Source organism: Epinephelus lanceolatus, chromosome 5 (assembly GCF_041903045.1).
Source record: "Epinephelus lanceolatus isolate andai-2023 chromosome 5, ASM4190304v1, whole genome shotgun sequence".
In the NCBI taxonomy this organism is placed as follows: Eukaryota; Metazoa; Chordata; class Actinopteri; order Perciformes; family Serranidae; genus Epinephelus; species Epinephelus lanceolatus.
In genome coordinates this window covers 42,102,763-42,235,761 of record NC_135738.1, presented here as the reverse complement: position 1 = coordinate 42,235,761, position 132,999 = coordinate 42,102,763, and the positions used below count along the sequence as shown (strand labels likewise).

The 132,999-nt window shown below is 40.2% G+C and overlaps 5 protein-coding genes across 9 annotated transcripts in view; 2 read left to right on the top strand and 3 right to left on the bottom strand.

Annotated features, from left to right (window-relative positions):
* The window catches only part of has3 (hyaluronan synthase 3), a 23,757-nt gene extending 14,271 nt beyond the window's left edge, over positions 1–9,486 (top strand). Inside the window, exons 4-5 of the mRNA XM_033634667.2 lie at positions 3,410–3,511; positions 3,739–9,486. Coding sequence (XP_033490558.1) covers positions 3,410–3,511; positions 3,739–4,668 — 1,032 coding nt within the window. The 3' untranslated portion in view covers positions 4,669–9,486. The remainder of the gene's footprint in view (positions 1–3,409; positions 3,512–3,738) is intronic.
* A 7,681-nt stretch (positions 9,487–17,167) lies between these two features.
* On the bottom strand, positions 17,168–20,917 carry chtf8 (CTF8, chromosome transmission fidelity factor 8 homolog (S. cerevisiae)). Its single transcript, XM_033635886.2, has 3 exons — positions 20,749–20,917; positions 18,315–18,438; positions 17,168–17,782 (listed from the first exon to the last, which is right to left on the bottom strand). Exons 1-3 carry the CDS (start codon positions 20,766–20,768, stop codon positions 17,507–17,509), a joined length of 420 nt encoding a protein of 139 aa, XP_033491777.1. The 5' UTR covers positions 20,769–20,917; the 3' UTR covers positions 17,168–17,506.
* A 24-nt stretch (positions 20,918–20,941) lies between these two features.
* Positions 20,942–36,486, top strand: utp4 (UTP4 small subunit processome component). The gene is made up of 17 exons (XM_033635885.2): positions 20,942–21,083; positions 21,264–21,427; positions 21,855–22,043; positions 22,174–22,258; positions 22,349–22,438; positions 23,523–23,734; positions 23,838–24,009; positions 25,616–25,707; positions 28,696–28,792; positions 28,965–29,029; positions 29,424–29,546; positions 29,916–30,072; positions 32,108–32,214; positions 32,314–32,409; positions 32,599–32,784; positions 32,965–33,075; positions 36,226–36,486. The coding sequence occupies exons 2-17, from the start codon at positions 21,269–21,271 to the stop codon at positions 36,340–36,342; spliced, it is 2,058 nt and encodes a 685-aa protein (XP_033491776.1). The 5' UTR covers positions 20,942–21,083; positions 21,264–21,268; the 3' UTR covers positions 36,343–36,486.
* A 3,596-nt stretch (positions 36,487–40,082) lies between these two features.
* On the bottom strand, positions 40,083–43,973 carry il17c (interleukin 17c). The gene is made up of 3 exons (XM_033635903.2): positions 43,619–43,973; positions 43,282–43,517; positions 40,083–40,896 (listed from the first exon to the last, which is right to left on the bottom strand). Exons 1-3 carry the CDS (start codon positions 43,631–43,633, stop codon positions 40,647–40,649), a joined length of 501 nt encoding a protein of 166 aa, XP_033491794.1. The 5' UTR covers positions 43,634–43,973; the 3' UTR covers positions 40,083–40,646.
* Positions 43,974–69,818: 25,845 nt separating this feature from the next.
* zc3h18 (zinc finger CCCH-type containing 18) lies at positions 69,819–118,094 on the bottom strand. 5 transcript variants are annotated; one of them, XM_078168248.1, is made up of 19 exons: positions 118,037–118,094; positions 115,694–116,658; positions 112,818–112,902; positions 110,787–110,935; positions 110,519–110,614; positions 107,262–107,404; positions 105,869–105,898; positions 105,282–105,396; positions 104,699–104,964; positions 94,504–94,686; positions 90,664–90,789; positions 86,052–86,144; positions 85,418–85,696; positions 78,529–78,651; positions 77,601–77,806; positions 76,513–76,727; positions 75,560–75,659; positions 74,290–74,386; positions 69,819–71,091 (listed from the first exon to the last, which is right to left on the bottom strand). In XM_078168248.1, exons 2-19 carry the CDS (start codon positions 116,645–116,647, stop codon positions 70,863–70,865), a joined length of 3,489 nt encoding a protein of 1,162 aa, XP_078024374.1. In that variant the 5' UTR covers positions 116,648–116,658; positions 118,037–118,094; the 3' UTR covers positions 69,819–70,862. The 5 variants fall into 5 exon arrangements, with proteins under 5 accessions (XP_078024374.1, XP_078024373.1, XP_078024375.1 ...); XM_078168247.1 differs by having other exon boundaries at positions 117,872–118,068; XM_078168249.1 differs by having other exon boundaries at positions 75,560–75,656; positions 117,872–118,068.
* Between the last annotated feature and the right edge of the window lie 14,905 nt (positions 118,095–132,999).

Here is a 132,999-nt window from a genome sequence, read left to right as displayed (position 1 = left end):
CTAACTACAACTGATCAACTTAATGCTTCATCCGCACACTGTTGTCAATGTGCAGGAGAGCACATTGCTATCATCAGTTGTGTGACAACTTTGTCTTCTTTTCTGTAACCACCGTAACGTAAGCATAAAAGCAAGGTGGCATTGGCGAGCTATCTGTGGTCAAAATGTCAGTTTTGGATGGAGGAAAGAGAGGATCACCTCATCAATTATTTTGAGGAAAAGAAATTAGATGTTGGAACACGTGCTGTCCCCTTAGTAACAACCTGTATCTAATGAAAAGCTAAGATTGCTTGCATTATGGGAAATGTACGAGTAGGATCCAGTGTTTTCTGAGCCATGCTGGAAAAGTCCGTATCTCCTGACTTGAACACCCTCAATTTTAAAAACTATCTCATCTCTAGTCTATCTAGTCTCATGTGAGTCCCTCAACTTAGTTGCTATTTACTACTAAACACAAAGTACAGCTGAGGCTGATGGGAATGCCATTAGCTTTATACATATTTAGTCATAAACCAAAGTACTGGACAAATTTAAACTTGATAAACTTCTTTCCTTAAAATCAGTGAATCCTGGCAATAATGGTTCAACATCTCATGAGCTCCAGGAGCTAAGGCTGAGGGATATAATGTGTCTGCAACCTTAACTGATCTACGCAAGCAGTTACGTCAGTCGGAGGCCTCTACGTGGGGAAGACAGACAGGACAGGAGAAAACTCCGTCCAATCATTGCATTCGGTCCGAACACAATGATTGGTCGGAGTTTTCTTAGAACCATATGAGAATGGTATAATTATGAGTTTTTATTTCTGGTGGAATTCACTGACATTTTAGTGTGCCATCAGCTTATTAATAGCATTTTAACCTAAACAAAGAAGAGTGTAAAATTTCCAGAAAGGTAAGTGTTGCTTTAATATTCAAGTGCCATGTTGTCCAAAGCTGCTCCCATTTGATGATACCTACTCTTTAGATCTTTTGTCTCATCAGAAGCTTGCACTTTTTGTTGGCCAAAAAAAATTGTTAGCACTTCAAAGTGAAGATTTTTCTGTGCACATCAACTGGGTCACAGAGCCTATACCCTAGTATTTATTGCTATTTTTATCTTTCATTAAAAGAGATTTCTTATTATTTTAATTTGAATTTCATTTCATAAATTATTTTATGATTATTATTTTCCTCTTACTCGATTTGTTTTCTTCTTCAGTTGATTTACTAAGGCCAAATTAATATGGACTGGATTGCGGTCAGGGGTGGGAAGTGGGGGTAATTGTTGTGTATTATTGTGTTTGTTGTTTGTTACCTATGTTAAAACAATAAAAAAAGTTAATAACAAAAAAAGACAATTATAGGCATCACAAAGTTTTTTGAACCCAGTAGGGTGATTATGTTTCCCAGTGATTGTTTCCATTGGTCTCCCCAATTCCTTGCCCTCCAGTTCTTATTAGCTTGACATTACTCCTCCACTGTAATGAAAACATGACACTTGCGTAGATGCATTTATTTTCACCCCCTTTTTTGCAATGCAATATTGGGCAGCCACAAAATTCTGTCTGTCTAGCAGCGCTAAAACATGGTCCAAAATTAGTCTGCACTGAGTTTGAAAGAGAGACTGAATAGATAACAGAAGAAGTAAGTAATCACTGTAACATTTTTACTGGCCTGCATGCTGCTTTATACTGTTTACTTACCCTAACGCTTTACAAACTAGCATTGTTAAAAACAAACACTAACTTAGGCGGCACGGTGGTGTGGTGGTTAGCACTCTCGCCTCACAGCAAGAGGGTTGCCGGTTCGATCCCGGGCGTGGGAGCCCTTCTGTGTGGAGTTTGCATGTTCTCCCCGTGTCAGCGTGGGTTCTCTCCGGGCACTCCCACAGTCCAAAGACATGCAGACTGGGCACTAGGTTAATTGATAACTCTAAATTGTCCGTAGGTGTGAATGTGAGCGTGAATGGTTGTTTGTCTCTATGTGTCAGCCCTGCGATAGTCTGGCGACCTGTCCAGGGTGTACCCTGCCTCTCGCCCGATGTCAGCTGGGATAGGCTCAGCCCACCCGCAACCCTCAAGAGGATGAAGCGGTTAGAAGATGAATGAATGAAACACTAACTTTGGGGTTTAAATGTTTTCCAAGACAGAATTTAAATTCTGAAAATAAAGTGAGAACAACGCCTACTTCTCAAACTTCATCCCACTGTTAGACCTTTAATCTGTGTAGAAAGAATGATTTAACACATTTCTCTGCCCCATGTTTTGATCGTTATGTAGAATTCTCCTATTAAAACTTTGTCATCTTGCCATATCACTGGTGTAAATGTCTTAGTATTGTGTAATTTTTAACTGCTGCTGAAAGAGAATGTCCTTTTTCATTGGTCTGTTTAACCACTGCAGTGACCTCAGAGTAATTTCATCTTCCAGGAAGTTTTCTTATATTAAGTTAACAACAGATTTTGGCAGCAGGCCCAACATTAAAACATTTTCAATAAACATCAGCAGAACTGTGAACATAGGGATGGCTGAGTGTGTGTAGCAGTGGCCAAAAATAATCACATTACACAAAGCCATCAGTGGAGGCCCATTTATATTCATCTGCACACTCCAAGTAGATATCATTTAATTCAGCTGTATTACCGGTGCTGTTGATATCTGCCCTGCTTCTGTGCTGGTGCATACTGATGTCAACATTCTACTAAATATAAAACAGATTTAAAACTGAACATGCTGTGAATGCTAACAGTGTATTTGTAAGTCAGACTTTTTATGTTGTTGAGAAAGCAGCCGCATAGAACTTGGTTAGACTAGTGTTTCAACTTTACAATAATATACCATAGAACATGTTTTAGCTTGCCAATGCGTTGAGTCTCCATAGACAATCATAACCATAAACCAAATTCTAAGGTTAACTCTAATCACTAAATAAATGTTTTGATTGGTAGATGCAGCTTGCATAAGTGACAATGACAGGATGTAGGTGATGACAGGACGTAGGTATGTCGTGTAGAGCTCTTTAGTGTGCTCTAATTATTGTAATGTCAAACCATAACTAACTGGATCAAATGTGTACAATATAACGAGAACACAAGCCTTGGTTTTGACTTTAGGGTGTGAAAAGGTACTTATCTGCAACCCAAACTGATGGACCATTGTGGAACAACTAGCTCACTTGTCATAGCCAGCAATTGCATGCCCTCTGTGCCCTTGCTGTGGGTCAAAGGACATCTCCATTGCTGGCCTGGTGCTGTGCACTTAAAATGAAACAGCTGGGAGCAGCTGTCTGTCAGCAGCCTCTCATTTCTCTCATAGATTTCAGCATACAAACTTCTCAGTGCTCTGCAACACCTGCAGCCTTAATTTGACCAATTGATGTCTATTTTTCAGCATTATTGTACCCCATGTGTTTGATGTGTCCTTTTTCAGGTGTGTGACTCAGACACAGTTCTTGACCCAGCATGTACCATAGAAATGCTGAAGATCCTCGAGGACGATCCAATGGTGGGAGGTGTTGGTGGAGACGTACAGGTAAAATGCAATACTCTGCAGTCATGTAAAGCAATCAGAATTCATTTATGAAAAGTATAATGTAGACCCAAGACTAAAATGTTTGGTTTGAAAATCAGCTTAGAAACTCCTGGGCCACCAAAGGAGGTGACTGAAAGCTCACTACAGCATGCCATGAGATAAGCCTACATTCAATCCTTTACCTTCGTTGACTTTTTCTGATTAATTTCTCTACATTCATCCTCCAGATCCTTAACAAGTATGACTCATGGATCTCCTTCCTGAGCAGCGTACGCTACTGGATGGCCTTCAACATCGAGCGGGCCTGCCAGTCCTACTTTGGATGTGTCCAGTGTATCAGTGGCCCTCTGGGAATGTACAGGAACTCTTTGCTTCAGCGCTTCTTGGAGCCCTGGTACCACCAAACCTTCCTAGGCTCCAAGTGCAGCTTTGGCGATGACCGCCACCTCACCAATCGGGTGCTCAGCTTTGGCTACAAGACAAAGTTCACAGCGCGATCGCAGTGCCAGACTGAAACACCAACCCAGTATCTACGTTGGCTCAACCAGCAGACTCGATGGAGCAAGTCTTACTTCCGCGAGTGGCTCTACAATGCCCTGTGGTTCCACAAGCACAGCCTCTGGATGACCTATGAGTCAGTGGTCACTGGCTTCTTCCCTTTCTTCTTGGTTGCCACGGTCATCCATCTCTTCTATCGTGGAAGGCTATGGAACATCCTTCTCTTCTTATTGACAGTCCAACTGGTTGGAATGGTGAAGGCCACCTACGCCTGTTTCCTGCGTGGCAGCCTGGTCATGATCTTTATGTCCCTCTACTCCTTGCTCTACATGTCCAGCTTGCTCCCTGCCAAAATATTTGCCCTGCTCACCATCAACAAGGCCGGATGGGGCACTTCAGGCCGCAGGAAGATTGTGATCAACTTCATTGGTGCTGTGCCTGTCACAGTGTGGGCTATGGTGCTGCTTGGAGGTGTGGCGTATACAGTCTACTGTGAAACACAGGAGCCATTTAGTGAGACAGAGAAAGTCTTGTTGATAGCAGGGACGATACTCTACGCCTGCTACTGGCTCATTCTGCTGGTGCTCTACCTGGCAATCGTAGCCAAACGGTGCAACAAGAGGGAAGAGCAGTATCACCTGCCATATGCAGAGGCATAAACCTGCTACCAGAGAGACTGGTAGGACATTCACACCAAATTTCACTGCAGTATGACTCCAGCAACATCTCTGCTGCTGTGAACTGCTCAAATGATGAGCTGTGAACCATGAACGCGCTCACATCTTCATCATTGGTGCTAAAAAGGTGTGAATCTCAAATCTGAGCAGCAGGAATCTAGTCCAGTCCAGGGATACTCAGTGATGACTGGATCCACAGAGCTCTCCCATTCATATCATGCTCAATGGTGCTTCACATTGAAAAACCAAACATAAGGGAACTGATCCAGTTTATAAGGTGTTCATACACTATATGTAATAGTGACATGCTCAGAAGAACATTACGTAGTTTAGCTGTAAAGCTGTGACAAAGGGGTGCAGAGTGTTTTTTTCATGTCCTCAGTAAAAAAAAGTGATGGAACTACACTTTTATAATAAGCAACAAACATATAAAATAGCAAAGAAATTCTTTTTAGTCCAAGCACCTCTATTTAAGATAAGAAGAGGCAACCTCAGATTTAGACATCGGAGTCTATCATTAAGGTGTTCAGACAGAATGCAAAGCAAATGTTAGAAGTGGTACAGTTGCCTACAGAGTCAGTTGGAAGAGCTGATTGGGTATGAATAGATGCAAGTTGAAAATGTGTCAACTTGAGCATAAAAATATGCATTGATCTCTGCGCTTTATGAATCTACTTTATAAAAGCAGCGAGACAAGAGGGTAAAGGAGAGAGACTGATGGGAAAAACTGAAAGATATTGGTGAATTTAGAGAGATTCGTCAAAGGTGACACAAAAACACACACACACACACACACACACACACACACACACACACTGTGCATGCTGAGTTCCTGGCCAGCTACAGTTTGTACAGGTGGTACATTAACTGTTTGTGAACAATAAATAAGGACTGTTTTTACAGGTTTAGCAGCCAAATTCATGTGAAAAATTGGTTTGTGTTCTGTCTCAACACAACATATAGTATAGGTTAGAATTTCTACAAGTCTTGATACAATACTCACATGCCATATGTACTTTCAAGAGCTTGCTGTAATCATTCCTCGACATGCTGGCAAAGAAGTGATGTCTTTTAAAAATGTGTCCTTTAAAATTCCATAATGAGCGGCAAAAGTAATACATTACATTACTTGTTACATTACTTTCATTTCTCAGCCCAGCCCTAAATCCTTTACACCCATACTTTGCATTTTACTTTATGTATTTTAAACATGTAGGAATAGAAAGTGAGACATTGTGGTTTGACCACAGACTATAAAAAAAATATAGACGTAGCTCACCCATTGGTTTGTGGACTCCTGTTCTGAAGCCGTGAGTTTGGCATTTCATCTGTTGCTATCTTGTTTTTTTTGGCGCCAAAAGTGACCATATTTGGGCGAAGGGCTGGCACTGTGGGGGAGCAAGGAGTGGATCTGACCGAGAAACCAGAGCATTATTGGCAGAGAGCCTGTCCCTCAAAGCAGCCCACTCTTATTTATGGGCAACTTTAAGCCTAATAAAATGTAAACAGGTTTGTTATATACAAATTCAGCCCCTGTACAGTTGTCATGAGTGGGGACATTAACTACAGAGACCAAAAGTGTTTTTTGTGCCAGGCTGTAAACATGTTTATTTTTTCTAGGGACCATTCAGAGAACTGCAGTTTTTGGCACTTCCATGTTGGCTTCATTTTTCAGCCCTGCAGGTTGCCGTTTGGGTTTGCAAACAGCCCAACAACTTTGGGGGATTTAATGGCTTCATCTCCAGCCTGGTCTAATTCCCAGGACATCAAAATATGCCACTTGGGCAGTGTTAGCATCTGTATGCGATGCACTGAGTTTTAACCAACTCCAATGTACACCCTTCCGTGACATTATTAGACTTTCAGAGCAATGGACATAATATAAAGAGTGCAGATGTCTGCTTAGGGCGGGTAGGAGAGGAGGTGGCTGGGTCCAACAAACACAGGACTTTCACCCAGGAGACCAGAGTTTGTGTCCCATGTGAAACTAAAAGGCAACGTTAAGTTGTTTTGTCACATCTGTTGTTAGTCTCATGAGAGTCATCATCAGTTGACTCACATGACTAATGTCAACCATGTTTTTTCCTAACCCGAAACAAGAAATTTTATTGCCTTAACCCCTTCTTGGTCACATGAGTTGACTCATATGACTTACTGCCGACCCCTTCTGCCTCAGATACAATGCAAAAGGCTGCCCACTGGCATAATTATACTGATGGCAGGGGCTTCTGCTCAAGTGTCAAAACATGAGATCATGTTTTAGCCTTGGTCACTGTTCACAGCCTCCTAGAGGCCCCAATCTTAGCTATGCAGTTCTCACACGCTGAAACTTTATTTGTGTTGCCTGAACTTTGGCTTACCAACATTCCTTATCTACCTGTTGCAAGCCAGCTAAGAGGGCACATGTAATGTTGTGTTTGCACCAGGTGCAAATAAACAATTCACACAAGTGTATTACATGTAAAATCAATGTAAAGATGCAATTAGATGCCAATTCTCGGCAGGTGGTGCAATGGATGTGACACGAAATAGGCGAATTAAGTGGTGTGAATGAAGCGAGTAGCGTGTTTTTGTATCGTACGCTTATTCACAAGAGTTGAAAAATCGGAACTTTATTGACCAATTAGTGCTGCGATAGCCTATCAGCATTGGGATCCTGGGACATATGACACTGAGGACATACCAGTGGAAGTGCTTTAATTGATTCAGCGATTTTACGCATGTATGAAGCGAGTCAACACAGCATTCAACTCATGCGAGTAATGCAGTGTGAAAATTCGCATAGCATTTGGTATGAACACAACAGAAAAGATACAATTTGGGAATAACTGGAAGCCACATTTCTTGTTACCAGAAGTCACATTTCTCTTCAGGTAGAGGCTAACTGCCTCCCTCACCCACAGTCGCAGCACTTTGTCACTTCTAACTCGACAAATACTGACATTTGTTCAGTGGCCCTAGTTGTCAAACTATAAGGTACCCCTGCAGCATCAGTTTTGGACACTCAGGGACGGTGTGTCAGTTTACTTGTGCATGCTTGTTACATGTAGTGTCTTTTCAAAATAAACTTCCATTTTTACAGAAGATGTACAGTTTCCACTTGTTAAATGCACACAGTCTCTTTTCAAAATAAACTTCCAATGTTGGTTTACTTCCTTAGGTTTAGGCAACAAAAGTATGTGGCTAGGTTTAGCAAAAGACATCAGTGTTTGGCTTAAAATAAGTACATTGTTGCTAACATAACGTAACATAAAGTGGCATACACAACTAGTGTACTATGCTACGTTTTTATTAACAAAACTTGGTTGACAGTTTATTTCACGTGGGACACTAACAGCAGTCTCCTGGGTGAAGGTCGGGAGTTTGTTTCACCCATCCACCTCTCCTGCCGCTCTCCCAATGCATACTTTCTAAGTCTTTATATTATGGAGAAGTTGCTTGGAGCGTTAGAAAATGATGCCACCTGTAGCGTCTCATACTGACGTTAAGAGTGCCTCAGTGCATCGTGTCTGATGCCGAGGGCCATTGACACTGTGCCAATCTAGCAAGTCTATGGTCTGTCTCTTAGCAAAATACTACAGAGAACAAACTGATATTAACCCTCCATCAAACTCCTACTAAGACAGCGAGCACGCTGAATCCAAAAGGCTGAAGGCTTATTTTTGGTTCCAAAGGTACCATACCGAAAGTGTTTGGGGGAAATAGGGCTTAAGAAAAGCGTTTCTTCCAAAAAATGAATATGAAGCTTCAGCATATTGAGGATATTTTCCTGTATGAAATTCCCTCTTTGTTTCAGTTCGGTGAACAATAGCTAAGTGATACTTCTGGGGATACTTTCTCTCTACTTTCTGGGGATCTCTCACAGTGTATTCACGTTAGGAAGATATTACTACACAGCCAGTATGGACAGGAGGAATGATTACTGTGACCTAAAACAATATGCATATGGGTAATACACTTCTTGCAACTGGATGTAATGGTGTGGATGTCTTCAGGACAGTGACTGAGACAGTTTGTGTGTTTATTGCTCAGCTCTGAGACCAGCCCTCATTTACTCTCATCAGCCATGAACAGCACAATCATCTGCTCTGCAGTGTTTGGTGAAACAGCTGCGTTTTACCAGAACAGACAATCTAATGTTTCTGAACATGTGACATGCAGATTTTTTTTTTTGGTGTTTGCTGTTTTGATGCATTGTCAAATGAGTAATTTATTGTTGTACATTGTGGTCCAACTCTCAGTTTACAGTCACCAGTGGGTCGTAGTTTCATTCAGTGTTTCAGAGGTTTTTTTATATGGTCACTTTTATACATTGTAAAGGCGTCAAATTGTGTAATAGTAAAGTTTTACTACAGGACACTATTCTCTTAACTTTGGACGTGTGTCCTTTTACACTAGATGTAGACTTTGTTGTTTCATTCCATCAACAGTGTAAAGACTGAAGACCAAAGACATTTTTTTCTGAAATGAGAGCTTTGCTTTCACTGTTTTTCTTTTCTTTTTAAATTTTTCATAATTCCGATCAAACAGATTTAGTTTTAAAAGGTATGTTTCAGAATCGAAACACCAAGTTCATTTGTGAAGTGTGAGCACCATCAGCATATCTGTGCCTACACTGACAGATACCTTTTTTCTTCCAGCAGTGGATATTTCCTCTTTGTGCCATTTAAGTTATGTTCATATTGTTTTATTTTGGGCAGGCTGCATAAGTTTAAACTTGAAAGTTAATAAAAGGACACATACATTAAAAGGAAATTGTGTTAATAAGCTTGGTTCGCCTTTCTGACAGTCAGCAGGCGGTGTGAGAGGTCTTATTTCTGGTCATCACAAGATACTGGAATTTTCCTAAGTCATTAAAAATGCTTCCTGTTTTTGACACAATCCTCCCATTTATTCCAAATAGAGAATGTCTTCATGGTTTGACTGCACTGACATTTTCCCCATGCTATTTTTCTCACTGTATTGTATATTAACCTAAAAAAAAGAAATACATTTTCAGGAATTAATTGGACTGGAGCATCAATGTTTGAAGGTTAAACGCTGAAAATACGAAGACATAATACTGCACATAATACTGTAGTGACGTTATAATCTCCCCTTTTTGTCAGTGGAAGTAAACAGGTAGTTGGGATGTGACAGCAGCTGCTCAAATTTAATTTTGCTCAGAATCAGCCTTGAAGCTAAAGAATGCAGCCTCAGCTTTGAGCAAGGAGAATGACTTCCTCAATCATGTGTTTGATGTAACAGAGAGGAGGCGTCAAGGAGACTACAGAGAAACCTGAATATACTGCATCTCAGAAACAGGACAGTGGATGATGAAGAGTTTGTTTGAACGGACATATGATTAGTATTCCTTTTATGCCAAAGGATGTTTATGGAGGGCAGTTTGTAGCGTATATATATTCACAATGTTTATCAGCCCGTCCAGGATGCTGCGATTGCAACAATTAATGCAAATTCAACCAATCCACCTGAATTCTGTGTGATTTTACAATTTTGTCCATTAACACAACTTTCCTGCAAATTTGACCAGTCGTTTATAGTTTTCTGTGAGTCACCAAACTCACTTCCTTGTTTCTGGTTGTGAAGATGCATATATCCTACATGACTTCCACCAACAAACCGAAACAATACACTTTACTACTGCAAAACACATCTGGAGAATGGCTGAAATGCGTGGACAACAGTCAAGACTCATCACCCTGACAGAGGCTGTTGGATCCACATCCATTGCAAGTACTGAAGGAATCAAGGTGAGTTGGATTACTGTAAATGTGCTTGGTTAGTGGTAATGCCAAGCCAACATTTGTCTGTGGGCCCATATGAGTTGTAAATGAGCTGAAAAACTGGCCCTATATGGGATTGTCTACAGGTTCCATATTGGCCCCACGCCAATTGCCCATATAGGTGGTTCATACCCACTTGGTACCCAAATAGCCCCAGCATAACCCATGTAGGACCCACTTGGGTAAAACCACCCATGTGAGCAATTGGTATGGGGCCATTATGGAACCTGTGGACAATTCCAAATGTTGGCTTGGTGTTAGTTTTGTATAAATCACAAAGTGATGAAGGTGTGCTTGCCCATTTGCGTGACAAACAATGTGTGTGTGTGTGTGTGTGTGTGTGTGTGTGTGTGTGTGTGTGTGATGAAGAAAATGGTTTAGGAATAAAAACGCTCGGTTAAAATGTTTAAACATGGTGTGAGAGCTCTTTTCAGCCTTTTTGGTAATGGTCCCTAGAACAGCCAGAACATTGCAGTTTTATTTTCAACGGAACAAGTTGCCTTTGGTTTCAATGAATTATACAACAACAACAAAATACAACTATTTTATCAATTTGCACTTGCTCCTGCAATTGTGTTGCAAAGAATGTCTAAAAAATTGCAAAATGCATTGCAATTTTTTAGAAAAGCTGCAATGACATCAGGCATTTTACAATCCCAGAAAAAGCCCATGAAATGCTGGAGGGAACAGTATACTGTAAATCTGACTAAAGAAAATTAAACCAGAACAAAGCTTTTCATAAACAAAATAATACTTTTACACTAAACTGAAAAATATCCATTTGTTCTCATATCAGTTAAAGGTGGATTACCCAACTTTTATTTATTATGGGGACAAAGGTTCCCAGCTTGAATCAACACACTGCAATTACAGTGTAAAGTATGTGTCTTAACCACCAAGGCACCAGACACAGCAGTTTACCCAACCTTTCACCCTTCTCACAAAAGGGTAAGGCCGGAGATTTACTTGCTTTATATGCATTAAAGTGTGCATGATGGCTGCCTCGTGTACCCTGGGTGTTTGGAGCGTCGGCTGGTCGTGGCTAGATGTAACCCCATATTAGCGAAACTCTTGCAGGCTGCTTCAAAATATTCTTGTCCTGCTGTTTTATGGTGTGACAACACTGTGGTTCAGGTCTAGTTAGGTTTAGGCACAAAGAGCACCTGGTTACGGTTAGGGAAAGATAATGGTTTGGATTAAAATGATCCTTGAACCATGGAGCATGAAATCTTGTAGAAATTTTCACGAATCTGGGGTTACCATCTAGATGCTAACACGTTGGTTGTGCTACCTCAGAAATCAATGCTACGGGTATGCAAGATGCAATACATACATGAACAGTAGGGGCAGGGTAACAAACATTCTCACTGTTGTCACAATGTCCTTGACTTAGGGCCTTTTACGTAACCTCTTTGATGCCGCCGCTGTTCCTTTTGCTGCTGTGATGTTGAAATTAACAATATAGTAACCTTGAGCTTTTCCTTATTTATCCTTTACAAATCCGGAAGTTCTATAGACTGAATCACAATTTTTCTTTACAAAAACTTCTGGGTAGGAAATCCTTGCGTCATGCACATAAAAATCAAATGCCACTTAGCAAACACTGCCTCAATTTTTTTTCTCAATTTTCTCAGTTTTTTTAGCCACCTAAAAAAGAGAAAGAAAACAAAAATCAATATAATTTTAAGCATACACTATTTTTAGAATATTTTCTCCACTTGCCATCAGACAGCCTTTTCCAACAGCGAACTGAAGCCATTATATCAAAGCCACCAGACTCGACAATGACAAAAACAGTCATTTTACCAAGCAGAACACTGAGTTGCTGGTCTACCACGGTGCCAGTCAGTTAATGTGTAGGGTAAAGTGGAGCAAATATTCAAATATAGTTTGCACTTACACTGATGTGGATTTTTTCGGTGGCTACAATACGTTTTGCCCTTTTCACAGCAGTTCATTGTTAAACTTCTAAGGTGGTAGAATTGGTTTATCTTGGACACTAGCAAAGCAACAAAGTAGATAAAATAAGCACAGCAGAAATATCAGATAGGTCAGACCACTGTGTTTCTATATGTTTAAATGTTACAGTTATCATTGAAAATGACAACAGAAATCAACAAATTTCCCTGATTTACCTTGAAATCAATTACCAGTTTTCTACTCAGGAGTGACTGTTGTTGTTAAAGTGAAGTCACTGAAAAATGATTCAGTCTATACGGTCTGAGTTCTCTGGTTTGCCCTCTAGTGGAATCCTTCAGTAACATGTGTAGTAGTCTCGCTCACCAGACCTTTCTCAAGAAAAGAAAGGTCTGGCTGGGCTGACTCTCACTTTGAGACTGGAGAAAAAAACGCCCCGGCTGCTTGTACTTCTTTCAACCAATCACAATCGTTCTGGGCGGTGCCACAGCAACGGTGCGCTTGCAAAAATATTGCCAGGGGGAAACAGGTTTTGGTGTAACACGCCCACAAAAATATCACCTACAGGACGCGAACCATGGCAGAAAAATGACTACATCCCCGCAAGATCAAACACCGCAAAAGTTAGTAAAGGACATGTTGAAAATGGTTGAAAACTGCTACACAACCGGAGGTGGTAGGGCGGGACTTCAGCGGGTGGCTCGTTCCGCCCAATGAGAGGCTGATCTCTGCAGCGAACTTCCGCCCACTCAGACTAGTCTGTAGTATATTGGCAAGTATGTGGACAGTTATGTTGACGTCGCAGCCGATTGTCTACACGAATGTGTGGTTAACAAGCAAGTATATCTCCGGCCATGAGTCTGTCCTATGCTTTGGTCCAGAACAAGCTATCTTAGCAACTACTGGCAACCATGGCTGGACTTTCATAAAACTTGCTGTCAATATTTATGTTAATATTTATGGTCTCCTGAGGATGTATCCCATTCAATTTTGGGCCATTTTGGGCCATTCTCAGGACAAAATGTACATTTCCATTAATCTGTTTTTATGTGCCGTTTGTACTAAAAAAAACCTGAGTGGAGGTACCAGAAATGGAATATGTATATATATCGCAATGTATTTTTACACCTGGCTCAGATGGACGTGTTGGTGTTTCAAAATAGAGAAGATGCAATACAAGACCACAGTAACTTATTTTTCAAATATACCAGCTAAAGTTGTGTGCGTATAACCGTGAGTCATGCACACATGCATAAACACTATCTTATTTGATCTGACTCAGGACTACTTTACAGGACTTGTTGATAAAAAGCTACTTCGATTCACTGTATTTTATTCCAACCCAATATGATGCTTCACTGATAAAGTTATGTAGATAATGTCAGTCCCTCATTGGAGTGACTGAGCTTTGACTTTGACAACATAGTTCTAAAAAACATGCTGCCAGCATGCCCGAGTGTGTTTGTATGTGGGAGGTGTCTGAACACTGAGGAAAGGGGGCAGAAGCTTTTACAGCAGCTGAATGAATCGGTCCCTTCAGTCACCACACACTAACAGGATGTTGCTTTACCTCTGGGGATCAACCTCAGCATGGGAACCACCTTCATCAAACAAACACACTTGCTTACATGCTGTAAATATTCTGGCAATGTGACAAAATGTTGTACGCTACAAGACAGAATACAATGTTTCGAATGCTTACCACAAAACTGTTGTCTCAGTTGTTCCCATGTTCTCTCTGTAGTCACTTTTTATTCTTAATGTAATTAGTATGTGCAGTGCTGCTCTAAACCCTGCTTTACTTTATCATAGCATCACATTCAGATTGTAAATATATGGCCAATTATCTGGATAATTTTCAACTTTTTGATTAAAGTTTGAGAGTTTCCTGGCCAAGACAGGCAGCAGCACATTTAAACAATGTTGCAGAAATGCAACATATAACAGTTACCAGATGATAAAACATTTCAGAGTCACAGCATACTACATAAAGAGAAACAGTTAGTCAAATCATCTACAATGTAATGCATCTTCCTCTAATTCCTTCAATCTATTTTTTAAACTTAAAGAGACCACCTCCCTAAGACACAAATCAGTCTACAGCAGATTCCAGGCTGCAGGGGCAGCATACCTAAAAGCCCCTTTTATTTCATTTAAATACATGTTAGAGTAAGTCTTGTGAATGTGTCACAGAGCGTAGACAGTAGCCTCTGGCAGTTTTTTAGATGGATAAATTTACACATATAAGAAGACGGTAAGAAGAATGGCCTTATAAATAAGGACATGGCGGTGATTCTGTCCCCTGATGAACAATGCTGGCAGCCAACCTTGGCAGATGGAGAGCAATGGGGAGTGAAGTCCTTGAAATTTGTAGTGAACCTCAATGCTCCACGGTATCAAAGAGCATGGATACCAAGAGGCGAAGCTCCGTTGAATTTTTGCCAACAGCCTACCGCCGCCATTTTGGACTGTCAGCAGACCGCAGCAGACCCGCTTGCATACAAAAACACACAGACAAACTGAAGTATATCACTATTAATTATGCTTATAATGTTACTCAGTTCGTGATAGCTTGGTCACAGCTGCTTTTTCACGTTTTTGTAAAGCAAAATATAGACTTTAAGAAAAAAAACAAAACAAAGAAAAATGGCCTAGATGGCATCTCTACATATTACATCCACTTATGAGAAGATTAACTTAATTACTCCTTCAAAATCACCCCATAAGCCAATCTACCAAAAAAAAAAAAAAAAAAAAAAAAAAAAATTCAATATTTTAACTAGAAACACATTAATGGCGACGTCACATAGTCAGGAATAAAGATTTATTTACAGTTTGTACAGTAAGGGGACAGTAATAATAATAATAATAATAATATATAGGCTATTTTAATATGATATATTTTAATGCTAAAGCAGTAATCAGTTCTGATATAAATGGTCCAAGAGGCCATATATATATATATATATATATATATATATATATATACACACAAAACAAAACAAAACTGGCATATTAAATTGATATTAAAACACTTTAAAACTTACACCTCAGGAGTTCTTACCTGTCGGGATCCTTCGGGAAACGGTGGAAGGCCAGGTGCGGGGTGTTCCACTGATAGTTGTTGCAGTTAATTGCACTACACTGTTTTCTTTTACTTTTTTTCTCTTCCCTCCTTGACATCTTGCATGTTGTTTGGGCGCAACTGACTAAGTGACGTCACCATTAATGTGTTTCTAGTTAAAATATTGATTTTTTTTTTTTTTTTTTTGGTAGATTGGCTTATGGGGTGATTTTGAAGGAGTAATTAAGTTAATCTTCTCATAAGTGGATGTAATATGTAGAGATGCCATCTAGGCCATTTTTCTTTGTTTTTTTTTTTTTCTTAAAGTCTATATTTTGCTTTACAAAAACGTGAAAAAGCAGCTGTGACCAAGCTATCACGAGCTGAGTAACATTATAAGCATAATTAATAGTGATATACTTCAGTTTGTCTGTGTGTTTTTGTATGCAAGCGGGTCTGCTGCGGTCTGCTGACAGTCCAAAATGGCGGCGGTAGGACGAAACCATGGGCGAGTCTGTTGCTATGGGGCGTTCTATTGAGCTTCGCCTCTTGGTATCCATACTCTTTGACAGTATAAAGTAGGGATGGAGGAAAAATACAGCATAGCAACGCAATATTTTCATGTTGCAATATTGTATCATCACACAGTGCCAAGTATCTATTTTTTTTATTTATAATAAATTATTAATATTCCAAATACAAATTAAACTTAAGGTAGCCTAACAGAATAATATAATCAATTGCTTATTCACTCTACTTGATACATTTCGCTGCAAAAAAATGGCTGAAGTGAGATAAACAGACTAAAAACTTTATCTTATTAGATAAAACAGATGTTGACCATTTTTTTCAGTGGACAAAATTTCCAGTTGAAAAATGGTAATAAATCACATTATATTTAATTGCAATACTCGCAATTTAAAAATCACAATATTGTATCGTGACATAAGTATCATGATAATACTGTGTTGTGGATCCTCTGGTGATTCCCACCTCTAAGTAGCAGTGGTGTGTAAAGTATAGGTAGTAAATATAGTAAAGTATGGGGTGTAAACATCATTAGTTTTACTTTGTCAGGACTTAGTATCAATTTCAACTCATGAAAGGTGTGCCGTACACTAACAAAAGCCTCTTGTAAGTGACAAAGAGCCGGATACTGTGTCGGAGCAGAGCAGTAAATAACAGTATCATCTGCATAATGACACAAATTTCCCAGGAAAATCCAAAGGGTGTGACATCTATGTGTGTTCTCAAGTGTCTTGCCTCTCTTCAGCTCCACTACAGCGGTAATAATGTGCAACACTAATAGGGTTGGGGGGAAAAAAATCGATACAGCATAGTATCGCGATATTTTGTGTGGTGATTTTGTATCGATACACAGATGCCAAGCATCGATCTTTTATTGTTTACATAATTCATATTTGCAAAGACACATTTTAATACAACTTTTGGTACTAGAATAATAAAATCAATTGCCTTTTCGGTCCACTAGATGGCACTGAGGTTTTTTTTTTCCCTGGTGAGGTCAGCAGTGGCCTCAGTCAGTGGCAATTGGCAGGAAGTTTATCAAAACCAAGATGGAGCCACCACAGACAGAAAATAGAAACGCACCGCTGGCGCTTGAATCAAACGACTGAACTTATTTTCGTCACAATGATAATGAAATGTTTTCTGTGTGTCCCTTCTGTGGATACATATGGATTGAAGCTGCTGATTTCCAATATTCTTTGATTTATTTATTTATTTTGTTGTTCTTTTACAGAAAAGTATTTAGTATTCAATCCATGGTGTGATTCTCGTCAGTGTACAAAACCATTTGAAACGGCATTCCGACCCACATGGGGCTTCAAATGTTTTCTATGACTCTCAGGAAATCAATACAGTAACATTCATTCACACTTGCAAGGAGCCTCATTTAAGTCTCTTGTTGAAATCAGTTCGGTTTAACCGTTTGCAGTATTGATCAATAGGAGGTGTCGTATCAACAGTCCGACACAGATCACATGGCTCAGTCACAAACACACCTCTGACCCAGTGAAGAAACACCGTCACGTTACACCTTCTTAGGTACATTAGTGATGATGGGTTTGGGGCGAGTCTTAAAGATCAGCTTCCGTTTGATGAGCGCAGACACAGAGTAAGAGGTGGGTCCTTGCTGGTTTGTTTCCATAGGTACCTGCGTGACATCATCGCTGTTATTGTCGTTGTCATGGCTGGCCAGGCTATCCTGCAGATGGCTGGAATGCTTGGCGAGGACAGCGAAGGGTTTCTCCAGTTTGACCTGCTTCCCATACAGGATATGATGTCCTACAATAAGCACTGGCACCCCCTGGTGGAGGGAGAAAGAAAGACAGCTGATTAAAATGAGACTGAGGGATGACAGGGAACAAACTGACTGGGTCATGAAGACATTGAGAACTTTTTCCCACTGCACTGATAAACATTTAGAGCTAATGCTACATGAGTAGAAATTTTCTCCCTAAAAAGTGTCTTGATACGAAGGGTGATGGAATTTTAAATGGTTCAACAGTAAGGTTTTAAACACTCATTGATCTATTAAATACTGAGCAGTAGCTCAACCAAACATTTACAGATATACACATTCTGTGCCATGAGGCGGCAAAAACTTATTACTTATTGAGCCTTTATGAGAAGAGTTGGCGATCAAAGGAAGACCGCAACAAGTGGGGCTACAACTAAGGATTATTTTCAATATCCGTTAGGCTGACGATTATTTTCTTGATTAATGAAATGTAAGAAAATAATGAAAACTGTCCATAATATATAAATTAAAAAAATAATAATACAAAACTCAGTTTGTATTTGAAGAGCACAAGTGTGCTCTTTGGTCCTTTGTTTACCTCTTTGGTGTAGAGCAGGTCTCCCATCACATTTCCTGCCAGACCAGAGTTGTGTCTGGAAACCATCTCTCCCTGCAGCTCCACCAGCAGCCATTCTGGAGGACTGCTGCCATCCACACTGCCTCTGCAGGAGCAGATACACAAACACAGCAACATCAATTAAAGACACCTGGAGAGACTTTATTGTAAAATTCCACAATATTACCAGAACAAACTGTAGGAGAGAGGGGTGAAGGTCTGTCCCATCACCCCCTGTGCTCTATATGACTGTCACATTGAACTGCTCTCAAACATTAGCTTTTAAAATGTATACCGCTTCTAGTGGTGACAGCAGACAGTACAATTGCATTTTTGAGATGCCCGACATATCAACAAACCATTTTGGATATGTCATAAAGTACCACATAGCCATTGATTGACTTTTAAATTACCATATTTATTCGGATATGTATGTACGTTATTGAAGATATCCACAATGACATCTAGAGAAAATTCCTTTTTTTGTGATCAAAAATTAAATTCTGACAAAATAAAAAAGATCTCATATACGATTGTTTGTAGCACTTATATAATTTGTACAAGTTTTAATTGTATTTCAGATATCTGAAATTACATTCTTACTAGTTACAATGCCAAGCTGACATTTAAACAATTTCATTTTAACTAGTCAAAATTTTATTTAAGGTAGAATTTCCAATTTGCAATTGTAGATATCTACAATGAACATTGCCACTAATTAGACTAGTAAGACTTATTAATATCAATATTTAGAATTGCAACTAGTCAAAATTACATTATGGACATGCTGACTTGGAATTACAACACGTCAAAATGGAATAATCTGTAACTGAGTTTGAATAGAAGTCAATAGTAAAACTTAGGGATGCACGATATTGGATTTTTTCCGATATTCAATATGCCGATATGTAACAACTCATTTCACTGATTAATATCACAAAATTTATAGGCTGACTGGCGATACACGATATATATATCTGTATTTTCTATGAAATGGGCTACATGTTTTCAGTTGCAAGTCAAAGCCACATGTCAGATGTCACAAGCGCCTTTATAAAAACACAGACTGTGATCAAAATTAAATGCAAAGACTAAGATTTTTTTTCCCTGTTTGAAAATATACGACTGCACAACAACTAAATAAAAATTCTATACAATAAATAGCAGGGCTATACATTAATGTTTTTGCACATAGCACTATTTAAAGGTTTGCAGCACAGGACACAAAACTATAAGATGATTATAAAGTATTAAGTAGGCCTAAATCCATTGTAGTTTAGAACAACTAAAAATGTTTGTTAAAAAGTTCTGAGTTAAAAAGTCGTTTTCCATGGCATTTCAAATGAATGAAGTACTGGAAAATGATTTCAATCTTCATTTATTTAGGCTATTAACCTTATTTATGCACATAGCATCAACAGAGAGGCTTGTCAAAATTACATTATGAATAGGTCATCTTGGAATTTCAACATGTCAAAACTGAATTATAGATATGTGTAATTGAGTCTGAACAAAGTCAGTGGTTAAAGTTAACTAGTTATAACTAAGCTCCAGATATCTAACAATAAACATTACCCCTAGTAAGAAAATAATTGTTGACATCAAGACTTAACATTTTGACTGGTGAGAAATGAATTGTAAATGTCTTTAATTAGAAATGCATCTAGTCAGAGTTACATTGTGGATTGTTGGTTCATTATATCAGGTCAAAAAGCAATTGTGGATATCTACAATTACTACTACTGATTAAATGTTACATATGTGTTATTCCTATGGTTTAAGATCCAAAAGACCTTAATCCAAAAACTAGAGTGCTAAAACTCAAATATGTGATGTCTTGGGATATAAAGTCTGGAGCTGCTCCATAGACTATCCGTGGTGAAAGATATTCTAGATGAGAGCACCCAGGGGAATGTTCTGAGTATTTGGGTGCATTTTCTGTGGCATAGAAAAGAAAACAAACATTCTGTGGGTCCACAAAATCAGCCTCCCAGTTATTGTCTATGGAGCAGCTGCAGACTTTATACCCTATGACATCACAAGTTTGACACTTCTCTGGTTCCTGGCTTTGACAGAGAGCAGCTCATGTTCACTTATATTGGTTGAACTTCCCTAGGCCATGGAAATAACATATTGGAATTCTGAATCCAGGTGGTGTTCCCTTTAAAAGTTTTACCATGCACCACGAGCTACTTTTCAGTTTACCTTGTATCCATTTTCACTTGGCTATTCTGCTCTTCAAAATACAGCGTTTTGCTCCTTTCATTTAATTTGTGTTTACTATCTTAGTATTTTATTCACTGTGCTGTTGTCTCATAACTTACCTAATGATACTGGGTAACGTTAGTCTCCCTGACGTTATGAACATCAAGCAGCCTGCCTTTAAATAGTGACAAATACAAATGTACCAGCTTACCTTACAACTATTTGAACCATTGTGCTGTCAGATAATGGTGTCCGTCCTGTAACATTAAAAACGCACTTAAACACTGAAAAAGACCGATAAGTTATGAACTCATTTACATTAAACGCATCCAAACCGATCCAAACACACCGTTCAGTCTGTGTTCATACTCCGGTGGCATTTCCCGCCAGCTGTGCGTCTTGTCAGTGTGTTGACGTACTTCCGTTTCTGCAGCATGTTTGGGTGATTCACTACCGGTTCAAAGGTTCTCAACGTGGCTCCTGATGTTTTCCAGCGTGTTGAGTTAATAGTAAAGGAAGTTTACTGACTGGGAGGCAAAACAGCGGGTAAACGATGTTTAATAATGATTTTAAACACTGCTGAACTTCAGTGAACTGATAGTTTGTCTTCGGTGTGTCTAACCTGTGAGGGTTAGGATTTTGCCAGCGGACAGCAGCTTTACAGGAGGTGTTAAGCTGCCGCCTGCCCAGCTTTAATATTATGTCTGTTTCTGTTTTTCTTAATAGTAAAAATGGGTGAGTTCAAGGTGCACCGTGTTCGCTTCTTCGACTACATGCCCGCTGCTATCAGAGCCATGGCGTTTAACAGCCGCACCGAGCGGCTCGCTGTGGCCCGGGCTGATGGAGCTCTGGAGATCTTCAACTTCACTGACAACTACTTCCAGGAAAAGGTAACTTAACAACTCAGATAACCTTCTCACTCACATCATCCACTTCATTTGGCTGTCTGTAACAACTGAGCAACACTTTGTTCTGTGAAGTTCCTTGTGTTTGGTGTCTTCATTCTGTTATTTGTTATTGGTTAAAGAAAGCTATGCCATTGAAAGTTGTAAACATTACAAATAGCTGTTATAGTATGTGCATGTATGCCGTATTAGAGAGTGAGCCTTAGTGCTTAAATCTCAAGTCACATTCTTCCTTCTATGCACTTTTTGTTGATGAAGCCCATGAAGAAACACTAAACTGCTCAATTTGTCAATGGAGTTTTGCAGAACTGTGTCTTCTTCCTACAAGAGCTGGGTATTGGGCTAGAGGGGAAATACTGTAGGTAAGATGTGCAGGGCTAACTTCCAGACCTGTTTTGATTTTGATGCGCAGGTCATCCCGGGACAGGACGGCAGAGCAGTTGAGGCTCTGTGTTGGGTGGGCCAGCGTCTGTTCAGCGCTGGTTTGAATGGAGAGATCACAGAGTATGACCTGGAGAACCTGAGGCCCAGGTACACAGTGGAAGCCTATGGAGGACCAATCTGGACCATCAGTAGCAACAGCCAGGGAACACTGCTAGCGGTCAGTCAAGACCTTGTGAATATTAGATCTAGTCTACCCTTTCTTCGGCCTAGGCTAATGTTTCTGATGTGACGAGCCTTATCTAGCTTTCAGCTTTGATTATTAATTGAATGGATGTTTTTCTTGTTAGGTGGGTTGTGAGGACGGAACAGTGAAGATGTTTGAAGTCCTGAAGGAGAGGATTCAGTTTCAAAGAAACCTTGACAGACAGAAAGGTAAGAGAACAAGCTGTGTATGGGAGTTTTGGAACCTGCCTGTGACTTAGTAACATTTAGTGATTCTTAATGTTTTGTGTGATCGTCTAGGTCGTATTTTATCTCTGTCCTGGCATCCCTCTGGTACAATGATTGCTGCTGGCATGATGGACATGATCAGAATCTTTGATGTTGAGACAGGTAAGCAGATATATCTTAAAGTTTTTAGCATAGAATCCACCATCAGTTCAAATATTTAAATGGAACATCAGAAGCTGAGTTTTGTGTATGCTAAAGGACAACTTCTGTATTTTCCAACTTGGATCCTATTGTCCCATGTTTGTGTGCCTATGTGACTAATGGGAGCCACATTTCATTAAAATTGGCTCAGTATTGAGGGAGACTGCTGCAGCTGGCAGCAGCACAATGGGCTGCAGTGTAATTCCTGTGGGCACTCAAACACTGTCAATATATGTCCACTAAAAGTGTTTCTTTGCCACTGACAGGCTCAGATGGTTATTCTAACTGTTGGACAACTTAGGAAAGAGATTCCTACAGAGATAGACCTTTTGTGTTAGAGTAAGATCCTTTTAGTTTAACCAAAACAGACCCAAAATCACCATCACAGAGCACACCAGACTCCATTCAAATAAACAGTGATTTTAGCGTGTATAGAGCAGAATATTTTCATATCTAACTGTGTGAATTTAACATTTATTTCCACCAAACCAGAGTTGGTTATTGTTGAAACAGTGGGAAGATTAACCAAGACAGCCATTCTGAGTTTTATCTCGCCTCTGTCGACTTTGAGTAAAGTCTCTTTACCGATAATAAAATAACTGTTTATTTAAATGATATCTGGTGTGTTCAGTGATGGAGAATTCGGGTTTGTTTTTTGATTAAACTAAAAGTATTTTGCTCTTTAACAAAAAGGTCTATCTCTGTAGGGATCCTTTCCATAATGCTATCAGACACTTTAAATAACAATCTGAGCCTTTCAGTGGCAAAGAAACACTTTAAGTGGACTTAAATTCACGGCGATAAATTTCCTGTAGAGATTACATTGCTGCCTGTTTGGCTGCTACTGACGGCAGCAGTCTCTCCAATCTGGACCAGCCTCAAAAAGGGTTGTTTGGTTAACTCACTAAGATGCACAAACATGGGAAAATAGGGTTCAGGCTGAAAATAAGTTACCCTTCAACTCCAAAACTTCATGTATTCCTTTAATATTCCCTAATAATGTGATTATAACCTCTCAGTCTCTGTTTGGTTTTGCGGACTTCAGGCCACGCCACACATAGACTGCTGGTGGAGAGAGGTGTTGGAGCATCTAGGAACAAAGAGGTGGTCGTTTGGAGCATTTCCTTCCTGTCGGACCACACCATCATCAGCGGTGACTCTGCAGGAAAGGTCCAGATCTGGGATGGACTCACAGGAACTCTGGTCAGAACTCACTTGATCACTAAATGGGACGTTCTGGCTCTGGCTGTCTCACAGGTAAGTGGCAAGAATTAGGACACATTACACAGCCTCTAGGCTGGAGGCAGTTTTAGGTACACATCCCTACGGAATCTGTGAAACTTTCTAAATATTTTAACAGGATGAGAGCAGTCTGGTAGCTGGGACATCAGAGGGCACGGTTGTCCAGTTTCAGTTCATGTCCTCTACTGTTGACCAGCAGGATAAGGAATGGGTCCGAACTAGGACCTTTAAAAACCACTCTCATGATGTGAGGGCGCTCACCCACACCGAAACTGCTGTGGTTTCTGGAGGTCAGTGTTAAATCTGCTGCTTGTGTTTATTCTATGAACAGTGCGCACACTACACTACATTAACTTGTCTGAAAATTGTGTAAGTGAAAGAAAACCCTTTTAATATTCCAATAAACCAACACACAGTGGGAGAAGAAATACTCAGATCTTTTACTTTAGTAACAGTGTAGAAATACTCTGTCACAAGTGAAAGTCCTGCATGCAAAAATATTATTCAAGTACAAATACAAAAGAATTACCATCAAAATATCATTTAAGTACCAAAAAGTAAAAGTAATCCATATTCAATTGCCCATTTTATAATAATGTATATTATTGAATTATAATTATAATTATTATTATTACCTCCGCCAAGGAGGTTATGCTTTTGCTGGCGTTGGTCTGTTTGTCTGTTTGTTTGTCTGCAAAATAACTCAAAAAGTTCTGAACGGATTTTGATGAAATTTTCAGGAAAGGTTGATAATGGGACAAGGAACAGATGGTAAAATTTTAGTGGTGATCGGTTGAAGTGAAGTGGATAAAATAATAAAATGGAAGGAAATCCAAGCTGCTTGGCGGAGGTCTGCGCTGTCCGAGTGCTTTTCTAGTTATTGATGCATTAATGTGTTCATCACTTCAATGCTGAACATAGATAGAGGATAATGTTATCTAGAAACCCAGAAGCCTCTCTACCTCCGAGCAGCTCCCTCCAGCTCACTCGAACTCACTCTGAGTTTGCGTCCGCAGCTGCCTGTACCGGAGAACAGCGTGAAAGCGAGGAGCACTCACTTTACAGCTAAATCAGGAGACTATAGTGTCCACAGAATCAGTCAGCAATACTTTATTGATCCCTGAGGGGATATTGTGATTCGTTACAGTTGCTCCGCTGTAAAGGGTAGAGAATCATAAGAGGTAAGAATAAGAGTGAGAAATAGAAGTACGTAAATACAAAGTGACAAAATAAAATGGAAAATCAAAAAAATGTGCATTATACTACAATGTTTAACACTAGTACTTAAGATATTAAGAATAAGATATGTTCACTATGCTGAGTCTGTAAGTGTGAAAAATATATAAATATGTCCACTGTGCTACATTACACTGTATAAATTACTATGGTACATAAGAGTAAACTTAAAAAATATGTGCAGTTATGTGCAATATATGGTGAATAAGTATATACAAGTATACATAATACAAAAGTACACTGCACACTGACAAGAAAAAAAAAGACTGCCTGACTTGTTGAGGGGTTTCTCTAACATCACAATTCACGATCAATCTGGACAGGAAAAAAACAACTTTTGAGCTACATATTTAAATGTTTAGATGATTAACTAGTGTACTTTGAATATAAAGAAGGTACCAGAGTGCACATCATATTTTGACAACTGCTGGGGGATTGCCATTCAGTCTGATACAGACCTTCATGTCTGCCTCAGGGTTAAGATGCGTAAAAGTGTTTATTTCTGGAATTAATTTAGACACCCTGTATGTGTTAGTGTCTGAAAGATGGGGACATTTACTGTGCAATGAAGTATACAGTCTAAAAATGTATTCCCCCCTTAATATGAACTTGTTACATGGCAAGAAGATAAGAATGTTTTTATGCTTGTAATCCTGTCAGGTATGGACACCCAGCTGGTAGTGCGACCCCTGTTGGACAAGGTGGAGAAGAACACCCAGGAGTCAGCACTACGCAAAATAGCTTTCCCACATGTGAGTACATATTTTTAGTCAAAAAAACTCTCTCACCACCTCTCACAAATTTGACAAACAATGTTAAGAAGAGGACTTAACATTTTTGTGTGTCATGTTTTTATGTATTCGCCAATAAGCAGACACATATGAAATAGGTTGACATGAATGAACATTCACTGCATTCAGAATGTATTCAGACCACATTTTGTTATGTTGCAGCCTTATGCTCGAATGGTTTAAATTAACTGTTTACTTACCAGACTCCACTCTACAATGAAAAAGTGAAGGCAGGATTTTTGAATTTTGCATCCCATTTCTCTTGATCATAAGAACTTGGGAATAAACAGGAGTCTTTGTAGAGCTAGCTTCCAGGCTAAACTGAGCATGCTGGGGAAAGGGGTCCTGGTAAGAGAGGTGGTCACTCTGGTTGAGCTCCAGAGATTCTCTGTAGCGATAAAAGAAACTTCCAAACGGACAGCCATCACTGCAGCACGATCTGGGCTTTATGGCAGAGTGGCCAAACACAGGCCTCTACTCAGTGAAAGACACAGGAAATCACTTCAAGGAGTCTCAGACTGTGACAAACAAGATTCTCTGGTCTGTTGAAACCAACACTGAACTGTTTGGCCTCAATTCTAAGTGTCATATCTAGAAGAAACCAGGCACCGCTCATCACCTGCCAAACAGCATCCCAGTGGTGAAGCATGGTGGTGGCAGCATTGCGCTGTATGAGCCAAAGGTTCACCTTCCAACAGGACAATACAATAGCTGTGGTTACATGGGCGGTCTTTCTTCAGTCCGACCAAAATCATCCTGATTAGCGATTCCAACTTAAGTGTTTACATGGATGCTAAATAAAGTGATCCTGTAAGATGGATGTTTACTTGCCACAAAGCATTTAATCAGAATATAAAATTTTTAATTTATGCAAAGTGGTTCTGCTCGCTGTGAAGCGTCTAATTTGTTTTTCTAACTGAAATGAGAAAATTTATTTTCATTCAATATATAAAGTATAGAAGGAGAAGAGGTGGTTTGGCCTGTTAATATAATTTAGTATTAAGTAACAGTGTAACCTGGGTTATTTTCTGTCACTACAAATTACAAATGTCTCCTAAACACCTCACATGCAGACTTTCAGTAGATGCTACAGTTTACTGATTAGGGCTGTCCCGAATACCATTTTTTAACATTCGGACATTCGGCCGTGCTGCCTGCTCTCTCCGATTTTGCACCAGGCTCGGCTCCTTTCAAAGACTCCTTGCGAAGCACTCCTCCGGGGTTTTTTCAGACCTAATTGTATTGCAGAGTTTTGCACAGCAGCGACTGGATCTTTGCTCTCAAACCACAAAAAATGTGCTGGCACAACAGTCTCCTTCAGTCCATTATTCTATGCTTTCTTTTGATTTTCACATTGGCTAGTCATCCTGTTTAATTTGTCTTCTGATTAAATCGGAACTGTTGAAACAAGTTGTAGGAAGCCTCTGCAAGTAATTGGTTGCTGGCAGACACTCTGTGCTGCAATAAAATGGTTAATCAGCAGTGCCGTGCACTGTAGAGCCGATGCGCTGCTGGTTCTGCCAGCCTGAATAGAATATAATGTCTACTGCTGTGTACAGCCTTTATAGACTGAGCTGAGTAGTGATGCGCGGGTCGACCCGTAACCCGCAGGACCCGCAAATGGACCTGCGGTTCGGGCAGCAGTGATCGTCTGTTAAATCGGTCTGTAAATGATATTTTGACATTATTGGCTATTATTGTCATGGCATCCGAAGGTACTGATGCGTTGAGGCGGTCGTTTTCAAAACACACTTGTGTCACGATCTCCAAAAGAAACTTGTTGAAACTTTAAACAATAATTTATTGTACAAAACGGGGGAAACAAACGTTGACAAAGCTCAGTTGGTAGGCTATACTATATTTTGACATTTTTAACAATGCAATTTAAAAGTTTTGATTTTTATTGATAACCTACATTTACCAACAACAAAAAGACTACATTTAGCACCAAAAAAATATGTAAAAAATAATAATAATAATAAAAAAAGTAAATAAAAAAACGAATATCGAATACCAAATTTTCATAATGAATACCTACCCATAGAAATGAATATTCGAATATCCGAATATTTGGGTACATCCCTATTACTGATGTTCCCTAAACATTTCATGCAGGCTGCTGGTAGTGATAGACGACTGCCCAGCAACTTCACATTGCAGCCCATAACATTACATAAAGCTGCTGTTCCAAAATCAAAGAATACAGCTATTAATCACAGCACTCACCCCCTGCATCACCTGTTACCCCACGTGTGGAACAAACATACTCAAAGAATTTTTTTAATCAGATCAGAGCGAAACAACTGGATTAAGCATTTATATAGTTTTTAGGCACTAATATTTTCATACTGAACTGATAATCAGAGGTATACACCAGCCCTCTCAACCTGATTTAAAATTCCTTCCAATTGGGTTGGTCCGTTCCGATGGAGGTGGTTACAGGATGCATTTTTGTTTTGATTATTGGTGTAATATTAGGGTCTATGTAACAGGAGTGGCTTAAGGACAAGTCTGTGAATGTCCTCTGGTCGCTCAGCCAGAGATCAAACTTGAACCCATTTGAATATCTCTGGAGAAACATGAAAATGTCTGTCCACCACCTGTCCCCATCCAACCTAACAAACCTCGAGGTGATATGTAGAGAAGAATGGCACACAGTCCTGAAATCCAAAGTGCAGAGCCTGTCATGTCACACCCAAGACGTCTTGAGGCTGTAATCTCTGCCAACGGTGCTTCAACAAAGTAATGGCTGTACTGGCTTTGTCATTTTGTGATATTGAGTGAAGACTGATTAGGGGAAAAAAAGGATTTAAACGATGTTAGCATGAGGATGCAACATGGCAATGTGAAAAAAGTGAAGGGGTCTGAATACTTTGTAAATGCACTGTGTAAGAGAGCACCTTTAGGCCCATGTAGATCGTGACTGTTTCGTGTCTATCCCCTATGTAGAGAAGTCTGGTTTGTTGTGCAAAAAAAGCAGGACTGCTGCTCTTCCAGTTCCCTGATCATTTAGAGCTGTGGAGACTTGGGGAGAGTGAGGGACATGGTGAGTGAAACACACACACACACACACACACATACACACACCACACACACAGGCATCCATAATAATGCATAGGGGGTCCTAATAAATAAGAAAAACAATAGTGAACATTTGTATTTATCTGATTGAACGGCTGTTGAATTATAATAGTTTTTTATACTGTGTATGATAACAGGAAAGCCTGGTGACAGTCTGCCTGTGAAGAGAAAACCAGAGAAACTGATCCAGTTGAAGCGGAAGGTGTGTACTTAGTGTGTTTTTACTTTGTTTATTTCCCCTAAAATGTCTGACCCTGACTTCAGTGACTTTTTTTCTGTGCAAAGTGTTACTAGAGAGGTGTTTTTACATCCCTCTACTGAAGGGGGCAATGTCTGTCTGTTCACTTTCCTGTTTAGCGACAGACTAATCTACTTTTTTACTCATCTACTTTCTTACACTTTCTTGGTGTGATGGGGCTGTCTTACAGTATCACACCAACATCTTTTTCTAGCCTTGTTAAAATTTAGAAATTATTTGCAGACATCCAGGAGTTCCACATTATATTTAACCTGACCTCACTGCCTTTGGCTGCTTTGTGCCCATATAGTTTAGAGGATATTGAAACAAAAAGCTGACTGTGTGCTGACTTCTGCAGGGAGAGGATCATATCTGCTGCAGTGCTTTGTCTCCATGTGGAGGCTGGCTGGCGTACTCTACTGTCACCAGCTTCCGTCTTTACAGATTACAGAATGACAACATCAACATCAGCATCACCAAGGTGAGTTCATCAACACTGACCCTGCTGCTCCCTTAGAGGCCATGCACATACTGCATTTTTTGTGCCCTCAAATTTATTGTTTTAAATGTAGACGCGTATTAGGTGTGCTCAAATGCCAGAGCAACACTGCCACGGTGCACACAAGTTCCCGAGTGCCACGGCAGGGCGCACCACATGTCATGTGACAAGGAATGTGTACAGCCCCTTACGCTACTCTTATGTTAACACATCAACAGAGTCGCATGTAAATGAGATCTCTAGCTTTAGAAAACTGCCTGGGGGTCTTTGTTCTTCACAGAGAGACAGTTAAACTGTGTTTAGAGCCTGAACTAAACATAAAACTGAGTTTATTTCTCTCCCTCCCTCTAGGTGTCCAAACTACCTAAGGAGCTTCGCTCAGCCCACCAGCTCTGCTTCTCCTCCGACTCCTCCAAACTGTTTGCTTCCTCTAGTCATTCTTCAGTCATTGTTGTTGCCCTCAACCAGTCAGAGTGCAAATACCTTCATACCCTCAAACCCAGATCAGGTGAGTCTGAGTCCAAACTGCATTTATACGTTGTCAGCAGCACATTTCACAGAGACAGAGGTGAAAAATTAGAGGTGAAAAAATTAGTTAATTGTATGTAGAGTCACTTTGTTATGCTATCAATTGATCCTGGTCCCTGTGTATAGTGTTCATTGCAACAGTAGTTATTTATTGTAGTAATTTGCCTTTTTCAGTGTTGTCGGTGGTCACGGTCCAAAGGGGGCAATCTTTTTTTTTAATTTCTGAAGGGGTCACAATAATTACGTTACTGACTTATCCTACAATATATGGACATGACCTCAGTCATTTTGCTGACCTTGATATTGCCTGTAGTGTTTACATGTGTGTTTGTTAACATAATGCTGTCACCAACATTTTAGCTAACATGGTGTTAGAATAAACATCAGGGTTTTCCGGACAGCTATATGACTTGGGTATGACCAGTGTAGCTTACCAGTAGCTTGCAGCTGCACTTTTGGAGTGAAAGCGGCACAGTCTTGAAAGTCATTACATTGCCAACCTCTGGGAACAAGCCAAAAACTCTGTTGCCTGTAGTTCTTCCCCCTACAACTTCATCTTCCACTCCATAAATCTACCAGCAAACCACCCAGCTCCCAGGCTGTCCATCCTTGGTAGCTGCCTGCGGCACATAGGCTGGATTGTGGAGGTAACTGCAGTGTTCCTGGAGCTTTGCTAAGCTTGTCTATTAGTCGCAAGAGGAATCACTTGGTTTGGTTTATTGGCCAAATTATGTATAAGATTTAAAACTGAGTATTTCTGGGCTACTCCAACAAAGGTACTATTATTTGAAATATACTTCTTTTCTTTTTTCTTTAATATTTTTTTCATATTCTGATTCAACAGTCTTGAATATTCTTGTCTTTGAAAGGGCGTACTTGCATAATTATGCTATTGTCATTATAGCAGTGGCATAAAATGGTCTCAAATGACATGTCTATTGACTGCTGTTGCAGTGCAGCCCATAAATTTGGGTTGTTGATAAGGTGATGGAACCTCCTCATCTCTCTTTGTCCTTGGTGGTAACACCCATTCCAATATTGTAAACTGCCATTTCATCTATCACTACGCAGAAAATTAACTTAAGATTTGTTGAGCTTTGTGTAAGCTAAAAGCAAAGAGGTCATTAGAGTACTTTGTAAGGCATCCAGGAAAGCACTTAAGGGTTCCTTTGCACAAAGAAACTACTGACATTAAGCACATGGCATCCCTCAAGGAGCCTACTTGGGTCCCCTCACAGTTGCAATTTTAACAATCTCAAAAGCTTCTGAATATCACTTGCAATACACCACATGTGATAATGCAGTCATCTACTGCAGGTATTTAATTCTAGCACCTCAATCTTCTCATTTTCCCACTGTTGGTAAGAATTTTGGAGGAAACATTAAAACCTTAATGACCTCACTGCCAAGATTCTCTTGTCTGGTTGTCTGGCCTGAAATTTCTACAGAAAATCTGACCCCACATTTCTCAAGTAGCTGGCTAGTTAGCTTGTTAGCTTGCTAATCCCACTGTGCTTTTATGCTAACATTTCAGTGGTTGCAGAAAATTAGCTGAACAAAGTTGTCACTACTCTGATAAAAGCTGTGACAAGAGTGTCACAGTCTTAAGTTGTTTTTTTATGTGTGATATTGGGGTCAATGAAATAGGTTTTATGTGTCAGCTAGTCAGCTAACTAGCTTGCTTATTACAGATTCCAGTACGGAAAATGAGAAATACAATAATACAGGACTGTCAGCGATTATGCATTTCCAAAGAGCAACAACCAATAGGAAAACACCAATACTTGTGTCATCACTCACACCAACCAATGGTGTACTTTCATCACTCACTCATTCACGGACGGACTTTTGGGTTTACAGGGCTGGCCTTGCATGGTGCGTTTCAGCCAAAAATACACACACACACACACACACTCACACACACACACACACACACACACACACACACCACTTAACCTATCATCCTGCAGCTTTCTATTGTCGGTGTCTGACCAGTGTTTGTGTGTGATGTCCAGGCTCCAGACAGTCAGTCCACCTGCTGTTTGCCAGTCAGGATGGCAAATGGCTCGCTACAGCAAACACAGACTGTGAGATACATGTCTACAACCTTCACAAGCTAAAGGTGAGTTTGAGCTCCATCTATGTTATTTCTCTATAGGTACAATTTGAATTGTAGCCAAGGCAATAACAATGCACTCCTAATGCCTTTGTATTTTTGCAGCTTCATTGTACAGTTCCAGTGTACAGCTCCTGTCCGACTGCCATAGCCATCCACCCAACAACCAGCAACCTGGTTGTGGTCCATGCTGACCAGCAGGTAAACATCAGATTTTTTCTGACTCTATTATCTTATAATAAACTGCTAATCATCTGCTCTGTTTACCACAGTAAAAGATGACCAAACATAGTTTCTCAAGGATAATACTGAGTTGCGTACACTGCAGGTCTCATTACAGTGCGTGTTTTCTGTCGTGTGTGTGTGTGTGTGTATGTGTATATGTTGCAGATCTATGAGTACTCTCTGGTGCAGAAGGAATACACAGAGTGGAGTCGGAAGCTGCAGAAGCAAGGACTGCACTCTCTGTGGTTAGAGAGGGACACGCCCATCACCCACGTCACCTTCAGTCCTAAAAATCCAGCTCACATCATTCTGCACGACACGTTCATGTTCTGTGTCATTGACCAGAATATGGTACGTGAGCGGTCATTTCAACTGACACGTTTCTGCCATGTCAATACAAAACTAGTGATGAGAGCTGCTCTATCAGCACAGTGTGTGTTTCAGTTTTTTTCCTGGTGAAAGAGGGATGGTGATTGTGTCGGGGTTGTTTACATAATTTGGATGCTATATTTTTCTTGTTTCCACATGTAGCCCCTCCCTGAAGCAAAGGCTCTTCTCTACAATCAGATGACACTGAGGAGTCTTCCTGAGCCAGAGAGGAGTCTACACAGCCATGCCTTTAAGATATGCAAGAACTTCCAGGTACCATCATACTGAGCAAAGTGGAGCTCTACTTAAACAGCTGCACTGCTTTCAAGTAGGGATTCTGACCAAAAAACGGCACAGGGGGCTGGCTGGTGGGAGCATATTTAACCCCTTCTTATGTCCCCAAATTCTGTGATCATACCTTATATACAGCACGGCGAGGTGACATAACAGCCTGATTTTTCTCACCTTGAACAGGCAGTTTAAAAGGGGCAAGGGAGACAGCAGGTCAACAGTATATGACACATAGAAGTGGTATACATGATCTGAAAGCTGGAAACCAAAGCTAGAAACAAAAAAAGATTCATTTGAGATGCAGCCCAGCCCAGCCTTTTTCTTTTCATAAATATGTATCTGCTTTAAACTTTTAAAGTTTAGAGTGTATAGAGGGTGAGAACATTACAATTCAAATACAGTATATGATGGCTAGTACCATGCTCAGTTATATCTCATGAATGGTTGCGACAGTTTTTGGGTTGATACCATTTTTACACAGATGTGGTGCTAAATATAAGCATGTTTTACCATTTAGAAATTGATTTTAAAAAAAAAGGTCAGAAATCCCTCCAAAATAGTAGATTAAGACAACATGGCCTTGAGGAACAGCGTAGAAAAATCCACGTTCTGATCTGGTATCACAAAATGTTGCATATTCTAGCAATTGGTTGGCGAGCACTTCTGTACTGAAAAGTGCTGAGAAACCCTCTTATCGTCAGTATACCTATAAAAGCAATCCATCCTCTGAATACCCGAGGTCTCTAAGGTCTTGCAGTGAAAAGTCAAGGGACCCCTGTGAACAAAGACCATGCCAGTTTTTCCTTCGCCACAATCTAGTTAAATTTGGAGCTTTTTTTAAGCCCCTTCCTGTCAAGTGTAGGTGGTACCTAGTCATTCATTAGCTTGTCAAGTTTCATATGATACCTATACCTTTACTCCAGATTTAAATTCAGCCCGTCATAGCCTCTGAGAGACAGTAATGTCGGCCGGCATCCTTGCAGAGTGTAAAGGGTTAAGGTAAAGGTGAGACAATAAAAATAGGTCTCTGTTTCGGTAACAGATGAATGGTTTTAAAGGCGTATCAGACGTCAGAACATGCACTGCGGTTGGTACTGTAGTGTACAAGGTTTTTACATTCTGGAAAGTTATCATGGCATCATTTTATCTTTCATCACAGTGGCTGCGAGGTAAACAGCAGAACTGCGTCATTCAAGTTACAAAGTAATCTATCAGGAATGTGCTCTAAGATGTGTTTGATTAGCCAACGCAGTGCCTTGTTGGAGGACATTGTGTATATAGTAGTGTTACAGCAAAAGTTGAGCCTGTTTCAACTTTTTTGTTGGAGGACTCTGCCTTGTTTTTAGGCTCCCTGCAGATGGACTCATTTCATGCAAATGCAGGGCTGCAGTTTTTGTACACACAGGGCTAAATTTGATCTGAGTGCAGCCTTACACTGGCAGCTTCTCGCTGTTTTCATACAGCTGGCCTGTCTGTTTTTTAATTGACCAGGTCAAACAGAGATGGAAAGGTTCAGTTTATTTGATTACTATTATGAAGCCTGTAGAGACCCTGCTAACAAAACTTTAATATTTACTCTTTGCCATCATTTGCCGTTATTGGTCTTCCTGGGGGGTATTCCAGAAAGCAGGTTATGTGAAAACTCAGAGTAAGTTAACCCTGAGATGAGGGAAACTCCGAGTTATCCGTTCCAGAAAGAGAGGTAACTGAAACTCTGAGTCAGTCACCATGGTAACAGACTCTGTGAACATAACCTGCTCGCTGACAGGCTTTCTTCAATAAACCCTGAGTTTTTCTCTGTCTCCTCCCTCTTACACGCTGTTTCATTTCCTCATTCATTCAGTCCGTGTCAAAGCTTATATCGAAGCACATTCATTAGCGGAGATTTACCGTCTGTCAGTCTAAATCCTGCTGGATATTAGTTTGTTACTCAGGACTGTCTTAAGTTACTGAATTTATGCACATCAATCATTTCTTTGGACATCGGTTTTTGTCTTTACATTCAAATATTATACAGTGAGAATTCACCCTCAGCTCAGAATCAAACCTCTGTTCTTTTTATATTTATTATTTTTTATAACACTGTGCACAAGGATCAGACTGTCAGTCTGTTAGAGCAGCTCCGAAATGTTTATTGCACATAATGTGTAGGTCTATGTATTTAAATTTTAAAAATTGGTATGAAGCTTTAGACACGTAGTATCAATGACTAATGATCTCTATCACTGATGTCATTGGTCGCACTGATGGAACATAATTCCTATAGCCTAATATTGGGGATTATGTTAATATGTCTGAGTGAGCAATGGTGCAGCATTTCAGCGTCTTTAAATTTACTACATTTGTAGCTGAAATAAAGTCACTGAATGCTGTTGAGTCAAGATACAAATAGATGTCCAACATTTTAAAATCTACTGTATTTTAACCTCAACATCTTTTTAAGTGCAAATCACCAAACATATTATTACTGGGTCAGACTGTGAGTTTACAGTCATGTCTTTATGTCTTTGATCTATAGCCTAGCCTATATGTTTTAAATCTTCCTATTTTTCAGTTGCTGAATCCTGTGTTTTTCCCCATCAGATCAAATCAAATATATTATTGTATATAATTAATATAATGTATCCTAATGTATCTACAACCTGATAAACAGTCAGATTCCACCACTTTATCTTCATTAAGAATTATGTAAGTCTGATAAATGATGAATAAACAGACAACACTGAATAAAACTTTTTCATTAACTTTATGGTTAACTTATTTACACTTTCCTCGCTCTGACTCAGGCTCTTCTTTTAAAGATAAACGTGCACCGTCTGCTACACATGCATTAATATCTCTACGTCCACTGGATTAAAATGGAGGCGCTGTCTTTTATTTACCTGTTGCCATGGTGAATCGTGGAGTCGGAGCTCCATTGATGATGGCTTTTTATTGTCGGCTTAACTCAGAGTGAACATACTCAGAGTTGACTGAACTAACTCAGATCAGCTGTTCTGGAACCGGTAACTCAGAGTTTCCCATCTCAGGGTAAATCAACTCAGAGTTCAGGGTTAGACTCAGAGTTTGTTGAACCTCCTACCTGGAATACCCCTCTGATGTTTTTTGTCCTCCCTGTATTTGTCCCTGCAGCATCTCATGTGTGTGAGTTTATTGGAGGACCATTCTCTGGTTGTAGTGGAGCGCCCCCTGCTGGATATCATGTCTCAGCTGCCAGCACCTGTCCGCCAGAAGAAGTTTGCTACATAAAGTGAAGATGTCTCAGCCCAGTGGATAGAATTGTTACCTCACAGTAACTTTCACATCTGGAATCATTCTCCAAAAGTGTAACTGTGTCCCCATTTTGTAAAAAAATGCTTTGATAAAGTAATAAATAAAACAATTTACTATTAATGTTTGACTAAGAAGTGTGTTGAATGTGTGGAATGCGTTTATTTATTTATTTTTTTAAAGATTTTTTGGGGGGCTTTTTTTTGCCTTTAGTTTATTGGACAGAGTGAAAGGGGGTGAGAAAGAGAGCGGGGGGTGACATGCAGAAATGGTCACAAGCCAGAGTCGAACCTGCGACCGCTGCAGCGAGGCATCGCCTCTGTACATGGGGCGCCAGGACTATCCACTACGCTACCTGTGCCCCAGGAATGTGTTTATTTAATGTCACATTCCTCTCAGTATAATTGTATTCACTCATATGAACTAATTATATAACAACATTTAAGGTTTGGAAACATGGTTGAGAACAATACAGAGCACACACAACACCAGCAATAATAATGCATGCTATGAGGCTTCATTCGTCAGATGAACTCAACCAGTCATATGATGATATTGCTCATGGTTTCAACATCATGTTGCCCTTATGTCAACATAAAGTAGCATGCAAAAGTCTGGGCTCCCCTAGTTTACTGTGAATATCTAAGCAATGCTTTGGCCTTTGCAATTTCAATCCAGCTGAACACCTATAGGGAATTTAAATGATGCACTTACTATGCATTGTGTATGTAGTCTGTGACAAGTTCACCTCAGCACATAGTGCACACAGTAGACTACACATGGCAGCTTAATCACCCAAAGACCCAGATCCCAATCAGTACACTTGAACTCAAGTCAGATGTTTCTTGCGTGTTAAGTGTCTCAGTAGGCCTCGACAGTGTATCAATGAGGCAGCATGAACAACACAAGGATCCTGAAACTGATGCAGCAAAATGGAGTCCTGTCATCATTTGGGTTGAAGCCCAGAAGGAGTCTTTTGTTGTCTTATACCACTGCTCTGATTTCGGTGTGCTGGAATGAGCATAGAAACACGGAACTTGGCCCAATAACTGGAAATGATTTGCAAATGCTTCCCAAGAAATATGACCTTAATCGGCCATATGGTGGTGCTATAAATCATTCATTTTTTCCAATTCAAATCAGTTTTATTTATAAAGGCCAATATCACAAATTACAATTTGTCCCCAAAAAACCATTTAACGGAGAAATAATTGGTAGAAACCTTGGGAAGAGCAACTGAGGAGGGATCCCTCTTCCAGGATGGACAGACATGCACTAGATGTCTTGTACAGAACAGATCATCCTAAGTATTGATAATAATGATGATAATAATAATGACAGTAGTAGCAGTATTTTGAAAGTATTTTATGTTCCAAGTATATATTAATATATGTTAGTATATGTATGTGACAGTTATAAACGTATGTGTATAATAATAGTAGAAGTAAGACTGAAAATAATAGCAGTAGTAGTAGACATCAGGCAGGACCATGGCAGCAGCACAACCACGATCCAGGATCCACAATCCAGGCTAACTGCGAATTTAGGGAACCTGTGAGACAGTGGAGCACAAAGGCTACGGAGAAGAAGTAAAGTTAGCGATATGCCGTAATAGGACATGAATGTTAGCAAATGAAGAAGAACCAACTTTTCAGAATCTGAGAGCGAGAGAGAGAGAGAAAGAAGAGGCTCAGTGTATCACAGGAGGTCCCCCGGCAGACTAGGCCTATGTCAGCCTAACTAGGGGCTGAACCAAGACAAGCCTGAGCCAGCCCTAGCTTTAAGTTTTATCAAAAAGAAAAGGCTTAAGTCTAGTCTTAAATGTGGAGACAGTGTCTGCCTCCTAGACCAAAACAGGAAGATGGTTCCACAGGAGAGGAGCCTGAATAATAATGTGCAAAAATGTGATTTTGGTGAGGCCATGCCCCTGACACCGTAACTCCAGTTAACTTGAAAAGACATTCAGCTCAATGGGCTTGACAAAAAAAGCCCCTTGGACCATTAGAGTCTTTCTAAAAATTTGCACAATGTGAAAAACACTAAGATGTACTTCTTAGATTTTGACCCAATACCAAATTTGGTGTACAGTATTGTGGGACTGAGACACACATTTCTGTTATAAATGAAGAAGACTGGTCTAAAATCTGAAGTGTCATAATGACTGGTGCATGACGTGGCCTATTCGGCATTATAATTAAAAGGTGGAAAAGTAGAGAGTGACAGGCCACGCCCCTCACACCATGAGTCTGACTGAAGTGTGAAACACATCTACATCTCAATGAGCTTAACAAAAACACTCATGGACAATTATGTCACCCGTGATGGATTCTTTGCTCATTTGCATAATGTGAAAAACAGTGATATGAATAGGCCTTTTGGATTTTGACTTAACACCAAATTTTAACTTTAATTTTAACACCAATTTTTTTTTTCTATTCCCTCTGTTGGCTGAGAATAGACTAGTACCCAGATTGCAGGCTGCAGCAATGTTTCATTTTATCGTTTCCACCTGTGCTATGTGATAAGGCAACATGTCTTCTGTGGAGAAGACCAACAACTAAAATATTAATAGTGTGTGATGACACAAGGCAGACCCACAACACAGGCTAATAATGCAGGACCTGTCTGTAATGACACTAAACTGCAGTGATGCAAATTCCTTAACAAATCTGTGGTCAGTCTGCAGGTCCAAATGAATAGCTATATTACTTTCCACCTTAAGTTTCCTGTTGGACAGAAAGGACCCCTCCTGTGGAAGATAAACTTCTCACCAGTTGGAGGTGATATTGTCGCAGTTATGTTTAACGATGATGATTCAGAATTAGTATATTATATATTATAGTCTCTACGGCCGAAATGAGTTTGCTCCGTGGGGTGGCAGGGCTCAGCCTTAGAGATAGGGCGAGGAGCTCAGACATCATCCGGAGGGAGCTCGGAGTAGAGCTGCTGCTCCTTTGCGTCGAAAGGGGTCAGTTGAGGTGGTTTGGGCATCTGATTAGGATGTCTCCTGGGCACCACCTATTAGAGGTGTTCCAAGTCTCACTGGTCCAAGGGCAGGTTGGCCTTGTGGCCCCAGAGCAGACCCAGAGCATGCTGAAGGGATTACATATCTCATCTGGCCTGGAAATGCCTCGGAATCCTCCAGGAGGAGCTGGAAAGTGTTGCTGGGGAGAGGGACGTCTGGAATACTTTGCTCGGCCTGCTGCCCCACCAACCCAGCCCCGGATAAGTGGATGAAAATGAATGGATGGACTTTACTGTGTATTCACAGTATTGGATAGCCTATTTATTTACAATGTGACTTATACATGGCGGTTGTAAAATGATAAGTACCCAACACAATTTAAAGTAGAGGGTGAGTATGGGTTTTTTTTTTTTTTGTATATTGTTCCGCCTCTCCTGGAACCTACAAATCCTGAATGGATATGTTGAAAGGAATTCTGAACTCCTGTGTCCTCACCTCTCAGAGAAAGTCATGCTTACCCTAACTGTCAAATCAACCAAATTAGTACATTTGACATAATCCTCCAATTAATTACCCAAACCCACTGACATTAGTAAACTTGTGACTTTTGAACCTTTGTCTGCTTGGTAATCCAACCCTGCATGCTCCAATATCAGCTTTAAATAAAGAAACAAGAGAATAAGTTTTCTTTTTAAATCACATTTCTTTATTTTGCTTCAAAGAAGCTGTACTTTGAGTCTTTACCAGACTTTTAAAGTCCCACTGGGACTAAAGCTACAAGATATCCAAAATAAATAAATACACAGTTTTCCTTATGCTCAAACATTACACATGCAAAACAAACGAAATAAATAGATAATTATTTAAATACTAGTAGCTGTTAAATAATTATTTTACAAAACTATACAATAGTTATTTTCCTCAATGACAACACCCAGTTTACATTACCTGCACTGGGCAGAGCTGTAAACATGTCCGAATAAAGGGCCCATAAAGACCTACAAAACAAACACATTAAAGACGTATCAATTTTGAACTATTATCACAATAAACAGGCCTGTAAAAACAGGCTGATGTGGCTTTTAAAGCCTCATAAATTATCCCAGGGGTGTCGGCTGTGTGTTTAGGCGTGGCACTGTCATGAGAGAGCACGCTGGACCGATGTTTCCTCTGTGCAAACAGTCATGTCTGCTCACTGATGACACTGCAGGACCTAACACCCCTGAGTTTGACTTTCTAGAGAACTTGGTGCATTTTAAAACAAACACAACATAAGCTGTAGCGTGCCACTGTGGCAGCAGGTCTGGATGGCTCCCCTCTAGGAGGAGGTCTTTACTCTGGTGCAGGTGCAGCCCACGGCCACATCCACAGTAACTGGCTTCAGATGGTATCTCTTTCCATCGTCGCAGAGCTCCTTCTTGAGAAACACCCTGCTCTGCTTTACAGGGTATGAAATGTAGTCGTGGCTCTCCACTGGGGGGCCCTTGTTCTGGATCAAGATGCATCCTGAGCACAGGCACTGAGCCTCGGCATAGGTGGAGGGATAGTGATCCTTATTTGTCACAAGTCTGGAAAGGAACAAAATGACTCAGTGAGCAGCTTATCCACAGACAGTGAGGAGATGAATAAGATTAGGCTTTTCTGCAAATGCATCTGATTTGGATGTTAAAATGCTAATTTTTCTACACCAATAAATAAAATAAATGTGTTTGCTGGAGATACACCTTGTATGTCCAAACATAAATAAAACCTGCATATCAAACTCAAATGACTTAGGGCAATATTCTGAGTATACCTAGTAAGTAGGGGGTGTTATTTGGGGGGTTCTTCTCCTGTTCATGGCCTGAGTCCAGATTGGGACATGTGGTTGAATTACCAAATGCCCCATGACCCAAGACCAGTAAGGGCTCAAAGGCTCTGGGCTCACTGACTTTCAACTGGACAGCCCTGCATTATTACCTGACCTGTCTGGACCAAATATGGAGCAGGGACTGGTAGCTGCCAAGGTACCCCTGAGCAAGGCACTGAACCCCCAATCACTCGAGGGACCTGTCCATAAGCACTCCCCTTGCTCTGACATCTCTCCATTTAATGCATGTACTGTATAGGTCCTGTTTGTGCATGTGTGTGTATTTCAGGCCTGTGTGTATGACAACAAAGTGAAAACAACAGAATTTCCCCTTGGGCATTAAAAAAGTATATCTTCTTCTGGAATCTGGTTTCGTACAGTCACTGTTTTTGTCATTATTGAACTATTGAAAATGTCAGTTGCTTTATGCAAAAATAATACTCTGACAAGTAACTATAGCTGTTAAATACATGTAGTAAAAGCATCATTTCCTTCTGAAATGTAGCAGAGTTGAAGTTTTAAGTAGCTGAAAATTTGAAATGCTAAAATAAAGTGTGAGTACTTTATAGTAGCACTAGTCCTGTACAGAATCTGTGTGTCAAACTCTAGTTTTAATTCTTTTACTATGTTATTTTGGGTCCATTTTTCAAGTTGTGTTTATGAATCAAACTACTACAAAATGACACACAGCAGACCTGAGGTCAGGTAGCTTTCAAGTGTACAGGTTGGTTTCAGTGTCTCTGGGAAAATAATCAGCCCAGTTGCCAGAAGACAATGTTGGTATTGTACATTTCTGCAAACTATGGATATGTTACATTTGCACATTTGATACATATCACATCAGTATTTCTAAAGTGACAGTGTATAAGCTGATTTTGTCATCAGGAGGTGGAGTGGATGCTGGATGGTGTGTCACCTTGACAAGACAATTGCCAAGCCCCCCAACACCAACAAACAGCAAGTTGTGTTTTACCAATCCCTATTTTTTGAGGGCATTTTGAAAATAATACAGCTTCTATTAATTGTGTGTTATGTGCACTGTCAGTCGACTGAGACTTGGAGGAGAGTGATTACTGTACATACTGTACACACACAGAGGGGCCTCACAACACAGTGAACACAGTGCCTTTGGGCACCCAAACTGACTAAACCGGTTATGGATCTGACAGTTAGATCATTATATTTGAGGGCAAAAGCTTAGTAGAAATAACCACAGGATTTTACAGGGACTTTACAAAGCTTAAACAACTGCAGGTGAACAGGAAAAAAAACTCCCAATCACCGACAATGTGTCAGGTAATAAAGTACAGCAGATCAGAGATTGCACTCAGAGAAACAATGCGCGTCATTCCCAGCGGATATGTGGCAACAAAGCCGCGGTCATTGGCTTAAGAGGGGATTTTCCTCACGAAGGCGTGGCGCATCAGAGCCTGGCGCAAAGTGTACCAGATCACAACCACTAATTAATATGAGGGTCAAACTGATGCACGTACGTAAACGCAACACGGGGCATTTGGATACTGTGCAAATATTGATTTCGCCTTAAGAGCTGGTTATTATTTCACTAAAGCTGTATGATGCTGAGTGATGCCTGATTTTTGTGGCTGCGCCAATCCATCATCTACAGACACCGTCTAATAGAGTAAGGTTTTGAAATATTTTTGGAATCTCTTAAAAAAAACTTAAGAATGTCTCTGAGACATCATTTTTTCAGTCTATCTCAGAACTTTCCCACGACAATTTAAAACCAAGACTCCTCTTGTGTATAGTTGTAATGTTTATTTTATGAGCTCATGGAGAGTTTCTGAGCGAGTTAAAGTCTAACTGGAGGGTCAGAGGGAGGCAGCACCGAGCCAGAAGTTCCCCCTGAGGTAAATAATCATCGGTCACTGTGACAAGCACCAAGTCTGAGCACTTTTATGTTTTCAGGATCGTGTTCCTGTATGAGTTTAGAAACATTTCCCTCAAATCGACTCCGTCAGGTTTTACACTCCATCAGGGAAACAATTAAGGGCTTTAATCCTTTAAAGTCACTGATTCCTATCTGTACATAGTAGTTTTAAATGCGTAAAACTGTGCGTAAATGCGCCAGAATGTTACTTACAAGTATCTCCAGGGAGACAGGGACCTCTCGCTGATGTCCTGAGGCGGCTGCTGATGGAAATGGTCCACGGGGCAGGAGGCAGGTGAATCGGGTGCATTCTGGGTTGAAGGCTCCGGAGGCTGTGGGTAGTGCATCCTCAGCTTCCTCTCCGCTGCGTCGCTCAGCTCGTGCTCATCATAGCACCGGTTCATCTTGCACGTCAACACGGGCACGAGAAAAAGTCCAAAGATGAGAATCTGTGGAGGGACAGACAAACAGACAGAGGGCAGCTGAAGTGATGGAGGAAGCGTGAGCGGCCAGTATCAGCAGCTGCCCCATCTGTCTGCGTCTTACTCACCTGCTTCATGTCCATCCTGTATCTCTCTCCTCTGACTGACTCTGAACAAGAGGATCTGCTTCGCTTTACTTGCCATCATCCTCCACGGTTTGCTATTTATTGGGCCGCGTGTACCTGGGAAAAACCGGCGGCATGAGGAAATGGAAACGTTTATTTCCTCGACTTCCTCTTTCCTCAGTGAAAGTCCTACAGTAGGTAGGTGTGATGGCTACTCGTTTGCTGCTGTCAGAGGCAGCCGAGGAATTTTCGACGTGCGCGCGCGCGCAGTGCACGCCCACTGACGACACGCAGGAAATATGCTGCCAAGCCCAAACGGTGAGCGTGAGGGAGCTCACAGTCCACTTCTTTTTCTATCCAGTTACAGTATATCTACCTATCAGCTAAAAAGCCATTGTAATATATAGGAGAGTATGCCCACTTCCTCATCAGTAACCTACCTATCTACCTAGCAGTACACCCACCTCATCAACTACCACTACACCACTGTCACAGTCTACTACTCTAGCGTGCACTCTTTACATTTGAACCAGCATGAGGTAATAACCAGAATATCTACCTGAGTGTTTGACTCTGTCTTTCATCAGCTCGTACTGAGTGTATTTGTTTGCGTGTAAATGCCTGTATATTCCTGTGATTAAGCCCAGGCTGTTTTGTGTGTAGACTTTACATCAGTTTATACTTTCATACCTGAATGAATGACATTAGTGTTTTTTTAAAAAAATATATAATTTTATTGCATTGTTTATTTATGTGCCTTTGTTTGTTTATTTGTGTGTGTGTGTGTGCACTTGTACTTGCTACATAAGCTCCTTTTACACTGCCTGTTCAAGGCAGGAATTTTGCGCCATTATTCCGCCGTTATTTATAATAGATAAAATGCAAAATGGGGGGACAGAGTTGTCTCGCCTTTAAGCGGGCATCAGAGGTAGTAACAGGACTGAATCAACGTTTGTGTAAAAGCGACAGCGGCAGGATGGGATGGGTGTGACGTTTTGACGTGTTATGTGTGTAACAAGGTTTAAAAAGCAGCTGATAGCAGTTAGCAGCTAACTCAAAAAAAGAAAGAAAAAAAGAACAGATGATGATGATGCCGCCATGGTTTGGTTGCATATAAAAAATGCCCCATAGCGTGATCTCTGCATAAAAAGGGCTATAGTGAGGACCAAAAAATATTTCAACAAGCAAGAGAGGAGAATCACTTTCACTTCTTTTTTTTTCATGAAAAATATAGATTTATTCTTGCTTCTAAACAACTGAGGACAATTTTTAATGCGATCAAATGGTGCAGCACCAGTTCATCTTGTAACTGTCACCAGCACATGAGCAGTCTTTTCAGCATACCAACACAATGGGCTAAATTACATATAAATAAAAGCACCATGAGCTCATGACTGTGAAAGCTGTCGCCCAAAAAGCCAATAACTGTGACCTGACACATTTGTGGCCAGTCCTCACTTCTTGCTTTAGGGTTAAGACTTGGATTTAGCTTTAGGTTAGAACTAGGTTTAGATTAGGGTTCAGGTAAGGGTCGGCGTTAGGCATTTAGCTGTGAGAGTTAAGGTTAGGATAAGAGGTAAGGGTCTTCACAAAGATAGAAGTACAAGAATATGTGTGTGTGTGTGTGTGTGTGTGTGTGTGTGTGTGTGTGGGTTACAGTTAGGGTAAGTTGACAGGGAATGAATATAAGTCAATGCAGTGTTCACTTTAGTGATTGAAACAAGTGTGTATGTGCATGTGTGTCCAGTTCGCTTGCTCATAGACATTTTTAGATTTATATAGATATATATCGTATTTTTTCATACACGTGTGTGAGTAAGACTAATATTGTTATTTATGTGTATGTGTATTAATTTCATTTTCATCAATTTACTTGTATGTTTTTAGGACACTTGGATATAAAAAAAAATATTTCCACATTATAAAAAAGGGCAAATTAATGTATTCATTTGCATATATTTGTTTGAGAACACAGAGATGTATTCATTTATTTATTCAGAACTCTTGGAAAATATAAAATAAATATAACCTTTATTCATTTTGTTTCAGAGGACTTATAAATAAAAAAAGTGTTTATTATATTAGAGATAAAAACAATTAATTCATTTGGTTGTGTAATAATGAAAAACAAAAAATTAAGACATCTATTTATTTGTTTGTTTCAGAGCACCTAGTGATTGTTACATTTTTTAATTTACACAGAACACTCAGGAGTAAAACAATTCAAACTTAATTATGTATTTCAAAACACACACACACGCACACACACACACACACACACACACAGAGTAGCCCCAGGTTGTGTCAGACATACAGTCAGGTCCATAATTATTTGGACAATGATACAGTTGTCATCATTTTGGCTCTGTACACCACCACAATGGGTTTTAAATGAAACAATGAATACCTGCTTAAAGTGCAGACTCTCAGCTTTCATTTAAGGCTTTTTTCAAAAATGTAGTATGAACCGTGTAGGAATTACAACCATTTCTTCACACAGTCCCCCAACTTTAAGGGCTCATAAGTATTTGGACAAACTAACATAATCATCAATTAAACAGTCAGTTTTAATACTTGGTTGCAAATCCTTTGCAGTCAATGACTGCCTGAAGTGTTGGACACATAGGCATCATCAGATGCTGGGTTTCTTCCCTGGTGATGCTCTGCCAGCCCTTTACTGTAGCCGTCTGCACTTCCTGCTTGTGTTTTGGGTGTTTTGCCCTCAGTTTTGGCTTCAGCAAGAGAAACGCATGCTCAATTGGATTCAGGTCAGATGATATGACTTGGCCATTGCAGAACATTCCACTTCTTTGCCTTAAAAATGTCTTTGGTTGCTTTTGCAATATGCTTCAGGTCAATGTCCATCTGCACTGTGAAGCATCGTCCAATGAGTTTTGAAGCATTTGGTTGAATCTGAGCAGATAATGGTGCCCCAAACACTTCAGCTTTCATGTACAGAGCCAAAATGACGACAACTGTATCATTGTCCAAATAATTATGGACCTGACTGTATGTCATTTTCTGATGATGCAATAAAACTTGCTTGTTTGTGAATGACACGTGTGATCCAAAAATAGCAGCAGTTTTTATTCTGTTTTTTTTCTAATCTCCCTTCATATTTATGCCAGGAGAATTTCCAGCACAAGTTTGTATAGCTGTCCCACTAACACTGCCAAGTCTTCTTTCAGAGAGATTAGGTGACAGCTATTATTAGCAAATCTTTGTGGTGATATCTCTATGGCACTGAGGCTTAAGAAAGTCTTGGTTGGCTGTTGTCTTTGTATAAATTGTGCTGTGATATAATGATATGACTCCACAGACTCAGTGATTGTTTCTACATTGTTGACTGTCACCAGTGAGACAACGCCTTCAACCTTACAGGGTTACAACACTCTCTGTCTCTCTCTGTCTTACATGCACATGACAAAAATAGATTTTGAATACACTTAGTTATGATGACGACATCCATGTCAGCCATTAGAACCAAAGTGTATTTTTGTCAGCATGAGGACATGTCTAAAAGGTGTAAAAAAAAAAAAAAAAAAAAATTAGCCTACATTAGAAGGGTGTGTGTCAGGGACACACAGTCCATTTTTATTTATTATGATCTGAAAGAGGAACAAAAGCTGCACAAATCAATATTTTTTATATTAAAAATGGAAAAACCCAGCCCAGCTTTAACGTTTTGGTTCACTTTCACAGCTCTTATTAATGTAGCAGGCAACTGTCTTCAACTAAAAATGCTCCAGTAAGGCCACTGTACACTTCCTGCCCAGCACCAAATAGCAGACAGACAAAGTTACCAACTAGGTGATGAACAAAGTGGAGAACTTAGCAGCTAAAGAGTCCAATATTTTTTCAGGAGGTGGTGGTGAACAGACCAGAGGGGTGAACTGACAAGCAAGTTCAACAGAGCCAGGCCTCCTTTGCGATAGCTGGTTCAGCAAAACCTAAAACCTCAGTCAGAGATGACGGGTACCGCAACCATGTTGATCCACTTGTTTTGTTAACTCTGGTTTTCTTCCTCAGGCTCTGTCATAGATGCATAATAATAACTGGATACTGAACACCAAGATGGCACCTATTCTGTCCAATGGAGATGAAATATATGTTTCATTTTTGTAGACTGGTTTTAGGTTTGATGCTGTCTGACAGGCAGGTAGGAGGCTCAGTTATCTGTGAGTGTAGATGTGCTGTCAGTAAACAGTCTGAACGCAGATCAGTTTTCTCTTACAGAAATGAAAGTTTAGTTTTAATCACCAACTCTGTGAGAGGATGCAAGTATAAACCTCCTGACTAAAATGTTGAAGGTTAAGACAGAATTCAGGCTTTAATTGAAGTAACTCTCTGCTTCTTAACAGCAAGATGGATAAGTCATTTTTACAATGAACCTGGGTACAAATCCTAGTTGTCTCAGATTAGTTATTTGTGGTGTCAGTGTTTCTGAGAGCATAAATAGAGAGATGTTGAACTTTTCAAATGATGATCAGTAAGTGTGTGCTCATAAATAACCCATTAAACCTGTCAAACACTGCTGGCGAAATGACAGTTTGTAAGTGTGTGGAAATTATTTGTAGTTGTAGAAAAAACTGTCTAAATGGGATTTTGTAATCTCTCACCTTGACTCTAACTGGATTAGTTTAAAGATAAAAAACAACAACATAGAAAACATAATGGCTAAAAGTTGACTAAAATGTCATGAATTTTTATCGACTAAAACTATGAAGGATAAAAAGACTAGACTAAGACTAAGACTAAATCTAAAATAGCTGTCCAAATGAACACTGCTCCCCTCACGAGTTCCCCCTCGGCTCATAGACTTTACATTGTGACGATGTCACAGATTTTTAAATCACTTGGCATTTAGAATTTCCTTTGACTGTATGACCACTCAAAATGGGCTGATAACATGCTGCCTACTTTCGCTTCCACCTATGAAGAATATGAAAAAGAGGATTGGAGCAGAAAGCAACAATGTTCCTGCAAATACAGGGATGCCTGCAGAAAATTATTAACTGTGAACAATGAAGGATACATGGTCCAAATCAAAGTGAAATAAATGTTATAGATTGAAGAGTAGTAATACATTTCATTTACAAAAATCATGAATGCTTTTCAAAATTTTATTTTTTAGTTAAAACAAAAAAAGAAAGAAAGAAAAAGTTTGCTCTAAGTTATTGTATCTCTATAGTTAGTTAGTTATAGTACAAACTGCATGTTTTGCATACAGCAATTTGTTTTTTGTTGACCACCACATAGTTTTTGTACATCAACAGTTTATCTTTGGTACCTTTTTTTCCCAACGGGCACTCGGTAACATAATATTAGTTCCTCATGGTTCTCTGCTGCAACTTTATTGCATGCTGTTGGGTGGGTTCAAACAAGGTGGATCTGAAGAATTAAGTGTCGACTTGCTGGGAATGAACACAGTTCATGTTAGTTGATTCAGGAAATTAACTGATTAATTGGCAAAGATTTAAAATAATATACTTTTTAATCTTTGGGCTTGGGGGAAAGCATCAGTTATTTTCAGTCAAAAGCCTCAAATCCAAGTGAAGTCACAAATCATTGGCGTTAAAGTCCAAGTTGAGTTGCAAGTTTTTTGTTTCTGTCTACAGTTTGTGACTTGAGTCCACACCTCTGGTGTAAGCCTGTGGCAGCGATAAATTGGAGAACTTTAACTCTATTAGTGTGGCATTAGGGTGCTCTATGGTAGAAAAAGATTTCCGCACACTTACATCTATGCAGTGTTTCACTTTTCACTTTATTGTTGAGCTTTCGGTCTATTTGACTTGCATCAGAACATACTTAAGGCAACAACGGACAGGCAGGTAAAAGAAATCACTGTCAGCTGTGGTGGTATCTGACTGGTAGGTCTGGTGGCTTGTGGTAGATTGATGTTGAGGCTTTTCTTCATGAACCCACTTGTAGAATTTGCCATGGATTTAGTCCAGGTTGTCCCACTTGTATTTCTTCATTTTTGTTGCCATAAGACCATCTTCATATGTCCTGAGTGTTTGTTTAATAGAGTCAATAACATTATTGAAATTATTACCAAACTTTTCTTTCATAAGTGCTTCATGATTTGCAGTGTCTTTCAGTGCGTCCTCTTTTTGTCGTGAGACCTCTTCAATTATCAACAGCATGAGATCCATGGAACATTTATTCTGTATTTCACACCACTTAGTCTTCATTTTGTGTCCTGATGGTAGGGACTTTTTGGATGCTTAGTCCCTGTGGGATACCTTTGTTGCGCCAATACTCTCTCAAGGTGCAACCATGCAGTTGCTTTGTTTTCATTTCCCTTAACAAGGAAGGGTTGTTCCTAAACATTTCAGCAGCTAGGAATAAAATCTGCTCAACATCAGCCTCAGAAAAGGTAAAGGTCTCAGCTCCTTTTGTGGATAGAGCACTCATTTCTTCAAAGGACATAGTGAATGAATGCACACCCGGGGAGCAAGCAGAAACAATGTAGATAATGCAGAGCAACTACCACTCCACCCAGCTGCAAGCTGTAAGTTAGTTGAGCAAGAAACCCTTGACTTACTGGAAGATAAACCCACTCATTCTTTCTCGAATTTCAGCTATTATTAACATTTGGCTATGTAAGAACTTTCAAAAGACTATAAGAGCTATAGTCATTGAAAACATGTCAGACTACAAAGAAGAGGCCTACTGCAAATTAACTGATGAACATTTTAACAGAAAACTGAAGACTAACCTCACTCCTGACTTCCAAAAAAAGATCTCAGATGTCACAGGCCGAGCTCTCAAACTGAATTTGATTTCAAAGTATGAACATGATTGTCTGAATTGTAAACATCACATTCTGATATCATTCTGGCCACTTTAGATGTGGGAAGCCTCTATACTAATATTTCCCATGACAGAGGCCTTGAGGCTCTTGAGTATTATCTTTTAGACCGCACTGAGGAAGAACTCCCACCCAGTGCATTTATTTGTGACCTGGCTGCTTTGGTCCTTAAACTCAACTATTTTTCCTTTATTGGAGATTTATTTTTGCAACTTAAAGGTGCATCAATGGGTTCTACATTTGCTCCATTATACTAATTTATATGTGGGCTTCTTTGAACACAGGTATGCTTTTAACACTGACAGAAACCCCTTTCCTCACAAAATCCTCAAATGGTTCAGATATCTAGATGATGTCTAGATGATGTATTTTCCAAGGGACTAGTAATGAGTTGACAGATTTTGTTAATTTCCTCAGTAGTATGAATCCTGACCTTAAGTTCTCAGGTGAATATGATCATAAATGTGTGTCTTTTTTGGATATGTGGATTGAAATGTGCAATTACAGCCTCATCACTACCCTATATCAAAAAGAAACTGATAGGAATACACTCTTCCTAGTCGACAGTGCTCATCCCAGAGCTCAAGTATGGTTTACCCAAAGGTCAGCTATATAGGCTCAGATGCATATGTCACTCTAATGAGGAATACATTGATAAAGCTGCTGCCATGAAAAAATGTTTTCTGGACAGAGGCTACTCTTTACAGTGTGCTGATGAAGCCTACCAAGCTGCACTCTGTAAATCCTGCACTGATCTGTTGCAAAAAGATAAAAACTATTCTGTCTCCTGTGTCACCACTGACACCCCTCAGGCCTATATCCTCAAGATAACACTGGCATATTTTGGTCATTTCAATGAATTTTCACACCCCATCTCCTCTCTATGATTCCAGGGCACTGAGCACACTGAATTGCCAAGAAGGGGAGATATGTAAACAAAGATATGCCAAAGGGAGCTGTTCTGGATTGACACTTCAGATGCATTTACACCCTGAGGTCCCCATCAAGGTCATGCTTTACTTGTTTTCAGTTTTTGTTTGTATTTCCTGTTTTATTTTGATACTCACACTTGTCTCTGGTTTCAGGTACTTTACTTCCTGCCCCTGTGTGTTTCCCTCCTGTGTGATTTCCTGCCACGCCCTGATTGGTTTCACCTGTCCCTCATTACCCCTCTTCCCTTGTGTATTGAGTTCACGTGCTGCCCTTTGTCTGTCGCCAGTCAGTTCTCAGTTGTTTGAGAGCATGTTCTAGACATTTTTTCCTAGTGTTCTCTTAGGTTTTTGATCTGATCTCCCCCTGCCTTTGGAAACCTTTTGTTTGTATTTTTGGACTGTTTTCTGCGCACCAACCTTGTAGTGAAGACCTTGTGTTTTTGAGTCCTGCAACTGAGTCCTTTATTTGTTGGTATCAGTCTGATTGTGACATGTAGTGTAAAAGCACTTTGGGTAAATAGAAGACTAGAAAAGTGCTATACAAATGCAGTCCATTTACCATTTACAGAGCAATGAAATCAGTCAGGCCTATCACCATTCAAATATATTAATCTATATCCCATAAACCCATACATTTCTCCACAGTTGTCTGCCCCATTGGGTTGTGAGCATTAACATCAAAATTACTTGTAGTCTTATTTGTTTCATAACCTCCTCAACATCCCTATATGAGACAAACAGGAAATGCCTGCATGTAATCATGCAGTTCCTCTTGGCCTAAGAGCACTATCTAAAAAATATTTCGGCAGCATCCCCCACAAATTGAATGATGTATGGCCTTCTTGTTTTTTAGATGTCAAGACATCAGCAATAAATCCACAAAATTACCAGTAACCCTAACCATAAGAGAGAGTACAAGTAAACATGGTCTTGGTAGATTCCACTGTTCCCCTTTCTTTCCTCCAGGCATCTGTAGAGGACATTCTCCTCCTGGCTTTCACTTTTTCCAATCAGTTTTGCCACATAAAATCAAAAGGTTGGGTCAAACTCTGGTCTCATCATCATTATTACAAAATTAAACCCAATTTCTGATCTGATACTTGTTTGGTCAGGTTTAGGCACAAACATGATTTACTGAAGACTAAAGGAACAGTGTGTAAGATTTAAGGAGATTTTGTGGCATCCAGCGGTAAGCATTGCAGATTGCAACCAGCTGAAACTTCTCCTGATTTAAACTGTTTCTACTAAGTTGTTTGGCATGGCGATGTGCCACTCACTCAGTGCCTGCTATGTGTGCTCACATTTTTTCTCTTATAACAGAATGTGTGCTCATCTAGGAGGTTTTTGCTGGGAGCTGAATTATCCGCAGAGGTCCCTTACTCTTCAAAACAGATTGGCTGATTTAAACCGGTAAAAGCACTGAATAAAGCAGTTCCATGTTACAAATCAGCGCTTCTCAGACACTGTTTGGCATGTCTGAGACAGCCGTTAGCACAGCACATGCTAATGTGTGCTCACTTTTTTTCTCTGATAATTTAAGATCCAGTCGTTCAGGAGGTTTTTACTGGGAGCTGCGTTATCTGCAGAGGTCCCTTTCTCTCCAAAAGAAATGGACCCGGTGATTTAAACCGGTAAAAACAGTGGATGAAGCAGTTCCATGTTAAAAAAAACTCATTTTTTTTTTGTTTTTTTTTTACGCTGCTGGACGCGGAAGGACTGTTAACGATGATGGGAGATGCAAAAACGCCAATGTCCCTATCTAGAGCCAGTATCTGCTTTGTCCGTTCTGGGCTACTGTAAAAACAACGGGGGTCAAAGTTTCAACAAAGGTTTAACTTGTGTCATTGACTTTCAAAATAAAAGGAGTTGCAGCTTGATAATAGTGACTTAGATGTCAAAATATTACACATAGCCTACACTGTGCATCTTTTTCATTGTTAAATTTTGAAAAATAAGAAATATATTTTTGTTCTCACCCGCTGCCCACCAGTGTGTAGTTCATTTTTACCCATGAATTTATGTATATGTATGTATATATATATATGTGTATATGTGTATATGTGTGTGTGTGTGTGTGTCTATATATATATATGTATATATATACATATATATATATATATATATATATATGTATAGCAGCAAGAGGGTTGCCGGTTCGATCCCGGACGTGGGAGCCCTTCTGTGCGGAGTTTGCATGTTCTCCCTGTGTCAGCGTGGGTTCTCTCCGGGCACTCCGGCTTCCTCCCACAGTCCAAAGACATGCAGATTGGGGACTAGGTTAATTGATAACTCTAAATTGTCCGTAGGTGTGAATGTGAGCGTGAATGGTTGTTTGTCTCTATGTGTCAGCCCTGCGATAGTCTGGTGACCTGTCCAGGGTGTACCCTGCCTCTCGCCCGATGTCAGCTGGGATAGGCTCCAGCCCCCCCGCGACCCTCAAGAGGATGAAGCAGTTAGAAGATGAATGAATGAATGAATATATATATATATATACAGTGGTGGAAAAAAGTTTTCGGACACCCTTAAAATTTTACACAATCTCAAATATTATCATGAAATATTTGTGGAAAAATCTTTTTTGTGTTTCAAAAGGTGTGGCTGCATTAGACAGATACAAACAAATACAAATTATATTTTTTTGTTTATTGTTTACAAGATAAACTAACTAAATGAATAAACCATCACATCATCAAATTAATATTTAGTAGTCCTGCCATTGGCACGTAGTAGAGCTCTAATCCTGGCTGGCATGTTCCCCACGAGCCTTTCACACTGTTGAGGGGTAACCTTGTCCCATTCTTCTTGAATTACTGCTTTTAATTCTTCTAAATTCTTTGGTTTATGCTTTGAAACAGACCTTTTGATAATCCACCACAGATTTTCAATGGGGCTCATGTCCGGGGATTGAGCTGGCCACTCTAAGACCTGGATACTGTGCTCCTGCAGCCAAGTTCTACTGGCCTTGGATGTGTGGCAAGGGGCATTATCTTGTTGAAACATCCAGTTTTTACCTCAATGGAACAGTGCATGCGCAGAAGGGAGCATGTGGGTTTCGAGAATGGTACAATACTTGGTGGAGTTCAATGTGCCATCACAGACAGTGAGATGACCAACACCAGCAGCACTCATGCATCCCCAAACCATGATACTGCCTCCACCATGCTTGACAGTAGGTACTGTACATGCTGGAGATAATGCTTCGCCTGGCCTTCTGCGTACCCTCACATTAGTAGGAGGAAGATAAAGCTGGAAACTGGACTCATTTGACCACAAAATCTTCTTCCAATTCCTGGCTGTCCAGTTCTTGTGTGCCTGGGCCCAACGACGCCGGGCTAACCTCTGTCTCTCATTGATCAGGGGCTTCTTGATAGCCTTGTAGGACCTTAAGCCATGATCTAAAAGTCGGCCACGTACAGTGCGGGTGGAACACTGGACACCAGTTTGGTTTGACCACTGCTACTGAAGCTCCTGTGATGTCATTCGGCGGTTTTGCCTGCGGCCATTTCTTGCTGAAGAAACCCTTGGACGCCCAGATCTTGGTTTGTCTTCCAAGCTGTTGGTTCATCTGTATTTCTGCAGAGTGTATCTAACTGCTGAAGGACTGCATCTGCACTTCCTGGCTATCTGGCGGCAGCTGTACCCTTCCTGGCTGAGAATCTTTATCTTCAGGCGTGTTTCCTGCGTTAGGTTCCTTGTTTTAGCCATTTTTGTGTCTGAAGAACTTTCAAATGTGCTGGCTTTATGTAGACACGAAACTTGGCAACAAAAATTGTGTCTTTTAATAAAAAGAACGACCTTCATCACTGGTACCAAAATGACCCAATACTCAAAATTTCTTATGTATTTTTATGGAACCAATCAATTTTAAGTTTTTAATGGCTTTTTTAGGATTTATTTAATATTTTGGCTGTGACTGTACTAAAAGAAATTGCACTTGAAGACCTAAGAGTGATTCTTAATGCAATATTTCACAAATGCATGGGGTGTCCGAAAACTTTTTTCCACCACTGTATATACATATTTTTACCCATTACAAAGCTAATTACGAATTATCCGTCAGGTACCCGATCCAGTGTTGGACTCTCCCACTCCCTATGAGGATTATCCACTGAAGAAAACATACTTACTTTAATATATTTCTATGTCTACCAATATATCCCCCTAAATCCTACACCCTGGACCTTTAAGGGGACATTGTAGTTGTGGCTAAAAACCCAGTTTCATTAGGGTTAATAACTGCTTGGTTATGGTTGGGCAATGACTGTGGTCATGGTTTAAAAAACAACAACGAGTGTCAGTAGGAAACAGAAAACAAACAGTAAAAGTGGAGTGACACATTTTAGTGACACATCCAATCACCTCAGCTTCTTCCTGTGGACTCTGTGGTTCTATAACAACGTCACACTACTTCCTCCTCTGCTTTCAATGGTATATTGTATTATGACATCATGTTATTTTGGGGCATTTGCTGAAGTGATTGATTGAGGGCAAATTTAAACCTTCTCTCTCACTTATTCCCTTTATGTCTACAGTTCTTGCCTTTGGAGATTCTTTTACAGCCCTTTACCTGGAGCCATATTTTCAAAGATTATTTTTATGGCTTTTGCCTTTATTAGACAGGATAGTACTGAGTATGAAAGGGAGAGAGAAATAGAGGGGATGACATGAAGCAAAGGGCCATGGGCTGGAACTGAATCTGTGGCCGCTGCAGCAAAGACATTGCCTTTGTACATGGGATGCCTCTGGAGCCATATCTTAACGTACAGTACAGGCCAAAAGTTTGGACACACCTTCTCATTCAATGCGTTTTCTTTATTTTCATGACTATTTACATTGTAGATTCTCACTGAAGGCATCAAAACTATGAATGAACACATGTGGAGTTATGTACTTAACAAAAAAAGGTGAAATAACTGAAAACATGTTTTATATTCTAGTTTCTTCAAAATAGCCACCCTTTGCTCTGATTACTGCTTTGCACACTCTTGGCATTCTCTCCATGAGCTTCAAGAGGTAGTCACCTGAAATGGTTTCCACTTCACAGGTGTGCCTTATCAGGGTTAATTAGTGGAATTTCTTGCTTTATCAATGGGGTTGGGACCATCAGTTGTGTTGTGCAGAAGTCAGGTTAATACACAGCTGACAGCCCTATTGGACAACTGTTAAAATTCATATTATGGCAAGAACCAATCAGCTAACTAAAGAAAAACGAGTGGCCATCATTACTTTAAGAAATGAAGGTCAGTCAGTCCGGAAAATTGCAAAAACTTTAAATGTGTCCCCAAGTGGAGTCGCAAAAACCATCAAGCGCTACAACGAAACTGGCACACATGAGGACCGACCCAGGAAAGGAAGACCAAGAGTCACCTCTGCTTCTGAGAATAAGTTCATCCGAGTCACCAGCCTCAGAAATCGCAAGTTAACAGCAGGTCAGATCAGAGACCAGATGAATGCCACACAGAGTTCTAGCAGCAGACCCATCTCTAGAACAACTGTTCAGAGGAGACTGCGCCAATCAGGCCTTCATGGTCAAATAGCTGCTAGGAAACCACTGCTAAGGAGAGGCAACAAGCAGAAGAGATTTGTTTGGGCCAAGAAACACAAGGAATGGACATTAGACCAGTGGAAATCTGTGCTTTGGTCTGATGAGTCCAAATTTGAGATCTTTGGTTCCAACCGCCGTGTCTTTGTGAGACGCAGAAAAGGTGAACGGATGGATTCCACATGCCTGGTTCCCACTGTGAAGCATGGAGGAGGAGGTGTGATGGTGTGGGGGTGTTTTGCTGGTGACACTGTTGGGGATTTATTCAAAATTGAAGGCACACTGAACCAGCATGGCTACCACAGCATCCTGCAGCGACATGCCATCCCATCCGGTTTGCGTTTAGTTGGACCATCATTTATTTTTCAACAGGACAATGACCCCAAACACACCTCCAGGCTGTGTAAGGGCTATTTGACCAAGAAGGAGAGTGATGGAGTGCTGCAGCAGATGACCTGGCCTCCACAGTCACCGGACCTGAACCCAATCGAGATGGTTTGGGGTGAGCTGGACCGCAGAGTGAAGGCAAAGGGGCCAACAAGTGCTAAACACCTCTGGGAACTCCTTCAAGACTGTTGGAAAACCATTTCAGGTGACTACCTCTTGAAGCTCATGGAGAGAATGCCAAGAGTGTGCAAAGCAGTAATCAGAGCAAAGGGTGGCTATTTTGAAGAAACTAGAATATAAAACATGTTTTCAGTTATTTCACCTTTTTTTGTTAAGTACATAACTCCACATGTGTTCATTCATAGTTTTGATGCCTTCAGTGAGAATCTACAATGTAAATAGTCATGAAAATAAAGAAAACGCATTGAATGAGAAGGTGTGTCCAAACTTTTGGCCTGTACTGTATATGTGTATCCCTTCACATAGAAGCCTGATTGACAACATTGCCCATCAGAAATCAAATGCTTGAAAGTAAGTCAGAAAATGTCAAACCCACATGTCACTGTTGCTCAGAATAAGCTTCGTCACTAACCCTTGCTTCAGAAATGTAAATTTTACGCCACCCTCCTTCAGCATGTATCTCACAGAACTTCTTCTTTTGCCTTATGACACAACCTTTTGACAGTACTTTGTACATTGCCACCCAACAAATGATGCATGCAGTAACATGTCTAGTGCAAGGTTCACACCGATCATCCAAAACATTAAAATCACTGACAGGTGAAGTGAACAACATTGATCATCTTGTTACAATGTAATTTTCTGTTGGGAAATCTTGGGTTGTGACATTCATGTGGATGCCACCTGACATGCTCCATCCACCTAAACACCAGTGCAGACCAAGTACACCCCCTCATGGCAACGGCACTCCTCAGTAACAGTGGCCCCCCAACAGGACAATACGCCATGCCACACCACAAAAACTGCTCAGGAATGGTCTGAGGAGTGAGACAAAGAGCTCAAGGCATCGACCTGGCCTCCAAGTTCCTTGGATCCCGATCTGATCAGATATCTGTAAGATGTGTTGGTACCCCACCTCACAACCCACGGGATTCAAAAGATCTGAAAGTAATGCCCTGATGCCAGGCACCAAAAGACACCCTCCAGAGGTCCTGTGTCCATGCCTCAACAGGCCAGAGCCAAGTCTGGTCCAAGGAGGACCCACCTTGGATCAGGGGTACCTCTGGGGTACCAGCACATTCCTCAGATGTTCAATCGGATTGGGATCTGGGGTATTTGAGGGCCAGGTCAACACCTTGAGCTCTTTGTCCCAACCCTGGGGTCATTCCTGAGCAGTTTTTGTGGTGTGGCAGGGTGCACTGTCCTGCTGGGGGGCCACTGCCACTGACCAGTGCCGTTGCCATGAGGGGGTTTACTTGGTCTGCAACGGTTTTCAGGTCAGTGGAGCACGTCAAGTAGCATCGACATGAATGTCAGGATCCAAGGTTTCCCAGTAGAACATTGCACTGTAAAAAGATGATCAATGTTATTCACGTCACCCACATGTTTTGGCTGATCGGTGTATATACACACAGACTAACTTATGCATACACACAGAGAAGAATAATAAACAACTGCAGTGCAAAGTAAACTACAGCTACAGCTTCATTTGTAATGTGTGTGTGTGTGTGTGCAGGGAATGTCCTCTTTTCAACTTAAACGTGTTAGGGGCATTCACAGTTAATTTTCCACTGGTCGGTCCCCTCAGACTGTACTGGACAGTGTGAAGCCTCTGCAGACGTAAACACCAATGTCTTCATAGAGCAGGGACTTCTAGGAAACTGCTATTGAAAGTTAAGCCAATGGGACGTCACTTATCAGAGTAGTAAATGAGCACAGATATGCCTCTCTCCACATAAATGTTTTATAAATTTACATACATAAATGCTATGTGACTACTGCGGCAGACTGGCTGAAATGTTTGGAAACAAACTGAAGACAGTTCCTCCAAAATGTAACTGTAGCCACAAACAGGGGAGACTGGGGTTGATTGTGACACTTGTATCAACATAAAATCACCTTCAGTTACTGACAGACCACTTTAACAGCAATAAAACTAATTTGATCCTTGAACAGGTACAAACAACTTCTAAGAATTTTTTTTTTTATCCAATCATGAATGGTGCAATTTTGTTGAATGAAGAAATTACTTTTCCTAAAATGCCACCTGCCTCCCTTAAGGCCCAAACATACTCGGGCGGAACGTTCGCGGAGCGGACTCCGCAGAGGTCCGCCTGGACTAAAAGCGGATGTCCGCAAGCCCTGTGTGCGCAAAGCTCAGATTTTACGACCGCGCGGACTCCGCTCCGCGCACTAGTGTCACACAAAAGACTGCTCGGCATGTATTTTTCACATCGACCTCCAATAAATGTGACACCAATCTGCATTTTGTATTTGCCGCCATTGCATGTCCCTCACCAACATGGCAAACTCCCCTTCCTGGTCTCTTGTGGCATTTAGTGGCCGTATATACCACGGTCTCTTCGGTTTATTTGCTTGCAGAGCCAGCAGGCAGAGCAGCTCCTCTTCCTCGTCGTCAGTGTAGGATGCCATGACAGAAGAGTGTAAACAACGTGCAAGAATTGTGGGTAATGTAGTGTTTCACGGACATTTTTATAGGAAACTACAACGCGGAAGTGCGCTCGACTATGGAAGCCCGAATGACAGCGGACATTCCTAGGGTGCATACCTGTAAAAATTATTAATTTAACAGTTTTTATATTTATAGTTTCTAGTTCATGTGGAATAAGCATATATTTTTAGAAAAGAAAAGAAAAGAAAAGAAAACAAAAGAAAATCATGACAGGTATGGGTTTGCATTTTTGAAGGCATATAGCCAATAATAAATGGCACAATTAATTATGAGTTCTTCTTTGAACACAGGTGTAGTTCCGAGGTGGCAATCTGAATCATTTGCAAGGCCCCCCCACCCCATGGGCTCCGATGCAACCGCACTGCCTGCACTGTCTATATTTACACCCCTGCTTCAAACTAGTAAATTAATCTCCGTATTGGATTACCAGCACGTTTTTCTGTATGTCTTTGTCTTTGCCTCTTAGATCAACAAAGTCAGTTTTAAAACAGAAACCAGCAAGACAGACATTTACCATTGGCAGCCTCTGTTGCTTGTCGGCAACACATGAACAATAACTTTGGCATTTGTTGGGTTATAGGCTGAGTTACATGTGCATGGGCATCTTTCCCACTCACATCTTCCTCTAGCATTGTGTTATCAGCTAATGGTGAATCAGAGTAAATCTATTAAGATGAAGCCTATTTATATACATATATATACAGGAACTGATAAAAAATTAAAAATGTAAAGACATTTGATAACACGATATTGCTGACCTGGATCAAAGTCCTGGGACTGGGGTTTTCCCTCACTGCTATCTTTTTTTTTTTTTTAAGATTATTTTTTTCAGCATTCTTTTTCAGCATTTGGTATTCTTCACTGTAATCACTTAATTACTGAGGAGCTCCACTCGCTGCCATCTTTACAGTTAGAGCTGGAAAATCCAAATTACGCCCTTGGGGTGGACACCTGCTGCTCAGGCGGGACAACCAATCTGTAAACCACCATGACTTCTCATGGTGAGAGAGAAGCTTTGAGGATAGTTCAATAAGATCTGTTGGAAAATGCATGTATTGTGACTAATAAATGGAGCTGTAGATGTAGACACTGTTATCACAGGCTGAAATGTCAGCAACTCAGTTTAAACCACAAACTAAAATGCTGACGTTTAAGTGTCATACATACATATGTCATACAAGTCATACATATCTCAGCATCAGATCTGAAACCACATACAGTAGCTTTGTAGATCACAACTGCAAAGACTGAGTCAAAGCTGTTTTAGTATCACACTGATGTGATTTGTGACATTCAGATCCACTGTGAATTTTACTATTGTGTGACATCATCAAAGGCTTACGTAATGCCTGCTTACCCAGGAATGTACTGACAGACTTTATGATATGTCAGGTTATGACAGAGTTATTATGCTAGTGCATTACACATGTTCAGCAAAAGAATGTTTCACTGAGAAAATTTAGCAGGACTAATCAATTATTATCTATTATTATCATTATGTCAAGGCTAGGCAATATAGTTTATTCATATAGCCCAAAATCTTGAATCATAAATGTGCCTCAACATATGACCTGTTCTCACTGAAAGGTAAATACATTTATATGGAATATGACTCACTGTTTTACTAGAGACCATTATGTGAAGGGATCACACACACACACGCACACACACACACACACACACACACACATTATAAATGAAGCTGTAGCTGCAGTTTACTTTGAACTGTAGATGATTATTATTCTTCTCTGTGTGTCTGCACAAGTCGGTCTGTGTGTATATACACTGATCAGCCAAAACATTAAAACCACTAGCGAGTGAAGTGAATACACACACACACACACACACACACACACACACTCCAATGTGTCAGCTTAAGAATTTAAATTACATTCACACAGAGAGAGAGAGACAAGATGTGAACCTGAGCCTCCTGGAGGATAACCATTCAAGATGTCTGGAATGAGGCACCAACACTCAAAAGGGTGACAAAAGCAGGGAGGTACCTTGGTACTGTGAGAGAATGGGAGACATAGAGAGAGAAAGACAGGTGGACACAACTGGGAGGCTCATGCTCCTGGCTGTTGAACATTCTCATCGACAGGACAGACGTGGACTTTATCACAAAGGCTTCAAGGTTAATAGCTACTTCGAAACTGTGACCAACCCAGTAGAAATACTGTGGTGGACTGTAATGAAGTACATTTAGTCATGTGCTTAAGTATAATTTTGGGAAACTTCTACTCTTAGCAACTTCTACTCTAGTATTTCTGTGCTACTTTATACTGCCATTCCATTACATCGCACATGCAAATTTGCTTTTATCTGCACTAACACACAAAAATATTTGTTTGTGTCAATTTTGGAGATATTTTTTTTTCCTGGACCCCACACTTAATTCAGATTATACATTAAAAATACTTTTTTTTTTTTACACCGCAATCCAATGTATTGTTAAAGAGTAAACCAGTGGCTCTGAACTCTTTTAAAGTGTGAGCCCTTTCAAAAAGCAGTTTCTGCATGGTACTCCTTGCCACAAGAAAAAGAGTCCAAAGGAATAAAATTGTGTGTAGCACAACAGTTTTTCTTCTTTCTACCTCATTAAATCATATCACCACCCCTCACATTTATCTGATGACCCTCTGGATACCTCTCACTCCTGTTTTGAATACTCACTTCACTTAAGTGATATTGAATAAAGAACTTTTACTTATAATGGAGTGTGTTTACATTGTTGTTGTTGTAGTAGGCTTCTTATTAAAATGCAAAATATAAAAACTGCAATTCAAGACTCAATACACATTTACAATTTGCATTTTTTATGTACAAAGTTCATGAATTAATCATAATACTTATACTCTGGCAGATCAGGTTTTTATAAAATGACAGCCATCTCCACTTTGGATACTCCTTAAAATGTCAGACAGACCTTCAAGATAGTCCACAGTGCAAATTTGCATTATTTTTTTAGCTGATTTTTTTCCCCAGAACACACACACACACACACACACACCCACACACACACCACACAGGTATATTAGTTGTGATACCACACTTTAATCAGTTTATCTGAAAGGCCTATTGTATACCTTCAATTAAAAGCTTACACCCAGTTAAACACCCAGTCCCTTTTACTAGCCCACACATAGCCTACACATTTTGACAAATAAAGGGCTGTCTCAATTAAACACCTGGGCCCGTATTCCTAAAGATTCTGAGAATCCTCTCAGAGAGCTCCTAACTTAGCCTAAAAATTCCCAGCAAGGAGTCTTAGCTTACGAGTGATTCCAGAACACTCTCAGAGAACTCTGAGCAAGGAATGGACAGAAGCTCCTATCTTAGTGAGGAGGTGTGGTTGACCCCGTTGCTAGGTATGAGTCATCATTTCCAAAGCTGTGATTGGTTGATCCTAAAAGCTGGATAAAAAACTTACTTTTGGTGATAATTGATAAACTCAATTATGGAATCTAATCTTATGAAGACTGTGTAATTGTAAATAACATATCACATAAAAGAAAATACATGTTAAATGAATAGTAAACTGTACTATAAAATAATCCTACTGAATGCCCACATATTCACATAGTGATGGTTATATTAATTTGCTTTTATTAATTGCATGCTTTTGTACTTTCAACTATCAACATCTCAACTTAATTTGGTATTAACGAGTGTAACACAGCACAGCTTTCATCAATGTCCTTGATTGCTGACAGGTGTATAAGAAGTAGGCTTGTCTGGCTTTTACATCTGCTACAAACTAGTGAACAACAATGGAGAGAAAAAGAACAAGAAAACCCAACTGGACCGAGGAACAGTGTTTGCTTTTGGCTCAATTGATCAATGAACATAAAAGTGGGGTAAATTTAGCCCCAGTGTCACAGTGCAAGCCAAGAAGCAAGCCTGGGACACTATAGCACAACAGATAAATGCCTCCTTTCCGTTGGTTGTGCGCACAAGTGAGGATTGCGAGAAGCGGTGGTATGTGTTGCAGTCAAAAGCAAAAGAGGAGATTGCGGCACAAAAACGTGAAGCTTCACGCACAGGTGAGTGATATACCACTTCCTTACACCTGCTGGCAAAGTTAATTGAAATGCCTAATTATTGTGTATATATTGATTTACTGGATTTCCTTTTAGGGGGTGGACCACCTTCTAAGCAGCTGTCCCAGGTTGCAGAAACAGTATTTGATATACTGGGGCAGTCAGAAGTTGGCATCACCGGGCTGAGGGAAGGCATTGACTCCTCAATGTTGCAGGCCATTGAAATGCAACAATGGTAGAACAAATGAGTTTTCATATATCAAGAGGCAGGAAAACAAAATCACAGTGTTAAGCACAGTGTTTATACATTGCATAAACCATTTAGCGTATTGCTTGTGCATGTTCCTTCTACTGAATCAATTAAAACAAAACAATAATTAAACTAAATGTGTTCCCCTTTCTGTAGCATGGAGCGATCAGAGGAACCGGGCCCCTCAACATCACAGGTGTACGACCATCAGACAGAGTCCAGCCTGCCCGCTGCTGCCGCTCCAACACCATCCCTGCAGGACAGAAGATTAGAGTTGACGATGGATGTCTTAACGCAGCAGAAAAGAGTTCTCTGCCTACAGAAGGAGTACTATAGACTGAAAATTCAGTTCCTAAAAAATAAATTGAGTGACAAATAGATATTGTGTCTTTGAGTAATGTGTCATGTATGTAACTATTGTAAGTGATGTTTGGTAAAACTATGTGGTACATTGATTAAATGCATTCACACATTTTCTAATTACATATATTTTCTAATTACATATACTGTAACTTGCCTGAAATGTAAATTTGTAAAGTGGCCTCTGTAACATAGTCCACTTTGAGCCAAGTTCCCCTGTAGAAAGTCAATGTTTTCTTCACCACCATCATCATCGCTCTCCTCGTCACCATCACCCCCAAGAGGTTCTGCAATCTGCCGAGCCTTGCAAATGTTGTGCAGTATTGCACAGGCCACGATGACTTTGCAGACTTTATCAGGGGTCAGCCGCACCTCTCCATGGAGGACATGAAAGCGTCTCTTCATTTGGCCAATGCCACGCTCCACAACTGCCCTTGTTCTCTTATGGGCCCTACAGACATAATTAAACATTATACATTATGTACATTATTTGATGGAAATATCTAGGATAATCCAACATGCAATTTACATTTTATGTCCATGCATAATTCTATATTGTTTGGGTTACCTGTTGTAGTTTAGTTGCGGCCCTTGGTGTGGCTGGAGGTAAGGTGTTAGGAGCCATGGTTTGCATGGGTAGCCACTGTCCCCTAACAAGTGGCAATTGGCTGGCACATAATGTCCCTCGAAAAGCTGTCTGAGACCACTCTCAGAGAGCATTCTGGCATCATGTATTGAGCCTGGCCATTTAGCAACAATGTCTAAAATTTTGTAGTCAGCACTGAAAACAAGCTGAACATTGATGCTGTGAAATCTTTTCCTGTTCACAAAGATGGCTTCATCTTCTGATGGTGCAATTATTCTGACATGTGTCCCATCAATTACACCCACAACACCAGGGAATCCTGCAATGTCCATAAATGCCCTTTTGTGGGCTTGCAAAGTGCGGGCATCCAGTGGAAATTTAACAAATTGTGTCACAATGTGAGGTTGTGACAATGCTGTCAATGTTTGATTAATGACCCTGCTGATGGAGGGTTGTGACAGACCCAAGTCATCACTGCTGCATTGTTGCATTTTCCCTGTTGCCAAATACCTCAAGGTTGTGATTACCTTCATTTCAGGTGATATGGCATTGTGGCGTTGGGTAGGAGAAGTCAGTGCATCTCTAATGAGATCGACCACAAAAACAATGCCGGCGTGATCCAATCTGTAGCGTTTTAATAATTCACCGTCTTCCAGTGTTTGGAGAATATCTCTCCTGCCTCTTCCCTCCGCCATTTTGTCCTCTGCTTAGGGAACTCCTAAGCTGCTTAAAAGTCCTCTTCCCTGCTCCTAATAGATCTCACCTTAGGAGCACTCTTAGGAGCTAGGATTCTTTTGGAATAGCTTTTATCTTTACTAGGATCTACTCTTAATTTTTAGGAGAAATTCTAAGAAAACACCAAGATTCTAAGAATTTTCTTAGAATTTGGCCACTAGGAGCAACTCTTTGCACTAAGAATCTTTAGGAATACAGGCCCTGGTCTGGTTGCCAAGCAGTTCATTTTTGTAGACATTCTTTGGATGTATGAAACCAGATTGTTGGCTACCCACTTGAGCTAACATTAGTTAGCGGTTTAGGTTGCACATACAAATATAAATGTTAGCTCAGTTCAGTTCATTTTACTGAAACCATGAGCACCAGAGAAGACTGTAAATCATTCAGATTTACTGGAATGACAAAAAAACAAGAGTGACTCCCTTCCTCTGATACTGTCATAAAGTCAGAGTATGTGTCCATTCCTTGATTACCCCGCAAGTTATTTATATTCCTTTAGCCCATATGGGTCCACTGATTAAAGGAATCAAAAGTCTTTTTCATGAAAACGAATCCAAGTTATGGATATTGCTTTAACAGGATAAAGTGGTGTGTGTCAGTATGCCAGGTGCCATTATCCTCAAGTGCTGTGAAACAAGTGTCATGACATAACATATAACCGATACGTTACTTGAAGCCTAATTTTTATACAATATTTGATAAGATAAAATAAGATAATAATAACATAAGGTAATTTTACGTGTTTTAAAGCTTTTAAAAATTACATAAAAAAATAGAAACCATCTGAATTGATTACTGCTGGTTGACGAGCTAAAACAGGTGCAAACCACCAGTGTGCTGAATAACGTGACTAATACATATTTCTGTATCACTGACTGCATGAGGTGGAAATGTTTCCAGACAGGAATGGTTCATATTTCTTAGATTACAGCAAGCAATAAATGTGAATGGTGTGCTATGACTCTAACAGGGATGTTAACGGTCATGTCCGAGCTGTGGAAGACTAACCAAATTTGTGGCTCATATAAAGGCCACAGTGGGAGTTCCTCCGTGCAAAACACCAGCAACCAGAGAATACCTCACTTACATATTCATTTACTCCTCCACCAGGATGACTGACTAAACATTTACCGTTCACCTGCCTCTCCTCTGCAATATAACCCAACTACACAGACCAACAGGACTTGGCTACATTTTAGCACATATGACTAGACACACACCAGAATTCCAAGCTTAGGAATCACCAAGAAATATTCATGTTGTTGATAGAAATGAATACTTATATTCACCAACAGGGCATTAAGTTATTTTCATTATACTATATATCTAAGACATTAAGCTACCAATGTTGCAAATAACTACTAGAAATGACATATTTATAATTAATAATTCACATTGATCCACAATGCCTTATTCTCAACAGCCATTATTTTAGTGTCCTTATTATAAACTCATTTACTTAAATTAACATATTTAAATGCTAATTGGTTTTTAGAGACAACTTCGCTTGGGTTAGCAAAACTTGTTTTTTTAAAGATTTTTTCTGGGCATTTTTAGCCTTTATTTGACAGGACAGACAAGCGTGAAAGGGGGAGAGAGAGAGGGAGTGACATGCAGCAAAAGGCCACAGGCTGGAGTCAAACCCGGGCCGCTGCAGCAACAGCCTTCTACATGGGGCGGCTGCTCTACCACTAAGCCACCGACACCCCAAAACTGTTCTGTTTAGTCAGGCAAGTCAATTGTCTTTCTTTGGGTTGCTGCTATTTTTCGTTCCAACTGGCTCAAACAAAACACTCTTAACCTTCACGTCTCAAGCAAGTCCCAAGTTTCTGTGGTAAGAATCAAGCAACCAAAGTCATGGCCCTGCTGTAAGTCAAGTAAAACAAGTCAAGTCATTACTTGGGTCAAGCAAGTCACAAGTCAAGTCGTATGAAATTCTGATGATCAGGTCAAACTTTAGTTTTCTAGCTAACATTTCATGAGTCAACAAGCTAATAAGTTAGCTAAAAAGTCACGCTGACGTAACTTTCTTACTGAATTTTGAGCTGCAGACCTTTCATACTGCTGTTCTTTTCTTACTACCTTCATTACCAACAAAATCCTTGAATCCAAATTTCATTATATTTGGACTAACCCACTCCATGATAGCAACCTTGTTTGTCGGTGTCTACAGTTCACAAATTTGCTTGACCTAGGATAGCCATGGAATGACCTGCCTTACTCTCCCTGACTGGCTAGTCCTCGTTGCCTTCATTGGTTGGATTGGTTCGGTTTAGACAAGAAGCATGGGAATGGTTAAGGTTACGGCAAGAATGTCAGGGTAAGCCAATCGGAGGCAGAACGCAGCAAAGTAAGACAGGCCATTCCTTTGCTATCCTACCATTTGCAAAGTCCCCTGCTGGTTTGCTGCATCCTATTAGGTTGCTAAATTCACTCAATTATGTTTCAAATACAAAAAGTTAAATATTTAACAAAAAGTCTTTTCGATTAACCTGTCTCGAGTCTAAGTGAAGTCTCAAGTCATGAATATCAAGTTATAGTCAGTTTGAGTCTTTTATCAGTGTCAGTCAAGCAAAGTCTCAAGTCCTTTGGCTTAAGTCTGACTCAAGTAAAGTCATGTGACTTGAGTCACCCACCGCTGCATTCTAAAGAAACACATAGCTCTCATGTTGTTTTGCAAAATACTCCAATCAGTAGCTGTAAAGGCATTTAAATAAAAAACTGTCAACCTCATGGTGGCGCTAATGGAAAAGTTAGGGGATCTCTGTCATTAGTATTTACCCTCTATGGACCATGAATATCTGTACAAAAGGTTATAGCAATTCACCAAATAGCTATTGTGGTATTTCAGTCTGGACCAAACTGATCAACCAATTGACCAACCAGCATCCATTGAACCATGCTGCTAGCAAGGCTAATAGCGACATCTGAAACTAGCTAAAAAAAAAAAAAAAAAAGTGGGCAAAGAACAAAGACAATGGACCGTTGATAACAACAACAGAGTATTAGCGATATATGCATCAAATTCTGAGATCTTTTACAAATATTATCATTAATATTATTATTCATCCTGAATGTATCAGATTCATGGCAATCCATCCAATAGCTGTCAAGATAATGAAAAGCACAAATGTAAACCACATGGGTGCACTAGAGGAAAGGTCAGGGGATCCCTGATCTCAATAGGAGTCTTCCTCCAGGTACCATGAACACCTGTATGAAATTTTATGCCAATCCATCGAGTAGATATTTAGATATTTCAGAAGATCATTGAAAACTTAGATCTGCTTGCACCAGTAGAGTTAAAATAAGGCGATCATCAAAGTGAGCAGGAATCCTTGTCTTGGCATCATGAGTATCTGTACAGAACTTAATGCCAATCCATCAAATAACTGTTGGGATACTTACAGAGTGTATAAACTCTGTATAAACAGTGTGCGACATTTCAGTTCTGGACCAAAGTGGTGACAGACTTACAGACTGATTGACTAACCGACCAGCCACGACTGACACTTCTTACTCTACAAGCATGGCCAAAAACCACAAGATCAAATTTGAAGCCGCTGTGGTTGAGGAATGGGTGCTATGATGAATCAAACAGAAGTTATGTGGTGGCGATCATAGAAAAAAAGAGGTGGTTATCGAAACGGAACACAAAATATACATCACCATGTTGATGTAATGCTGTTAGAAAAGAGGTGGAAGTGAACCAACCCTTTGGTTAGAAAGGGTACAATACCATGAATCTGTTGCCTACGAGATCATTTTAAGTACATATATTCTACATTCTTTCTACTTATTATTACTGTGCATGCTTCCAGAAACATGTGACAGTGCATCTTTATTTAAACACCCAAATTTTTTGTCTTGCACAACAGTAGAGAAAAACAGGCAAATGACCTTCTCTTTATCAAAATAGTTTATTTAGAAGGCTTTTGTCACAAAAGCAAGACATATCTTGTCTCTAAATGTCCCCGGTTCAACTCTCATACTCCAACTAAAAATGTGACACAAATAAAACATCAGTTTATCACTTAAGAGCTAAGAAGAAAACAAAATTCTGTAGATTAAAAAAAAAAGAAAGCAATACTTCACATCACTGTTGTCTTTAATCATACGCTTTAAAGAATCTGATGAGTTGCTATTATTGTACAAGTTGTGACAGTGGACACTGCCCTAAAACACAGAACGCAGACGAGTCACTGGTTAACATTGGCCCCCTCTCAACAAAGCTTGGGCTCGTGATTGCTTACAGGGGCCGAATATGGATGCTCAAGAATCTGTAGATTTATACAAAGAAGTGTTGTGAAGCCCTGTGGGCTGTCAGTACCCTGTAGAGCTGACCCAACAGTCACACCACTCCACAAACTAAAGAAAAAATGCAAGAGAACAAGACGATAAAAGGGGGCAGAGAAAGACAGACAGAAGTAGTAGATTCAATGTGTATAAATCTGTCATTCATCACATCAGATGAGGAAGATGCTTCCTTTTCACTGAACGAACAGTGAGCAGCAAGTGATCAAGTGCACCTTACTACCCTTGTGTTTCTGTAAAGTCTACACAAAGACACTCCATTCCTGAGATGTCCCTCCTTCACCAAATGCCCATGTTTTCTCGTTTTTCCTTGATGAGGTTAACCGCAGCCAAGACATTCAAGGCTTTTAAGGGGGAGTAAAAGTCGGGCATATGGGAGTGAAAGACACTCTAGAATGGAGCGGAGCCAAACCTCTCTGAGGGCAAACAAGCAGAAGATGGTTTTCGTGGCAGCCACTTCCTGTTCACTTACACAATAGCCTTTTTACATGAACCATACAACATTTTTACACGTCCACGGAAGGCAGGGGGAAAACGCTCAATCCCATGACCCTCACTGTTGCCCCAGCATCGAAGCCGCGCAGGCAGGCAGACTGGCAGGCAGGCGAACAGGCGAGGAGTGGGCTTCCCTTTATTTGGCGGGGATCTTTGCTCGTTTCCGGGCGATGGCGTCCTCCACAGCCTTCAGTTGTTTCAGCAGCTCCTCGCGGCGGGACAGTGTGTTGCTGGGTTTGTTGGAGCCCGAGCCTGAGCTCGAGCCTGAGCTGATGGCCGAAGCTGAGCCCGGGATGGCTGGCTTGCTGGATGGCGCCACTGGGCCTTTCCCAGATGACTTGGGGGGTGGTGACAGAGGACGTTTTCTATGGAAGAGAGGCTAGAATTAGGGGCACATTTTTACTCATGTCAGTTCATACAAGCAGATAGTGTGACCATAGACTGTACGTAAAAATGGACATTGTGACCATTATCTCAGCCAATGGTTTGTGGACTCCTGCCTTGAGTTTGGCATTTGGCTCTCGCCATCTTGGATTTTTGGAGCCAGAAATATAGCCATATTTGAACAAGAGCGTCAAGCTAATCTTAATGCTAGGTACTAGCTTGGTTAGCATGGCACATTTAAAGCTATGGTTAACGGTGATAATGCTGGTGCTAATTTCGCTTGTGAAACCCAAGTGTAAAACCATTAAAACGAAAAGTGTTTTTTGGCAACCAAAACATTGCGATAAACTTTTATGAACTGAAAATACACTGTAATAGCGACAGCTACAGCTCCGCCTATACACTGCTACATGGTTACATTATCTAACCAATGTTATCGCTGTGGTAGTGACCTGCACCCACTTGTCACTTAAAGTGACAAGTGGGTCATAATAAAAGCATTTTTTTTGTACCAGGCTGTAAACATTAAGGATAGACCGATACATCGGCCGGCCGATATATTGGGCCGATATTTGAGTTTTTTACTTGTATCGGCATCGGCCGATACGCGCGTGGGTTCGCGGATTTATTTTTCCCTGGCATGATTTACAGACAGGCATCCACGGGCAGCTCTGTGTTGCCGGAAGACCCTGCAGCGCACATGCAGCGAATCCTACTGTGTACAGTAGTTGTTGTTTTATTCATGCTTCAGCTTAAATATTTGTTTATTTTATAAAGACATTACTGGAAGATTTAAGAGCACTGGACTCTTTTTTTATTTGAATGTATAATAATAATAATAATATTCTAGCTGTTCTACCTCAACTTTCCATCTTGTTTTAGTATTTTTTACTGTTCAATAAATGTTTCTTATTTTAAACTTGAGACCTGTAATATTTGTTATCATTGTGTCATTTTTTTGATGTAAATTGAGGGAGCAAAAGCAGTATCGGCCCCAAATATCGGCTCAAGAAAATCGGCAGTCCATAATCGGTCATCGGCTAAGGGTGATGGAAAAAAATCGGTATCGGCATCAGCCCTAAAAAATCCATATCGGTCTATCCCTAGTAAACATGTTTATTTCTGCTTTAAAGTTGGGCATTTTAACATGGGAGTCTATGGGGACTGACTCGCTCTTGAAGCCGGCCTCAAGTGGCCATTAGAGGAACTGCAGTTTTTAACACTTCTGCAATGGCTTCATTTTACAGCCCCGGAGGCTCCTGCTTCAGTGCAACGCTACGTAGAACTAAAAGAGAAAAATGCCAAATTATGAACAGAGCAATGACAAAACGTGAACATCTAATTTAAAGGATGATGATAATGTTATTGTCAACAAATCACATGAACAAAACTGAATTACCACCTTACGGTTGTGTGCCTCTGCCAACCAGTTAAGTTACAGTTTATATCCATGTCTGTCCAGACTCACATGTAGGCATGACACCTAGCAGTGCTTCAAATAAGGATACTTCAAAGAAGCTACACATTCTAAAATGTGGATGTTTCATACATATCTACAACCCCACAGCACAGATCCACACAGTCAGCACTGTTTCAATGTGGGCCCCCAAGATTAGTGTCACCAATTCAGTATCTGACCAAATGCCTCCTTTCTGCTCCTGAGTTATGGTGTTGAATAATGGCCAGAAGAGTGTTTCATGCAGAACATTATGATATCACTGTTCAGATGACCTTTGACCTTTTGGATATAAAATGTCATCACTTCATCATTTTTATTCTATTAGACATTTGTGTGAAATTGTCACAATTAGCGTATGAATTGTTGAAAGGCCCAAAACTTGTTTTGTGAGGTCACAGTGACCTTTGACCACCAAATTCTAATCAGTTCATCACTGAGTCCAAGTGGACGCTCATGCCAAACTTAAAAAAAATCTTTAACATGATTTTGAGATTCAACATTCATGAGAATGAGACAAACGTACAACCCTAAAACATAATGCCTCTGGCCATAGATGTTACCAGCATTAGGTTGATCCGGAGGTTGTACAGTATGTCATACACAAAGCTGGAAATATATTTTGTTTGCTGGTGCTGCAGAGCTCCACTGTTGTCCAAAAAATATTCAGTGACTTGAATAACACATCACTGAGTCGTACTGTTGCACTGGGTGAATGACCATGACCATATGCACTGTAGTTTACTTTGACTCAATCCTGCATACACCATCCTGCTGCTAGAAATACTCACTTGAGCAGAAAATGTGAATAAATGCATGGCTGAAAATAGTCTCCAACAAATACACAAATTCTTCTTGTCTGAGTAAAAGGGTTATTAAGACTAAGCCCTGTCTGGATTTAGGGCAATTTAATGGTGCTAACCCATTTAGTAAATCACTATTTTGAAACTAGCTAGTAGCTACTTAGGACTTAACACACAAAAAGTATTAAACCGCTAGTGCATCCATGTGTATTGGGAAATGTCAGAGTCTTTTTAAAAATCAAATTCTGGACCCAGACAGAGTAGGAGAGTCCTGAAAAATGTAATAACACCCTGTTGGTTTTGGTGGGTTAATGAGATCTGCTGACCATGACTAAAAAAGAGAATAATGCAGCCTTCTTCTTCCCTGGCTAAGATACTCAAAGACACAATTAAATACAGAACTGCTTCACAGTATGGCAAAAAAAAAAATCTCACTCATCTCACTTTTTCCCCTAGAAAATGCAACAAGACACAACTGATCAAAATCATATTTTTCAGGAGTTTGCTAGGCTGAGGGTCCGTATAGAGTTTTTCTTTTTTTGGTTTGTGAGTGTATGTGACCACCTAGACAAAAAGCACTGCACCAAGTGACTTTTCCCTGAGCGCTCTGACCCATTTACAAAGCACCTACGCTATACTGGGGAATTTGTGGTAGAACCAGTGAATACTGTTATTATTATTATGCGAGGAAGGTGTAACATTCTTGTGCTTCCACTTCTGTGGCATGTTCCTCATTTTAGCCCGAGTAAACATGATCACTGCTGATGATAAAAGTGATGTTTCAGAAAAAGTTGATGTTAGAATTTCCACTCTTTGAGCTTAATGCCCCTACTACTTTTGACTTCTATTGTTGTGTGACAAGGTGTAAGAGAATAAATATAAGAATATTACAGCAATAACATGCTGGAGTTTGCACTAACCTGTCTCCCTGGGGGGGCATGGGTCGGGGCCCTTGGCCTCTGGGCCGATCCATTCGAGGGGAGAGTGGAGGTCGGCCAGGAATCCTCTTATCACGGCCTGAAAAACACCAGTTTCAGAGTTACTGAGGCTGTTTATACTGAATGGTTTAGAAGTGTGGCTTTTGGCTATAAGTTAGTTCACATTACTGTTGTTCTGGAGACTACACAGCATATCTCTTTAACAGCTGTTATAATGTAATGTAAAGTCTAAACCTTTACATTGGGTAAGGCAGATTAGGTTGTGGGCTTGTATGTGCTATGTAATAAACATTTAAAGGACAAAAGAGAATGCTATTCACAACCAAACTGTACTTCCAAATCAGAAACAGAACAAGAAGTAATCAAACCATGGAGACCTCCGTGACGTGTTGTTTGATTAATTTGTGCAGTTCCCTGTAACCCATGAGCCACTGAACATTAGAAAATATTGTACTGGCAAGTAGCAATTGATCAGATGACTAGTAAGACAATGTACTAGCAGTGAAGATGCAAGCATAAGGCTCATATAAAATTTTACACTTTGATATGACACTTCACAGCCCCACTGACATGTTTTGTCACCATAGGAACTAACAACAATCACCATTCTTTTGTACTAACCCTCACAGCAAACAGTTCAATCTATTTTCTATTCATTTTCATTCATTCATTTCTGAGGTGGGATTTTTTTTCCCAAAACTGATCAATAACCTGATTGATAAAAATTTTACGACTAAACCATACAGTGAATATATGGACCCTAAAATCAAAACAAGCAGCTGAAAGAGGCTAAACGGGTCAGTAGGGCTGCAGTGTTGTATTTCAGTTCTCAGGATTTACCACACATGCATTTATTTGTGACAGCCTCAGAATTTAGAGATGGACACAAAGGGATCAAATGATCAAATAATAATTTCTGCACAAATGTGGGCATTAGTTAACAAAATGTCAATGTTAGTACAGGTCTAGAATAGATCTAAAATATACTACTAACTATACCTATTAAACATGTCCATGTGTACTAGTCTAGAGTCTGACCAAAGTATCACAGCAGATCACATCCCTTAGATACTGGATGCTGAATCACACAACCTGCATCATGTCAGATGGACAAGAGCAAATCCTTATTTCTTTAAAAAAAAAAAAAAAAAGCCAGAGTCATTCCCATATATTGGTCTAGGTCTACTGTGTATTTGTGTGAAACAGCAAAAGATGGTTAGGCATACATTCTGTCAGTCAGCATGTTTCTCACCTCTGTCTGGAGACATGGCCATTCTCTTGCTGAGGGGGGAGCCTGGCCTGTCTTTGTCTGAAGGCAGGTACCTCTTTCTGTTGCCCTTATCTCCCTGCTGCTGGAAAATAACAGGACATATGGAGTCAAGCAATGAAAATAAGAGAAAATTGGCTGAGTGGAGGGAAATATTTCAGTAATAATAAAAAAGGTAACAAAATTCAACAACCAGCACCTCTAAACTCACTAATTAACATGTTATATATTGTATGTTTAATCCATACAAAAAAATAAAAGAAACTGCAAAACAAACAAAAAAGTTGTGGTTTTACTGAGGGTTATGTACCGGACTATTTCTTGGCTGGAAGCAACGACTTCCTGTAGTGGAAAAACTCAAAGCAACAAAGAGAATAAGTGTATTTCCCAAAATGTGGAACTATTCCTTAAGGAATCGGTTTAATTTAAGACTATAAACATTAGCACTGGGCAACCTATTAGTCCCAAACATCCCAGCCAATGTACAAGTATGCATTTCATTTTACTTGTAAATACCACCTTTGTCAGCAAAGTTACATGTGTACTTTTCCAGTTATTGCCATCTGCAATATAGGGCTGGCTCAGTTAGCCAGCCCTATATTGCAGATGGCAATTCTTTGTGCCACCTCTCTGTTATACAACGACTTTTACTCCGATAAAGGCCAAAGCAGGTCAAAGGATAGGATAGGATAGACTTTACTGTCCTAGTAAGAAATTTGCCTTGGACACTATTAGCTCTATGTGTGGTTATAAAAGAGCAGAGGAGCGTCATACCTGCACCAGAACCAACATCGGTGCTGTACCAGAACTGATACCAATATTGGTTCAAATATGACGTCACAGTGTCTACAGTATAAAATCACAGTAAAACAAACTGCAAATACATTCATCCATCAATTGCAAAGGTTAAACATTTTGTAAAACAAAATAATGGTAACCTTATTAAGGAGGGTGAGTTTGATGTCTTTGTGGGAACCTGAACCTCCATAGCTTCCTGGCGGGCCCATGGTGCCAGGTGGGGGATGTACAGGATGGCCACCCCTGCTACCGGGTCCTGATCTAGGCATGGGGTTGCCTCCTCTAGGTGGAGCACCGGAAGAGTCAACCTTCCTGCGGTCCTCCCTGAAGGGTTCATCTTTCTTTGATGGTCTCTCTGTGATGACGACAGAAAACCAGTCATCCAACCAACCAATCATCAGTTCTACAATTCCCATAAAGAGAAAAAATAAAAACATATAATAATATAAAAAAATATTTTAAAATCTTACTACTTTTACACCTACCATTTCACAATTTTCTTTTCACCCAATTCTTTAAACTCTGTTGTTAGCTATAAATGTGTGGTACTTCTAACTTAATTAAAGCCAATGAAAAACGAAACCTTAGTTTTGAAGAACAAGTGCAAAATCTCAACTTTGAATACCTCTGCCAGCAGAGTCATATACTTTCACTAAACAAGTTTCTTTCATGACTGAAATACTAGTTTTGTTCACTAATTCTTTGCAGTCACTTCTATTTTTCTGTCTTTTGATTACTGTTGAGCTTCGTCGATTAAACTTAAGACTTACAGCACAGATGTTTTATACTAAAATCCTTCCAGTTGTGCAAGGGGCATAATCCCTATCTTTCCTGCTAGACTTTTACTTTGAAACATCTACAGGAAGTGAGTGTAACTGACAGTAGTTCATCAACGACCATAAAAAAAACACTTTGGAAAAAAGCCACTGGAATTAACTGTTGAAAGAAAGAAGTATTTGTTTAAAAACAAAACAGCAGCAGAGTGTTGACTATGACATGACACTGTTGCACTGATTAAATTGGTGCTATAGTAATGTACATTATGCTGTTATTTACCATCAGAGCATATGTGGTACAGATACTTCCATACCCCCAAACTTATTTTAACCAAGCCTTTAATTGAAACTTGGCCATTATTTGAATACCAGTTTATGAATTTATGATTTGAATGTTAAGCTGTTGTGTAGCAGCCTGCCAGCTGCGTGGGGACTTTGTTGCCCACACTAACCCCTGTTCTTGTCTCTGCTGTGTGGAGGCCGGTCCCGCGCAGCCCCTCGCTCCTTGCGGGGGTGATTTGGTGTGGGCGAGCGGGAGCTGGCAGAAGACACCGGACTGGCCAGGTCAGCATACATATCATCCGAGTCTGCGCTACGCACGGAGCTGCTGCTGGATGATGCTGATGACACTGATGACACGCTGCTCACACTCAGCGATCTGCAGCAAGACACAATAATCAGTTGTGAGATGCTGATTCTCAGCCACAAAGGGAGCGCATGCATGCACACAGCCCGAACAATACCAATCGTACCTGGATTTCCTGGAGGGTTTCCAGTCAGAGACAGCATATGAGGGCAAGAGAAAACAACACTGAATTATGCAAGATTAAACTCTGTAAACAGAATAACCCATTATATATATTTAAAATACCTTTTAAAATACCATTGTATATCTATCACTACCGGTATATATCAAATCTAAAAGCAGCCAATTATAAGTTCTATTACTGTGAAGCTCACAATGCCTGTGCAATGTTCCTGTGACAAGATTCATAAAATAAAAAAACTTTTTTTAAAGAGTCCAATTTTACCAGTTCAGAAAGTAAAAATCACAACAAATCTTGAGATGATCTTCTGCTTGTATGTGTTGACTTAAATTAAATTACATTATGTACCGACATGTTTATATCCTATCTTTTTGAAAGTGTGATAGCAATGTAAACCCAAAAAAGCTCTGTGGCTTTATCAAAGACCGCATAGAACAAGTTTGTGTGTGCACAACTGTACAAAATAAACAATAATTAATCCCACCTGTTCTGCACACATCTGCTTGTTCGCAAATAAGGTTATTTACATAAATTACAAAATGCAATATACTGTCAACAACATGTCTACATACTGAGGTAGCGCAGTTCTGTTGACAATGCTCACAGTGAGTACCTGGATTTTCGAGATCCTGAGCGTGAGCGTGACAGGGAGTTGGAGGAGGATCTGGATCTGGATCTGGAGCTAGAACCGGTATAACTGCTACCACTTCCACTAACACTCCCACTCACAGTTCGCCTGGAAGAGACAAACATAGAAGTGAGAACACAGCAGGTTGTGTCTTTTTTTTTTAAATCATAGGCTTTGATTTAAAAATATGAACCAAAGTGTACTACCCAGCTGCTTGGTCAGGAATTATCAAACTTCGCACATTACAAAAAGGAGGAAAACACACACACACACACACACACACACACACACACACACACCACACCACACCACACCACACCACACTGAATGCAGGTTAAATGAAACACACAGACCTTTTAGGGCACAAAGAACACAATGTAAATTTGCATCAGATGGTGGAATATTTAGTGTCTGTTAAAACTTCTGCCTAATTTAACTGTAGACATATCTTTAAAAACTCTGTACTCAAATGTGAAATCCACAAGTAGGCTGATGAAATCTCAAAAACAACAACTTCTTCAAATGGTGTGAGTGTGTGAGAGCAGAAGCGCTACTGAAGTATCTGCGACGTGTTGATACTAGGAGCAAATGTAATGAAATTCCTGTTCTTCTCAGGAGATGACAGATCGACACTGGGGAAACAGGGCAGTGGTATATCCCACAATTAGGTCTATTCGCTGCCGGTGTTTGGCCACAAATAAGCCCCTTTATGACTGCAGGAACATTCCCCCTAGGAACCAGAAACCTTTTGAGGAACTTAGTGCATTTTGACCTGGGTCTAAATCAAGTTTTGGGGACATTGTTTTTTACTCCCCTGACTGGGGGGGCTTTCTGAAAGTACAGGAACCTTCGGAGTGGGGCTTGAAGGGATAACCATCTCTGATTGGTCAAGTAGACACAGCACTGCTCTTTCAACTTGTGTACCACTTCGTTCACAAAACAGGGAAGTGCTCTAGTATCGATTTAGGACCATTTTAGGACAAGAGGGGAACATTTCTCTTTGCTTGATAACATCGCACGTAAAGTCAGACACTAATGTCAGCTTCCTGACTCATTTTAAAAAGACAGAGAGAGAAAGAGAGACAGATTACACCAGCGAGCTGACAGCATAACATGGGCAAGTGAGCTGAGAGAGGGACAACACTACGGTGCTGTGAGAAAGCCAGTGAATGATAAAAATAAACTTTTTTTTAATGATTGTTCCACCGCAGATACATTCTAAAGCACAAATAAATAACCATCAAACACTCAACAGACGACTTACGGTAAGGACAGTCGTCTTAGTTTGTTTTTCCTCCAGCAGTGAGCAGTGAGCTAAAACATCAGATTTTTTTAACATGTTCTTCAGATTAAACAGACAGGCACAATGAAATGCAGGCTGCAGAGTCAGGGGCCTCTTAAAGTGCCTTCACTGCCGAAGCTGCTGCTGTCTGTTGGTGAGTGAACCCAACTGTAATAACTAACTTCCTGTTTCCAGAACAGTGGCATGCACATATTTCTTTCAACTCATACAGTATGTTTGCATCATGTCTCTCCCTCTTTAACTCTCCGGCACTAAGGCATTTTGTTGTTTTACTGGTTTTCATATTGGAGCAAGATGCAAGGCACTCACTCCAGGGGCACGTAACTTCAATGCTAAGTGGGCGGCAGTAGCTCAGTCCATAGGGACTTGGGTTGGGAACCGGAGGGTCACCTGTTCAAGTCCCCATCTGGACCAAAAATATGGAGCGTGGACTGTAGCTGGAGAGGTGCCAGTTCACCTCCTGGGCACTGCCAAGGTGCCCCTGAGCAAGGCACCGAACCCCCCAACCGCTCAGAGCGCCTGTCATGGGCAGCCCACTCTGACATCTCTCCACTTAGTGCATGTATAGGTCCAGTTTGTGCATGTGTGTGTTCAGACCTGTGTGTAATTGACAATAGAGTGAAAAATTGAATTTCCCCTCAGGGATTAATAAAGTATATAAAATTAAAAAAAATTAAATTAAAAAATTTTTACATTACTAACATGTGAATGACACAAATTTGTGTAGTCAGTACCAAGCTGAACTGAATTCCTTGCAAGACATTGCTGCTGGGGGTGGCATGGTGGTGCAGTGGTTCACACTGTCACCTAACAGCTATATGGAGTTAGCATGTCAGGGTTAGTTTTCCCCAGGTTCTCCGGCTTGCTACCACAGGCCAAAGAGATACAGGTTAGGTTAATTGGTGACTCTAAATTGAAAGTAGGTGTGAATGTGAATGTGAATGTGAGTGTGTATGGTTGTCTGGCGACCTGTCCAGGGTGTACCCCACCTCTCACCCAATGACAGCTGGAATTTCCCCTCCAGCGACCCTCAAGAGAATAAGTGGTTACAGAAAATAGATGGATGGACATTGCTGCTCACATTACTCAGTCCCTCCAGGTTGCTGTTTTGTTGTGATTTCAATAATTAATGCAAATTCAGCCAGTCCTTGTGAATTCTGTGCAAACTTACAATTCTGTCCAAAACCTTCTTTTCTGCACGCTGTTTTTGAAATCTTCGCAAACCCTCGCATTATTCTTAGTTCAGGGGATAGTGCACCTAAAAATGAAAATTCAGCCATTATCTACTCACCCATATGCCGAAGGAGGCTCTGGTGAAGTTTTAGAGTCCTCACATCCCTTGAGGAGATCCCGGGGGGGGGGGGGGGGGGTAGCAGCACAAATCCTATATCTCCATACTGCTTGTCCGTAGTGATCCAAGTGTCCTGAAGCTCCGACATAAAAAGTTGTTGGTAAAAATGTCATTTGAACTCTGTTTTTAGCCTCATTGTAGCATGCAGCTCTGACTGCCTCTCTGTACACCGCGCTCACGTGTGTGCGATTGCTCGAGACCGTGAGACATGGGCACCGCCTTCATTTGTGTTCACGTGCTTTCGCTGGTCTTGTGCACAAGCGTGCACACGTGAGCTCGGTGTACACAGAAGCAGTTAAGAACTAATGAGGCTAAAAACAGAGTTCAAATGTTTTTCCAAACAACATTTTATGTCGGAGCTTCAGGACACTTGGATCACTACGGACGAGCAGTATGGAGATATTTCGTGGTTTCAATTATGTGTTTTTTGGACGTTTTAATCTGGGACGCCCCCGCCTGCATTAGGTGGAGTTGTGCTGCTACCCCCTCTCCCCTTGGATTTCCGTAAGGGATGTGAGGACTCTAAAACTTCACCTGAGCCTTCCTCAGCATATGGGTGAGTGAATAATGGCTGAATTTTCATTTTTGGGTGCACTATCCTTTTAGTTCACCTACTTGACTGCACATGGGTGGCTTCCATAGAAGACAAAATAACATCTCCAGGCGTCCATGACCAAAAATCGTTTACCCACGAATTAATTAATTTTGAAATCATTTGACCTCAAAATCGATTAATTGCACAGCCTTATTTCATAGTAGAGCTTCGCACAGCATATTGACTTGATCATGAGTGTACTGCTGCAAGAGCTCTGTGCCTGGAACGGAATAATACTCACACAATGATGGGGCTGACTGTTAGCATCACACGGCTAAAGGCCCTGATGCACCAAACCGACAGTTGGCCATCAGCCAATGTTGGGCCATCTGTCGCCATAGTCTTTGCGGTGTGTCCTGCAATGTTGACGTTTTTTAATTCAGCTTGTTGAACATGTTGGGGATGGTGGAGCATGTCAGTAAATGAAATCACTCTTATCTGCAGTTCAGCTCAGCGCACGAAAAAAGAAACAGAAGTGAGGAATGTAAACAAAGAGCTAAAGTCAAGAGGGAGTGAGACCAAAACAAACTTGTTATATATGGTAAGATTATTTTTCTTTAGCCATTGGTTTGTTATTGTTCACTTATGCATGGAAAATATGTTCTGATCTTTCAATACTGGATTGTGTTGTTAAAGTGCTAACTGGCTAATTGGCATCAAAACAGTCCTCTGATTTCCCTTTGTTACTGAAGATTACAGATGACTGCCATCTGCTCATTTGGAGAGATATTTTCTCTCATGCAGGCAAAGAACGTACGTGCTGGTTGGCAGTCAGCTGTAGTCCTTGTGGTGTGTTCATGTGCAACTTTTTGGCCAAGTTAGTAGACTTCGATGTCAGTTTGGTGTGTCTGGGCCTTTTACATTACTCAATGGTTATTAAGGGGTTTAAGGACGGAGTCAAGCCATTTTAACATCTGTATGAGACTGTTGGGACCGTTAAATGGCTCTGTGTTGGATGTTAGCTGCTGCATTAGCTCATGCTAGCCGTTCACAGAGAGCAGGTGGAGAACAGCTCACTGAGACAGTTCTTCAGCGCTGCTCCAAATGGCAGCAAAACCTGATCATTGGCGATCAACTGTTGCTGCCCCAACCATCACAAATAGATTCTAACTCCGTGGAAAAGACTGAATGCTCATAATAATAGGCACGAAAGCCAGAGAGCATTGCATGTATGTTTGCAATTTTCATTTGCCCCTGCAATCATTGCAAAAAAACCAAAACAAAAACAAACAAAAAAAAAACAACCTATAAACCTTGCAACATGCATTGCATCACAATATTTTAGAAAAGCTGCTGTGAAATCAGGCATTTTGGGCCGCAACAATCCCAGAAAAGGCCCGCAAAACTCTGGAGGGAATGATTACTAGTCAGCCTGTTGCAACAATGGAGATTTGATATACATAGTAGCAGTGTGTTTCAACTAAAGTGCAATCAATACAAGATAATGTTAATGTTTTGTGACTTTTGATAGTACTGTAGAGGATGAACTAAAACCCGTTTTTTTGTGTTATGTGTTGTTGACCAGTTTGATGAACCTATACAAGACAGTAAGACACTACAGCTGTCATGTTCTGAATGATACTTCAACCCACTGCCCCAGCCAGTATCACTCAGCTATATCACATCTGTCAATCGGAGGGAAGTACTGTCTAAAAGGAATAACAAACAGGTGTTAGAACTGGTTTTCCAGGATAGTTTCCAGCCTTGTGACCCATTCTGCCTACACTCACACCCACAGATGAAAACAGTCTCACACACCCTTACTGTTCTTCCCTGCCCTTTAGCTGTTCTTCCTCTCTGTGCAGTTTTTCCTCAAGCCTTCCACCCACTCCTCGCCCACACATCATTTCTATGGTCTTTCCCCAAATGGATACATCTGCAGTATCACTGTGTGCCACACATAAACAAATATGCAAATGTGTTGGGCAATACTCTTCTGCTTGTTGCAAATGTATCCGTTTTACAATGTCATCCACTGTCGACATATTTCCTTGCAAATGCTAGTTGATAAACAAACATGCAGGAAGGCCGACATTCTCCCACCCACATGCACGTACCTGATACTAACAGCACTCCACATTACACACACACACATTATATTTTAAGGAACCCTAACCAAGTTTTAAAATCAGTGTGACCAAACACCAAAGCATGTAAATGCTGTGAAGCGTGTGCCGAAGGATTTCACAGTATTTTTTTTTTTAAAGGTTGGAGCGTCACCTCATCTCCTGCTCTATCCTGCTCCAGTACCGCTCAAACCATGAGTTCAAAGCATGCACGACCCAGAATGCATCTGTGTAAAAATTGTATGCTTGGTTGACAAATACTTTTAAAAGAAAACTCAGCAAACACAGAGAAATTTCACTGGAGCAGAGTGAAATTTGAATTTAGCTCAGGGTGAGCAGTCTGGAGCAGAGGGAACAGGGTCCTGCAAGGACAACATGTAAAATGCTAAATATGCTTCTATAAACATAAACAATGGGCCTCACCCATCAGTATCTACCTGGGTTTTCTCTTCAATTTGTTCATCAGAAAGGTCCAAAGAAAAGTCTACGTCAGATTCATGACATGCTCTTAAACTGCAACATTGTTCTTATAATGATAACTCCCATTGTCCTCGTAAAATGAAAGCGCGTGCCAATTGATCCTAATCAGTGAAGGTAAACACCTGGCCCATCCACCTTAAAGGGCATGAGACTGCAAGGCTGTGTGCACACAGAAATTAAAGAGAAGGAAGATTACGAAGAAGAAAAACGCTGACTTTTTGTCATATTGCACACTGCGTCACTCGCGGCCAGTTAGGACACCACACCAGTCTAAGCTCGTAAACCAGACCAGACAAGCACAACTGGAAATTGACTCAACTCTATTCTCTGGTACTTCTTGCGACAACAGATGTCTATTCTAGATCTCATCCTATCTAGATGACCACATGGTTTTTGAGAACATTTTCGGGCATTTTCTGTTTTATTTAGACTGTGACGGAGACAGACAGAAAAGGCAGGGGAGACAGAGGGGATGACATGCAGCAAAGGGCCCATGCCAGACCTGGACCCAGGCCGCTGTGGTAAGGACTTGGTCTTAACAACTACAGGCATCACCTGGTGAGCTACTGGGGCGCCCCCCCAGGACAATATTTAGCACGCACGCACCTTGTTGACTTTGAAATGTTCAAAGTCTAAAGCTGTTATGGTAAAAGTAAGATACCTTGTTTGGTCTTAAGCATAATTCTACTAGTTGACTAAATTACATGAGAGTCAGCTGTCAACAGAAAATGCCTGTTTTCCTTGTAAATGATTCATTATGAAACCACTAATGCATATTTGGATGCGGGTCAACTAAAATGTCACAACTTTAGAATTCCCCAGACAGGTGTTGTATGTAGTAACAGGTCACACCAGATTGGACACCGGCATTTTGACCAGGTGAGACAACAGGCTATTGAGTTTAAACAGACTAACTGGAATGGGACTTTTTCTTTTCCTGATTCCTGCCGTAAATCAAATTCCTCTTGCAATATAATGTAATCCAACAGATTTTCAGTCAAAGCTGACCCCACAGCAGATAATGTAAAACAGTACTATAGCCTCAAAATGAACTGAGAGTTTGATGGTGAGACACCTACCTCCGGGGAGGATGCTGCTGCCGTTCTTTCCGCCTATCTTCCCTCGGGTTGGGAGGTTTTCCAGGTTCCCTTGGAGGCAAGGGTCTACCCGCTCCACCGCTGCCTGCCCCACCTCCTGTGCCCCCAGCCTCCCGGGGATTGGTGGGAGGCTTTCCTCCCTCTGGCAGGGGTTTGGGGGGCCTGCCCTGCAGTCCACCAGGTGGAGGAGGACTGGGAGCTTTCTTCATGGGAGGCTTGTCCCTGCGAGGAGGGGGCATGGCACCCGGCTTCAGCGGCATGCTTAGGGATGGAAAAGGCACTTTTTCAAGCATGCAAACAGTGATGGGCAGGCATATGCCAACAACCAGCATGTCAGCAGAGCATATGCAATGCTATAGCTAAAGATGAATAAAATATAATCAATAAACAGGCATGATGTAATGTGATGCTGGAGCAAGACCAAACCTCAGACTGCATTTTGCCTTGTTATGACAATTTATGAGTTACATTATTTACAACTACGGCAAAAACAAAAAAACATCAAAATAACAAACAAACAAAAAAAAGAGCTTAACACTAATGAGTGTATGTATGAAGCACATAATATAAGTATGACTGACAATGGATTAAATCAATGTAAGTGCTTAAGAGTTACCCTTTAGCTAACACGGGGGGGAGATCTGGTTTGTTCTTGGTATTCCTTGGTGCTGCTGGACTCGGTGAGGGGGATGTGGAGAATGATCGAGACCTATAAATCAACAGTAAAGTAGTCATGAAAATGTCATTATGTTTACAGACCTGCACTCGAAAACTGTGTTTCTGAGCCTATGAATGTTCTTCTTGTTCTTACTGTGGAGGATCCAGTGTAACTTTACTGCAGTTTAATTCCAATTGTTGCTATATTGTCAATAGACTTTGTTACAGTTGTCCTAATTGTTGTCACCTTTATGTTAAGTATGGTTATTTTAAATTAAAATTAATGTAATTTTTCTTTAGTGTGGCTAAAAATATGACAGCTAAACCTTGTTTTTCTCGCATGTCTTTGGTCAAGAATCCAAAAACAGAAAATTCTTGATGAAATGAAGTCACAGGCGACCACTTTTCAGGGATGCAAACAGGTGTATGGTCAAAAAAGAGAGAGCTTGTCGAAGCTAAATTCTGAGTATTAAAATACACAAACACTAATTTGGAAGCATTGAACAAAGCAGGTAGATTGGCCTACTACAAATAACATGTCAGTTTCAAACTAAGAGCCATCTGAATATGCATGAATGAATAAGTGTTGGATAATAGCTTTTACAGGACTGTATGATAAAAAAAGAAATTCTGAATATTCATATACATATTCGTATTCAATACACTCAATTCCCCTCATTCTGCAAATGAACAAAGTAGAATGTTTCAGGAAAACTACCAAAACAGAGTGCAGTTCAACCTACCTCTTTCTACCTACCTCTTTTTTTATACCAGCTACAAGGTACTTGGTCACTCTGGTATTGATATAAAATGCGGAATGTTTATGGAATGTTTGCGTTGTTTGGCATGAAAATGACAACCTTAAAAATACCACTGTATTAGTTAATCTGTCTATATAAATATATAGCATGCAGTATGTGCCTGGACTTATCAGCATTTCATAAGCAACTGTTTCAAAATTACTTTACAAATTCATTATATTTACTGCCCTTGAACTCTATCAAACCAACCAGCTGACCAAAGACGTGGAAAGAATAAATGACTCAATGAAAATTAAAGTAAAGAAGTTGCATATAACAAGCCATTTTACTTTCACTGTAACAGTGCTGGTATGCTGAACAAGATCTGAATAATGAGTACATATTTCACACAGAATCTGAATCTGCACACTGCCTTTGAATCGCCCCCCTCTTGAAGTTGAATCTTTTAATCCTCTCTCTTCCTACAAATCTTTATTTTATTCTTTCCATATTTCGCCCACTTGTTAGTGAAATAGTTAAAGAACCTCCATTAATCGCGCAATTTAAATGTGAAAAGTCTCACTGACTGACCGTCACCTGTGTGTATGTGGAGAAGGAGAGGGGCGGAGGGAGCGGAGCTGTGGAAACATCCTGCAGTCAGACATACTATCATGCGTTTAAATAAATTATTACACGGATATATATAGAGAAAGGCAACGTTTAGAGAGCAAGCCCAAATAAGCAGCTCCACTTTAGAAACAAGCTAACAATCAGTTTGTTTGTGTTATTGTGTGACTTATGTGTTTTAAAGGGTGAGTGCAGATTCACACAATAACACAGACAAACTACCAGTGGCTGGCTTCGAGGAGAGCATGGAGAAGTTTCACTTTCAGTTCAGTTCCTTGTCTGTAAGGGCTGTCTGTTTGTGTAATACTGAGCATACAATTAGATAAATGAGACTTGGCTAATAAGCTGACCTGACAACCCTGCCCTACACGTAGTGCTCTATCATCTTTGATCCAGCAGCACATCATCCAAATGGATGGTTCACGCTTGGGCGTACACTACACAGTTGTTTTGCACCCACCATTGTCATTTGTTCATTTCGTTTGTTAGTGAAATTATTAACCAGACTCTTCCACGTCCACGCCAGGATCTACACGATTTCCACAAGTCACTCAAATTGACATGAAAAAGTGAGAGTCGCCGAAAAGCAAGCTGTTTGCAACCCTTTAACAGCAGTAAAACTATATCAACAAATCTGTTTATAAACTCCTGCACAACTTGCGCAGTATAATCCAAGTCTCATTTATCCAATTGTATGCTCAGTACTACACAAACAGACAGCCCTTACAGACAAGGAACTGAACTGAAAGTGAAACTTATCCATGCTCTCCCCAAAGCCAGCCACTGGTAGTTTGTTTGTGTTACTGTGTGACTTTGGTGAATCTGCACTCACCCTTTAAAACACATAAGTCACACAATAACACAAACAAACTGATGAAGGCAGAGGTCGACCAGCAGCTCCTGTGTTCAGCAAGGTAAAACTACTCTTTTTGTCAATAGAGTCTGGCTTTACAGAGAGCATACAGTCAGGTCCATAATTATTTGGACAATGATACAGTTGTCGTCATTTTGGCTCTGTACACCACCACAATGGGTTTTAAATGAAACAATGAATACCTGCTTAAAGTGCAGACTCTCAGCTTTCATTTAAGGCTTTTTTCAAAAATGTAGTATGAACCGTGTAGGAATGACAACCATTTCTTCACACAGTCCCCCAACTTTAAGGGCTCATAAGTATTTGGACAAACTAACATAATCATCAATTAAACAGTCAGTTTTAATACTTGGTTGCAAATCCTTTACAGTCAATGACTGCCTGAAGTGTTGGACACATAGGCATCATCAGATGCTGGGTTTCTTCCCTGGTGATGCTCTGCCAGCCCTTTACTGTAGCCGTCTGCACTTCCTGCTTGTGTTTTGGGTGTTTTGCCCTCAGTTTTGGCTTCAGCAAGAGAAACGCATGCTCAATTGGATTCAGGTCAGATGATATGACTTGGCCGTTGCAGAACATTCCACTTCTTTGCCTTAAAAATGTCTTTGGTTGCTTTTGCAATATGCTTCAGGTCATTGTCCAACTGCACTGTGAAGCATCGTCCAATGAGTTTTGAAGCATTTAGTTGAATCTGAGCAGATAATGTAGCCCCAAACACTTCAGCTTTCATCCTGCTGCTCTTCTCAGCAAGACAAGACTTCACTAGAATAAATACAGAGGGTTTATCACAAGATGCAAACCGTTGGTTAGCCTTAAAAATGGAAGGCCAGATTAGAGTTTGTCAAAAACCATCTAAAAAGCCTGTACAGTTGTGGAACACCATACTATGGACAGATAAAACAAAGATCAACTACCAGAATGATGGCAAGACAAGAGAAGGAAGAAGGGAAGGAACTGCTCATGATCCAAAGCACACCACCTCATCAGTGAAGCATGGTGGAGGTACTGTTATGTCATGGCCATGTATGGCTGCCAGTGGAACTGGTTCTCTTGTATTTATTGATGATGTGACTGCTGACAAGAGCAGCAGGATGAAAGCTCAAGTGTTTGGGGCACCATTATCTGCTCAGATTCAACTAAATGCTTCAAAACTCACTGGACGATGCTTCACAGTGCAGATGGACATTGACCTGAAGCATACTGCAAAAGCAACCAAAGACATTTTTAAGGCAAAGAAGTGGAATGTTCTGCAACGGCCAAGTCATATCATCTGACCTGAATCCAATTGAGCATGCGTTTCTCTTGCTGAAGCCAAAACTGAGGGCAAAACACCCAAAACACAAGCAGGAAGTGCAGACGGCTGCAGTAAAGGGCTGGCAGAGCATCACCAGGGAAGAAACCCAGCATCTGATGATGCCTATGTGTCCAACACTTCAGGCAGTCATTGACTGTAAAGGATTTGCAACCAAGTATTAAAACTGACTGTTTAATTGATGATTATGTTAGTTTGTCCAAATACTTATGAGCCCTTAAAGTTGGGGGACTGTGTGAAGAAATGGTTGTCATTCCTACAAGGTTCATACTACATTTTTGAAAAAAGCCTTAAATGAAAGCTGAGAGTCTGCACTTTAAGCAGGTATTCATTGTTTCATTTAAAACCCATTGTGGTGGTGTACAGAGCCAAAATGACGACAACTGTATCATTGTCCAAATAATTATGGACCTGACTGTAGATGAAGTGTGACTTCCCCTTCAAGTTCCCCGTCAGAAAGAGCAGTCTGTTTGGGAAGTACTGAGCACACGACTGGATAAATGTGACTTGGATTATACTGCATGAGTTGTGTGACAGCTTGTAAACCGATGTTTTGATATAGATTTGCTGTTGTTTAATGCGTACCCCTATGACTTCTATTCATCAAAACCTTTTCCATTTTTGGACTATTCGTTTATCAGAGGCATTCAAGTTCTCTTCATGAATTCAACTGAGATGAGAGACTGCCAGTCAGTGCTGTTCTGGTGCTGCTGCTTTGGTCTGAATCAGGGAGATAACCACATCCCATGCATTAACAGATGGGACTAAAAGGAGCTGGGAAATAAATTTGGCATAAGAAATAAAAGTCTTCTGAAATAAATAAAAGTGATGCTTTGAAAAAATGTCACGTGAAATAAAAATCTACTAATTCATTTCTGAACTATATTTATTCATTTTTATATTTACATTTATTTAGATATTTATTGCCTCATTTATTCATTTTAGAATTAATTTCATAATAACGTAACATTTATTTATTATCAACTTAACATACACAACACACACACACACACACGTTTACCTAGAGCGGCTGCCACTGAAGGAGCTGCGCTGAGAGGAGTGGCTGGAGTAGGAGCTGAAGGAGGAAGAGCGGCTACGGGAACGAGAAGACCCAGAGCCTGTATAGGATGAAGAGCGAGATGAAGACCTGCAACACACAATCACACAAAGCAAATTCGTGAGGATAAAATACACAGCTTTTTATAGGGGACCTCACATGCTTTTTTCCTTATTTTCTGCCATATATAAAATGTTATAATGTTGGATGTTCATCTTTCAAATAATGAGCTAAACACAGGTTCAAGTAATCCCTGTGGTCATCTGCTCCAGGCACACTACTGCAGATCCTTACATTACATGCACTGCTACATGTAGCTACATGCTACCATCAGGAAAACACGTAAACTTTGTTGCTGATTTCGAAGCAGCCACATTGGATTTTGAGGTTGGAGTCATTGTCACTGAGGTTCCTTTCTTGGTCAGAAATCTAACTCTAGGGGAGCTCCAGTTGAAATTTCCAACTGGGATCTCAGAAATTCCAACTTCCCAGTGCAAATGGAGCGTACCATTAAAGAGAGGGGCACTAAAATGAAGTGTCTCTGTAGTGAGAAATGGAGAAGAGTAGGTGTTTTTCTCTGACATTCAGGATGTACAGAATATGAAGTGCAGACAATAATGCCAGCTGGCATGCGAAATATTTATGCTTTAGAGGTATCCAAGATAGCATGATTGACAATTCAACAACAACTTTCTTTGCATCGTAGCCACCCTTGAAATAGGCCTGAAAAGCTCTATTATGATTAGACAAAAGAATGGCAGTGCTAGGTGCAATCACTCTGCATTGTCTCATGCTATTGTTCAGTGACTTAAGACACTTCTTCATAATGAACCATAAATCCTCAGGATTATTGCATTCAACTTAACTTTGTCATAAATTTAATTTTACATATTTAATATTACTATTACTACCCCAATTCTAAAAAGTTGGAATGCTGCATAAAGCTTAATAAAAACATAATGCAATAATGTGAAAATCCTTTTTTGACCTATATTCAGTTGAATACTGTATAGTCTCTATATACAGACTCTACATTCAGTGAATGTAGATTCTAAGTAGTAAAAGAGTGTGGGTACTAGACTGGCCTGCCTGCAGTCCAGACCTCTTTCCCACTGAAAATGTGTGGGCACCCCTCAACCACATGGGATTAAGTCCTGCAAGGAAAAAAAAAACCTCTGCCCTGAAAAATGATTGACGCTACATAATCAACATAATGTCTCAAATGTTTCCACACTTGCAGGATCAACTTGGAATATTACACTCTTAAATGCTGTATATGTCTGCCACTTATACAATACAAATACAAATACAAGAGGTTGTTGCTTTGTGTATATACAATACGCAGAGTGAGTAAACAAGACGTCTTCAGTTATTTGACTGCACCTAAATCCATTTGCACAGGGATATGAAATTATATAATTATGGTGATTATTACTTTGATGGACACCTTGATTAACTATTGAACAAATGACTTACCTTTATCTACTTCCTCATTATGATTAAAGTATTTCTTTATTTCATCCCTTGCCTCGGGCATGTTTCACTGTTTTATGACTCTGTACCAGGGGCGTCGCACCCGTGGGGGATGGGGGTGTTTTGACACCCCCACTTTTACAGCAAAATGATTTCATCCCCCCCACATTTTCACCCCCCAGACATTTTCCAAAGCTAAACCCGTTTGCCCACCCTGGCAGTGCACCAGCATACAAAAATGGAGCGCACCTCACCCCCCCTTATGCTGCATGAAAAGGCATTGGTCAAATTGAATGGACATTCACCCAATCACAGACTGTTGTCCGCGACCGGCCGCCGGCCCGCAAAATTTGAAGTTACATCAGTCAGAGCTTTTGTCACTCACCCATGGCTGACATTGAACACTGACACACAACAGAGAGAAGAAGGAGGCAGAGTTGCCAAAAAGGAAGAGGCAGCAGCAGAAAATTGACTTCTTTTTCAAGTCAAGTTGTCATGTAAGTGAATGCAGAGGAAACCGGCTCTCCGCCGCCCCCTCAAATCAACATCATCTCTCTGTCGGCGGAGACCCTGCTCTCCCCCGCAGCCCGCACCACACCACACAAAGAAACTTAATGGGGAAAATTGTGATCAGAAGCTTACTCTTTTGGCGATCTACGGTGGGCTCAGGACAATCTTTTCGAGAAAGTTTTCAATCCAGCCGTTAAGTGCAGAGGTTTTTTTTCTCTCCCAAGAACCTCGTAGCCTAGGCTACAGTAAATCCACCGTGATAACTCCGCGATAGTAATTAAATATTACATTTTATGATTAAAAACATGTAAATTATGATACCGGACCTCCATTGTGAGGCTTGACCTTTTTTTTATAAACAGTCTATGGGCTTGACGTAAACAATGACGACTTCTGGTCAGTCTCTCGACCAATCAGATGCTACTATTTCTTCTTCTTTTGTTTTTTGACGGTAGCATCCAATCAGGAGCAGCCAAAGATCAACTTGAGGCAAGATAGTTTTCTGCCAGAATTGAAAAGAAAGAAATAGCCTAATAATCCTCCATGATAAAATAAAGATAAATTGATAACTGTTGATATGTGTGTTTTTTAAAAATAAAATTCCGTGAAATTCAATTCCCGGTTAATTTTTTAAAATTTTTTCTTTTGTTTTTGTAGTCATATAACTTTTAATCCATTCATGTGACATCATTAAATGTCACATGAATGAATATGTATGCTGAAATTTTCAACATACATATTCTGATTTTCCAGGTTGTCCTGAAAAAGAAAGATATTCATTACTTGACTGTACTTTATGTGTGGATGTCTTGTCTCAGTTCTCAGGTAGCCTACAATGATATGGTTTGGTATATGTTCATATTAAAAATTGATAACAGATTAAATTTGTTTTAATAAATATACATGTTCATAATGAATGACTCTCAGTTCATAATGACCGACTCTATGTTGGAAGAACCTCTGAATACTGTCTGGGAGCATTAATTTTGGAGAGGGAAACAGCCAAAGGCAGGCAGGATGTGGTGCTCATGTGCCACCCCTGGAACACCCCCACATTTAAAATCACTGCTCCACCACTGCTCTGTACCAAAGTGGATTTGAGGCTTCTGACACTGATTAACAAAAACAGACCAACTTATCAGTGACCTGCGCAGAAAATTTGAAACAGATTCAAATTTTGCATGAACGAAACCAAATGTCACGCAGAGGTGCCCAATCATGTAAGAAGCAATCGGATTGGAAAGACGCCCAAAGTCCAAGGGAACAGAGAAAAAACTGTCTCTTTCTATCATCAAATATTATAGTGAGTAAAAGAAATAACAATGTATGTATTAACAGCTGGTTTGTACTATACTACAAAGGAGAGAGCTCGCTCTGTGTGTGCACGTCTCTTTTGTGGCAATAAAGATACAGTAATGATAATCAAAAGGAATTCTGCAGATGTTTTGAGCCAACACAAACAATGTACTCAGTTGCTGAGATGGGGTTACTGGCTTTTTCTCCACCCTCCACTCCCTAACAAATTTTTAAGTGGCACTTCCACACTGCCGCAAAACCCTGCAGCTCATCGCCTCAATGCTGCATTTGGTGTGAATGCAGTCTTAAAATGAATGTGGGCAAGGGGCGTAAAGCTCTGACCACATCCATCTTCGAACTAGACCTTCATTTTTATTTCAACTTTTGTGTAACTGTCAGGCACATTTAGACAAAATGCTTTTCCAACTCAGCATAACGTGAATGCTGCTTGTTTTTCAACCCGTGAAAACTTCTTTCCCAATGATAACGACACAGGATATCCTGACTTAAAGGAGGAGTTCTTACCTGGAGGAGTTGGACAGAGAGACAGAGGAGCCTGAGGGCCGATGTCGCCGGCGGCCTCGAGGTGGGGAGCCCAGCCCGGGGCGCCTTCTGGGAGATTTGGACCGACGCCACGGGTCCTTCCACTCATCTGGTCGCCTCATGACTGGAACAACCTCCTTCTTTGAGGGAGGCTCCATCGGCCTACTGGGAAGATTGAAGAGATGATCAATGGCTGGTTAGAGACAAGTGGCAGCATTTTTCTCTTTCGGGATAGACTACTGTATGTACCTATACATCTTTTATGTTTTAAATATTCACAACAAAATTACTCATGTTAAATATTATTTAACATGATAAAGAAATATGTGCTGCTTTAACACTTGCTTAAGGGTTTTCTGTTTGGCATCACTAACAGCTTGTTTTTCTTCCTACTCTGTCTGGAAGCCTCAGATGATGACTCTTTTGTTTTTCCATTAAATTCCAAAAATGCTAATTTAGAAACTGAGAGACAGCTTGGTCAAAAGTTTGAAAGAGCTGCAGCTTCAACTCTGCATTCTTTCATTCTGGTTTAGGATGTGAGTGGCAGCTGTGGATAGGCTTAGTCCAGTTCTTGTTAAAAACAACAACCACTCCTCCAACTAAATGTGACTTCATCACAAAAGCAGCTAGAAGTTAACTATCAAGTCAGCAATAAAGCCACCAGTTGCTCTGAGAATCCTCTGACCTCAAAATGAGAAGTTTGTACTATGATGCTTAAAATTTTAAGAAATCACAATGTAGGGGTGGGAATCACCGGTGGCCCCACAATACGATATTATCTGTATACTTAACTCATAATACAATATTTTAACGCTATGCAATACGGTGAATATTATGATAACATCCATTGCAATTTGTTACCTTTTTCAACTGCAAATTATGTTCCCAAAAGAAAACTTTGTCAAGATATGTTTTTTCTTAAAAGGTAAAGTTTTCAGTCTTTTCATTTCACTTGAATCAATTTTTTTTTTTTTTTTTATAGCCAAATGTATATAATGGACTGAATTAATTGATTTTATTATTCCAGTAGGCTACCAATAGTTTAATTTGTATTTGCAATATGAATGAGATATTATATTGCTATGCATCCTATCCACTAGATGCCACTAGACATGCATCACCCACCAAAACGCCAGCGCATACCAAGTACACTCCCTCATGGCAAAAGCAATCCCTGATGGCAGTGACCCCCCAGCATGATAATGCACCACAAAAACTGCTCAGCAATGTCCCACAGAATGGAACAAAGAGCTCAAGGCTTCAACCCGGCTACCATCGTGCATCTGTGGGATGTGACGGTACCCCAGAGGCCCTGTCAATGCCTCGAGAGGTCAAAGCCAAGTCAAATCAACAGTGGGCCTCTGACCTGTTGAGGCATGGACACTGTGATGTCTGGTACCAGGGCGTTGGTGGCACATCCTTTTTTTTAGGCTTGTGGGTTGCAAGGAGGGGTACCGCCATCCCACTTATGCTTGATTGTATCAGGGAGGCGGCGTTGCCATGAAGGGGTGTACTTGGTCTGAAAAGATGTTTGGGTGGGTGTTAGGTGTCGAATGGCATCAACATGAATGCCAGGACACCAGGTTTCCCAGATGATCAATATTGTTCACTTCACATGTCAGTGGTTTAATGCTGTGGCTGATGGCTGTACATGTGAGCCGATTTGCAATGAAGCGATAGTTAAGTCACAGCCATGACATTTACAATCAACATGTATGGGATTTTCCCCAGTGTAGAGAGGCCAATGTTTACTTTTGAGGAAAAAGACAGCAAGAATCAAGTGTTTATCTTAAAGGGTGTATCTAAATATTTGTTGGAGGAAATGAACAAGAAGAGTGGATATTCCCACTGTGAATTAAACTGTCCTGTATTACAGAAACTTTGAATGACCGCTTAAAGGAGGCCTGTCTGTGTCAGCTGCTGCCTAGTATCGGCAAAGGCTTGACTTCATAACTTGTTTACACACAACAGAAAGTGCCTTGGGACAATGTGCTGCACAAACTCTTTGAAGTTTAATACCACATGTAACAAGGAAGAATAAACTAACACTAACACCAATCGAGGAAACATGCTTGGAATTACACTATCAGCTGCTCAACCACAGTGAATGAGGGGCGTTCTGCAGTATGTACGTACACAATGTGTGTACATAAAAAGCACATATCTCACAGTAAGTGAGAAATTACGCAAGTCTGATGCAAGAACAAATGAGTGACACTAAGAGCACTCGACTCACTGAGCTAAAAATAGAATCACAACACAGGAGCTATTTTTAGCTCTCACATATCTATTACTATCAACAAAATGTTTCCTTTGAGGAAGGAATAAAAAAAAAGGAAGTGGGGAAAATAAACCCTACAGCCCACGAAGTACAACACAACGTAACAGGATGTTTGCAGACCAATGCAGGTTTGATGATTTTACCTGATGAGCCTTCTGTAAAAGCTTAAGTCAGTCTGGTGGATTGTACAAGCTGATGTCACAGTTTGTGTTTAAATATAGACCAGGTGTTTAGACATAACTAGAATCTCCACCTCACGGTTGTATGCCTACGCACACCAGTGAAGTCATACATTCAGTTCACATCCAAGTCTGTGAAAACACAGATGCTTCACACACATCTTCACCCTGACAGCACACAAGATCTATACAATCAGCACAGTTTCAAGGTGGACACCCAAGATTAGTGCCATCAATTCAGTGTCTGACTAAATGTCTCCCCTTCTGTTCCTGAGTTATGACACTGAGTAATGGCCAGAAAAGTGTTTTTACAGAACACTATGATGTCACAGTGAAGTTGACCTTTTGAATTTTGGATATAAAATGCAATCACTCCTTCATCCTATTAGACATTTGTGTGAAATATTGTCATAATTAGCACATGAATTCTTGAGTTATGGCCAAACATGTTTTGTGGGGTCACACTGACCTTTGACCTTCAACCGCCAAATTTGTTTGTGCCAAATGTGACAAAACTCCCTTCAGGCCTTCTTGAGATATTGCTTTCAGGAGAATGGGACTTTGACCTTTGACCAACATATTCTAATCAGTTCATCTTTGAGTCCAAGTGAATGTCCGACGGATGGACGGACAGACAGCTGGGTGGATGGACAACCCGAAAACATAATGCCTCTGGCCACAGCTATCACTGGTGCAGAGGTATAAAAATGTGTTATAGAGCGTACAGGCTTCAGGAAGTTGAGACTAAAAAGTGACATGAAATTTTGTTATAATTGAGGCAGCTGTCATGCCTCTCTGGTTTGGGTATGTTAAATAGATTTTATCTCTTTAAATGAACAGGACTTGTTCATTTTGCTCAGATTGTACTGTTAAGTGAATATGGTGTACATGCAGGTTTTTCCATAAATACAGTTCACCATACAGAAGTTTTTTTAATACAATTAAACCAAATACTTGGTAATATGCTACAGTGCAGCAGTGAATTAACTTTTGCAGGAACAATGACAATGAACATTTGTATTCATGCAGATTAGAGAGTAAACAAAAATCTTTTTTTAAAAAAGGCAAAGGTTAAATTTAAGATCTGCTACTGGGTTATCAATATTCCGTACTACTAAATACTACTACTACTAAATACAGTATCAAACTCAAAAATTTAACTCATTAAACTCAAAAATTAACCCAGAAAAAACAACACTCAGGTTGCATTTCAAAATTTTCTAAGTATTAAGTACAAATAGGTTAAACCAGTTCTTCTTTGGCAGTGACCAAGAGTAGATCACAGAGAAGTGAGTATGTCCCTAATGAGTTATTCACACTGGAAGGATTTCTATGTCGCCTCTAGCAGGTACTATTGCCTAAGCATTCTACGTCACTCATCACTGAACACAAAAGCTAAATATGGGTGTCTCCTTCCAGGTGTTGACAATAGAAGAGATGAGACACCATCATCATTGATGAGTAAATACTGGTTAAGTTCCACAATTTCAAAACCGGGGACTACAAATGTAAAAAACACACAAAAAAAAAAACAATGGAAATGTGTGACACCACTGGCTATGTATGTCATAAACTGATGGACTGTGATCAGATTTGTCAACAGAGTACTTTCTACACTGTTACTCACACCTTAACTTGCACTAAAATATGAGATTCATACAGTGTATAACAAACATGCTAAATTATTCTGTAGATTTCAGTGGAAACTACCATGTTCAAAATATTCAAAACTGTTTCTTAAACAGTACTATTATGAACATTTTTAATCCCTCAAAGCTCAAAGTAACTCCTTGTAATGTGGTTTTATAATCCAAACATAATCATCTTTTGCTGATAATACTGAGTACTGCATCAAAGACAAAACGATATCGATAGGGAAATACTGTAGGTCATTTTTCAAGAACATGTAATCACTACTGATTAATGTACAGCACAAAAATATCTGCACATTTCCTATAACGTATACCTATATGCATACATCATAGCTACCTTTGTAGTATTGATTGCTTGTACAACCATTCCCAAATAGGAAAGACATGGTTCAATGCTAAGGTTTTTTTTCACTTGCCCGGTTGGGCAAGTTGGTCAGAGATCTACTTGCCCGAAGTCAGTTTTTACTTGCCCTATAAAAATTGTTTAATTTAAGCGGCTATCAAATAACAAAGACTGCAGTTATTTTTATGTTATGTAATCTTTATTCACACTGTATTTATTAATTAAAACAACATATGTCATGTATTGTAGCTTAATTCCTACGCAAACATGACCGTGTCAGGGCTTAAAGTGATAAATTTGTCAATCGTTCTCTGTCTATAATTTTGCGCCCTACTTGAGCCATGCCCACCTCTATTTATTTTTCACCCCTCTCTCTAGTTCTGCTGTATTAACACCGGGTTTAATATATTTTGCTTCCATCTCTCTGCCCTGCTCTACTCTACTTGAACGCTACTTAGTTCTCTTTCTCTACTCTACCAGTAGACTACCACATCCACCTGTTGCACAAAATGCACACAGCAGTGTTTCCCCTAGGATGGAGTTGTAGCAGCGGAGGTGAAGCACACGCATGAAAAATAATTTTCACATGTGTGAAACTTTTTTGTATGCTTGCAAAGCACAACGTGCTGGGATGTTTCTATGTATCTACTGGCACCAGAAGGGCTCTTTAGGACAAAGTACATACAGTACATTTGTGCACAGTAATGAGCAGGTGAAATGTCTGTCTAGCTTACATATGAGGTGTCTCAAGATTTAGGAACATACAATTTTATTGAATATAATAAAAGTAAAAAGTCACTTGACATGCTGCTGTTTTGTGCTATGATCTATTTAAGTGTTGGAAGTTGTTATTTACATGACAACGCCTGAACGCAACACCAGCTCAGCAGGAGTGCCATGCTACGCTGCTGTGCGTAACAGCAGTCTGTTGATGGTTATTTACACAGTGTCCATAACAATAACTTTGTCAGCTGACAAACTGCACCGGGCTCGGGGTCAGGTTTGGTCAGGAAAATGCGGCCCGAGCCGCTCTAGCGTGCTCGCCTGTGTGTGTGGCGGAACTCTGCCGTGCGCGATACAGAGAGCAGAGCAGAATTGTTAACGTGTGACCATGTAGAGACAGAAATGACACGATGACATAACACCATAAATAGTATATTGTTAAGTTATTATATGAAGCGTCCGTCGCGCAAAATAATATCAATGGGGGCTGTGGGCAGGACATTGTTACACAGTGTGTGCCTGTTACTTCAGGCAGAGAGACCGCTGCATCAGAGCAGAAGAGCACGTTTTAAAATACATTTATTTTATCAATTAGTTATTAACTTTTACTATTTTTAGCAACTTGCCCAATCGGGCAAGTGAGTTGTTAGTTTACATGCCCGATAGGGGTGTAATGGTACACAAAAATCTCGGTTCGGTACGTACCTCGGTACACAAGTCACGGTTCGTTTTTTTTTCGGTACAGTATTGAAAAAAATAGAAAACTATTAAATATTTTTTACTTATTGGTAACCTTATTAAAACATACCACCACAGCAGTTAACTCTTTTTACACATTTTTTGAATGAAACAAATATATATAAAATCCTGCTTTTTCACATTGTTTGAATGAAAATAGAAATATAAAAGTGAAAAATAAAATCCTGCTGTTTTTTTAACACATTTTTTGAATGAAAAATATAAATATAAATTTCTGCTTTAACAGTTTTACTCAATTAAAATAAAAAGTATAGTGCAGCTGGTCAGCTTTAAAGCCTGCTCAGATTCAGTTTTACTAGGAACTTACTTAGCTTTCCCACTTTGTTAAAGTGCAGTAAACAAAACATGCTTATATCTAAAGTGCAGCTTAAACAATTTTACTCAACTCCAATGGCGTTGATTATTTCTTTAGCGCGACAGTCAGGGAAACGCTCTTTCTTTTTAAATGACGATGATATCGTAGTTTGCACCAGATTGCTTTTTCTAGTCGTGCCGGTTAATGTTCAAACTCGGGTGGTGTCGCTTTAGATGCGTTAGCATGTTAGATGTGTTTCCAAGTACATACCCGACTGCTGTTCTGCAGTGTCGGCACACTGCTTTTGTCTTGTCCGCTTGTTTATTTCCATCTTCGTATTTTACCCTGAAACCAAAGTGTTCCCAAACGGAGGACTTAAGGTTTGCGGGTGGGTCTTCAGGTTCGTCAGACTCACTTGCCATGTTGTCAAAATGCGAGAATGCGCTGCACAAAGTGAAAGCAGAGATTTACGGGACTCAGTCCGTCACTCAATTATGTCCGTCGGGGAACTAGATATTTTAAATGGTTCGGCTCGCAAAAACGTAATTAAAATAAAACAAAATAAAATAAAATAATATCCTGTGCCCAATAATTCGGTACAGGGTCGTGCTGAACCGGAAGTCGCGTACCGAACGGTTCGACACAAATACATGTACCGTTACAGCCCTAAAGCCCGACCTTGAGTTTTACTTGCCCCGGGCAATCGGGCAATCGTTATTGTTGAGCCCTGAAAGAGAAACTGTACCACAAACGGTTTTACACACTATCCCTCACATTGTAAATGAACAACCATAGTATGCCTCTGCCATCTTTGTTGTAGTTCGAGACTGACACCTGGAGTATTAGAGCTTCACTAGCCATTACTCCTACAGCGAAAGCTTGTAAGTTGCAGTTCTAAACTTATGATGGTGGATATGGCTGCCACATCAACATGAAATGTTTAGAGTCAGGGCTGGGCTATAGAAAAATATCAACAATTATCTTTAGTTATCCTTAATAGAAGGACAAATGTTCGATATGATTAAAACATGCCTGTAGACGGGGGCACTAATGGACCCATAACACTAACTGTTACCCACATCTAAGCAGGAGACAACGACAAGACCAGCCACCAAGTATGTAATGTATGTATGTATGTATACAATACTTATATAACATGCAATAACATTCATCACACTCATAACGTTATTTTTAGTATGATTGCTTTGATCTGGGATAACAACACTGGGCTACCACATGATTGAATTCGCCACTTACCTTACAGTAGCTGCATGGGCAGTCGACTCATCTAATGCTAAGAGTAAGTTAACACGTTAACTTGACTGACTTTAAAAGTTTAATACATTTCCCCATCCATGAACATGATTTCTGCCTGACTCACATCAGATACTTTCATTGTTAATGAGTAATCCCAAGTTACTTTACATCATCAAAGTCAGTCTTTTCATTAAGAAACAGCAGAAAGTACAAACTGTGGGTTTAAGACTTGTACAGAAAATATTGACCACAGTTGAGATTTTTGTGTTGCCAATTTATTTTGTTCATGTTGTCGCTAAAACACTTAAAATATTTTTCAACTGTCTGTACAAGTGTTTGACATGCTGACCAGAATTAAGGGTTCTTTGTCTATTTTTGATTCTGATAGCTTTGAATCTACCTCAGATTTGTGAAACGTTCTGTTGTTCCAATGATGATAATAGTTTCAACCATAATTAACCATCTGGTTTCTTCATCTTTCACTCAGGAGCAAAAGCCTTGAAAGAATGAATGATTTGACATTTATTGTGATAATTATTAATATCGACTGACATGAAAATTTTTAGCACAATAACATTTTTGGCCTTTTGCCCAGCCCTGTTTGGAGCACAAATTTAGATGACTCAAATTTCACAACTTAAGTTGTCCTTCATGCTTTTCTGTATTAACAGAAGGGTGCAACTTAAAGAAGCAAACTTTGTCAATAAGTAATCTCTTTTCATGTTTTGGTCATGAGAATGGCATGTCTAAAATGCATTGTTTTGGTAGTGTATTTTACTTCCAGTCTCCCTGGCACTTCTTAGGTTGGCAAATGCCTGAAAGTCTGAGGAGTGTCAGTGCTGCAGTAGGTTTCATTTCTTGTCTGTACTTTTACAGGAAAGCATTACGCCAAACCTGAATGATCTTGGATGTGCCAGCAGAGAAAAACAAACACCCACCAGACATTGAGTTTCATCACGGACAGTTAGCTTCTGTTGCATGTAAAGATGACCCAAAATAAAAAACAAATCCAACAGGACTAAGAGTGAAGTTGACTACTGTAATCACTTCCCATCACTGCAGGACAAGAACTATGTATGCATGAGTTTATTTAAGTGCTATACTGGCATTGAGCTAGAAGACACTGTCATCTACCTCCTACATAGATCCCTCTCTCACCTGGATAAAACTGGGAGCACTGTGAGAGTCATGTTTTTGATTTCTCCAGTGCCTTCAATACCATACATCCCATGCTTCTGAATGACAAGTTGGAGTGCACAAGGGTGTACCGCCACCCGACAACATGGATTCTGGACTATCTCACCAACCAACCACAGTATGTGAGCATATGAGACTGTGAGTCGGACACAGTTCTCTGCAGCACAGGGGCTCCGCAGGGAACAGTTCTGGCTCCCCTCCTCTTCACTCTCTACAATGCAGACTTTAAACACCACTCAGCCAACTGCCATCTACAAAAGTTCTCTGCATTTCTGCAATTGTTGGCCCTATCAAAGACGGGGATGACAGGGAATATAGAGAACCGATCATCAAGAGAACATCCAGGGACTGGACACTGAGATGGTGAAATCTTACAAGTACCTGGGCGCTCACCTAAAAAAAATAAACTGGACTGGACAGAAAACATTAATGCACTATACAAGAGAGAACAGAGCAGACTCTGGGGCAACAGCATCTCGACAGCTGAGAGGAAGAGACTCAACAGACTGATAAAGAAAAACAAGCTCTGTCCTGGGATGCTCTCTCAACCCGGTGGAGGGGGTGGGAGAAAGGAGAATGACAGCCAAGCTATCATATCTTATGGACAACATAAGATATGGGAGAATGACAGCCAAGCTATCATATCTTATGGACAACATGTCCCACCCCATGCAGGACACTTTGACAGCACTGGACAGCTGCTTCAGTGACAGGCTGCTTCACCTGTGGTGTTTTAAGGAGAGATACTGCAGGTCCCTCCTTCATGCTGCTGTCAGACTGTACAACCAACACTGTTCCCAGTAGACCACACACACTCAAACTGTGGACAATCAATCATCACTCATGCAATATCTGTATCTGTGTACCAACTGCGAAATATCTAAAATTGATGGGTGCAATAATGTAAATTCTGCCACTCAGCCTGTCTATTTATTATATTATGTTGCTTTTATCTTTTACTGCTTACAATCAATGACTCAGGTGCAATATCAGTATTGTTAAACTGTGCAATATCTATACTTCCATCGGTCAATAATGTAAAATCAGTCATTCAGTCTGTCTTTTTATTATATTCTGCATCTTTTCGATGCTTCCTTATTCTATGGCTTTGTGTTTTGCTCTTTGTTCTTGTACAGTTTATTTTACATATTATATATTACTTTGTAATTTATTTATTTTTCCTACTGATGCTTCCTGTTTGCACTATCCCTTTGCTGCTGTAATGTTGCAATTTCCCTGCTGTGGGGTGAATACAGGATTATGTTATCTTATCTTATACTTAAGTATATGCCAACACCAACCAAAAGTTTAACTTCAGACTCAATCTGTAAATCAGGGACAGATTTACAGATTAGGGCTAGCAAGCTTTGCTGCTGTCTAGCCATAAAGATATTACCATGATAGTATACAAGATGAAACATTTATTAATCTGTAACCTAAATACAGGTCATAAAGTCATATATAGTAAAAGCCAACTGAAATTTCACTTACTTTGGTGGCAGGCTGAGGGGAGAGCGTGGTTTCAGTTTGTCCTCGTCTTTCTTCTCCCTGGTGTCTCGAGGAGGACGCATCCTCGGCCTGTCCTTCTCATCCCGCTTCATCCGGTCCCTCTCCCACTCTTCTTTCCGCCGCATCCGCTCCTTTTCACGTTCCCGCTCTCTCTCCCTCTCTCTCTGTCGGCGCTCCCTCTCGCGGTGATCTCTTTCCCTCTCCCGGTCCCGGTGCCGCTCCCGCGGGTCACGATCACGTTCGCGTTCCTGTCAAGAGGGATGAGTTCAGTTTTCTAGCAAAAACATTTTGGTTTGCCTACCATGTGAGTGGCAATTAGACCCTGGCACATTCATTCCTGCTGAACATTGAGGAATCACAAATATATAATTTCATTTCTAAAGAAAAAAGTTCAGTAATTTGTGAATAACTTTTCTGTTGTCTTTGTGCCATGTGCTGTACCATCCACATGATGTCCTCTGACCGGACTTTATGCTAAGTATTTTTGCTTTAGTTGGTGTTGTTGAAGGATGAAGACCTTAATGTTCGAGAGGAAAAATTATAGTTGACTGTGGAGGATACTCACATTGTAGTGGTATGGAAGAGGAGCTTCTGTGTACTGCACTCTGAAGTTTTCATACTGGCCACCTCGCCACAGAGCCTCCATTTCATAATCATAGTATGGATCAGCATATGGGTCACTGCAGAGGGAAACTCATTTGAGCAGTTGTACAATACCTCAAAAAAGGTTACTTCAAAGTTTATTAAGCATGGGGCAAAATACTGTTTTTTGCTGGCTATTTTACTTTCATGCTATGGTGTTTTTACAAACTGCCTGCAGACATGATACTTCATAGAATTACACAGACTTGCATACATATTCTTTAACAAGATATTTTAGTAGTTCAAACCTGAAGTCACAAAATGGCAATTAATTATCTATGTATTATACTTAATGATTTTCAAAAAGATCACTGCTTTTATATTTTTTTGTTATATCGTATCATATCAGAGTTGGAACTCTTTAAAAAGTGGCAGAAATGTTGAACATTGTCCGATTCAACAATTGTTACAAAAGACAACCCTCTTGGTACGCAGATTAAATCAACATCTGTCTACACCATGGCTAAGTGAAATGTGTTATTAAGGCTGTTTAAGTTAGTCTACACTTACCCATATATAGGATCTCTGAATTCCATTTCACTGAAAGAAGAAAACAGATTAGAATCAATGAGGATAAAAATCGATCATATCGCATTTAGTAAATTTCCTGCATTTACTACACACTAATTGTGTGTATGCTTGAAGGGCAAACTTATGTGTGTTTTGCTGCAACAGCAGAAAGTGAATCTTCTATGGGGAAGGAAAGCCAGACATGGCCCTTATTACAAATAATTCTATGGAGATTTTATAACAGAACACCAGCATGTGCAGGTAGACTGGTATGATTTACTGGGATACTTTACTGATTTCAACCAGCTTTCATAATAGCAATGTGGGTAGTATGTGTCAGAGAACTGTGTCAAACTTCCCATCATCTTACCAGTGCCATGACTTCCCTACTCATTTTGTTCTAGAGCTGTTGCTCCATCTACAGCTTTACTCCCTCATTTTTGTATTCCCCAAACTGATCAAATGTCAAAATCAGGCAGTGCTGATCAAATATAAACTCAGACTGTTATCGTACTGCCCATTTCTCACCCAAAGTGTATTATATTATATTTTAGTGCACCGTTTAGCTGTAACACAAGAATTTGCAAGCAGAAAGTTGGTGCCATAGTGCTTCCTGTATTTTTAAAATAGATGCTAAAAAGGTGAGATCAAATGGTAAAACGAGGCAATACTAATTAAATATAAACCAAGATTCTGTTACTGCATAGCCCATTTCTTGCCTCAAATGTTTGTTCCGGTGTGATGCAGTGCATTCTGGTAGTTGGAGTTCTAACTCTTGAGCAAAGTAAATGCCACAGTCCTTTTCCTCCCTTTTCTGGTCATGAAGCACCAATTTCAAAAGTACTTGTGTCATTTTACTGCGCAGACAACCCAGTTTTGTGTTTGATGGCTTACTCTTCTAGGAATTGTAGTTCCATGGAGCTCTTATGTGACAACAAGACTGGCCTATGATATCACAGAGGTGCTTACTGACTGACCATAACAGACACCGACTTCTCTATGCCCTTTATTATTATTACAGATTAGCGGATTACATGCTTATTTGTGTTTCAAACATTTGTTAAAATAAAAAAGAAAGCATCTCTCCACTTCCTTAATACAGATATCAGGCCAGCTAACATCATCTTCATGAAGCCATCTGGCTGACTGAAAGCTGTAACAGTTGGGTTCAAAACTCAAAAGGAGTGTACTTATGGTTATTGCTGCACACTATATGTATTTGTTTGAAGTATTCTGTAGTGTCGTCTCACTAACTTTTACTTAAAATCATGCGAGTCTGATATAACTGACTTAAGATTTAAATAGTTTAAAGAAAAAAAACATATACTGCAGGGCTGGAGGTGCTGGCAACTGCAATCAGAAAAACAATGGACTGGATGTAAGAAGGTCATACTCTCTGATGATGCGATAGCTGCGCTCTCTGAAGAAATCATTTTCTTTGTCAAATTCTCTCTCGTCCTCTCCGATGGTCACATTGAAACGCTTCTCCTCAAAGTCTGGCTCTTGCTCCTTACGGATGGTGGCCTTCTTCAGCACCTGTTGGACACAGAGTCAGATACAAAACAGTAAAACACTGATAAAAATGGTGGTGAAAGGGAACTATACTTAACAAAAAAATGAGTTTTATAATGATGTCAAAAGAAATAACACGTCTTCGTCCAACATTCTCTTGATGTTGCACGTACTGCTGCTTTTTTATGAGATGTGTTGCTCATTTGCTATCATGAGTTTTGTTGTGCATGTGATGTGATGCTGGTCTTATGTTTCACATGAAAATAACACTCCAGTAGTTTTTACCCATATTTCAATGACCATCAAAGAGACTCCTCTGTGACAAGGTAGAGATCTAAACCCAAGATTAGTACTTAATACTTAATGTACAATATTTTTCACATTTATTAATGCGCGTGCACCTATCGTTTATTCATTTGGAAAACTTGCAAAGACTGGGTCATGAATGTTTACTGAATTCATCTTTGCCTTCAGTTCTGCAGCCTTTCCCATACATTTATTTTTTCCAGTTATCATGGTCTCTCTTCCTTTTTCTTCCTCTTTGGTGGATCTCATCTCTGCTTTCGTCACTTATTGGCTCTAACATTAGGGTTACATGGTCTTCATTAGTTTATCCGAGCCTTTCTGTTCCTGCATGCTCCGACTATTGCACCTGGTCCCCTGAATTCTCTGGGTCACTATATTCTGGGTGTCCTCTGCCTGGGTCCCTGCATGCTCTGTGTCCTATTTGGGGCCAAATCTCAACTATTTATTTTCATTTCAAACAATGATTGAGAAATAAAAATAACCCCACATAGGAGTGTAACACACCTGAAAATGCATATCACACAACCACTGACGCACACTGAGCATGCGCATGCTGATGTAAAACAGGAAGCAAATCGTCTACTCTGTGGTTGGTTGGTAAATTACAGAAAAAAACATGAAAATGAAAAGCAAAAGGTAGTATTATCCATTGCCGGAGGAAGCCAAGGTGACGGGAAAGGAGTACCCACACAAGAAGGATGGAAATCACAAAAGGTATGTAGACCTCGCTATAATGTTTTGGCTTGGGACGTCATGACTGATGCTGATGACTGAAGTGAACATGGGTTTGTGTGTCATCGAAAAGTTTCCATTCCCATCAGTCCAGACTAAAGGCCCTGACACACCAAGCTGACGGTCGGCCGTTGACCAAAGGTGGGCCGTCGGTGAGCGTCTGTCGGCTAGGGGTGTGTGATATGGACAAAAAATAATCTCAATATTTTGGGGGATTTTGAAGCTAACGATAATTAGACGATATTCTTTTAAATATGTGTTTTTAACAGCCTGGGTTATAGCTCATTAATTGTTTCTCATGGATGATATTAATGTAAAAATGTTCTTAACATTCCTTGCTGCTTTTTTACCTGCTCTCTCTGTTTGACTCTGGTGATGGCCTTTTGTAGCGTCAATTCTGGGTCCATTTGCAACTGTTCAGATAGGTGATTGTCCGGCAGACTCACCACAAGCCTGTCCCTTACCATCTCATCATGTAGAGCCCCGTAACCGCGAACCGTGAACTTTTCCGGCGGGAGACTTGAAACTGTGCCATGTTGCCGCTTCGTTCAGCTAACTGTGGCTAGGTTAGGTAGCTCCGTAGACGGTCTTCCGGTACTGCGAACTTTAGCCTGACAGGCTGGGACCTATCACTACAGTTGACCCACGTCTTCCGAAGCTGCTGGAGCATCCGTGGGCGGTGTTGCTATGTTGTCTCGCTAATGTTTGTTTAGCAGCAGGCTGACCTGCCGGGAAGGTGCCAGTGAGAGATCATGTGACCACCTAGGCGTACTGCAGCGTGCTGCTGCACGCAAGTTACGTAACTCTTGTTCAGTGAATGTGTGGGGTTTCAACCTTTCAACGTGTGTTTTCAGTTGTTTTTGTGAAGTCATTTGCATACTCGATAACGTAAATTTGCACATCGTTAAAACAACGACGATATTATCGTTAACAATATATATCGCCCACCCCGGCCTAGTTTTAGCGGTTTGTCCCGCACCGTCAGCCCTTAACATGAATAACAAACTGGAGCTAGCTGGGAGTGTTAGCCACAGCATGACCAGAGGGAAACACAGACAGTTAGCCTCCGCTAGCCTCCCAGCTAGCCCCGGCTCTCCATTTGGATCCAACCGGAGCACCGAGCCCTGGTTTGTTATTCAGGTTAATGTGGGAAGAAGCAGCCGGTCTGTGGGCAGCTGAGTGAAGTGGAGCCTGCGGAGGAAACACCGGGACCGTCTGAATGTAACAGTCCGTGGAGGTGCTGCGGTGCTCAGCTGCACAGATAGGTAACACCTCAGCTGTCAGGATGTACCACTCTGTCACTCCGCTCCCTCACGCAGGCGCAGAACATACGTGCCACTTGGCCGTCGGATGTAGTCCGTGTAGTGTGTTCAAATGGAACTGACACAGGGCAACATGAGGCGACGTAGACGATGCAACAGTTGGTTATTGTCGCCACTAGTTCTTGATGTCAGCTTGGTGTGTCCGCACCTTAAAACCCAACACCAGAGTTTTCGAACTATAACAAGGTCACCAGCAGGTCTCTATTTTACAGGTTCCAAATTGCTGAGGTAATGTGGACACTGCATAAACACAGCAATAGAAACAAAAACGTAGCAGTGTGGATGTAGCCTAGTTCTTTCATTCTATGTTTCCTGCCCCTCATCCCCTCCATTGTTCGTGGCTACCTGTCCATCATTATTTGCGCTCTCTCTCTACATGTGTTCCCTTGTACCCTTTTTGCCCCAAGTGTTCAGTTTTAGGTCTTCTGTTTTTTTCTGAATTGGTTCAGAATTCACTCGCCCTTTTAGCAATAGAAAGAGCTTATTAAGAGCTTTCATTTGATATCTATAACTCATTTTCACCCAAAATGTCACTTATGCCCTTCTGGTTCTCAGCCCTCGATATACCAGGTTAAGGGGAAACATTTTCCAAACTAATGACTGTAAAAGGTACTCGTACAATAAAACTGTAAACCCCGCAACTGGCAAGCTCCCCCGTTTAGTCTGGAGTGTGATTCAACAAACAGGTCTACAATCGCAATTAGCGTGCACACTCTCAGCAGAATGACAGCGACACAAGCTTAATTCTGTTTCCATGAGGAGCAGTGAAAGTGTTTACCTCTTTGGCATGCCTTAGACCTCGCTCCCAGGCACTCTCCACAGGAGGCTCCACTGGAGGTGGTGGTGGAGGAAGCTCCTCCACTGCAGGTCCAGCCTGAAACAGATGATACAGTCAGTAGATTTGCAGATGGCAAAGACCCAGTTCCAGATCTTTATGAATTATCTGAACCTATGTATGTTCAGTAACAATGTTGTAGCAGGGCATACAATTTCGTCAGATTATAAGTATTATACAGCATTTTAACTGTGTAAATGTAAAAACGTACCCAGGGATTATTGGGTATGAGTGGGTGTGGTCCTCCAGGGGGCGCTCCATTTGGTGAGAAGAGGTCTGGCTTACTGATGAGGGAATAGTTACCTTTGTCGTTGACTCCAGGGTGGATGAAACGACAGTTCATACCCCAAGTGCAATTTCCTGTGGAAACAAAATGTACCAGTATGGTTTGAAATCATTTGCAGCCAGTTGATAACACAGGGACAGTTACCTAGAGTAACAAAAAATGTTGACTTTAGCTATTGTTGGCTATGTTTCTTATAGAGAACACATCACACTATGAGCAATAGAAACACAAAGTGGAATGTATATCAAGTACAATGGCTCCCTCTGCTGTAGTACAACTGCAACCAACGAGCTGATGTAAACCGTAACATCCCTCACATGTTCATGTTCCTCATTATGATAACAAAACATACATTATTACAGCATTAGACTGTTACACATCTATAATTATACAGATATTATAAAGTTAAAATTAAATATTCAAGGGGAATTGGGATTTGGATATTTTATTCAGTGTTCAATCACAACCGCTGTCTGGTCTCTGGCCCTCATATATCAATCTATCTTACAAACCAGCACAGATCTGAGCATAGAAATCATCTTACAATAGGGTTCACGTGTGATTCATGAAATGCTCTTATCTCGCCAATTACAGCATAGGAATAATCAGGTGTTGATAAATGTGGCGGCTGAAAACATTTACATATCCCGCCCGATATATTCTTGGTTTAAAGAGCCTCGCCCCAAGAGTTTATGACTTGGAGAGATAATACGGCAAAAAAGAGAAACTTCTCTAAGCTACAAATGAAAACATTCCATTACAACTATTATAAATGAGTGTGTTTACATGGACATGAATAACCCATTTATGATCTGATTTTTTGGAGTATCCCGTTTATGTGTTTTAGCATGTTAACACCTTATCCCGTTTTCAGAAACCAGGATTAAACCTCATCCTGTTTTTGAGTAACCGAAATTTGCTAGCCAGAGTACTCTAAAAGAAACCAGGATACTATTGCATGTGTATGTGCATCCCGGTTATTGAGTGCCATAACTTCATCCGCCGCTTCTATACGCTGTGACAGTGACAAGCTGGCACCAGTGTGAGTTATGAGAGTAATATAGCTGCTTTCAGAAATAACATAAGGTGAGTAACTACATAGCCTGTGTGTGTGCATTTAAGTTCGAGTAAGAAAGAGAGGGACGATGGACACGCTCACAGCAGACAGCTGTTTGCTACCAGGCAGAGAACACATTAGAAGTTAAGTTGTATGGTGGAAGTAAATGTAAAGTAAGTGATGTATTTTATATATTTCCTTTTGTTCTTATTTTCCATCGCTGATCTGTTTTTGCAAACACCACAGGTGCCTGCACGAATAGACCGCAGTAAGCTGTAACCAGGTTACTAGTATGTTTTATGTATACGGGAATATGAATAACCCAATCTCTCTGTGCTCATGTGAACACCATATCCCAATATATTGATATGAGCCTCAGATAATTCATGTCCATGTAAACACACTCAGTGATGAAATACTAATTCCCAGAGTCTAAAGTGTTGTCTTAGCAACAGCTAAAGAATTATGTTCATTATCAGAATAGACCAAAGTTAATGTCATAAGTAAAACACTCTATGAATAGACAGTTATCAGCCTACAGAGCAGCATAAGTTGTGAAATCTTTTATTCCAGTGGTTCCCCACTTTTATACAGGGAATAGAGGGGACCCTTAAACATGGTTATTAAAGATTTCAGACGGAGATATACATGTGCTGAGCGAAGACATTTTACTGTTGAAAAATGAACTCATCATTGCTCTCTCGTGGAAAAGCTATGTAAGAGCTACACTGTTTCAAAATTACCTCAACCATGTCTTTGCCAATGTGGCAATGCAATTTCTTGTTACATACTGGCGTACATATACACATATATCTGTCATATGCTAAAAGTGGCAGAAAATATCAGCCACACTGATACACTGGTTGAGCTCTGGGTACGACCTGCTCTTCACTACCTACCTTTGATGAAGAACCTGCAGATGGGACGTGGTCTAATCTTCCTGTCTGAGGGATCTTTGACCTCCCCCTCCTCCAGATCATCATCCTGCCCACACATACAAAAGGCAAATCATGATACATGTCTTCTTGTATCCTAACTACTAATCATGCTTTAAAAAGAAGGTATTTAATGAACGTTTAATTTGTAATTCATGTTGATACAATATTCTGTACAAGGCATTTGGCATTATTAATAATATGCGACATAAAAAGTCAGTGGACAAGGACATTTATGGACATGAATACAATGTGACAACCCTTATCGTAAAATCAGGAACAATCAATAGTATGTGACACTGTGCTTAACACAAAACCATTGCGCATTTATCAACAATCACTCTGATTTGACAGTCAAGCGTGAAAGGGGGAGTGTGAGACATGCAGCAAAGGGCCACAAGCTGGAGCCGAACTCGGACTGCTGCGGCAACAGCCTTGTATATGGGGCGCTTGCTCTATCCACTAAGCCACCGATGCCACAGAATATGAAGTGTTTGACGCGCAACGTTTCCTGTGTATGCACCACTCATGCCAGTCACACTCTCAAGCCTCTGCCACCTTTGTATCAAAACAATTGTGGACATGTTATGGTCTCCTGTTAGTCTCCTGCAGTCACGGCAGTCAAGTAACCTGGCAGGTACGCATACAGTGTATCTACTCACATCACAGTTTAGGGGACAGTTGTAACTTCAAGATGGCTAAGCTAAGCAGCCATCATCCAGGTTACTTTTTGACCAAAAGTACCCTTGTGTACACACTGTGCTGTTGGGGTTGTGTGAACAGCACAACACTTAGTCCACTTGTACAGAGTGGAGTTTCTTCCCACAAATAATATTTGGCTGAGTACAGACATAAACTCGTCAAAGCCAAGGTTAATATCGACCTTTCATCATGTTACTCACAAAAATGAACTTCAATTAGCAAAAGCTGATGTGACTAGTTGTCAGTGTTTGTCATTTTAACCAGATCTAGAGTTGTATCTTAGCTAACATTAATAGTAAGGACTGCAGCTGAAAATTAGCCAGCTGACTAACACTGGCACATTTACAAAAATAACATACATTTTTGTAAATGTGCCAGTGTTAGTCAGCTGGCTGTCCAGTGTTTCCCCTACCATTATATTAGGGGGGCGCCATTTAAGGTTACCTTTCCTATAGAACAGGTCTATACCTTGTTCTTTTATTAAACAAACTGAGTAGCCTTATGTTATTTATCTTATTCACACGACGGCATGTTATTTCTGTCTCTACACGGTCGCGCGTTTACAATTCTCCTCTACTCTGTATCGCGCACGGCGGAGTGCATCGGACAATATGTCGCGTCAACCACCTGCAAAAGCAGACAAAAATATCTGCGTTTTTTTAAATGCTCCTAGGGTGGTGAAGATGGTGAGGAAGAAATGTTCTGATGTTTACTTAACTTTAAAGTTCAAATAATTGTTCAGTTGTTATTTTGACTGCCGTCATTAAAAGAAAAACGTGAACAACATGATTCCTTTGAGTGCTTGTGTAGGTGTCCGTCTGACCTGACGTTTTCCAGGTGGTTCAAGACACAACCCTTAAACAACCAGAATTTCCGCCTCATGGTTGTACGCCTCAACGAGCCAGTCAAGCTGCAATTTGCATACATGTCTGTCCAGACTCATATAGCTATGACAGCTAACAATACTTCAAATATGGATGTTGCTCAAAAGAAGCTACAAATTCTAAAATGTGGATGCTTTCCACACATCCTTAGCCCGTCAGCACAGGAGATCTATACAATCAGCACAGTTTCAAGGTGGGCACCCAAGATTAGTGTCACCAATTCAGTATCTGACCAGATGTCTCCCCTTCTGTTCCTGAGATGTGATGTTGAATAATGGCCAATAAAGTGTTTTTGCAACACATTATGATGTCACAGTGAAGCTGACCTTTAACCTTTTGGAAATCAAAAATTATCGCTTCATCAGTTTATCCTATTAGACATTTGTGAAGTTTTATCATAATTACTGTATGAATTCGTGAGTTATGACCATAAACGTGTTTTTTGAGGCCACACTGATCTTTGACCACAGAATTCTAGTCATTTCATCCTCAAGTCCAAGTTTATGTTTGTATCAAATTTGAATTAATTCCCTTAAGGCCTTCTTGAGGTGTCATGTATACAAGAATGGGACAAACAGACTGATGTACATAATGCCCCTGGCCATGGCTATGGCTGTGCTTAGACATAAAAACGCATCACAATACATTAGTGACTTGCTAATCCCATATTTCCTCCCAAGGTCACTCAGGTCAGCATCACAACTCCTCTTAGTCCCTCACTAAGTCCCTCAAAACCAAAGGTGTTTGAGCATTTTCTGTTACTTCTCCCAAGCACTGGAATAACCTCCCATCCCACATTAGGTCTTTTTCCACCACTGACAATTTTAAATAAACATTAAAGACGCACATTTTTTCACTTGCTTTTAGTTCAGGCTAATGCTTACTTTACAACCTCTTCAAACTGCATTTTGTTTCTCGTTATTTTCCTATTTTCCACTTTAGTCCTGCCTTCTCTGTATTACTGTTTTATTGTACTATTTGTATTTACTGCCTTTTATGAACCTTTCACTTTTTCCATGTGAACCTGTGTTGAGGCAGATCCTAACTCTGCCTTGACTGCAAAGCATTTTGATTTCACTCCTGTTGTTTTTAAATGTGTTATATAAATAAAAATGACTTGTCAACAAACAATAATTTCAGACTCAAGAACAGCTACCAGAACTTGTGAAAACTGAAGGCATTTTTTTCGATTTACCTGCACTCATCCAATCACCTCACACTGGTAAACGTATAATCCAAACAATGATCACTTACATCAATCTCTCCTTCATCAATCTCTCCATCATCCTCATCCTTCTTCTTGTCTCTGAAGGAATCTCTGCGACTCCTCTCAGGCCCTTTAGAGTCTTTAGGAGATGGGGGGAGGATTGGTTTTTTCTCCTTCTTCTTACTGCTCTTGTCCTCACTCTCCTCCTCTTCTTCTCCCTCCGCTTTTGTTTCCTCCTCGTCTTCCTCTTCCTCATGTGCAGGGATGCTGGGCTCTTCTGGGACCTCCTCATCATAATCCAGTTCGTGCTCGTCCAGTTCTCGGGAAACAGACGCCGAATCATCCTTCATCTCCCTCACCTTAACAGCTCTCCTCCTCTCCTCCTCCTGAGCTCTCATTCTTTCATCCTCCTCTTCCTCCTCAGCCTTGCTTTTGTCTTCCTCCTCCTCATCATCCAACTCAGCTGTCTCTGGCTCTGTTAAGTTGTCTTTTCTGTAGTCAGTGTATTCTTCCTCCCTGTCTTCTCCATCCTCTTCAACAATGAAGCTCTTCCCCTGCTCTGGCTCTGAGTCTGGAGACTGTGGAGTGTCGATGACGCGATCCTCTTGCTCGTCGCCATCCCTCTCATCCTCTCCATCTAACTGGTCCCTCTGTGGACCATCTTCATCCCCCTCCATCAGCATAATGGTTCCATCCTCCTGTCCCATCCCTTCTGTTTCCCCGACAGGTTCCTCATCCTCTGGGTCAGAGACAAAGTCAGGGACCACCTCCTCGTCTTCTTCCCTCTCATCCTCTAATTCTGAACTTCTTCCTCTGCTTTCCAGCACCTCTTCATCCTCCTCACCAAGCCCCCCATTCTCCTCTTCATGGACAATCTCACTGTCTGAGATGACCCTGTCCTCCTCTTCATCAGGCGAATCCAACAGCTCACTGTCAGAAAGGCCCTTCTCCTCCTCCTCAGGAGACTGAGGGGACTGAGTAGGGCTTTCAGGAGTATCCATTAGAGATTATTCTGGTGTAAAAAGAAAAACAGTAGTGTGTAAGGAACAGACAACCTGTGATATCCTAACTGAGCTCACACTTTGATAAACTTTCTGCTTTTCTATTTCATGAAAAGAACACTTGGCTATACTCCCTTCAAAAACCTGCCAATCTAACATCTTGGCATGTTAGCCAGGTTACATAACAGGTAGAATTACAGAATATTGACTAACCCAACCTATAAAGTTGCCAAAATATAAATAAAGCACCCAGAGAATATATTACCATATCAAAGTATTTTCTGCAAATGACTACAACCCACAGTTTTTGTTGATGAAAATACATTAAGGGAACTAAAAGAAAAAAGACATTCTGTATTTATTTTTTTTTTACATTCTACATTTACACACACTCAAACTAATACTGAATCAAATGAGCGAAGAACTTGATTGTTAGATCTTTTGATAGATTTTGACATATGAGATTAACAGATACAGTAGAGCATAATTTACACTGAATAACACAATTGTATGACAGCAATATGTTTGTTTTGAAGTGATTTTGACTTTGCTTGAGCAAAGAAAAGCTAGCTATCAGTTGGGTTGATAAACTGGTTGTCTGAATAGAAAGGACTAAAATTTAAAAAGCATTTTACATGAGAATTAGACAAAACAATGTCTGTATATATGACAACAGGATTTACTATATAATGGGTGGTTTCTGGCGCTGCTAATTCAACAGCAAAGGAAAAACCTAGCAATAGCAAGCTAGCTAACAGCTATCTGCCACAGGTATGAGTTAAAAACCTCCTATACGTCAAATGTCTCGTAAGGGTCCCATGTTTTAAGTAACCTACTGATAAGTACACAATTAGAGAGCATGCCCACGTTTGTAAATATTACAGTTCATCAGCAGCGTAACACGACTGTTGACTGAGTTAACACTTCTAATAGCTGGGTCGCGCTAGTCGGCAACAAGGCCTATAACTTCAACACCATTAGAGCTGGCTAACCAACGAGCACACTGCCCTCGCCGAAAAAGCAAATTTTCCTTGAATAATATCAACAAATAAACCCGCTAGCTTATCGGATACAAAGCGGACACTGCAGATTTAGCACTGAGCGGACATTGTAGCACACTCGTCTCGTCTTTCAATTAACAATGCAGCCTCCCCTGAAGCTAACTTTAAGCTCAAAGCGCAGCTGCACTCTGCTAGCTGCTAACGACCACACATTTTCATTCACCTTGCCGACCTGGAGCTCTTCAAAGACGGCACTGCTGCGTTAAGAACTGCCCTCTCCCACTGATAGTATTATTTACAGTCTACAATAAATACTGTACGGTTTATTTTAACAGCTATGGTGGAGAAAATAAAACATTCCGCACGACACGGCGAGAGCGGCCATTACCTCGACGTCATCAACATACGACAACCCAGGGAGAAAAAAAACCGCGCTGTACGTGAATGAGGACAGATCTGAGATCAGTGTGTGGGACAGTATGTTGGGCGCTGTGAGGCGGCCAGGAGAACAAAATCTGATTCAGTGACACAAACGAATTTTGTTAGCCGTTATTTTATTTTGTTTTATGGTTTTCTAATTCTTTATTATTATTATTTTGTCATGTAACTCATTCCACATTTTTCAACATAGACACTCCATTCAAACATTAAAATAGTTGTTTAAAATTGCCTTTCGGTGATTTGAACTAGCCTACTTTATTATTGCATGGTTTGCTTTTATGTGTATGCTGTTGCCTTATCTTGTTTTATTTGCTTTGTCTTTTATTTGGTTTTGAAAAGCACTTTGTAACTGTGTTTTGAAAGGTGCTATTTAAATATATATATATATATATATATATATATATATATATATATATATATATGTATAGAGAGAGAGAGAGAGAGATTATTGTTATTATTATTATTATGATTGCTTTTATCTTTTATTTCTTTCCAAAATATCCATTTCTTTCCTATTTAAGTGAATGGGTGGAAAGTTCAAATCTGAAAGAATTCATGCTTTAACATTAATTTTAAAATCACGTAGAAACTCCATTCAATCTTGCAAATGTTCCACATCTTTCATACATGCTGGCTTGTATTCAACTTTTGAATATTCAACTTGTGAAATGCCCTTTTTTAGGTTTTTACATAAGTGTGTAATGGACAGAGCTGGATAGGGGGACTAAACTGTTGCACTATCGAGAGCTTCTTAAACATTTCTTTTCAACTTGCTATTATGCCCACAATTTCAATGGAGTAAAACTTACATCTTATAAAGCTGTTGCTGTGGACAGGGGCACCACCAGGAATTTAGGGCCCCATGAAAAAAAATCACATTGGGCCCCCCCCCGCGCAGCTGTTGTCACCACATCTCTAGGACCTAACTGACCCATTAAAAGCTTAACATAACTCTAACTCTGAAGGCTTGCAACTGTCTTGCTTCTTATAGCTCAATACTATTAGTACAATATTTACTGCTGGTGAGTTGTACATGCAACAGTCTGCATCCAGTATGCAATTCACTATTTGATGCAAGATTAAAAGCCACCATAAAAAATGTGCTAAAGGCCATCTTTTACAGTATAAATGTAATTTCTATTCTCTTTAATTTTTACCTATTTTTGGGGCCCCTGTCAGTCAGGGGCCCTTGGAATTGTCTTAACTTTTCTCCCCTATACAGCGCCACTGGCCTCTGTGAGTGGTAGAAATGAACCTATTAGCTTAATGTCCATAGTGAAATAAGCTAGCTACAGACTAGCGTTAGCCCACATTTACTCCTTTTTAACCTACATTTAATCAGTGCAGGTAAATGTTTAGCAAGATATTCATATTAAACCAGTTGTCCCTGCCCCTTTTACCAGACTCAACAACAGATGAGTCAGAAGCAGCAGCCCTGTCTCCCCATAACTTGACCCCTCCCCGTCCCAATGAAGAAGGTGAGCAACACTGTGTTGAATGACATGCCAGTTAGCATCATTGCAGGGAGTCTCTCTCTTGCTCTTTTTTACCATTACAAAAAAGAAAATGAAATATTTTTTAATGACAGAAATTCAAACAAATTATTTTTCCACATAATGATTATTATGAAACAAAAACAGCCTCCAACTGTCTGTACTGGATGCTGGACAGTTGGAAACATTAAGTAACCTAACTCAGCCTGTATTAAAGTTACAGGCAATATTAAAATAATGCAGTTAGATGCTTTCATTTAGATTCAGTTATGGCTGTTAAATGACATCTATAGATACAGACTTTATTATTCCCATGAAGGGCAATTTATTTGAGCAGCTTGCACGCGCACCCACACACACACACACACGCACACACACAAACAAAACAAAAAACAAAAACATGTATCTAATGTATGTAACCTAGTGGTGGTGATACAGAACTGTAGGTAATTTGGGTCAGTGTAAATCTCTAGGATTTAGGGCCGGATCTACTAAGATCCCAATTTGCGTGTACTAATTTGCCTGCGCAATCTACAGTTTTACGTGTGGGGCTGAACCGCGGTTTGCAGGTGATTTACTAAGAATGATTGCGTAAATGACAAGAGGTGCAAACATGTTGGAGACACCCTATTTAAATGAGAGTTTTGCGTGTTTAATGGTTTGCAGCATGGCGAGTTTGGAGAGAAAGCGCAAAGTGAAATTCAACCCTATGGAATTAGAGGCGTTGGTAGATGAGACCAATAAACACACAGCACACGGCGGGCAAGTTCCACCTGCGTAAAAAGAAATAACAAATAATACACTCAACTGTCACGTTTAAGTTTTCTTACATTGGCTATGAATATTCATTTTGTGTAAAATAGGCTATACGATAAAGAACTGTTTAGTTTTGTTTTTTTTGCCACAATAAATGTTAGAGCTATAGCCTATATATTTTGTGACTGAAACAATGTGTCTTTAATATGATTTTGCGTGGCTTAACATAATGAGATGTTAATGAGATTGTGTATTTCGTTTGATAATAATATTTGGAATCTAGAAAGTGATTTCAATCATCTTTTTTTCAGTAAATGTTGATTCGCTTAACTTTGCAATGCTCTGCAGTTTATTGGGTCACACTAGCACTCGTATTCTAATCTACAGCATTATGTTTAACACTAGAACCGCCACGACGGTCTGACAGACCGTTTGGATTTTTATAATGTAAATAACTCTGTTTAGATAAAACCTATAAGCTTCTCTTCCTATGACTTTTCCTAAAAATGTGTCTTGTATGTTTTCTGAAGCCTTTAAGTTACAAAAATGAAACACACTAGACTTCTGAGCATTTATACGTCCGACCGTGGCAGTGACCGCTGCTGAAAATTATACATTTTGAAACATACAGGTAGGCTATACATATTGCAAAACTATGTAAAAGTACACCAAAGCATACATTTTCATTTCCAAATATTTATTTGAAAACAAAACCATTCATACGGTCAATAACAAAAAAAATTTTTGTTAATAATAAAAAACGAATGTAATCTCAACAGTGACCTGCGGCTGAACTGCTTCCAATGTTCATTCATTCATTCAATCGCATGTTCAATGTGTGTGTGTGTGTGTGTTAGTATGTCAGAGAGGAGGAGTATCAATAAAAAAAATGGCATGGCATTCTGCTCCAGCCGTGTTGCTTGCTTCACACACGAGAGTAAAGAAATGTGTTCTCTGCGTCTTCTTTCATCGTTTCGATGTCTCCTTCTTGCAACAATAACCGCAGCCATGTGTGCGCAATTACGCATACAAACCGTTTGCACCTCCCTTTGACACGTTAAATATAGACACAGTTTCTATTTGCAAAATTGCTCTCAGGTTTGATAAATCACTTTGCATGTGCTAAATTAATATATTTACATTTTCTCCTCCCAGCACACGCACAATTCTGTGTAAACGCCCCATATTGCATATTCATTGCAGCAAACATACTAACTGGATGCAGACACGCTATTTTGCACCTTTGAAAGACGCAACCCTTAGTGCGCACTGTTAGTAAATAAGTTTATACATTTTTTTGCACGTGCAATGAGTTTGCACACATTTTAATACAAGCAAACCTTTAGTAGATCCAGCCCTTAGTGTCATTCATTTATTGGTATCAAAAATCAGCTGTTTTTATCATTTTGAGATGATGATCTTAATTTATTTTGATTGAAAAGTTAATGTATATTTAAGTTATTTTTTAAGTCTTTAATTAATGTTAAGAGAATTTTCCATTTTGGGATTTTACAGTAAAAATTACATTAAGACTGTAAAAGATGGCCTTTAGCACATTTTTTATGGCAGCTTTTAATCTTGCATCAAATAGTGAATTGCATACTGGATGCAGACTGTTGCATGTACAACTCACTAGCAGTAAATACTGTACTGTTAGTATTGAGCAACAAGAAGCAAGACAGTTGCAAGCCTTCAAAGTTAGAGTTATGTAAAGCTTTTAATGGGTCAGTTAGGTCCTAGAGATGTGGTGACAACAGCTGCGCGGAGGAGGGGGCCCAATGTGATTTTTTTCATGGGGCCCAAATTTCCTGGCGGCGCCCCTGCTATAGGCTACCCACCTTTCTTGGAGAAAAACTGGCTCACATATTGACACCCTTTCTTTTGCCTCTCCTCTCTCTTCTTTCTCTCTTTCCTTTTGTGAAAACCGGATTTTCTTTTAGTACCAGGTAGCATTGTGATGACTGTAGCGTTCTAGCGCATCTGCTGACTGCTACTAAGCACCATCACCGTCAGTGCGGTAAGGCAGGACCAAACCATTTCATGCAGATACAGGGGGGTGGTCAGTCAATATGGATGTTTACTTTTTGGTCAATGGGCATATTTAATTTTTACTGCCAAAAACAAGTAAAAACAAAGAGATCATTAATTTTATTTCTATATTTGAAAAAAAAATTCTTAATGATGATGGTTTAAGAATTTTTATATTAATTTTTACCTATTCTTGGAATTGTCCTAACTTTTCTCCCCTGTACGGCGCCACTGGCTGTGGAAGCAAACAGACTTAAGTACTTGGCACAGTGAGCCTGAAAGTGAAAGAAACTCCACATACTGTCGAATTGAACTCAGTGGTTTTTCTTTCTTTATTTTTTTGGCTTTTGCACTTCCTTGATATGATAGTTCAAGCTTGAAAGGGGGAGAGACAGAGGGGATGACATGCAGCAAAGGGCCATGGGCTGGAGTTGAACCTGCTGACGTACATGAAATGTCTGCTGTACTCACTGAGGGCATGGGTACCCCTGAGCTATTGGGCACCTTGAACTCAACGTTAACTGAGGCTAGAAATCTCTGGAAGACAGTAGATTGTGCCAGTTTTCTAACCTCACCTGTGCCCATGCTTTTTTACACTACACACTCAAATTTAACACCACATGTTCATCAGGTTGTCCTTTCTCTGATGGTAAAGAAATTGTAGTGATGGTGATGATGGTTTTTGACTAATGGCCAGTATTGTGAGAAGTGCGCTTCAACTAAATCTTTATAAGATAAACTGCCTGACCCAGGAGTTACATAGTAGTTAACATTACCATGGCAACCTCAGCTCATGAGTGCAGTTTGACAGACAGACAGACAGAGACACACACACACACACACAGGATTGAAGGCATTTTACAAACAAAATTAGACAACCTGCTGCCATGATCACATTATAAAAACTAAACACAAAAATGTCACACACTGTGCTCATCAGGGTATCCTCTCTCATGGTGTAAAATGAAAGTGCTTTGAGTTAATCTCTATGAAGTTGTCTGTCTGACACAGGATTCACTCATCTATTCAAACTTTGATTGCTGTTGGAGACACATGGATAATTTAGATAAGCTATTACATACAGTTTGTCACACAAAGAGACATACACAAGAGACACAAGAAACATTTTTAGTCTTTTTAGAAAGCATTTTTCATGTCTTTTCTACTTATTCATACTTTTAGCTTGGATGTCAAGTGAAACCTTATGTTGCATATTTTTAATATATAATTAAGCAATATCACACGAGAGGGAGGCCTGCGGCCTCGTGCCTATGACCGAATCACAGCCGTGACGATATACGAGTATAACATCACGAGCTCGAGTGTGATATTGCTTAAATACAACAGTTCAGCAGTTAAATAAGCAAGGCTGATTAAGAAATGTTGAAAAATGAGGACAAAATAGATAATTTAAGCATTTTATTTGTCTTCCGCCAATGAAAATAGTTCCCTCAGGACTCCGCTGTCACCGTTGCTATGTAACGCAGACATGGTGCGCCAGGCACTTACTGTTTATACACATTTATCTGCACATTTCCATTAATGTGCAGCCGGTGAAATAAGTCTCTGGTGACTGCATGGTGGACTGTTGCTTCACAGGCACAGCCGACTCTGCCTTCTGATCTGACAGTATGTTGCTTTTCTCCAAGTCATTGAGCTTCGCTGATGAAACACTGACAAACCTGGATGTGCACTCTGATGGATTCAGCTTCTCCTCTCCCTCATCTTCCTCTGATGACCATTCATAGTTCAATTCAAAACTTATTTTAGGAAATAAATCCATATTTTTAGCTGTTTGACAGTGGATGAATTAATTAACCTACAACGCAACTGCTAACCTAACTGACACTAACCGTCAGTTTTGATTTGATTGTTGATTGCAATCAGCTGTGAGGCGGAGTGATACATACACAGTGAAATAACCGTGATGTTGTACTCCAGTATCGTCACGGTTTTACTGTCTCTCGACCAATCAGATTGCAGGGCCGAAACTAACTGTTGTATAATGGGCATTATTTAGCTTTTAAAGCCAGCAATTCAGTTCCACATCTTTTAATACATTATGGGTATTATTCAGCTTTCAATTGTTTTTTTTATACTGATTAGACCCATTTACATGTTTTAAAGTATTCCTTTAATGTTACCTTATTCTCATATATTTCAATTCAGTGCAGCATAAGCTTCTCAGCAAACCTAAAGTTATATGACAAAATTTGTATCAACTTTTCAGTAGCATTCATACTAATTAGACATATTTCCACTTTTCCACCTAGTCTTACTGACTCACTCTTTTTTCACACATTGAAGCAAGCAAGTCAGTGTTTTGTCAGCTTTTCAGAAAGCTTGAATATTCCACAGCATTGGTATCATTCAACCTTTCAATGACATCCTCACAAATTAGACCTATTTTAACTTTTTTTCAGCTATTCTTATCACTTTACCTTATTCTTACAGCAGTTCAGTACAGCCAGCAATTCAGTGTAGCATCAGCTTTTCAAAAAACAAAACAAAAGTGAAATATTCCACGTCATTCATACTTTCATGGTATTATTGCAGTGTAGCATCAGCTTTTCAGCATACAGCATTCACATCCACAATTTCTTCAGAAATTGCAATCTCTAGACTACTAAGTGCTAAAATTACACTCACTAAAAATACTGCTAAATCTAAGCTTATCAAGCTTGACAAACAGTCTCCACTCAAGGTCCACTTACTCACTTATTCATCTGCAGGTGAAGACCATGAATTATAGTGGAACGCACTGCAGCAAGCAAATTTACCATAAGTAGGAATGGTTTTGTCCATTAATAACATGGTTCCATCTTGTTTTCAAAATGATATTCAGTAAATAATCTAAATCAGAAATGTACTTTTACCAAAGATTATTGGCTATATCTGCTTGTTTTATTTTTTCTTTCCTTTTCTTTTCTTTCAAGTATAGATTTACGGCTGTTGCTTTGTAAAGCTGTTAAACAATCACGGAGGCATTTCTGTAGAACTGAGTTTGACAATAACATGTTTCACTTCATGACAGACCAGGGCCAGGTGTTGCTTATTTTTATATTTCTGTGTCTTGTTTTTCACACTGTACACTCCTATCACTGCTAATGAACTGAAATCCCATAATCTTCCTTTCTTTAGCTTTGGTGGAGTCATCATCATCACCATCATCTTACTGCTCCTCATCATCATCATTGTTGTCATCAACATTCTCCTCTTCCTCCTCTTTTTACTCATCATCATCATCATCATCATCATAATCATCATTTCTTCCCCATCACCTTTCTGCTCTGCTCTTTTACGTTACAAGGAATAAATAATAATAATTTATAAAAATAAATATAATAAATATTTTCCAGTGAAAATGCTGAAATTAATCATCAATCAAATAAAAGGCAATAAAGGATATTAAACAATAAATAACAATACGGTCCCTAAAAATGTGAATTAATGCAGGGTTACTGCATTAATGATACATTATTAATTAATTTATTAATTAAATCAATCAATTGAATCCAAATTCAAGTCTTGGTGGAACCTGTGAAATTTGTTCTATGGTCACAAAGTATCACAAAGCTGAATCCAGCAGTGGAGCCATAGAACGAGACAAACCCAATTATACAGCTTGAGGATTGATTTTAATTTAATCTATGTTTCAGATTCATGGCCACCCTTTAAAGAATATGTCTTGTCATTTTAATGTGAAATTTGGCCAAACCAAATGACACTGCCTCATCTCTATTGTTAATTGTTTGTTTGTTTTTTTTAAATTGAACTTCAGGAAAAAATTGTATACACAGTAAGGAATACTGACGTACATGATCTGGTCCTGATTCAAGATTAAAAGGCACTGGGCACTTACTTACATGTAACAGTAAAAGGCTGTTTATTTCCAGCTTCTAGCCACTAGATGGCAGCAGTGACCTTACTAAAAATAACTTCAGATGCATCAAAGGTTTTTACTTCCTATATACAAGTACCAAACTTTGAGCACACCTTCTCATTAAATGGTTTTCCTTTTTCCCCCATTATTTTCTACATTGTAGATTAATACTGATAACTCCCAAACTATAAAATAACACATGTGGAGTTAAGTAGTAAACAAATAAACCAAAAAAGTGTCCACAAAAGATGTTTTATATTTTATATTCTTCACTGTAGCCACAGTTTGCCTTGTTGACAGCTCCGGACACTAAGCATTATCTTAACCAACTTGATGAAATAGTCACCTGGAATGTTTTTAACTCAACAGTGTCTTGTCAAAAGTTAATTAGTGGTAAAAGTTAATTGATTAATTTTCAAGCCTTCTAAATGAGTTTGAGACCATCATTTTTGTTGTACTTAGGTAGTGTACGTATACAGTAAATAGCCCTTTCTACTACTGTAGTATTCCTGATTATGGCAAAAACCTCTCAAGTGGGTAAAGAGAAACAACAGTCTGTCATTACTTTAAGACATGAAGGTCACTCCATCCAGAAAATTTGAGGAACTTTAAATGTATCCTTAAGTGCAGTCACAAAAACCATCAAATGCTCTGATGAAACTGGCTCTCTTGAGGACCGCCCCAGGAAAGGAAGACCAAGAGTCACCTCTGCTGTAGAGGATAAATTCATTACAGTCACCAGCCTCAGAAATCGCCAATTAACTGCACCTCAGATTAGGGCCCACATAAATCCTTTACAGAGTCCAACTAACAGCCACATCTCAACATCAACGGTTTGGAGGAGACTGTGAATCAGACAATAACTTATAACACACCTATAGGCTATGTACAGGCTATTTGACTAAGAAAAAGAGTGCATCAGACGACTCACAACTACCCACCCAATCACATGGCAGCAACTTAATGCATTCCGGCATGTAGACGTGGTCAAGATGACCTGCTGAAGTACAACCCAAGCTTATGAATGGGGAAGAAAGGTGATTTAAGTGACTTTGAACATGGCATGGTTGTTGGTGTCAGACGGGCTGGTCTAAGTGTTTCAGAAACTGCTGATTTACTGGGAGTTTCATGCACAACCATCTCTAGGGTTTACAGGTGATGGTCCAGAAAAGAGAAAATATCCAGTAAGCATCACTTCTCTGGGTGAAGATGCCTTGTTGATGCCAGAGGTCAGAGGAGAATGGCCAGACTGGTTCAAGATGACAGAAAGGCAACAGTAACTCGAAAAAACGCTCATTACAACCAAGGTATGAAGAAGACCATCTCTGAACCAACAACACGCCGAACCTTGAAGCAGATGGGCTACAGCAGCAAAAGACCATTCTGGGTGCCACTCCTGTCAGCTAACAACAGGAAACTGAGGCTACAATTCACACAGGCTCACCAAAACTGGACAATAGCAGATTAACAAAACGTTGCCTGATCTGATGAGTCTCAATTTCTGCTGCGACATTCAGATGGTAGGGTCAGAATTTGGCGTAAACAACATGAAAGCATGGATCCTTCCTGCCTTGTATCAACGGTTCAGGCTGTTGATGGTGGTGTTATGGTGTTGGGGATATTTTCTTGGCACACTTTGGGCCCCTTAGTACCAATTGATAGTTTAAACACCACAGCCTACCTGAGAATTGTTGCTGACTGTGTCCATCCCTTTGACCACAGTGTACCCATCTTGTGATGGCTACTTCCAGCAGGATAGCACACCATGTCACAAAGCTCAAATCATCTCAGACTGGTTTCTTGAACATGACAATGAGTTCACTGTACTACAATGGCCTCCACAGTCACCAGATCTCAATCCAATAGAGCACCTTCGGGATGTGGTGGAATGGGAGATTCGCATCATGGACGTGTAGCCGACAAATCTGCAGCAACTGCATGATGCTATCATGTCAATATGGACCCAAATCTCTGAGGAATGTTTCCAGCACCTTGTTGAATCTATTACACCAAGAATTAAGGCAGCTCTGAAGGCAAAAGGGGTCCAACCTGGTACTAGCAAGGTGTACCTAATAAAGCGGCCAGTGAGTATATATGTACATAGAAATTTTGGCTCAAAAGGCTTGCAGCGTAGGCTACATGGTTTTCTAAATCTACTTTTAGATCATTTATGAAACAGTTGAACTAATGTGACAGTGAGTGAACATCTTTATTGAAGTCTGGTTATTTTCTAAAGGCTATAGTTTGCACTGAAAACCAAATTGCACATACTTTGATCAGCGGATAGCCTACTCATATAACTTTGTGATGTGATGATGTGATCTTTGATAGAGAAGTAAATGTGATCGACAAAAAAAAAAAAAAACCCTTTGTCCCTTATTTGTTGCTTCACTGTCTGCACTGTGTGCAAAGAGCATGAGAAATACTTCCTGGAGTAAAATCTTCACTGATTTACATCTCTTATTTATTCACTCATATTCATCCTTATATAATAGCCTAATTCTACCTTTGGACAGCAGGAGGAAATGAAGGCCATCACAAAGGGAAAATTCAAACTGCAGGTAACCCAGTGTGATGGGCACACAGGCGGCAACAAGAGATAACTAAAGAATTTTAACCCAGTTGTTCAGAGGAGTGTAAACTGCCGTCAGTCTGATACCAGTGAACACATCAATTACAGCAATGTTGGTATGTAATCACAGTTTTAATTTTGAGTCAAGTGATGTTTAGGGGGCAGATTACACTTTGCACCGTAGTGATCAGGATTTCAGTTAAGGCTGTATTTATCATTAGTATCTTGCTGTGTAGTGAATGAGTAATGTCTCTGGATCCCATTGTAAATGAAGCTGAATTGTGATGTGTGTGTACTTGAGTGGGTGTGTGCACAGTGGGAGATGTTTCCCCAAAACACATGAATGCCTGTCTGGAGCGCACAGGAGGCAGCGACTACCAGAAGGCACTCTGAGGGTGAATTGTCAAGCTAGAGCATAGATGATACATGACTTCCTCTATGAAATTTCAAAATAAAATCACGTTCCAGCTTTGACAGCTTGCTGCCAAGGCACTCAGTACTACAATACGTGGTTATCAGGATCCCCATGTGGCCTGACTAAAGACGAATCTACTCACATGTTTAAGGCAGATGACCTGTGGTGACGTAGGTGGGCATCGCCTGATACATATATACTCTGGGGGTGTAACGGTTCACAAAATTCAGGTTCATTTTGATACTATACAGTGATTTTAAGTGATGTCAGTATCTTTTCAATACAGCAAGTAAAAAAAAAACAAACAAAAAACAAAAAAACAATGTTATGTTATTTTAATTCATGTATTAAAACTAGCATCATAAAGTGTAATCTTGTTTTTACGCTGAACAATGATGGAGCTATCACTGAATGACTCAAATTTAGCAGAATATAAACAAACAGCTCCTTATAAAATATGGAATGTTGTATTATAGCTATAAACAAATACAAACAACTCAAACAATTCTGTTTCTGAATTGCCAGAGAAATACTGCAGTTGGGCTTGTTAAAGTCAGGGTAACGCAAGGTCAGTGATTTCTCTCTAAACACATCATACATGTTACAAAATAAAATACTGGGAACTGTGTAGCGCTGAACTGTGTTAGATTGTTCAACTGTTTATCATTGTTTATGTGTCAAGGATATTTTGGGTTGGCCTAGAACCTGCTAGATGACCAGTGTCTGGGGGTAACACATTACAAAAGTAACACCTTACACTAATACATTTTTTAGCAGTAATGAAATAAGATAACACATTACTGGATTACAGGATTTTGGGTAATATTATTACATTTACAATGGCACGTAACGCGTTACTACCCAAAATAAACTGTTCATTGTTTTCATTTTTCATGCATCCACACTAATCCACACTGCTCCACTTCTGCCAGTGCGTCACCAGAAAAAATGTCCCCCAAAGTTATGTCTTATCATGTCATTACAGACAACATTATAGAAGGGTTCTGGTCATCAGCACATCTGGGTCATGCTGTACTGTGTGTTATCATGTTCAGTGTTTTTCCATTAATACATCTGCAGCATCTACACCAAATCTCGTTATGCTTTTGTGTCTTAAGCCTGCCGGAAAGCAGCGGGGATAAGGCGCTGGCCTCTGGTTTGTTTTTTCTTTGTCCTGATGATCGGTACATCTGAGTGATGTAGCAGATGTTGGATGTGTTTCCATTCACACCCCCTACAACTGCAGAGCAACACTGGCACACTACCCCATTATTATGCAAAACTCTCTCTCTCTGGTGCTGTTGTAGCTGACCACCGCCTGGAATCGGCAGGTCTTCCAGCTCCATAGTATTGATTTGCACTCGTCATAGTGACTGACTCACGCGCCAATCCATTTGTTTTGCTAACCTCAACATTTGTTTATTGTGTTCATATCATAGGCTGGCCAAAATGTGGCCTGGATCTCCATATTTTAAAATACAGTACAGGTAGATGTGTGACTGTGATGAGCAGCAAGTTTAAACATTATTCTCTTTCCAAGTCCTAGACAGCAATAAGTTTCCTCTGCGGAAAACTCTGCAGGCTTCACAAACTGTTAGTGTGTCATGATGGGAAGAGCTTCGTGACTAAAGGGGGTCGAAGCAATGGATGTGATAAGCCATAATTGTCTCAGCCTCTGATGTTCCCACCTTTAATAATGCTTTTTTTATGATCCTTCACCATACCAAAGTGCGCAGCAGCTGCGCCATGGGAGCTTGGCCACGAAATCAGTGAAAGTGCATTTTGACACATTGACAAATTTGGCAGAGTACACCTGTAATATGACTGCACTGCTGGGTTTGAGGAAATGTGTATAATTATTCAAAATGAAACATTTGATGTGCACATAGGGGGTCTGTTGTTATTTTATAACAGTCTGATGCTGGTTACAAAAAACAACCAGTGGATCTGCTGTGCATAATTGTAGCTCAACAGTGTACAACATCACCAGATACAGTGGCATACAAGAGTTTGGACACCCCTGGTCAAAATTTCATTTACTGTGATAGTTAAGTAGAACTGATCTCCAAAAGGAATGAAATTAAAGATGGAACATGCTTTTCAACATTTTAAGCAAGATTAGTGTATCATATTTGTTTTGTACAATTTTAGAGAGAAGAAGAAGAAGAGAAGGAAAGGAGCACAATGCAAAAGTCTGAGCACCCCAAGACACTTAAACTCTCAGACAAACTTTACCTAGGTCTGAGACCATAATCAACTTGTTAGGGCTATGGCTCGTTCACAGTCATTATTAGGAAAGGCCATGTGATGCAAATTTCAAATTTAACTTTATGAAAGCTTTAAAAATAAAATCCTGAAACCTTGTCCCTTCTATCAGCAGCAATGGGCTCTTCTAAACAGCTGCCTAGCACTCTGAAAACTAAAATAATTGATGCACACAAAGCAGGACAAGGTTATAAGGAGATAGCTAAGTGTTTTCAGGTAGCTGTTTCCTCAGTTTGTAATGTAATTAAGAAATGGCAGTTAAAGGGCCAGTGTGTAAAATGGGTTGAAAACAGTGACATCAGTGGTCAAATTCTAGATTGCAGGGCTCACTCGCTCACCCCTCCTGTCGGGTAAATGACGGTGGCCTCGTAGGGACAAAAAGCCTTGCACACGACTTTTTCAGGAGTAGGTCTATCTAGCGACGAGGTGAATATTTATTTAGAAATCTAAGCCATGTAACGATATTGTAATGAATCCCTCACGAGCAGGAGACCAGAGGAGCGTTCGGGAAAAAGGCCAGTTTATTTGAGCACTCCAGAAACTCCGGTAACACTCCACTCCATCCCAAACTCTGACTCTTCTAGCGTAACAGACACACTTCATAACTTTACACACATACTCGTTTACCATGCTGAGTGGGGACCCCACTCCCCTCTCTGCTCCGCCAACAGAGCTCAGCTGTTTATTTAGCCTAGCAATATCTCCGGACTATAGTAGCTGCAATGGACGACTTTGAATGTGATTTTGAAGAGTTTCTTGTAGCGGACACAGACCCAGAGCCATACCTGTTTGATCCGGAGCATACAGATGAGGAACTCCATGTGTTTGATGCTGAGCAGGCGAGAAGAGAGGCTGAATGCACAGAATGGGATTCGGTGCTACTGCTACCATCCTTGGGGAGATATATCATCAGGAGGAAAAGCGCCGCAGAGAGTGCATCACAAGGAGTGAAGTTGCATCTTCTTTTCCTCGCAGATGACGGTTCGGGTTCATTCTCTCCTGTTGCGTGGTAAGTGTGGTCCATTCGCAAACTTTATAACTAAAAAAACTTTTCACTACTCTCTATCGACGAACTACTAACACTCTCTGCTGTTTCTTCCTCCTTCTTCCTTCCTTCCGCTGTCTTCGTTGGTTTATTTATACACGCAAAACACGTTCTCTGGCTGGCTGGATTGTCCACTCTGCCGTACATACATGGCGGCGCAAGATGGCGACCTCTCTAAAGCAAGGCCCTTGCTATATATATACAGTACAGGCCAAAAGTTTGGACACACCTTCTCATTCAATGCGTTTTCTTTATTTTCATGACTATTTACATTGTAGATTCTCACTGAAGGCATCAAAACTATGAATGAACACATGTGGAGTTATGTACTTAACAAAAAAAGGTGAAATAACTGAAAACATGTTTTATATTCTAGTTTCTTCAAAATAGCCACCCTTTGCTCTGATTACTGCTTTGCACACTCTTGGCATTCTCTCCATGAGCTTCAAGAGG

Excerpts from the sequence above, each read along its gene's own strand:
- chtf8 (XM_033635886.2), bottom strand. The coding sequence starts at position 20,768 with ATGGTTCAAATAGTTGTAAG. Across the intron at positions 18,439-20,748 it reads ATGGTTCAAATAGTTGTAAG|AGGCAGTGTGGATGGCAGCA; the intron begins GTAAGCTGGTAC and ends CTGCTCCTGCAG. Across the intron at positions 17,783-18,314 it reads ACCTGCTCTACACCAAAGAG|GGGGTGCCAGTGCTTATTGT; the intron begins GTAAACAAAGGA and ends TCCCTCCACCAG.
- il17c (XM_033635903.2), bottom strand. Across the intron at positions 40,897-43,281 it reads CTGTCTCCCTGGAGATACTT|ACTTGTGACAAATAAGGATC; the intron begins GTAAGTAACATT and ends GTTCCTTTCCAG.
- zc3h18 (XM_078168248.1), bottom strand. The coding sequence starts at position 116,647 with ATGGATACTCCTGAAAGCCCTACTCAGTCCCCTCAGTCTCCTGAGGAG. Across the intron at positions 78,652-85,417 it reads CAGCAGCATCCTCCCCGGAG|GCGAACTGTGAGTGGGAGTG; the intron begins GTAGGTGTCTCA and ends TGTCTCTTCCAG. Across the intron at positions 76,728-77,600 it reads CAGCAGAGACAAGAACAGGG|AGAGACCATCAAAGAAAGAT; the intron begins GTTAGTGTGGGC and ends TCGTCATCACAG.
- utp4 (XM_033635885.2), top strand. The coding sequence starts at position 21,269 with ATGGGTGAGTTCAAGGTGCACCGTGTTCGCTTCTTCGACTACATGCCC. Across the intron at positions 30,073-32,107 it reads TACCCTCAAACCCAGATCAG|GCTCCAGACAGTCAGTCCAC; the intron begins GTGAGTCTGAGT and ends TGTGATGTCCAG. Across the intron at positions 32,215-32,313 it reads ACAACCTTCACAAGCTAAAG|CTTCATTGTACAGTTCCAGT; the intron begins GTGAGTTTGAGC and ends GTATTTTTGCAG.